Raw genomic sequence first — 144,179 nt, 5'->3', positions numbered from 1 at the left:
TAATTTTCTGAATACCTGAAACCGCCTTTATTCAATTTTGATGTTAATTACTGACTTTTTATTCATAATATGGTGAATATAGTCGAGTAAAACATTTATTGTTGCAAAGTTACCAACCTATTACCATGCTACCATGTTTACTACGTTCTAACTTATTTAATTCTAGAATCGAATCGGGCGAAGGAGATGCATACGTACAAATCACCGATCCAGGAATAGAAAGAAAAGAAAAGTGCATTCACCAGGAAGATAATGACAGGTATGAATTATAAATGCAAATTGCGTTTCTCATCAAGTATTTCTCGTAACAAGATATTGAATATGGTATTTAATAAGCACGTCCACGAGATGAACGCCGTTAACTGATTTATTCTTCTATCTCGTGTGTTTAATTGCACATATAAACTTTGACTGGTCGAGGTCAGAATCGTGAATTAGCTTTAACGACTTGACCTTTGACAACCGGAAGTCGGAAACCATAATTATGAGACAGAAATTGAAACTCATTAGAACATAATGAGATTACCTGAGGTCAAGATACACATATAATGGTTATATATATCGTACCTATGGGCTGAATGGTATACTCTGGTGGGATTTCCATGTTACTCATTCCTTTTACGCTCTACAAACTGTATTTGTACTGGGTATTGCTGTGCAAATGAAAGTTAAACAACGCACTAGGAGGACGCACTATGAACTAACAATTAGACCATTCCCCATACAGACAAGGAAGATAAAAAAAAATTATCGCGCGTGTGTGCGCTTGCTAAATCGGTTTTATCATATTTGTATTTACTACATGACAGAATGAAACATACGAAATCGGATATTTCTCGCCAATAGTTCATGTTTGTATATCAATTTTTATTTTCTATCCGACGTGTCGAAAAACTGTTCGGGTCGCCGAATCCGCACATCAAATCCATGCGTGCAGAGCACTACTCTAAAATCGAATATAGAATTCATGTTATAACCAAATTATAAAATCCTTCGATTTGCCGTCTTGCTCATATACTATTCTTTGTTTACATTCAAAATGGGTTGTCTATGAGCCCGTTTGGAATGATTGGTATGAAACTTTTTTTGTTCTTAACTATAGCTTGACTCATGTGCCGTTTCAGCAGGAAAAGCAGGTTTCGAATTTCCGATAATTACGTCAAATATGAATATATTTTACAAAATACCACTTTGTTATTCATCTAATATCATTTCTTTCCACATTCTATTGATTTCCATGGTGTACTCTGGACTTACAATTAAAGTTGTTTTCTCAAAAAACAATACGTAAGTTACTTGAGTCACATGACGCGTAGAACGTTCCGCGTCTTTGGTACACGCACGTGCGTAAGACATGAAATAATCTTGTTTTGATTTTTTTTTTTTGAAATTCGAACCCATAATGTAGCTCAGAATTTGGTACATAAAGTAGCACAATCTTACTTTTTACTTCATTAGGCATATAAAGTAGATAGGAGATAATGCGTTTTAGAAATAGTGTAGCATAATCCTAGCAGATACAGAATAACGAGGAATTTATCGATTATGTAGCATCAGTGAGACTAGAACTCTATCAGTACTAGCAGATAACCCCAACTTCCTTATAACCCCAAATTTGCTATAACTCTGCTTCACATCTACATCTACGTGACTACGTGACGTGACCACTTTTTTTTTTTTCTTAGTAATAATGCAGTGATCATGACTTGTACAAGCATCGATAGTTGTAGAAGTAAAGAAGAAAGTCTTCCTCCATATAGAAGCAATGAATATACCAATGAAATTATGCGTCATTCTTCGAACCGATTACTACACAGAAAAAAGAAATGCAGGTTTTTATTTTTCTCACTTCAAATATTTAAATATATTTTCGCCTGCCCTTTAAATTTTTAATATCAGTGACGCCACAGTAGAAAATATGACGTCATTAAACTGTGATATTACAATACCGCTTGTAGTCTCCTACCCCACCCAAATGTTCATTTGAGGGATTCATTATAATCAAATCCATGCGCACTGGTTCAAAATTTGAGAAACATAAGTCTCCATTTTACAAGATTATGTTATAACTACCTTATGTGGCATGTTAATTCGTCGCACTATGATATCCTTGTACCGTATTCATCTCTTTATCATATTTCTTGCAATTATGTGGGATGCTAATATTAAAATGAGATTGACCTGATATGCTACAGCAAATATTATAATATATTATTATATTATGTTACATTTGTTTGAATTTTTATTTTATACATATTATATAAAATATCCACAGGTATGTGTTTTCCTATGATAAGCAGGTGTCAGTGATACAATATTCTTTATACAGATTGGTTTATTTAAAATGTACAAGTACATGGGTTTTCGTGAAAATCTGCGGTACGGTTTCTCTGAATCTCATTTTAGCTTTACAGCTTGTTGATTTCTGCGGCTGATCTATTCCGATCATTCTCTTTCTGTGTGCATGCATTGGAAAATTGCGGCTTCATTTTTACACGCCTAGCGCGAATTATTCAACGGCGTTCACCTCGTATATAATTGTAATCAATAAGATACCGTTTGGTCTTCTTCGTCTTCCCCATTTTAACGTTTTATAAACTAAATGCGTATTTTGCAACAAACAGTCAGCCTTCTTTGAATAAAAAGATTGCGGTTGTGGCTTTATCGAAGCTCTAGCAATTACCCCCTTTATTGGGTCATATGTGTAACATACTGTCTTCCGTGGAATATAAATTGTCTCCATATATTGACATATTACAGACAGTAAACCTAAATATATTTTTATTATTGGACACGGATTGTAAACCATTTTGTTATTATGTTGTTCTTGTTGTTTATTGATGGTATTTTCTTCTTGTTGTTATGAAAAAGTCGCTTTTCTCATCAACTATTGGACGAATTGCTTTGAATTTGAATTTTTAGTGGTATTTTTCTATAGAAGGCCATTAACTTTATTCCTATAAAAAATTTCTGTGGGCACTATGCTCATATACTATGGGATTCGTTTTTGTGTGCGATGACGCCATCAAAAGTTGCGCACTTTCTGGCGGTTCCACCTTCGCGCTAGTCATGAAGATGTATCCCTTTTAATCGTCTGTTATATTTTATAAAGTCTCATCAGTTCCTCATTGCTACATAGGCTACAGTGGTAGAGTTCACTAAGTCCGCTGACCTTTCCGAACAAATGCTATAAATACAATATCATTAATTATCATTTATAATTGTGCAGGTCAAAAGGCAAATCAGTAATTAATAAACGATTTAATCACCCGTCAAATTAAAGCATGATTGATTGTGTAACCAGCTGTTCAGTTTATCTACCAAGGCTTGTTTTTAAACTATATGCTGCCTGCCCCAGGTCGTGGAATACTATGCGTTCATTTTGATGACGTCACTAATAGTGACGTGTAAATAAACGTGTGATGTCATTTTAGGTTCATCAAGAAATCAGGGCACTGTAACGTCAGCCATGCACATCTTAGCGACAAACCACAACGTTTTATGGCAGATATTTTTACAACATGTGTGGACCTGAGATGGCGTTGGAATTTACTTCTATTTAGCACTGCATTTATCATAAGGTGAGTTTAATTGGCGGGTACACTTTTAGAATTGGGGGGAAATGGCGGACAAAAAGAGTGCGATGCTATGCGTACTAATAATTATTATTAAAAGTTGACGTACATCGCGCGCAAAATTTACGAATACCCATTTCTTATTTCCCTAAGGCAGTAAGGTAAATTACTTTACGTGCGTTTGACGTAAATCATGCTGAAAAACAACATGTAAACATGAGAAAGTAAGAAATTAGAAATATTTTTGGCGCTTCGGTAAGTTGTCTTACATCTATCCGCTTAAATATTCGGTTCATAATTATCATAATTATGGTGGTAAACCAGCGACAATACGTATTATTGTAATTTTGCCAATATCCATTTAATGATGTTTAGAAACTGTTTAATATTTCATACGAGCATTCGGAAACTTTGACCCGGAAAATTGTGTGGTTTAAGTAAGTGCAGCAATTTCATGGTTAAACTGAAAAACAGTCGAAATCAATGTAATTTCGGTGTTATTGTATTTTAACTGAGAGATAGACCTCTACAGCGCATGAACAAAGTATTTAAAAATCGCAATGATTGCAATGAATAATAAATAGACTTGGCATACTCGTTTTGCATATCTATTCAAAAGTTTCTCAACGGAAAGCCGCGGGGTTTGGAGTGTACCCACTCCGAAACTATGGGACTGATTGCCCGGCCCCATGGCTTTAGACAATTCCATTCATCCTCCTAATTTACATTTAAACGCAAGTATATTTGATCGATTTTTCTGCAGAAAATAATACGCATTCCTCCGCTAACTAAACAAAAATATATCGATATTACATTTTAATGACTGTTAGTTCCGACGCTCGTAATATTTTAAAGTAAGGTAAATTGGTTTTTACAAAATGAACAAAGTTTTATTTGTTTGATTTTTGCTGGAGTATCTTTATGAATTGTTAATCAAGTGGAATGGAAATCTTCCACAATTGAAATGTTAACGAAAAACAGGATCATTATATTTCGCCTAATAACTTCTAAAAAGGAGACATTTTTAAACACTTAGATATTTAAATTTCTGTTTGTATACGATTGTACCAAAAATTTCAATAATCTTCTTTGCACGAAAGTTATGTTCTTGCTAGAATATGTTCTAAATGACATGAGTTCTGTTTTTGTGTCACTCCGTAAATCATCCCCATTGCGGCATACATCATCCCCATAGCGCCGAAATTCTTTGGGATTCAAGTTGTTATTTTCATATACGAAAGAAACTTTACTGTGCTATCTAAAAATAACCTCTAACCCTCACACTATATTTCACACTTTGAACAAATGTAAATAACAAAACGCACTAAAATTATTGTAATTTTATACAGTGTACTATTTTTGAATGTTCATTTTAATTCCAGCTGGCTGTTTTTTGGACTCCTATACTGGTTGATAGCGCACGTACATGGAGATTTTGTAGAAGGCGGAAATGAGACAGCTTGCATTAACAATCTTGAAGCCAGTGCTCCTTTTACATCTGCATTTCTTTTTTCACTGGAAACTCAGACCACTATTGGTAAGCATGTTTTGAATTTTTTGTTGTTTATTGTAATTGCTGAACAACGAAGACCAAGTATTATTCACTGTATGAACTGCAAATATGAATCTTTTCCATTTGATTCGAGAGTCTTGCTGCACACTAACACAACTGTATTTATGTAACCTCTGACCTCAACACATCTGTGTTAGTGGGAATCAAGACCCTTGAATTAAATAGAAAAGTCAGTTTCATTCTTGCTACATCATCCTTGCGTTATAAGTATACGGATCCACCTGCGCGAAGGCATAGAGCAAGGAAAGGTAGTTAGTTTCACGTAACCCCAACTGTTCGAAATGGCAATAATTACTCCGGTTATACATTTTAAAACTCACTCTTGGTGTGGGCCCCTTCCAAAGATTAACCCCTTCCAAAGATTAACCCTTCCAAAGATAAAAAAGCCAACAAACGAAAGCACAGAGAACCGTCATGTGTCTCACCAGAGGGGCAAGGTCCCAGTTTAAAAAAACTGGTCTAAGTTATTTTGATAAGTGCTTAAATACCACATTTTCCACAAATCGATTTTAAGTGCATTGCCTCATAGGCGAAAAAATCTCGGCTTCGAATCTCATAACTAGCAAGGTGTAACAAACGCACCATTTCCCCCCTAAAATGACGGTAAATTTACCAAACCTTTTTTATAGTGTGGGAAACTGGGGAAATTTCATTGCTTGTGCTTCACTCACGTAACAATGGATTACTTATACAGAGAATTGTTCTGAGTGAAGGAGGCGTAAAAATATTTTCTTACATTTCCTTCCTTAAATATAGTTCTGTTCTTTTCCAGGTTACGGACTCAGGGTGGTGACAGAAGAATGTGCGTCAGCTATAATTATTGTTGTTTTACAATCAGTATTCGGATGCGTTATCGATGCTTTTATGATTGGTTTAATAATGGCCAAAATTTCACGGTACTATATTATTTTATAACATTATTATTCTTGTATATGTAAAATTTGAAAGACAGTATGAAAAAAATATGATTGTATTCAAGACCCTATCATTTAATTGTTAGACAATGCCGGTGAAACGCTTTTAACCATTATTCTTTTTATACAATTTTAAAAAAAATTTCTTTGCAGACCGAAAAAGCGAGCCGAAACATTACTTTTTAGTAAGAAAGCGTGCGTTAATGTTCGAGACGGACAAATGTGTCTCATGGTTCGTGTCGGGAACTTGAGGAAAAGTCATTTGGTGGAAGCAACTATAAGGTAAATACATCAATTATCCTCGTCTTAAGTATAATTTCTAATTTTTGCCGTTGACTATGTGAAACAAATAATCAATGGTTTTTAAATCCATGCACACAGAAAGAGCTTCACCCTCGAATAAATGGGGTATACAAGGCTATTCCACGTAGATACCGGTCTTTGCAATATATCATTGTCTTATGTATCAGTGTCTGCTTTATCGGAACGTTAACGTGTCAGAACGCCACTGACTGAGCTCTGTGAAAATACAACGTACGCCATTTTGTTTTACTATTGTGACGTCATGTTTTTTTACAGGATGCAATATATCTACTCTCGAACAACACTCGAAGGTGAATTTATACCATTGGAACAAATAGATCTCCATCTTGATTTGAAAAACGATTCCGACAGACTATTTCTCGTAACTCCTCAAACTATTTGCCACCCTATTGATGCCGATAGCCCACTGTACAATATGAACAAAGAATCGTTAAAAGACGCTGATTTTGAGGTGAGATACGATTGATTTGGTTACTAGTGGACAAGAAGTGAATCTATTCGTCGTTTTTTGCCTTTTTTCTCTGTACCTAATAGACCAATCGATGGATAGAAGGCTATTATTTTATTTTTTAAATTCTCACTTACTCCTATAATAGGACCCGATATTTCACTTGAATCGTTTTGTTTTATTATCGTTTCGTTTTATTTTAAAGGGGAACACTTTTTCAGATAGGCATACATGACCCACTTCGTTATGCTTTCCAACCGATCTTTTAAAGGAACTCGGTGCTCCAAGGCTTTACCGTATCGGTAACAATGAAACATCTTCAAGTCCACATATAGTCCACTGTTTTCTTTAATCATTATGATTTTCAATTTTGCGGTCACAATTTTAGGTTCAAACCTGCCAGGTCAGCAGTATGGTCCCGGAAGCAGGAAGTAATCATGATCTCTCATGACTTACAAACTATCCCTAGTACCACGGAACGTCGCTAAATACCGCTTAAATAAATATCGTTATTTTCCACAGATCATACTTATTTTGGAAGGGATGGTAGAAGCCACCGGAATGACAACACAAGCTCGTGCATCTTACTTACCAGGAGAAATGCTTTGGGGACATCGATTTGAAAATGTTATCACATTTACTCAATCAAACGGTTACAACGTAAATTTCAAGAAGTTTGATAATGTGAGTTTTTTTACTTCTGATTTCTTATGTGAATCTATTATTTCATTCAATTTGTTGAAATGCATTTTACATTTTGACAGACTACAAAATAGAAGTGATAGACGCGCGTTTCAAATTATGGACCTGTAAATCAAAATAGGAAACGTAATTCAATCAGAAATTCCCCAGGGTAAACTTCATTTACCGTCGTAATTGTAGCTTTTGCATTATGCAAGCACCTTTATGAAGTGATGTTTAGAAAGAATTTGTTTTACGCAAGGCACACACCCAAGAGGGGTGTGTATATTTAGCTCGGAGTTGCTTACGCACTTCGAACTTTACAAAATTCCAATGGTTTTATTCTCACTTTCACATTTGCATTGGATTTGCTTTTGTGATAGTCATACATGGTTCCGAATATTAAAGATGTTATATTCAGATCCGATAGCTAACGCTTCATCCAGTTGGTATCTGTCGAATTATTGTCAATTACCACAAATGAGGTATAATAATCATTAATCCCTAATATTAGATACTCTCGCGTGACCCATGCATATCTATACCCGAAAATTAGTTTAAATAGCAGAGGGTGTCAAAATGATTAAATTCCAGTCAAAACAAAAATCGTCAATCGTTGGCATGCGATCACGCCACCATCGGGCAAAGGTCGAACAATGACGCTATAACGTACCAAAGAACTAAAGTAGAATATCGGTCAGAGACCGAGGACTTATCGATCAAAAGTTAGGGGATTCCCCAAAACAGCGCTCTTACTCCATAGTGACACATTGTGTCCCATCACCATAATAAAATAATAACACGCTAATTATACGACATAATTCGCCCAAAATCAATAGGCTTCTGGTCCGATATATGATGAATGCACATGAAAAATCTGGAGCAGATTCAATCTCGTTTTCGTGAGATATCGCGTGTATCTAACAGACAAACAGACATACAGCCAGACAAACAGACAAATACCTATCAACATACTTACCGATTAAAATCGATAAGTAAAAATACTTATCAACATACTTACCGATTAAAATCGATAAGTAATGAGCTTTAAAGACAGAAAACGGCGCAGATATTACATCCATGATGTAGTTTTTGATAATAGGCCCGAGTATAAATATGGTTTGACCATATTGATTCTGATTTGAACGGGTCTTCTCTGTTAGTGTATATATCATCTACCAATTTTGAACTTGCAAATGAACTCTTTGTTCTTATTTTCTGACTTCATATTACAGACGTACGAAACAGTGGGGACACCCACATGCAGCCCAGCAGAATTAATGATCCCCAGACTCATGATACCAAATGGATCAACAGAAGATACAAAAATACGGAGTGCAACGAGTTCTATGTAAGTCAGAGTGTATAACATATGTACATATAAAAATACAGGGCCGACATGAGCCCACTGCAACGAATGCGGCCTCCTTGGCTCCTGCGATAGTTTTAAGTATAAATTATTGGGTTTGCCCATTAATTATCATAAATACAAGAAGTGATGCTCGAATGTATGGTCACCACAGACGGAACGAAGTAGTACGTTGTGTAATCTGTCACAGTAAACTACCGGTACGGCAGTCTTCACGACTAACGCGAAAGCGTAACCGCCAAAAGGTGCGCAATTTTTGACGTCATTAGAACCATTTTCGAATGTTACAAACCGGCCTATTTGCAAGCGTAGGGCTATTTCGCAACTGACCCGCTAATTAAAGGCGTTTTTGAACATATATGTTTTAAATTCAAACCAAACCTTAACTCACACAACAAATTAAAAAAACAGCATTTTCATGCGCAAGATTAATATGTACGTAAAATGATATTTTAGCAAACGCATACGCGAGGACCACAGCATATCAGATGGTAGAGATTCCGGCTATACCCCTGTCGAAGAAGAAGATCGTCCATCAACTGAGAGCACCAAAACACTGAGCAGTATTTCCAGTACTGGAAGCAGATTCTCTATGACCTCTGACCCGAAACATAAGGTGTGGTCAAGAAGGAAAAAGGATGATGCAAGTACAGAGGTAAATTATAAGACATATATATTTAAGTCTTTTTCCGTTCATTTGTATAACAAACAGGAAAACGCTGGGAAATCCGAATTAAAACCTATTATTTGTAAAAAAAAAACGATAACGACTCACGACATTTTGGTTCAGCTCTAAGTAAAGCACAATCTAAGGCAATTGATAGCTTGAGTACCTCGTTTTACGACTTTGAGGTACTTAATAGGAAAAAGTTAGAACATACCGGTAGTCTGAGACGATCAAAGACGTATGAGAAGGCCAGATTTCAACTTTATCCTAAATTGTATTATTCTAAATTTCCACAAATTGTTCTTTTTTATGTTTGGTAACTATGTTGTGTCGTTTTAGAACAAAGTGGAAGATTCTGTGTTTCTACCAACAAGCGATGACGATGTCACTGAAAAGCAGATAAACCAAACACAAAACGAGAAAAATATTACCATGACCAATTCGTCACAGATTTTAACAGAAAAGAACGTAGCAAACGGTGTACTTGCTTCTAACCACATCACCCCAGAAGTAGCTACGGTGAAGGAAAATAGAGTTGATGAACAAAACGTCATAGCACCAAAGACTGTGTTCCAAGTAGTACCGGTAAAAGAGTCCGATGAAACAGCGCTGTTGCTTGATAGCCTACCTGCCTGCAAGGCGACTCCAGTTATTCAAGTTTTGGATGAGCAACCGCGGATTACTGACTCCCCGGTGTAAATTAAGCGAGAAAACTCACCGAGTGCCAAATAGATTGTAAGTATGAGGGCACACCACTAAGTTGAAGACAGAAAAAGCGCGGAAAGCTCTAGTGCGCCGCAAGTGATCTTTGAATACCGAGGTGCTGTCAACACTCGAACGTCGATGCAACATATTTTATTAATCAACTATCAACAGACCTCAAATTTCACTAAATTTGTGATAATTACGTCACTGTGAGATGATATAACAAGAAAACTGTCGAATTAATGATCGAAAACTGTAAAATAGGCTTCCGTGATTTTACAACAAGATAATAACCGAGTTTAGAAGTAGTCACTGTGTGTAAGTCGATCACCAGAAAACGTACACGAAGAAGAAGGAAAAAAGTTTATGGTCTGGAACGTTCTCTATCAAATATGTGCCAAAGTCCTTTTTTCTCGTATATCAACAAATTGGTGCAAATACGTGAACGAATGTCACTGCAGCACACTTCGAAGGAGATGCATGAAGTATAGCACACATTAATTTTACTTTTTATTATTTTGTTATGTCCTTCTGTTAGCGGTGACGAAATATTCCTATATCGCCCAAACGTGAGGGTTATTCAAATTTCGATCAAATTGTTTATTTATCAAGAATATAGGTGCCTTAAATTTTGCGATATTTCATCGATTTTTATTATTCTATCTTTTTTTTCTTAGAATATTTCTGAAAATTATGTTAGTGATTATTTATTATTAATATTTTACTGAAATATGTGTGTTTTATGCCATGAAGTTTCAACACTTATTTTATGATATACAAACTATATCAGACTATATGGATTTCAGTCACAGAATATTTTCTCCGTTATGTTTTCGAAAGCCGAGTTTTTCAGACCAATATACGCTCTGTTGGGGACACGCAACCAGGGATTGGTTAGAATCCCTAACGGCCGAATTGAGTCGAGTCAATCACTGCATGTAGTCTCACTGTTGATTGGTTGATAGACGATTTCGAGTTCGATTCGATTCAGATAACTCAGCCAATGGTTGTTGTCTCCCCAAAACTACATATAAACCTGAAGCAATTCGGGTTCGTCTATGAATCGGTCGTGCTTTATCGTCAGAAAGTCGTGTTAGTGAAAGTCTAGTGAAATGAGTAGAAACTTCATCTTTGCTTTGGGTTAATATATTGTTATGTTCGTTCATTGTCAAGCAAATTTTCGCATTGCAAAAATTACTGTTTGGATTGTAACGAACACGCCTGCGACTGCACTTTAAACTTCCTTATTATATTATTCTTACGTTTGGGTTTAGATCGAATCTTGGAATAAACTATGATCGCTTGTCTTAATTTTCTCTTTTTAAATGATTCATTTGTACCGTGTATCACGTGCTAAATTTCATTGATCGCGTTTTAATTTATTTTTCTTTTATTTAGTTTTATTCTAAAGCAAATAAGAAGCAAATTTTATTTGCCGGTGTTTACAATAAAAATATTATTTTAAGAATATATTTGATTTTGGTTTTTGAATACGATTACGTCATCATGGTTGCTGGAGAAATTCCGAATAGATAATTTTTTTCCGGGAAGTTTAGACTACTTTTTCAAACTTAATTATCTTATTTATTACTGGATAAACAAAGGGTCTACTGCATCACAAAAACTGATTACTAATCAAAATTATCAGAATAATAATCACAATAGTTGAGCAGAAAATAGTTATCAGAGTTCGGATAATTAATGGTATATATATTTAATTAGACCAAATATAATTACTTTTGTATTAATTGGAAAAACTGAAAATTCTCCTCCTTCTGCTATTACTTTATTATAAAAACGAAACTGAAAATATTGTTTTATTATAACACTCAGCACTAGATACAGCACTAAGATCGGACTATAATTGATTGCTAATAAAATCCCAATGGAACTGCTTCAGAGATCAATCAAGCTAGATTGTAAAGCCAAATGTTCGTATATTGCGTAGTTGTACGATCGAATCCAAATAACGGGATACACCTAAAACCTTAACGCGAGTATATGTGACAAAGACAAGCAACGCTTGATCGATGATGGCAAATTCGTCATCAACTTTTTGGAATGGAACCAAATGACAACCAAGGCATGCGTGCAAATGTAGGTTATGTGGGTGCAAATGCCCATGGTTGCAAATGTCCACGGGTGAAAGTATAGACTATAAAATTCTTCTAAAACGTGGTTTAAAATAAAAGCAGTTCACACTAGCACATCCGTTTATTTATTCATGGCAAGAGCTTAGTATAGTGTTTCTCAACTGAGAAGAATTAACATTTGGAACCAATGACTTAGTGAACTTAGCTGATGTTATCTGCCAGATATTGCGTATAAGGGCCTATCTGCGTGTAGCTAAGACTATGCCAATATTTAAAATCCTAAGTTCATCCACAAACAGAATTTAATTACGAAATGCTGATATTCGAAACACATTCGATATATGTATATTTATATATATCTTTTTTTTTAATATTTTCAATATATATATATTTATATATCTTTTGTAGCAAATATGAAGATTACTTTAGCGTTTAGCGTTGTTATTTTCCTACAGTTAGCCAGCTGTCACATGCCAACAGTGTATGAATTCTGCTCGCATGTTGTAGCAAATGGGGACACGAGTCAGCTGACTTGTGATTCCAGCCAATGTCAAGGCAGACCTGGTAAACGCGGATCACAAGGACCAAGAGGATTAACAGGAGCAAAAGGTCAAAAAGGCGAACAAGGAACTGCCGAGAATCTGGAAGACAGAATTAGAGAACTTGAAAGTAAAAAATTATCATGCTCATTTATTAAGCTCCATGGTTTTGTATATCTCTATTGATAACTCCAAAACAAAGATTTAGTAGCAACGCCCAATTTGTATTAAGCGACTACTTTTCAGTATATATATTAGTTGGATGGAAACATGATATATGCATCGCTAGCACTAAGATGCAATCTACGGAAGAGACCGATTCTCAATAGTCCTTGAGTAAACGAAATTGTTTAAGCGAGTTTAAATGAGGGTGCAGAATTCGGTTTCTTTTGAATACTGTAATGGGGCTAAAATTCAATCATGAAAACCAGATGTCTGTGGACACTGACTTGGTATTGAAAAACATGGTATTGACCATCAGTGAAAATTCCCCAACTTTTATTTTAAGTCGCAAATAATGGGACATGTTTAACATCATGTCGCGTGATACTCGTATACTATTATGTACTAATGTTTGACTCCAGTTAACAATTTTAGGTTCGCTTGCAAAGACAAGTCGGATTATTGAGGCTTTACCAAAGAGTAAGTATTAAGAAAATATTTTTTATATTTTTTACTGGATGGAAAAAATAAACTTGACTATGAGCTATACTTTCTTAGTTCATATCTGCTCAAAACTAACTGATATAAATCTCACTACAGGTGCATATTGTTTCATGGGAATGAGAAGCAGAGATATACCAGACTCAGCTATTACAGCTTCATCGGTATACGACGGAAATCATAATGCGTATGATGGAAGGCTTGATAACAGAAAAAAAACAGGAGATGTAGCAGCATGGACGGTCCGGCATAGTTAGTCATAACATATTTTGAAACATTCAATATCAATTAAATAGAATGTGACAATTCAATTATAGGCTACTTCGAATTTTGATAGATTCATAAAAAATTATTGCCAATGATAAATTTAATTTATGTACCGCCAGATCGAAAGGGCGAATGGCTTCAAGTAGACTTCGGAAGACCGAAACTAGTTGGTGGAATAATTACCCAAGGAAGACTGTATGCTAGGGCATGGGTAACGTCTTTCGCGATTTCTTGTGGTCTCAGCACTAGTTCTCTGACTACCATCCAAGAGCATGGAGCACAAAAGGTAGTTGATTAATCATTTTTCACGCTTGAGTTCTGTACATTGTTGTTGGTTTGTGACTGAAAATGCGTCAAAACTGTTTCTGAAAACAATGTGCAAATGGCATTTTAGGAAAAACAAACGCGAGAGTAATTTTTGCGACAGAAAAAATGATGATAATAATTCACAGTTACAAAATGTATTTTAGAATATCTTTTATATTTTTCTGTAAGAACTTAAACATGAAATCACAGTCAACCACTACCGTGATAGGGTGAACAATGTATTAATATACCCCATCGCATGCACAGATTAATGGATTAACTACTTTCAATTCAAAGAGAGAAGAAAGACCTAAAACTTACTTTATGTACCCTATGCCGATATTATAATCTGAACAATATTTTTACTGAACACAATCGTGTTATGCTTTGTGCCAATTGATATATATATATTGTATATTCTTAGCAGTTATCCAACGATATCGACATTAGGTTTTTTTTTTTATTCAGATATTTACAGGTAACTCTGACATGGAAACCAAAAAGATCAACATGTTTCCAAAACCAATCACTTGTCGATATATTCGGGTTCACCCTGAAACTTGGCAGGGTCACATCTGTATGAGGGTCGAATTTATCAAGGGAATGTGCTATGATTTGTACACATAATGTGGAAATAACGATTGAATATGTTATTACTCCATTCGACGTATATTATAACAAACATTTTTCCTATTATCAGCATCTATAAATGAGTGATACTCTGATTTAGGCTGCCTTCTAATGACAATTGTAAATTTACTTCTAATAATTCAATATTTTTTAAAACTCACAAAATTTATTCTCGTCTTATTATTACCAAGAAAAAATTTGATTCGCCAAAACGGCACACTACAATTCACACTGTCTATTGATATATTGTAATTTAGTTTTTGTAAATCTGATTCGGATTTCGAGATATTTGTATGTATTTTTATCAGGTGACAGGACAAAAGTGTACTATATTTATCTATTATTATCAATTATTTTTAATTTATCATTCCCAGAATGCGAAAGATTGCAGTGATTAAAATGATATTCGTTTCAAAATATATGTTTGTTGATTATATATATGTGGTCGAGTAGTAGCAAAGACAAGAGCATGCTTTTGAAGTTCACACATTCGGCTGATTCTTGAGCATTGTAACATATAGGTATTAACTCGGATCAGTAGTTGTGTGTTCTACTTGTAAGTATTAGATGTAAATCGAATAGCACAACTGTCTTCGGAGTTTCATCTTAGATGCAATAGTTAGGATTGGTAACATGTTATACATATATATACAACTACAAATAGACTTATACATCCAACTCATATACAGTTAATCACACACACATATATATATAGCTAATGTCTCATGCATATACAACCAATTTCACAAATCTACCAGGCTTGAAGCCAAAGGCTTGAGAGCAGCTGAGCGGTCGGTGGGGGCCACAATGCCAGACGCACAACTAATTTTATCTTTCTCTTTACAAGAAAACTCCCCGTTCTTCTAATTTCATTGCTTAATAAGGTAATTTCCCAGTTTTCCCAGTTGTGGCTGTACTAAAGAAGAATACCCAATATGACTGGGGATCAACTGAAGAATCTACAGTTGGTCTTAGTTGGGGTGGAGATTCTACAGTTGGGTACTCTGTGGGGGGGGGGGCGGGTCAGTTGATCCGTGATTGGTTCTCAATAATTGTCCAAACAATTAACATTACAACTAATTCTGTTCTTTTTAATTCAGGAACTTGTCTAATCAAGATATATTATTGCGACACTGCAGCGTGAAACTAATTCGAAATTCGCCCATTAGTACACCCAATCATAACTTCACTCTTTCAATTTCATTGTAGCAAGTGAATGAGAATAGTTACTGTGTATTTCAATACTTTTAACCACTTATTATTGATAGTGTATGTTATCCCCTTTTTTTGTGTATGACTATTTTCACGCAACGTTTTATGCGAAAAAGTTGACGTATTTTCCAACCTCGCCCAAGAGTTGCTTGTCTTTGTTTTATCGTTCTTGCTTAGTTAGTAATTTTGGTTTCATGACTATATATTCGTGTCAAGAATTCAAGTGTGTTTTCTCATCTGTCATTTATACATCGATTGTACAACTCTGCAATCTACGAACATTTGACCCTACATTTTAATGTGTGCTTATTGACTTCTGTAGAAGTCAGGGGGGGGGGGGGTGATTTTACTCCGCTAAAGTATGTTAAATAGCACCGGGGAAGAAACTCGCAGAAACTCTACTTTAAGCCATTCACCCTTTCGACCTAGCATTACATAAATTAAATTTATCATTGGCAATAATTGTTTTATTGATCTATAAAAAAAATCAAGTAGCCATTAATCAAATTATCACATTCCATTCAAATGATATTGAATCTTTTAAAATATGTCATGACTAACTGTGCCGGACCGCCCATGCTCCTTCATCTCCTGGTTTATCCCTGCTATCAAGCCTTTCGTCATACGCATTATGATCTACGCCGTATATCGATGAAGCTGTAATATATGAGTCTGATATATCTCTGCTTCTCATTCTCATATAACAATAGGCACCTGTAGTTAGATTTATATCAGAATAAATATTAACATGATATCGAAATAAATGAATAGCATCAATGGGAAACATCTCGGAATACAAATAATATATTGGATCCGCCATACGTTACCGCACATTATACTACAGATATAAAGCCTAACGGAATATTCATGATGCCCATCAAAATTCTACTCCAAAAGTTACTTTTAATGTCAACGGCTTGGTGTATAATCAATGAAATACTGTGCGCCACTCTATGCCACCCGGTAAATTTTAAGCGAATATAAACTAAAGCTTAGAGACCGACAAGGATATATAATTTAGGACTACAAAATCGGTATCTTCCGTAGATTGCAGCTTATGTATATAAGCGCTAACAATAGATTATTTTTCATATGTTTCCACCCATCTAATTATATATACTCGAAAGTAGTCGCGCTCAATACAAGTTGGGCGTTGCTACTGAATCTTCATTGTAGAGTTATCAATAGGGATATACAAAACAATGAAGCTTAATTATTGATGTGATAATTTTTTACTTTCTAGTTCTCTAATTCTTTCTTCTAAATCTCAGCAGTTCCTTGTTCGCCTTTTTGACCCTTTTCTCCTGTTAATTCTCTTGTACCTTCAGGACCGCGTTTACCAGGACTGCCTTGACATTGACTCGAATCACAAGTCAGCTGACCTGCGTCTCCATTTGCCATTGCATGTGAGCAGAATTCATACACTGTTGGCATGTGACAGCTGGCTAATTGTAGTAAAATGGCAACGCAAAACGCTAAAGTAATCTCCACAGTTGCTTCGTAAAAAATAAAATAAGACAAATTGATCGTATTTCAAATATCAGCATTTGATAATAAAATTCTATACCAATAACGGTTCGTAGACGCAATGTAAGTTTTTATCTAAGCTTCTACGGTAATCTCTTGTAGCAAAATGTCCTTTCCACTTTGTTCATTTTAGCTTACTCGCAACCTGTCTAAAAATGTTCATTCGATCATGAGTGTGTTTGCAAATTTCTGGCAATAAAGACACTTTGTTCAAAAGTACATGGTGGCACACAACTAATACTCGTGTCGATTGAGTTTAGTGACAAATCAACAAATGTGAACATATTTAACTGCCGCATGTGTGCACCGAATAGTACAATAGTACATCTACAGTTTAATTGCCCAGTGCATAAATAATTCAGCATAAGAACACATCCTTCTAATATCGTACAATTGAAGCACATCTCCAGCGACAAGTTACATGGCATTGTCAACCAACAAAGAGTTATGTGTATCATTACATTCACGAGAAAGCGTTTCTAATACTGGCTTGAATAAAATAATCTCAAATGTTGCCACAGCTAAAATTTTATTTTAGCACAAATATAAGTAAGGTACTAAATAAATTTTTGTACCAGTCAGGTGATGTCGGACTAATGCACCTACTTTCAATATACATGCTTATTTTTGCACTCCCAGCGAATATAAATATGTGATAAAATGGTTGTGCTATTAACATTTGGTTTCATTACCTTGCATCCGCGTACACATCCTTAACATGGATCCAGGAACACCTGCATACTTTTCACGCAACGAACATTTGTACTTGTAGACATTTGTAGCTATAGGCCAGTTTCCGTAAGGTTTAAGTGTCAGCATGCATTAACCAAACATCATTAAATTCGATGCACATTCATGATCGTAGGCTACTGTCTTTTTGTTATTCAGTTAAAAAGAAATGCGAATGGTCTTTGGTTCAAATTTGCATGGGTGAAACTATCGATGGGTGCAAATGCCCATGGGTGTCAAGTCAAATACTTACGATCACAACAAACTCTACTAACACAACAAGTATATCATGGTTAGCTGTCGCATATGTTACTGAAACCTTCAGCCCAGTTTGCCTATTGCTAAATATGTCCCTGCTCATAAGTCAAATCTTAAGGGATTTGACGCGTAGACGGTTGAAGTTCAAATATTTAATAGTCTTGGTTGAAGTACGAATAAAAGCAGTTCACATTAACCGTTTAGTCGTTCATGTCAACAGCTTAGCAGAGTGTTCCTCAACTGGGAAAAATTAACATTTAGAACCAATGACTTAGTAGCGATGAATTTAGCTGATGTTCTGGGCCAGATATTACGTATAAGACTACCTGTGTAGCTATGACTATGCCATTAACTAGAATCCTAATTACCAAGTGTTGATATTCGACACACATCCAGGGGCGTGCCAAACTCTTCTGCTGCTCGGGGCGAGTTTCTGATAATGCCGCCCCTTAAACCTAACCGTAAAAATAATTCGTGCAATGAACAAATTATAGATGTTGTTATGTACGAGAATAAATAAATTAAAGGTCAATTAAGTAGGATGGAAACGTTTGTTTTATTAAATAAATCATCAACCTAAGCAACAAACTCACATTTACAAGATCGAACTCATTTATTAGCAAATACAAGTCACTTATTTCTATGTCCAATCGCTACTTGCTATCCACAAATGTCTGAACGACCGCCTTTTCCCCCTCGTTCGTCGGGAATATCTTTTGTGTAATAACGCAAACTACAGCTCGGTTCCGCTGCCCCCGATTACGTGCTGCCCGGGGCGGCTGCCCCCTTCCGCCCCATCTAGGCACGCCACTGCACACATCCAATATATATTTGGACACGTAGTGGGCATAACGATCGTTTCAAAATTTTGTTGTTATTGTTATTATTATTTGTCTCCATCATTTTTAAAAAAATCGCTTTTCTCTTCGAATACTGGACCAATTGCTTTGAAATTTTCAGTGGTTGAAGATGAAATTTTTCCCCAGAAGGCTATTACTTTTATTCTTGGTGTGCCTCGCTTGGTGTGAATATATTTGTAGACTGTGATCTGACGGTACGGTAAACCGTACTGTACTGCGAACAGACGTGTCCATATATTTGGGCGTAGCTCTCTTGTTATATATATGAACATCTATTTTTTTCTAGCGAATATGAAGATCACTTTAGCTTTTAGCGTTGCTATTTTGCTACACCTAGCTAGCGGTCACATGCCAACAGTGTATGAATTCTGTTCGCATGTTGTAGCAAATGAAAACACGAGTCAGCTGACTTGTGATTCCAGTCAATGTCAAGGCAGACCTGGTAAACGCGGATCACAAGGACCAATAGGTTTAACAGGAGCAAAAGGCGAACAAGGAACTGCCGAAAATCTGGAAGAAAGAATTAGAGAACTTGAAAGTAATTAATTATCATATTTATTAAATACGTTTCATTGTTTTGTATATCCCTCATTGACTACACAAAAATAGTGATTCAGTAACAACGTTCTAGTTGTATTGAGCTCAACTCTTTTTTTAGTATATATAGTAGCTGTATCAATTAAAACAGCACATAAAAATATCTATCGTTAGCGCTAAGCTGCAATTCACAAAATAGACCGGTTCTTGGTATTATTGGTTCAAACGAAATTGTTCACGTGAGTTCATGTGATGGCGTAGAATTCAGTCGCTTTTGAGCATAGTAATGGGCTAAAATTCAACCATGTAACCTTTAGCTACTGATTTGAATTAAAGAACACGGTATCGACCATCAGGGAAAATACACTAACCATTAATTTAACCTGCAAATAGTGTGACATCATGTTGCGTGGTACTCGTATACTATTATTTACTATTGTCTGACTCCCGTTTACAATTTTAGATTCGCTTGCAAAGACAAGTCGGATTATTGAGGCTTTACCAAAGAGTAAGTATCAAGAAAATCGAATTTAGTTTTGTAGATTAAAGTTGAACGCAATTATCCAACGTCACAAAGACTTCCAAATTATATATATATATTTGTTGGTCAAAATGGTGTGATAAATTTTATTTTTTGTCGATTTTTTATGTTCTTTTTATTGGATGGAAATAATGAACTTGACTATGACTATGGCCTCTACACAATTTTATTTCTTAGCTGCTCAAAACTAACTGATTATATTGTTGTCGAAGTAGTGGTAGAGAGTTGAGCGCAAGATTTCATTGACTAATACACTAGGCCTTTAAACCTGAAAGTAACTTTTGGTGTTAACATTTTATGGGACATCACGATTCATGAATATTCCGTTAGCCTTTATACCTGTAGAATAATGTGCGGTGACGTATGGTAGATCCAAGATATTTCTTTTTTCAGAGTTTCCATTGATGCTATTCATGTATTTTAATATCGTGTTATTATTTATTCTAATATACCCAAATATCACTACAGGTGCATATTGTTTTATGGGAATGAGAAGCAGAGATATACCAGACTCAGCTATTACAGCTTCATCGATATACGACGTAAATCATAATGCGTATGACGGAAGGCTTGATAACAGAAAAAAAACAGGAGATGTAGCAGCATGGGCGTCCAGACACAGTTAGTCAGAACACATTTTGAAACATTCAATATCGACTAAATAGAATGTGACAATTTAATTATGGGCTACTTTAATTTTTGATAGATTCATAAAAAAAAGTTATTGCCAATGATGAATTTAATTTGTGTATTGCCAGGTCGAAAGGGCGAATGGCTTCAAGTAGACTTTGGAAGACCGGAACTAGTTGGTGGAATAATTACACAGGGAAGAGAGAGTGTAGGTCAATGGGTGACGTCTTTCACGATTTCCTGTGGTCTCGGCACTAGTTCTCTGACTACCATCCAAGAGCATGGGGCACAAAAGGTGATTCATTAATCATTTTTCATGCTTGAGTTTTGTACATTGTTGTTGGTTTGTGAGTTAGAATGCGCCAAAACTGTTTCTGAAATCAATATGCAAATGGCATTTTAAGAAAAATAAATGCGAAAGTAATTTTTGTGACGAAAAAAATGATGATAATATTTGACAGTTACAAAATGTATTTCCGAATCCTTCTATATTTTTCTGATTGAAACTATAAGAACTTAAACATGAAATCATAGTCAACCACTATCGTGATAGGGTGAACAATGTATATATAACTCATCTCATGCACATCTTAATGAAAGAACTACTTTCAATTCAAAGAGAGAAGAAAACGTAAAACTTTCTTTATATATATATATACCCCATGCCGATATTATAATCTGAACAACTTCATTATTGAATACAATCGTTCCGTGCTTTGTGCCAATTGATACATATCTTATATATATTCTTAGCAGTTATCAAACCACATCGGCTTTTAAGTCATTTTTTATTCAGGTATTTACAGGTAACTCTGACATGGAAACTAAAAAGATAAACATGTTTCCAAAACCAGTCACTTGTCGATATATTCGGGTTCACCCTGAAACTTGGCATGATCACATCTGTATGAGGGTCGAATTTATCAGGGGAATGTGCTATGATTTGTACACATAATGTGGAAATAACGATTGCAGTTGCTATTACTTCATTCGACGTAATATATTCATGCCTAATATTATTACAAACCATTCTTCTAATTATCAGCCTCTATAAATGAATGATGTTCTGATTAAGGCTGCCTTCTAATGACGATATTCAATATTTTTTTTTATTTTTTAGAACCCATAAAAATATTCTTATTTTATTAATACCAGAAAAAAAAAATTAGTTAGCCCAAACGTAACATTACACTTCACATTGTCTATTTATATGATAAAATTTACTTTTTGTAAATTTTACATTGTTAATTTTAAAGCTCTGTCTTCTTCTATGACAAATGATTATTAACGAATTTCTTGTCCAATAATCATTTATTTTTATTGAGTTCACTCTTGAACTGTAAAATTAAAACAATGTTCTGTGCAATGACGTCCCTTCCCCAGAAAATGCGTTTTCAATTTTGTATTTGAATATCTTATTTTATTCGGATTACGAAATGTCTATATGTATTTTTATCTGTGACAACACAACGGTCTACTATATTCTATATGGCAACTATTTTTAATTTAGCATTTAGATATTTGGTTCAAAATATATGTTGGTTGATTTTGAAGAATATATGTAGTCCAGCCTAGCATAGACAGCTGTTTCCGGGCACGTTTTTGAAGTTGACACATTCGTATGATTCTTGAGAATTGTAACATGTATTGTATCGGATCTGTAGTTTTATGTTCTTCTTTAGAAATGGTTTTGAAATTCAGATGTGAATCAAATAGCAGGGATGTCTTCGGAGTTTCATCTTAGATGCAATAGCAAGAACATATATCACAAATCTCACAGGCTTGATGCCAAAGGCTTTAGAGCCCACTAGGCCTAGGGGGTCACAGAGGGGTTGCTGGGGCGCCACAATGCCAAACGCAGAACTAATTTTACATTTCTTTTCACAAGAAAAATCGCCGTTCTTTTAATTTCATTGCTTGATAAGGTTATTTCACAAGTTGTTTTTATTTTGTTGAGCATGAATTGTTTGAACATGATTAGATTTGAAATCTGCCAATCATAATAACATTATAAATTGCATTGGAATGATAAACGAGGGGCCATGAGTGCTAAAAGTCTCCGGAAGGTAGCCACGAGTCATAAAAGGTTGGGCATCACTGCTTTAGAGGCTTGGACAAACCGCCGATACCTTCTCATATGTAATATTGCTGGCGTATTTAGATTGGTGCTGCTGTGGCTGTACTAAAGAAGAATATCTAATGCGATTGGTTCACAATAACCGTCCGAACAACAAACTTTTCCTTACGAAATGCTGTTGTCGTAGTTGTCCTTATCAGACATTATACCGGATTCTGTTCTTTTTAACACTAGGAACTAGTCCCATCAAGATATATCTTTGCGACACTGCAGCGTGGAACTAATTTAAAATTTGCATTTTGTCAGCAAACTACATTCATCCTATTTTGCTTCCGCTTTTCGTCCTTGTGTGTGCTTTCAAATCAAGGAAGCGTACTGGAGATATGAATAAAAAAACGTCCGTGATTTTTTGGTAACCTAAAATTACTACGAATAGCACAATCTCCTTCCACGAAATAGTATAATTGTAAGCTTTCGGTCAAACAGAGGTCATATAAGTTATTCTCTTGGATCAACGACTTGACATCATATTTTCATCAATTCCCTCTTGTTTATCTTATGCTGAAGTGGCCAGTTCAGCCATGACATTAAATATTACCTTAATTTTATAAAATACCCGTTTTTTTTAAGTTTGTATAATTTATTCATGTCCTTCCTGAATTTTTATTTCCTCATGAAAACTATGACTCCGGCACCGAAGCAATTTAATTCACAATTCAGTACCTTATGGTAACAGGTCCACATATTTATTTAAGATTCACTCACAACGGCGAATCAGATCATAGAAGCTTTGCTACGGAGTAAGTATTTCAAAAATATTTTTATTTTTTATATATTTAAAATTTTTTTTTAGTAAACTTGGTTCCAAATTACAACAATAATAAATTTACTCTTCCAATTTTATTGTAGCGAGTGAATAAAAATAGCTCTTCTGAAGAAGTCAGATGGGGTTTACTCCGCTAAAGTATGTTTTGAATAGTACCGGGAAGGAACACGCAGATTATTCGGCGCGATCTTTCTTATATTTTAATGATATTTCTTTGTTCATATTCGAAGCATATGCTTATACCGTTAAATGGGAATGAGAAGTAGAGATACGAGATTCAGCTAATAAAGCTGTATCGACAAGACGTGAATCATAATGCGTATAACGGGATGCTTGATCTTAGATCTAAAGGGGGAGATTGGGGATGTGAGCTACCAGACTTAGTTAGTAAAAACATATACATTTATATACATAACACATAGCAAAGAAGGTGTAACCGTTCAAACGTACTTGATTTTTGATAAATTGATAAAAGTGTTCACTCTCTAGTTTTTTTTTTATAATATTAAACTTTACTTGCCTGCCGACAGATCAAAAGGCCGAATGGCTTCAACTTGGCTCCGGAAGACCGGAACTAGCTGGTGGAATGATTACACAAAGGAAAGAAAATGTTGATCAATGGGTTACTTCTTTCACAGGATCCTGTGGCCTGACTACTACTATACAATAACACAAGGCAGAAAAGGAAATTACAGATGATTTTTTGTTCTTGTAGATCAGTGGTTTTTAACCTTTGTGAGCCTGCCGAACTCCCACGCAATTTCGCAAACTCCTGTCGAACCCCAAATTTTCTGAAAATAAGAGCGCAAGCTGAATTTATTAAGGGTAAGCCTATTTTGTACACATTTATAGAAAATTTGACCGTCTGCAATTGATAGAATATGAATTCGTTGCCTTACTGTTGAGCATAGGTTGTTTTATCGGGTTAAATTTGAAGGACATGCTTTGTCAGGAGAGTGTCAACCACCGAAAGAACCCCTGGTTGCGCCATTGGTTATAGCAGAATAAATTGCAACAAACTGTAAACTTTATTTATTCATTAGATTTATTAGTGACACTTCTGCTGCTGTTTTTCGGTGACCAGCTGAGAGATACCAAGTTCAAGACCAAGTTCTTTTTTTAGATGACATAATTCACGAAAAAGACTCCTCGGAATTGCAAAGACGTTGTGGTCCAATTTTAGACACCAATACGCCGTGTCGAAATGACCATTGTTATTTCTCAATGGCGTCGCCAGAAAAAGCTGGGTTTGGCATTTTCGATTACCTGATGATTTCAGAATCCAATCGAATAATTGTTTCGAATGGAATCTCGAATACTTGGGAGTCAATGGGAGATATGTAATTGGTTCTGTCAGCAAATGAATTACTGGAAACATAAAATACATCATTAGGACCAATTGCAGAGCGTCCACACACAATACCAAAACGCTCATTTATCAATAACTTTCAACAGAGAATAGTCATATGTCAGAACTGCATTGAAAAAATATGGCTAAAATATTAAAAAAAAAATTGCGTAATTAACCTCGGCCATTGACAAGAAGTAATAATCAAGATGGCGGCAACTCGAAATTTTGCTCTGAACCAATTCGAATAACTCACTATTCGAGTATTCGGTTCGAAGTGCCCAGCCCTACTCGTTGGCATTTTTTTTTTTTGTTATAAAAGTTGTGCCGATGGAAAGCGCAAAACGACGAAAGCAAAATTGCAACATTGGTGGTCTCGAACTTGAGATACCGTATCAAAAACAAAAGTGGCTCAAGTCATACACATCACAGATTTTAACTTGCCGTCGGATGGGTATAAAAGCATTTACCTATTGTTTCACAGAAACAGAGATACGATATGTGAAAGCGGCTAAGCGCTATAAGGTCGTTGACGGGTGATGGTATTTTTACTCAAAGCTCCGCCACGAAACATTCTGTTCCGGAAATTCTATCTTTTAGTGAAATTCAAACTGCCCTTATTTTTTCATCCATTTATGTACACTTATTATAATCAACTTGTTCGTAAAATTGCGTTACGTTTCATTAGTAGGTTATAAATAACATGTCGTTTACGCAAATATTTAGGTTCAAAATCTCGAGGTTTGTAATAACAACCTTAGATACTTGGAAGTCAGAAAGAATATAAAAATGATGTCATACGGAGGTACATCCAATCTCCTCTCATTGACAGGTAATAAATAAGCTATTTTATGAATGGCCTGAATGTTGAAATTTGGATATCTGCCTTAAATTATGATTTTCTTTAACATATTTAATTGGCTCGGAAATAGAAATACTTCATAATACCCAACAAGTTCACAGGACCTTCGCCGAACCCTTAGTACAGCAGCACCAAACCCCAGGGGTTCAATCGAACCCAGGTTAAGAAACACTGTTGTAGATAGTTGATTTACTGTCAATTTTGTGATAATTTCGTTAATATATATATTATGTGGTCGATATTTCTTACAAATTCACGAATAACTGAAAAAATGAACTATTCATACGTCACCTATTTAAGATTCGCACCAATCTAGTTCATATTTAGACATTTACTGGAAACTCTGACAGAGACACCAAGAAAATCGATCCCTCAATCTTGGCAGGGACACATCTATATACACGTGCGCTACAGTCTAAAATCTTACCTCCTCTAGGTGGTGTCTTTGTGTATTGCTATCTTTGTTTAATGATAATAATATCTAAATAATCGTATACTAATCTTGGAATATGATGGAATATTTTTCACATATTTGGGCGTAACACGGTTTGAATCACTTGCTTTGTTTTCAATTTACATTTTTGAGACAGCTTAGTCAAATACTGATCTGTGTATATTTCGTAGGATCGATGTTAAAAAATGGTTCCAATTAAAGTCAAAAGATATTTGATTAGCTCAGCCACATAACCCCATTTTTGTACCTTGATTGTAATCGAATTTGGTTATGAAAAAAAACGAGACCGATGACGATTATTGATAATTCTGTATATCGTCTATTCATGTCCTTCCTGATTTTTTAATTTCCGTATGAATTCCGCAATTGAATTCAGTACCGTATGGTAACACGTCCACGTAATCATATTTATTTAAGAATTACTCACAACGGCAAATCAGATAATGGAAGCTTTGCTAAGAAGTAAGTATTTTAAAAATATGTGATTTTTTATATATTTAAAATAAATGTTACATTAAACTTTGTTTGAAATTACGACAATAATAACTTTACTCCTTTTCAATTTCATTGTAGCGGGTGAATAAAATTAGTTACGTTCTTGGTTAGTTAGAAATTTTGGTTTCATCACTATATATTTGTGTCAAGAAGTGTGTTTTCTCAACTGTTATTTATACATCGATCATACAACTCTGCAATCTACGAACAATTGGCCTTACAACCCATTATGTGCTTATTGACTTCTGAAAAAGTCAGTTGGCGTTTACTCCGCACTTAAATAGTACTGGAAAAGGAACACGCAGAATATTCGGCCCATCCTTTTCCTATATTTGATGAATATTACTTCTTTCATATTCAAAGGCTTATACTGTTTAACTTCAATGGGAATGCGAAGCAGAGATGTACCAGACTCAGCCATAACAGCTTCATTGATATACGACGAAAATCATAATGAGTATGACGGGAGGCTTGATAACATATCTATAAGGGAAGATTGGGGATGTGGCCTGTCAGTCGTAGTTCTTAATAACATATACATACGTAGCAACACGTAGCAATTGGTGTAACAGGAAGGTTAAGTGGTGTAAAAAGGTGTAACAGTTCAAACATACTTGATTTTTGATAAACGTGTTCACTCTCTAATTTTTGTTTTATAATATTAAACTTTACCTGCCTGCCGATGCCGACAGATCGAAATGGCTAATAGCTTGCACAAATAGATTTGCACCAATATAGTCGATATTTAGACATTTACTGGAAACTCTGACAAAGACACCAAAAAAAGCAATTCTTCAATTTTTGCAGGGCCACATCTGTGGGAACCACATCTGTATACATATGCGCTAGAGCAGTGGTTCTCAACCGCCGGTCCGCGCCAACCTTGCTGCTGGCCCGCCAAATATTTTTCCGTCATGTTTTTACGTCCATGTTTATTTAACCCATTTAATACAAAATCAATCGGAACTCCGAAGTATGGGAACCAAAATGACGTAGTATGTGTACCAGGTTGGGGTTAGACCATAATTCCAGGTACAAATACTACGGGAGTCACTAGGCTAGTCGTTGAACAAATCCCTACACACAGTACGATACCTGATTGAGGACTTAGCAGATCGCACGTTCCGTAATTTGACAGTAGTCCTGTAATTTACCAAGATTTGATGGAATGGAGGATAGAATGGAGGAAAACAAACAACATTATTCAAGTATTATCCAGTTTTTTTTATAAGCAACCCAGCGGTGAAAACCAAGTTAGTGTTGACAGGACAGATGAAGAGATTGCTACTTCTACTTTACAACATGCCCCGAAACAACCTTGCAGCAAAGTTGATATGGATCTGGTATGATAAGAAGTATTTGGAGCTAGGTTTCACTACTACCAGCAGCGAAAAAGCACCGCTTCTCCTTAAATTGAATTTATTCTTTTGCACCGCCTACTTTTGTCGTAATTGCATTCTTTTGATTAAGTTTTGTGTTCATGACATTTATGGGTAATTTTGAAGACCCGCCGGTCCGCGAAATTTGTTTTGAAATTTTACTGGTCCGCGAACTGAAATAGATTGAGAACTACTGACATGACAAACTTCTCATGTGATACTCTTGAAATAGAAGAAATATCGACTATTTCCAATCCTAGTAATCTCTCTATTTTCCATATGAATATTCGGTCAATTCAGAGAAATTTCGATTATTTGATAAATCTTCTGTCTGAATTCCAACACCCACCTCATATCATTGGAATCAGTGAGACCAAGTTGAAACACAACCCCTTGGCAAAAATCAACATTCCTGGTTATAACTTCATTCATCAACCCTCTGATACAAATGCTGGAGGGGTAGGATGCTATATCCGAAGCAACTTAAAATTCAAGATTATCCATGATATAAAATTGAATCATCCAGATTGCGAAGACCTCTGGATAGAGTTAAATAACTCGGATAACCATAAAACAGTCAAAACACTCATTATTTGCATTCTATACAAACATCCACGAAATGATATTCCAACCTTCACAAGTGCTCTTTCTGCTGTTCTTGAAAGAATATCGACCAAACAATTCATTTTGCTTGGAGATTTCAACATAAACCTCTTGAAACATTCCTTGAACAAATCCATATCTGAATACATGGATATGATATCTTCATATTGCACGGTGCAGATCATCACAAAACCTACCAGAGTCTCAAGTTCATCTTGCACATTAATTGATCATGTATACACCAACATCATACATAAAAAAATCCATGCTTATGTCATATCCTGCTCGATAACCGACCACTTTCCAGTTTTGTGTTCTATTTCCGACATATCTCTCAACAGTCGTAACGAACCTCGATACAAACGAGACATGAAACAGTTTCGCATCGACAATTTCCGAGAGGATGCTGATTCAATCTTCACCAGCTGGTCTTCTACAATAGTACCCAATAGGGAAAACTTTGATGCATTATGTGATGATTTTATCTTCAAAATCAAAAATCTTATTGACAAACATGCCCCTATGAAAATGCTATCTAGAAAAGACCTGAAAATTAGGAAAAAACCATGGTTAAGCAAGGGTATTCGAGTGTCAATCAAAAATAAAAATAAAATGCGCAATAAGTACTATTTGAAAGGTAACATGTCACAGCAGCATTTGTACAAGAGGTATTGCAACAAACTGAAAGGAATAATAAACAAAGCTAAACAACTTTATTATCATAATACGCTAAAGCAAAACCGAAACAATATAAAGCAAACATGGAGAACAGTCAAAGAAATAGTAAATGTTAAGAATGACAAACAGAATACTATTACAGAAATTATGTTACAAAATAAAATTATTTCTTCTGACAAATTGCTGATAGCAAATGAGTTCAACAGCTATTTCACTAACATCGGTCCAAAATTAGCCAGTGAATTTAATGATGTTTCGGATTACAAAAAATATTTACATCTGAAGATCTCACAAATCATATTTCTTCAGCCTGTTTCACTCTCTGAAATTATATGTGGTATTTTAAGCCTGAAAAGGGGCAAAGCTGTTGGTCCTGATAACATTCCATCATGTTTCCTTCAGCATATTGTAAACATAATATCGCCGGCCCTTTTGATTTTGTTCAATGCGTCAATACAGTTGGGTATGTACCCTTCAGTTTTCAAAATTGCTCGAGTAACACCGATTTTCAAATCTGGTGATAATAAATTAATATCTAACTACAGACCGATTTCTATCCTTTCTTGTTTAAACATGCTTTTTGAAAAACTAATATACGAAAGAATGGTAAAATTTATTACTAAACAGAATATAATTAATAAGTCTCAATTTGGATTTAGGGACAACCACTCAACTAACCATGCTATTTTAGACATGATGTCATACATCTATGACAAATTAGAAAATAATGAGATTGTTTGTTCTGTTTTCATTGATTTAAAGAAAGCGTTTGATACAGTTGACCACAAAATTTTGCTTCATAAACTATTTAATTATGGATTTCGTGGACCCGCCCAATCACTTTTAAAGAGCTACCTAACAAACCGAGTACAATTTGTAAAAATTGGTGAAGTAACATCTGAGACTTTACCAATAGTTTGTGGCGTCCCACAAGGATCATGTTTAGGTCCAATCCTTTTCTTAACATATATCAATGATCTCACCAACTGCTCAAACTTATTAACGAAATTATTCGCCGACGACACCGGCCTTCTCTCCAGTCATAATTCAATTCCAACTTTAGAGAATAATGTGAACTATGAAATGATGAAGGTGCATGATTGGATGGTATCAAACAAACTGACAATTAATATTGAAAAATCGAAATCCATGATAATCACTCCTCAAAAGCATCAGATAAACCATGACTTGTCAATAAAAATTGATGGTACCAAATTAGAAAATGTGTTATCATACAAGTACCTGGGAATTTTTATTGATTCTGGTCTTAAATGGGACAAACATATTGAGCATGTGGTAAAAAAAATAACCAGAGCAGTTGGTATCACCTACAAGCTCAAACAATACATGCCTACATCTACCCTGCGCTCTGTGTATTTTTCACTTTTTCAATCTTATGTCCAGTATGGAATCGCAGCATGGGGAGCTGCTGCACAAAAATATTTAAGACAAATTAATGTTTTACAAAACCGAATTGCTAGATCTCTTTGCAATGCAGCACCTAGAACTAATATTAATCATCTTTATTCGTCACTCAACATTCTAAAATTAACAGACTTATTCAATTTTGAAATTGCAAAACTAATGCATCAACACCAAAATAAATCCCTACCCGAAGCATTCGATAAATATTTCACTAAGCAGTCTAAAACACACACACACTACACCCGATCTTCTGTGCGTGGAAATTATTTTGTGCCCAGATATTCCACTGCAAGAACACAAAACTCAATCAAGTATACGGGCATTAAAATATGGAACAATATTCCACATGAAGTAAAATCACATGGCTACACGACTTTCAAGAATACATATAAAAAATATTTAATCAAAAACTACCGGTACCGTTAGTCTTCATAAACTGTGGTTTTGCTGACAGCTGGACAATGTCATACAGCACCATACCGGTACCGTGGTAACCTACCGGTACTGTCTTCTGTGTCATATAAACGATAGCGGCTCATTAGTTCGCTCCACTGTGTACCGTGATATAGCTTCCGAGTTATCTAATATGGTATTATCTTACTTACTCACATATTTTCAAATTTTCTGTCTCTATAAATCAGACTCTGAAGCGCGTGCGGTCGCTCAGCAACCTGAACAATTTTCCAGTTCGTTGACAAATGATTGCCCTCCGTAGCTAACCAACTGTAACTAAGATGTGGCTGGAGTCGCCTCCGATCTGGATATATGCGCCTAACATCGGCCTGGTGCCAAATTTTATTTTCTACCCTAAAAGTTTTATGTGGATGGTTGTACATTGAGTATGAATTGTGCCTTATAATTCGTACATAGAGGTTGCTTAATTCAATTTTTCTCATCAAATAAAATGATCGCTCAATTTAATGTTGCATATGACAATATATAAAAATTTAATCGCTGCAATTGTACAAAAACACAGCTGAATGATATGGTGATTTATTTTTATAATTACTGTATATCAATTGAATTTTCCCGACTTTTATTTTTACTTTCTCTCCCAAATCATATATAATGATTCATATCAACCTTGTTGATTAATTTATGAATGGATAAGCTTTTCTTTGTGCATATTGCTTTCACTTATTTCAATTTTTTATTATTGACTCGTTTTTAATCTTGGTGTCGCAGACTTGTGATGACCATTCCTGGTCCTTCGCGACTTCCTGTCAATTGCGATGAAATCCGTTACTGTATTTGAAATGTACTGTAATACTGAATTTGTATTGTGATTTCTTGCACGACGAAATAAACTTATTGTCTATTGTCTGCGCCAGTCTAATATTTTATCTCCTCTAGGTGGTGTCAAAGAGTTTACGATCAAATTTATTTCATTTCTATCTTTGTTTAATGATATTATCTAAATACTCGTATACTGATCTCGAAATTATATAACATATCTTCTCATTTATATTATATGAGTATTCACGTAACCATCGGTAGACGATATGACGTAATATATTTCACATATTTGAACGTAACAAGGTTAGAGGCTTACATCACTTGCTTTGTTTTCAATTGGCATTTTTGAGACAGCTTAGTCAAATGCTGATATGCGTATTATTCATAGGATCGATGTCAAAAATGTTTCCAATAAAAAGATATTTGAATAGCTCAGCCGCATAACGCCATTTTTGAACCCTATTTGTATATGAATTTGATCTTTAACAGAAAAAAGATGAGACCGATGACGATTTACTGACAAAAACAAGGTGACAGCGATAAAATAAGTGGGTATGGCGAGATTCGGCTTAAAAAATGTTTAATATGTGAATTTGTAATATTGGTTCAACCATGGCCTCTCCCCAGTAAGTTTAAGTCTAAGCGAGATACAAAATAAGATAATAAATTCAATACAAGTAGACCAGCTTCATCTCCAAAAACAACCTGTGCATGGTACAAGGCAGTGCAAGAGCATGACTATTTCGTGATTGCTTTGTTTACTTCAAGCAGGTAATTATACCTAGTTAAAGATTGATTCTGCTTTATATTGAATATACATTCTGTACCATCCATTGACAGGCGACGCTGAACTTTGAATTCTTGAATACAATTTCAACAATGACTTTTGTAATTTTTCACAGTGCGTACGATTACGAGAACCGTTCAAATGATGAAGTGAGTGGATACGGAAGTCTAACTAATCATTTGGTAAAATACGCCGGCAAGTTAGCATGAAAGTTAGATGGTAGCTGGATATACTTTATTCATTACCCTGCAGCTTTATTAGTATTATAACTTTATTGCAAAGTATCAGAAATTATTTAATTTTAATATATTATTTCATTTGTTTTTAGACCTTAATCGCAAAAATGAAGATTATTTTAGTGTTATATTTTTTCCTTTTTCTACAATTAACTAGCTGTCACATGCCAACAGTGTATGAATTTTGCTCGCATGTTGTAGCAAATGGGGACACGAGTCAGCTGACTTGTGATTCCAGTCAATGTCAAGGCAGACCTGGTAAACGCGGATCACAGGGACCAAGAGGATTAACAGGAGTAAAAGGTCAAAAAGGCGAACAAGGAACTGCTGAAAATCAGGAAGAAAAAATTAGAGAACTTGAAAGTAATTAAATATCATATTCATTAATTACGTTTCATTGTTATGTATATCCTTCATTGACTACACAAAAATAGTGATTCAGTAACAAAGTTCTACTTGTATTGAGCTCAACTCTTTTTTTAATATATATAGTAGCTGTACCAATTGAAACAGCACATAAAAAATATCTATAGTTAGCGCTAAGCTGCAATTCACAAAGTAGACCGTTTCTTAGTATTATTGGGTCAAACGAAATTGTTTACGTGAGTTCATGTGATGGCGTAGAATTCAGTCGCTTTTGAGCATAGTAATGGGGCTAAAATTCAATCATTTAACCAACCGGATGTCTGAAGCTACTGACTTGAATTAAAGAATACGGTATCGACCATCAGTGAAAACACCCAACCACTAATTTAACCTACAAATAGTGTGATATCATGTTGCGTGGTACTCTTGTACTATTATGTACTATTGTCTGACTCCAGTTTATAATTTTAGGTTCGCTTGCAAAGACAAGTCGGATTATTGAGGCTTTACCAAAGAGTAAGTATCAAGAAAATCGAATTTAGTTTTGTAGATTAAAGTTGAACGCAAATATCCAACGTCACAAAGACCATCAAATTATATATATTTGTTGGTCAAAATGGTGTGATAAATTTTAATTTTTGTCGATTTTTTATGTTATTTTTATTGGATGGAAATAATAAACTTGACTATGACTATGGTCTCTATACACTTTTAGTTCTTAGCTGCTCAAAACTAACTGATTATATTGTTGTCGAAGTAGTGGTAGAGAGTTGAGCGCAAGATTTCATTGACTAATACAATAGGCCTTTAAACTTGAAAGTAACTTTTGGTGTTAACATTTTATGGGGACATCACGATTCATGAATATTCCGTTAGGCATTATACCTGTAGTATAATGTGCGGTGACGTATGGTAGATCCAAGATATTTCTTTTTTCAGAGTTTTCCATTGATGCTATTCATGTATTTTAATATCGTGTTATTATTTATTCTAATATACCCAAATATCATTACAGGTGCATATTGTTTTATGGGAATGAGAAGCAGAGATATACCAGACTCAGCTATTACAGCTTCATCGATATACGACGTACATCATAATGCGTATGACGGAAGGCTTGATAACAGAAAAAAAACAGGAGATGTAGCAGCATGGGCGGTCCGGCAGAGTTAGTAATAACATATTTTGTAACATTCAATATCAATTAAATAGAATATGACAATTCAATAATGGGCTACTTGAATTTTTGATAGATTCATAATAAAAATTATTGCCAATGATGAATTTAATTTATGTATTGCCAGATCGAAAGGGCGAATGGCTTCAAGTAGACTTCGGAAGGCCGGAACTAGTTGGTGGAATAATTACACAGGGAAGAGAGAGTATAAGTCAATGGGTGACGTCTTTCACGATTTCCTGTGGTCTTAGCACTAGTACTCTGGCTACCGTCCAAGAGAATGGGGCACAAAAGGTAAGGTGGTTCATCAATCCTCTTTCATGCTTGAGTTTCGTACATTGTAGTTGGTTTTGTGACTGAAAATGCGTCAAAATTGTTTCTGAAAACAATGTGTAAATGGCATTTTAGGAAAAATAAATGCGAAAGTAATTTTCATGACAGAAAAAAATGATGATAATAATTGACAGTTACAAAATGTATTTTTGAATAATTTTCATATTTTTTTGAATAAAACTATAAGAACTTGAACATGGGATAACAGTCAACCACGATCGTGATAGGGCGAACAATGTATATATATATATATATATATATATATATATAACTCATCGCATAAACATCTTGATCGATTAATAATATAATATCAACATATGGTATAAAAAAGTAATTTAACGTTTTTCTTCTCTTCTTGAATTGAAAATAGTTCTGAACAACTTTATTATTGAATACAATCGTTCTAAGCTTTGTGCCATATATCTTTTCTTCGGAGCAGTTATCAAACCACGCAACCTAAAGTTAAATATTTTTCTATTCAGATATTTGCAGGTAACTCTGACAGAGACACCAAAAAGATCAACATGTTTCCAAAACCAATAACTTGTCGATATATTCGGGTTTACCCTCAAACATGGCAGGTTCACATCAATATGAGGGTCGAATTTATCAAGGGAATGTGCTATGATTTGTACATATAAAGTGGAGATAACAATTAGCTATTATTTGTTGAAGTTGTTATTACTTCATTCGACGAAATATATTCATTCCTAATATTATTACAAACCATTCTTCTTATTATCAGAATCTATAAATGATTGATACTCTGATTCAAGCTCCTTTTATTGACGATTATAAATTTACCTCTATTGATTCAATATTTATTTATTATTTAAATCCCTTAAGATTTATTCCCATCTTTGTGATCGAAAAAAACTTTGGTTATCCCGAATGGAACATTACAACCCACATTGTCTATATTAAAAATTTATTTTTGTAAATCCTATATTGTTAATATTAAAGCTCTTATTATATTCGGGTTTGGAGATATTCATATGTATTTTTATCTGTGACAAGACAAAAGTGTACTATATTTTATCTAACAAATATTTTTAATTTAGCCTTCCCAGAATGCAAAAGATTGAAAAGATCAAAATGATATTGATTTCAAAATATATGTTGGTTGATTATAATGATTATATATATGTGGTCTAGCAGTAGCTATGACAACTGTTTCCGGGGAATGTTTTTAAGGTTGACAAATTCGACTGATTCAAGAGCATTGTGACATAGGTATATATAGACTCAAATCTGTAGTTTTGTGTTCCATTGGTAAGTGTTTGATGTAAATCGAAGAGCAAGACTGTCTTCAGAGTTTCATGTTAGATGCAATAGTTAGTATGGTAACGTTGTATACATATATATAACTAAAAATTTGCCTATACATCCAACTCATATACAACCAATCAAATCAAGATATATATATAGCTAATGTCTCATGCATATACAACCAATTTCATTCATAGAAACATCTTATCACAAATCTCACAGTATTGAACATATTTGGATTTGGAGTCTGCCAATCATAATAACATTATAAATTCCATGGGAATGATACATAGGTGGCCATGAGTGCTAAAAACATCCGGAAGGGAGCCACGAGTCATAGAAGGTTGTGAACAACTGCTTTAGATGCTTGGACAAACCCCCGACTCCTTCTCATATGTAACATTGCTGTCCTATTTAGATTGGTGCTGCTGTGGCTGTACTAAAGGAGAATATCTAATGCGATTGGTTCCCAATAACCGTCCAAACAACAAACTTTTCCTCGCGAAATGCTGTTGTCGTTGTGAGAAATTATACCGGATTCTGTTCTTCTTGACTCTAGGAACTCTTCCATCAAGATATATCTTTGCGACATTGCAGCATAAATCTAATTTGAAATTAGCTCTTTGTTCGCAAACTACATCTATCCGATTTTGCTTTCGCTTTTCGTCGTTGTGTATGCTTCCAAATCTAGGAAGCGTAGGCCCACCGGAGATGAACAAAATAATGTCCGTGATTTTTTTGTAACATAAAATTACTACGAATAGCATAATCTCTTTCCCCGGAATAGTATAGCTGTAAGCTTTCGATCAAACAGCGATCATATGTTTTTTTTTTCGAAGGCATTTAATATTACCTTCATTTAGTTGAATGACTGTTTTTAATTCCGTATATCGTTTATTTATGTCCTTCATGATTTTTAAAATTCCGTATGTAAAACTATGACTCCGGCACCGAAGCAATTAAATTCAGTACCGTATGGCAACAGTTTTTTTCACAAATTCTCCTGTGGTCTGAATACTACTATACAAGAACACCGGGCAGAAAAGGTAGTTTTAGATGATTTTATTTTATGCGTGGATAGTGGATTCACTGTTAATTTTGTGATTGTTTTGTTAATATTTATATATATATATATTAAGTAATCGATATTTCATACAAATTGTCAATAATTGTTTCATTCCACGAAGAACTAAAAAAAATTAACTATTCATATCATCTATTCAAGATTTGCACTAATCTAATTGATATTTAGACATTTATTGGAAACTCTGACGGAAACACCAATAAAATCAATCCCTTAATCTTGGCAGGGTCACATCTATATACATGTGCACTACAGTCTAAAATCTTACTTCCTCTAGGTGGTGACAAAGAGTTTACAATCAAATTTATTTCATTGCTATCTTTAGTTAGTGATAATAATATCTAAATAATCGTATACTGATCTTGAAACATATAATATATCATCTCTTTCATATAATATGTGTATTCACTTAAACATCGGTGTCGATATGATGTATTATCCTTCACATATTTGGACGTAACACGGTTTACAGGTTACGTCGCTTGCTTTGTTTCCAATTGGCATTTTTGAGACCGCTCAGTCAAATGCTGATCTGTGTATACTTTGTAGGATCGATGTAGAAATAATGATTCCAATCAAAATCAGAGGATATTTGAATAGCTCAGCCGCATAACGCCATTTTGGATCCTATTTTTATATGAATTTGGTTATTTTAAGAGAAAAACGACACCGGTGACGATTCACTGACAAAACAAGATGACAGCGATAAAATAAATTGGTATGGCGCGACTCGGCTTATAAAATATTTAATATGTGAATTCGTTTAATGTTTTCAACCATTTCCTCTCCCCGGTTATAAATCTAGGGAGGATACGAAAAAAGATAATAAATACAAGTAGACCATATATTTCCAAAAACTTCCTGTACACTCTACAAGGCAGTGCAAGAGCATGACTATTTTGTGATTGCTTTGTTCGCTGCAACCGGGTAATTATATCTAGTTAAAAATTAATTCTGCTTTATATTGAATATACATTCTGTACCATCCATTGTCAGGCGACGCTGAACTTTGAATTCTTGAATACACTTTCAACAATGACTTTTGTAATTTTACACAGTCCTCACGATTACGAGAACCGTTCAACCGCGCGTGGCTACGGAAGTCTAACTAATCATTCGGTAAAATACGACGGCAAGTTAGCAAGAAAGTTAGATGGTACGTGGATATGCTCCATTCATTACCCTGCAGCTTCATTATTATTATAACTTTGTTGCAAGTATCCGAAATTATTTAATTTGAGTATACTATTTCATTTGTTTAGAGTTTAGTAGGCATTAACCGCAAAAATGAAGATTATTTCAGTTTTATACTTGGCCCTTTTTCTACAATTAACTATTGTTTTGCACCAATCTAGTTGATATTTAGACATTGACCGGCAACTCTGACAGGGACACCAAGAAAATCAATTCCTCAATCTTGGCAGGGCCATATCTGTAGGAATCACATTTGTGTACATCTGCGCTAGAGTCTAAAATTGTATCTCCTCTAGGTGGTGTCAAAGAGTTTACGATCAAATTCACTTCATTGCTATCTTTGTTTAATGATAATAATATCCAAATCGTATACTGATCTTGAAACATATAATATATCATCTCATTTATGTAATATGCGCATTCCTCCAACCATCGGTAGACGATGTGATGAAATATCTTTCACATATTTGGACGTAACTCGGGTTTGCAGGTTACGTCACTTGGTTTGTTTTCAATAGACATTTTAAGACAGCATAGACAAATACTGATCTGTGTATATTTCGTAGAATCGATGTAAAAAAATAATTCCAATCAAAGTCAAAAGATATTTGATCAGCTCAGCCACATAACCTATTTTTGTACCTTGGTTGTTAATGAATTTGATCATTAACAGAAAACAAACGATGACGAGACCGATGACGATTTACTGACAAAAACAAGATGCCAGCGATAAAATAAGTGGGTATAGCGCGACTCGGCTTAGAAGATATTTAATTTGTGAATTCGTTTTAATGGCCTGGTCTCAACCATAGCCTATACCCCGACGAGTGTAAGTATAGGGAGGATACGGAATGAAATTATAAATACAAGTAGACCAGATTCATCTCCAAAAACACGGTACAAGAGCATGACTATTTCGTGATTGCTTTGTTTACTTCAATTAGGTAATTCTACTTAGCTAAAGATTAATTCTGCTTCATATTAAATATACATTCCGTACCATCCATTGACAGGCGACGCTGAACTTTGAATTCTTGATATCATTTCAACAGTGACTTTTGTAATTTCCACAGTGCGTACGATTAGTCGATTACGAAAACCGTTCAAACGATAACCGTGAGTGGCTACGGAAGTCTAACTAATCATTCGGTAAAATACGCCGGCAAGTTAGCAAGAAAGTTAGATGGTACGTGGATATCCTTCATTCATTACCCTGCAGCCAGTTTGTTTAATTTCAATATACTATTTCATTTGTTTAGAGTTTGGTAGACATTAACCGCAAAAATGAAGATTATTTCAGTTTTATACTTGGCCCTATTTCTACAATTAACTATCGGTCACATGCCTACAGTATATGAATTTTGCTCGCATGTTGTAGCAAATGGGGACACGAGTCAGCTGACTTGTGATTCCAGCCAATGTCAAGGCAGACCTGGTAAACGCGGATCACAGGGACCAAAAGGATTAATAGGAGCAAAAGGTCAAAAAGGCGAGCAAGGAACTGCTGAGAATCTGGAAGACAGAATTAGAGAACTTGAAAGTAAATATTTATCATAATCATCAATTGCGTTTCATTGTTTTGTATATCTCCTATTAGCTACACAAAAATAATAGTTCAGTAACACCGCTCTACTTGTTTTGAGCGAGACTGCTTTTTTGTATGTATATATGTATATATATATTATATTTATCGTTAGCGCTAACCTGCAATCTACGGCAAAGACCGATTTTTATTAGTCCTTGGGCAAACGAAGTTGTTTACACGAGTTCAAATGAGGGCGTGGAATTTGGTCGCTTTTGAAACGGTAATGGGTCTGAAGTTCAATTATGTTACCAGATGTCTATGGCTACTGATTTATAATTGAACAATATGATATCGACCATCAGTGGAAACACGCTAACCACTATTTCAACTCGCAAATGATGTGACATTTTTAACATCATTTTGCGTGGTACTAATGTCTGACTCCAGTTTACAATTTTAGATTCGCTTGCAAAGACAAGTCGGATTATTGAGGCTTTACCAAAGAGTAAGTATCAAGAAAATCGAAATTCGTTTTGTGAATTAAAGTTGAATGCATATATTCAAAGTCACAAATTATATATCTTTGTTGGTCTCTATGTTTTCTCAGTTCTTATCTGCTCGAAAATTTATTTTGTTGCGAAGTGGTGGCAAAGAGTTGGGTACAAGATTCATTGATTATACACTAAGCTCTTGAAATTAAAATTAACCTGTAGTATAATGTGCGGTTACGTATGGCAGAAACTTTTTGTAGTCTGAGTTTCCAATTGAGGCTATTCATGTATTTTGATATTATGCTATTATTTATTCTGATATACATAAATACTACAGGTGCATATTGTTTTATGGGAATGAGAAGCAGAGATATACCAGACTCGGCTATTACAGCTTCATCGATATGGGACGTAAATCATAATGCATATGACGGAAGGCTTGATAACAGAAATAAACCAGGAGATGTAGCATCGTGGACGGCCCGGCCCAGTTAGTCATAACATATTTTAAAACATTCAGTATCAATGAAATAACATATGACAAGTTAATTATGGGCTACATGATTTTTTGATAGATTCATAAAAAAAATTATTGCCAAAGAAAAATTTAAATTGTGTATTGCCAGGTCGAAAGGGCGAATGGCTTCAAGTAGACTTCGGAAGACCGGAACTAGTTGGTGGAATAATTACACAGGGAAGAGAGAGTGTAGGTCAATGGGTGACGTCTTTCACGATTTCCTGTGGTCTCAGCACTAGTTCTCTGACTACCATCCAAGAGCATGGGGCACAAAAGGTGATTCATTAATCATTTTTCATGCTTGAGTTTTGCACGTTGTTGTTGGTTTGTGAGTTAGAATGCGCCAAAACTGTTTCTGAAATCAATATGCAAATGGCATTTTAAGAAAAATAAATGCGAAAGTAATTTTTGTGACGAAAAAAATGATGATAATATTTGACAGTTACAAAATGTATTTCCGAATACTTTTATATTTTTCTGATTGAAACTATAAGAACTTAAACATGAAATCACAGTCAACCACTATCGCGATAGGGTGAACAATGTATATATAATCTCATCTCATGCACATCTTAATGGATTAACTACTTTTAATTCAAAGAGAGAAGAAAAACGTAAAACTTTCTTTATAAATATATATACAGTAAATGCTCGTTTTAACGCCCGGTCTTGCTTAAGGGCCCGTTTGAATAGCCGCCCGTGTGAACAGGACATGAAAATAAATAAGGGCCGGTGCTTGAATACCCGCCCGGTGTAAAAGTTTTTTATTTTGCGGATTTGTACCTGCGGTGCGAAGAAAAAGTCAAAATTTTCGTTATTCTCGTTTAAATCATACTTGAGAACTGGAAATGACAATATACGGTATTAAATATTGTAACAATCGATATTATCTACCGGTATTTTTGTGTGTAATTTTACTTTAAAAATAACAAGCGCCCCTGCTTGAATAAGGGCCGGTTTGAATGAGGGCCCGGTTAGTGAGTATGTTAATTAAACGAGCAAATACGGTATACCCATGCCGATATTATAATCTGAACAACTTTATTATTGAATACAATCGTTCCGTGGTTTGTGCCAATTGATAAATATCTTATATATATTCTTAGCAGTTATCAAACCACATCGGCTTTTAAGTCATTTTTTATTCAGATATTTACAGGTAACTCTGACATGGAAACCAAAAAGATCAACATGTTTCCAAATCCAGTCACTTGTCGATATATTCGGGTTCACCCTCAAACCTGGAACGCTCACATCTCAATGAGGGTCGAATTTATCAAGGGAATGTGCTTTGATTTGTACACATAATGGGGAGATAACGATCAAATATTCGTTGAAGTTGTTATTATTCCATTCAACGTAATATATTCATGCCTAATATTATTACAAACCATTCTTCTTATTATCAGCATCTTTAAATGAATGATACTCTGATTCAGGCTTCTTTTTAATGACGATTGTAAATTTACTTCTATTAATTCAATACTTATTTATATTTTAAAACCCTTAAGATTTATTCCCATCTCTTTAATCGAAAAAAACTTTGGTTATCCCGAATGGAACATTACAACCCACATTGTCTATTAATATATTGAAAATTTATTTTTGTAAATCTTATATTGTTAATTTTAAAGCTCATTTTATTTGGATTTGGAGATGTTCATATGTATTTTTATCTTTGACAAGACAAAAAAGTGTACTATATTTTATCTAACAAATATTTTTAATTTAGTCTTCCCAGAATGCAAAAGATTGAAAAGATCAAAATGATATTGATTTCAAAATATATGTTGGTTGATTATAATGATTATATATATGTGGTCTAGCAGTAGCTAAGACAACTGTTTCCGGGGTATGTTTTTAAGGTTGACAAATTCGGCTGATTCAAGAGCATTGTAACATAGGTATATATTGACTCAAATCTGTAGTTTTGTGTTCCATTGGTAAGTGTTTGATGTAAATCGAATAGCAAGACTGTCTTCGGAGTTTCATCTTAGATGCAATAGTTAGGATGGTAACGTTGTATACATATATTTACAACAAAAAATTTGCCTATACATCCAACTCATATACAGTTAATCAAATCAACATATATATATAGCTAATGTCTCATGCATATACAACCAATTTCATTCATAGGAACATCTTATCACAAATCTCACAGTATTGAACATATTTGGATTTGGAGTCTTCCAATCATAATAACATTATAAATTCCATGGGAATGATACACAGGTGGCCATGAGTGCTAAAAGCATCCGGAAGGAAGCCACGAGTCATAGAAGGTTGTGAACAACTGCTTTAGATGCTTGGACAAACCTTCGACTCCTTCTCATGTGTAACATTGCTGGCCTATTTAGATTAGTGCTGCTGTGGCTGTACTAAAGGAGAATATCTAATGCGATTGGTTCACAATAACCGTGCGAACAACAAACTTTTCCTCGCGAAATGCTGTTGTCGTTATGAGAAATTATACCGGATACTGTTCTTCTTGACTCTAGGAACTCTCCTATCAAGATATATCTTTGCGACATTGCAGCGTAAAATTAATTTGAAATTAGCCCTTTGTTTGCAAACTACATCTATCCGATTTTGCTTTCGCTTTTCGTCGTTGTGTATGCTTTCAAATCAAGGAAGCGTAGGCCCACTGGAGATGAATAAAATAATGTCCGTGATTTTTTTGTAACATAAAATTACTACGAATAGCATAATCTCTTTCCACGGAATAGTATAGCTGTAAGCTTTCGATCAAACAGCGATCATATGTTTTTTTTTCGATGGCATTTAATATGACCTTCATTTTGTTGAATGACTGTTTTTAATTCCGAATATCGTTTATTCATGTCCTTCCTGATTTTTAAAATTCCGTAAGTAAAACTATGACTCCGGCACCGAAGCAGTAAAATTCAGTACCGTATGGTAACAGGTCCACGAATTCATATTTATTTAAGATTCACTCACAACGGCAAATCAGATCATAGAAGCTTTGCTAAGGATTAAGTATTTTAAATTTTTTTTATTTTATATACATTCAAAAAAAATGTTGTATTAAACTTTGTTTAAAATTACGACAATAATAACTTTACTCTTCTAATTAATTTTTTGTAGCGAAATAATAAGAACTGTGTTTATACATCGATTGTACAACTTTGCAATCTACGAACATTTGGCCTTACAATCTAATGTGTGCTTATTGACCTCTGAAGAAGTCGGTTGGGGTTTACTTCGCTAAAGTATGTTAAATAGTACCGGGGAAGGAACACGCAGATTATTCGGCCCACCCTTTCCTATATTTTACTCATAGAAAAGAGAATGTTGACAATGGGTTACTTTTTTCACAATATCCTGTGCTCTGAATACTACTATACAAGAACACAGGGCAGAAAAGGTAATTTTAGTTGATTTTATGGATAGTGGATTTACTGTTAATTTTGTGATCGTTTGTTAATATTTATATATATATATTAAGTAATCGATATTTCATACAAATTGTCAATATTTCCACAAAACTAAATTGTTTCATTCCACGAACTAAAAAAATTAACTATTCATACATCGAATATCATCTATTCAAGATTTGCACTAATCTAATTTATATTTAGACATATATTGGAAACTCTGACGGAGACACCAATAAAATCAATCCCTTAATCTTGGCAGGGTCACATCTATATACATGTGCGCTACAGTCTAAAATCTTACTTCCTCTGGGTGGTGTCAAAGAGTTTACGATAAAATTTATTTCATTGCTATCTTTAGTTAATGATAATAATATCTGAATAATCGTATACTGATCTTGAAACATATACTATATCATCTTATTTATATAATATGCGTATTCACTTAAACATCGGTAGACGGTATGATGTATTATCCTTCACATATTTGGACGTAACACGGTTTGCAGGTTACGTCGCTTGCTTTGTTTCCAATTGGCATTTTTGAGACCGCTTAGTCAAATGCTGATCTGTGTATACTTTGTAGGATCGATGTAAAAATAATGATTCCAAAAAAAATCAGAGCATATTTGAATAGCTCAGTCGCATAACGCCATTTTGGGACCCTATTTTTATATGAATTTGGTTATTAAGAGAAAAACCACACCAGTGACGATTTACTGACAAAACAAGATGACAGCGATAAAATAAATTGGCATGGCGCGATTCGGCTTATAAAATATTTAGTATGTGAATTCGTTTATTGTTTTCAACTATGTCCTCTCCCCGGTTGTAAGTCTATGGAGGATACGAAATAAGATAATAAAAACAAGTAGACCATATATTTCCAAAAACTTCCTGTGCACTCTACAAGGCAATGCAAGAGCATGACTATTTCGTGATTGCTTTGTTTGCTGCAATCGGCTAATTATACCTAGTTAAAGATTAATTCTGCTTTATATTGAATATACTTTCTGTACCATTCATTGACAGCGACGCTGAACTTTGAATTCTTGAATACACTTTCAACAATGACTTTTGTATTTTTACACAGTGCTCACGACTACGAGAACCGTTCAAACGAAAACCGTGGGTGGCTACGGAAGTCTAACTAATCATTCGGTAAAATACGCCGGCAAGTTAGCAAGAAAGTTAGATGGTACGTGGATATCCTTCATTCATTACCCTGCAGCTTTATTAGTATTATAACTTTATTGTAAAGTATCGGAAATTATTCAATTTCAATATATTATTTCATTTGTTTTTAGACATTAACCGCAAAAATGAAGATTGTTTTAGTTTTATACTTTGTCCTATTTCTACAATTAACGAGCTGTCACATGCCAACAGTGTATGAATTCTGCTCGCATGTTGTAGCAAATGGGGACACGAGTCAGCTGACTTGTGATTCCAGTCAGTGTTAAGGCAGGCCTGGTGAACGCGGATCACAAGGACCAAGAGGATTAACAGGAGAAAGAGGTCAAAAATGAGAACAAGGAACTGCCGAGAATTTGGAAGAAAGAATTAGAGAACTTGAAAGTAAAAACTTCATGCTCAATAATTAAGCTTCATTGTTTTGTATATCTCTATTGACTACACAAAAATAATATTTCAGTAATTCCGCTCTACTTGTATTGAACGAGACTGCTTTTTTGTATGTGTATATATATATTAGCTAGATGGAAACATAACATGGGGAAATATTTATCGTTAGCGCTAAGCTGCAATCCACGGCAAAGACCGATTTTTATTAGTCCTTGGGCAAACGAAATTGTTTACACGAGTTCAAATGAGGGCGTGGAATTTGGTCGCTTTTGAAACGGTAATGGGTCTGAAGTTCAATTATGTTACCAGATGTCTATGGCTACTGATTTATAATTGAACAATATGATATCGACCATCAGTGAAAACACGCTAACCACTATTTCAACTCGCAAATGATGTGACATTTTTAACATCATATTGCGTGGTACTAATGTCTGACTCCAGTTTACAATTTTAGATTCGCTTGCAAAGACAAGTCGGATTGTTGAGGTTTTACCAAAGAGTAAGTATCAAGAAAATCGAAGTTTGTTTTGTGAATTAAAGTTGAATGCATATATTTAAAGTCACAAATTATATATCTTTGTTGGTCTCTATGATTTCTCAGTTCTTATCTGCTCGAAAATTTATTTTGTTTATTTCCCTTTTGTTTATGTTATGCTCCATAAATATGAAATGGCCAGTTCAGCCATGACATTTAATATTACCTTCATTTTGTTGAAGGACTGTTTTCAATTCTGTATATCGTTTATTCATGTCCTTCCTGATTTTTTAATTTATGTATGTAAAACTATGACCCCGGCATCAAAGCAATTGAATTCAGTACGTATGGTAACAGGTCCACGAATTCATATTTATTTAAGATTCACTCACAAGGGCAAATTAGATCTTAGAAGCAGTAAGTATCTCTAAAATATTTAATTTTTTATACATTTGTGAAAAAATGTTATATTAAACTTTGTTCAAAATTACGACAATGATAACTTTACTTTTGCAATCCCATTGTAAAAAATAGTTACTGTGTATTTCAATACTTTTAACCACTTATTATTAATAGTGTATGTTATCCAATTTCTTTTGTATATCATTGTTTTCACGCTAAGTTTTATGCGAAAAAGTTGACGTGTTTTCCAACCTCGCTCAAGAGTTGCTGGTCTTTGTTTTATCGTTCTTGGTTAGTTAGACATTTTGGTTTCATCACTATATATTTGTGTCAAGAATTCAAGTGTGTTTTCTCAACTGTTATTTATACATCGATCGTACAACTCTGCAATCTACGAACAATTGGCCTTACAACCCATTATGTGCTTATTGACTTCTGAAAAAGTCAGTTGGCGTTTACTCCGCACTTAAATAGTACCGGAAAAGGAACACGCAGAATATGCAGAAAAAGCTGGGTTTGGCATTTTTGATTACCTGATGATTTCAGAATGGAATCGAATATTTGTTTCAAATCGAATCTCGAATACTTGGGATTCAATGGGAGATATGTAATTGGTTCTGTCAACAAATGAATTACTGGAAACATAGAATACATTATTAGGACCAAATGCAGAGCGTCCACACACAATACTAAAACGCTCATTTATCAATAACGCTCAACGGAGAATAGTCATACGTCCGAACTGCATTGGAAAAATATTAAGAAAAAATTGCATAATTAACCTCGGCCATTGGCAAGAAGTAATAATCAAGATGGCGGCAACTCGAAATTTTGCTCTGAACCAATGCGAATAATTTACTATTTGAATATTCGGTTCGAAGTGCCCAGCCCTACTCGTTGGCAATTTTTTCTTTGGTATAAAAGTTGTGCCGATGGAAAGCGCAAAACGACGAAAGCAAAAGTTATACACATCACAGATTTCAACCTGCTGTCGGATGGGTATAAAAGCATTTATTTATTGTTTCACAGGAACAGAGATACGATATGTGAAAACGGCTAAGCGCGATAAGGTCGTTGACGGGTGATGGTATTTTTACTCAAAGCTCCGCCATGAAACATTATGTTCTGGAAATTCTATCTTTTAGTGAAATTCAAACTGACCTAATTTGCCATTGATTTATGTACACTTATTATAATTAACTAGTTCGTAAAATTGCGATACGTTTTATTAGTAGGTAATAAATAACATGTCGTTTACGCAAATATTCAGGTTCAAAATCTCGAGGTTTGTAATAACAAACTTTTAAATACTTGGAAGTCAGAAAGCATATAAAAATGACGTCATACGGAGGTACATCCAAGCGCCTCTCATTGACAGGTAATAAATAAGCTATTCTATAAATGGCATAAATGTTGAAATTTGGATATCTGCCTTAAATTATATTTTTTTTTAACATATTTAATTGGCTCGGAAATACTTCATAATACTCAACAAGTTCACAGGACCTTCGTCGAACCCCCTAGAACAGCTCCACCAAACCCTAGGGGTTCAATCAAACCCAGGTTAAGAAACACTGTTGTAGATAGTGGATTTACTGTCAATTTTGTGATAATTCTGTTAATATATATATATTATGTGGTTGATATTTCTTACAAATTCATGAATAACTGAAAAAAAGAACTATTCATACGTCACCTATTTCAGATTCGCACCAATCTAGTTCATGTTTAGATATTTACTGGAAACTCTGACAGAGACAACAAGAAAATCGATCCCTCAATCTTGGCATGGCCACATCTATATACACGTGCGCTACAGTCTAAAATCCTATTTCCTCTATGTGGTGTCAAAGAGTTTAGGAGCAAATTTATTTCATTGCTATCTTTGTTTAATGATAATATTATCTAAATAATCGTATACTAATCTTGGAATATGAAATATGATGGAATATCTTTCAGATATTTGGGCGTAACACGAGACCGATGACGATTAATGATAATTCTGTATATCGTTTATTCATGTCCTTCCTGATTTTTTAATTTCCGTATGTAAAACTATGACTCCGGCATCGAAGCAAATGAATTCAGTACCGTATGGTAACAGGTCCACGTAATCATATTTATTTAAGAATTACTCACAACGGGAAATCAGGTAAAGGAAGCTTTGCTAAGAAGTAAGTATTTCAAAAATATGTGATTTTTTATATATTTTAAAATAATGTTACATTAAACTTTGTTTGAAATTACGACAATAATAACTTTACTCTTTTTCAATTTCATTGTAGCGGGTGAATAAAATTAGTTATGTTCTTGGTTAGTTAGAAATTTTGGTTTCATCACTATATATTTGTGTCAAGAATTCAAGTGTGTTTTCTCAACTGTTATTTATACATCGATCGTACAACTCTGCAATCTACGAACAATTGGCCTTACAACCCATTATGTGCTTATTGACTTCTGAAAAAGTCAGTTGGCGTTTACTCCGCACTTAAATAGTACCGGAAAAGGAACACGCAGAATATTCGGCCCATCCTTTTCCTATATTTGATGAATATTACTTCCTTCATATTCGAAGGCTTATACTGTTTAACTTTAATGGGAATGTGAAGCAGATATGTACCAGACTCAGCCATAACAGCTTCATTGATATACGACGAAAATCATAATGAGTATGACGCGAGGCTTGATAACATATCTATAAGGGAAGATTGGGGATGTGGCCTGTCAGTCGTTGTTCTTAATAACATATACATACGTAGCAACACGTAGCAATTGGTGTAACAGGAAGGTGTAAGTGGTGTAAGAAGGTGTAACAGTTCAAACATACCTGATTTTTGATAAACGTGTTCACTCTGTAGTTTTTGTTTTATAATATTAAACTTTACCTGCGTGCCGGCAGACCGAAAGGGCAAATAGTTTGCACGAATAGATTTGCACCAATCTAGTTGATATTTAGACATTTACTGGAAATTCTGACAGAGACACGAAGAAAATCAATTCTTCAATTTTTGCAGGACCACATCTGTATACATATGCGCTAGAGCAGTGGTTCTCAACCGCCGGTCCGCGCCAACCTTGCTGCCGCGCGCCAAATATTTTCCGTCATGACTCAGGAGTTTGATAGCACACAGTTAGGATTTTGTTTTTTATCAATTCTAAAAAAATCATCCTCTTTTCAAAAACAAGGGCTTGTTTTAAATAATTTTTTTTCTGTATTTTTTTTATTGAAATAACCCTTGCATCGCCGTGAAAATACGCCAGAACGTTGCGTTCTGGCAGTCGCATAGGCTGCCGGAATTATATATTCAAAAATCTAAGTAAAAATCCTTGCTTTGACTTTCACTTCTATTGCGTACATCTATCGCCAAGTTTGTATCTATATACTTACATCAGCGGCAACCTGATTTAAACGATGAGACAGGCTATGCTCATTGTAAGACCCCTCTATTGCAATGATGTCAAAACTAATCTGTTATAATTCAATAATAAGGATATTGAGTTTCTGTATTGACATTTTCATCGTAAAATTAAGGCTTTATTACGTTCAAAACTGTTCGGTTAATTTATGCTTAGCATACTTTTGTTTTTAATGTTAAAATGATAGAGTTTTTCAAAGGTATGCAAACTCATTTCTTTGGTCGTATTTTAAATTTGGCAAGGTGGTTCTCGTCGCAGGGTCGTTCACGTAATGTCTTATCGGTTGCGTCTTCCTGCGCCAACCACGTTTGCGGACGCATTGAGCTACAGCTTGAGAAGGCGTGTATGGGCCTTCATCGTTATTGGTGGCGTTTTAAAGGATTCATTGCGAATAAGAAGCGCTTTTCATGTTTTTACGTCCATTCTTATTTAACCCATTTATTACAAAATCAATCGGAACTCCCGAAGTATGGGAACCAAAATGGCGGACACCAAAAACGTAGTATGTGTACCAGGTGAACAAATCCCTACACACAGTACGATACCTGATTGAGGACTTAGCAGATCGCACGTTTCGTAATTTGACAGTAGTTCTGTAATTCAGCAAGGTTTGATAGTAAAATGGAGGAAAACATACAACATTATCCAAGTATTGTCAAGTTCTTTCATAAGAAACCCAGCGGTGAAAACCAAGTTAGTGTTGACAGTAAAGATGTAGAGACTGCTACTTCAACTTTACAACATGCCCCGAAACAATCTTGCAGAAAAGTTGATATGGATCTGGTAGGATAAGAAGTATTTGGAGCTAGGTTTCACTATTACTACCAGCAGCGAAAAAGTACCGCTTCTCATCAAATTGAATTTATTCTTTTGCACCGCCTACTTTTGTCGTAATTGCATTCTTTTGATTATGTTTTGTGTTCATGACATTTATGGGTAATTTTGAAGGTCCGCCAGTCCGCGAAATTTGTTTTGAAATTTTACCGGTCCGCGAACTGAAAAAGGTTGAGAACTACTGCGCCAGAGTCTAATAATTTATCTCCTCTAGGTGGTGTCAAAGAGTTTACGATCAAATTTATTTCATTTCTATCTTTGTTTAATGATAATATCTAAATACTCGTATACCGATCTCAAAATTATATAACATATCTTCTCATTCATATTATATGCGTACCCACTTAGCCATCGGTAGACGATATGACGTAATATCTTTCACATATTTGAACGTAACAAGGTTAGAGGCTTACATCACTTGCTTTGTTTTCAATTGGCATTTTTGAGACAGCTTAGTCAAATGCTGATATGCGTATTACTCGTAGGATCGATGTCAAAAATGTTTCCAATAAAAAGATATTTAAATAGCTCAGCCGCATAACGCCATTTGGGGATCCTATTTGTATATGATTTTGATCATTAACAGAAAAAAGATGAGACCGATGACGATTTACTGACAAAAACAAGGTGACAGCGATAAAATAAGTGGATATGGCGAGACTCGGCTTAAAAAATGTGTAATATGTGAATTTTCATCATTGGTTCAACCATGGCCTCTCCCCAGTAAGTTTAAGTCTAGGGGAGATACAAAAAGGATAATAAATTCAATGCAAGTAGACCAGCTTCATCTCCAAAAGCAACATGTGTACGGTACAAGGCAGTGCAAGAGCATGGCTACTTTGTGATTTATTTGTTTACTTCAAGCCTAGTTAAAGATTAATTCTGCTTTATATTGAATATACATTCTGTACCATTCATTGACAGGCGACGCTGAACTTTGAATTCTTGAATACAATTTCAACAATGACTTTTGTAATTTTTCGCAGTGCGTACGATTACGAGAACCGTTCAAATGATAAACTTGAGTGGATACGGAAGTCTAACTAATCATTTGGTAAAATACGCCGGCAAGTTAGCATGAAAGTTAGATGGTAGGTGGATATGCTTTATTCATTACCCTGCAGCTTTATTAGTATTATAACTTTATTGCAAAGTATCGGAAATTATTTAATTTTAATATATTATTTCATTTGTTGTTAGACCATAATCACAAAAATGAAGATTATTTTAGTGTTATACTTTGTCCTTTTTCTACAATTAACTAGCTGTCACATGCCAACGGTATATGAATTCTGCTCGCATGTTGTAGCAAATGGGGACACGAGTCAGCTGACTTGTGATTCCAGCCACTGTCAAGGCAGGCCTGGTAAACGCGGATCACAGGGACCAAGAGGATTAACAGGAGGAAAGGGTCAAAAAGGTGAACAAGGGACTGCCGAGAATTTGGAAGAAAGAATTAGAGAACTTGAAAGTGAAAACTTATCATGCTCAATAATTAAGCTTCATTGTTTTGTATATCCCTATTGACTACACAAAAATAATATTTCAGTAACACCGCTCTACTTGTTTTGAGCAAGACTGCTTTTTAGTAGGTATATATATATATATATATATCAGCTAGATGGAAACATAACAAGGGGAAATATTTATCGTTAGCGCTAAGCTGCAATCTACGGCAGGGACCGATTTTTAATATTCCTTGGACAAACGAAATTGTTTCCACGAGTTCAAATGAGGGCGTGTAGTTCGGTCGCTTTTGAAAACGGTAATGGGGCTCAAATTCAATCATGTAACCAAATATATGTGGCTACTAATTTGAATTGAAAAACATGGTATCGACCATCAGTGTAAACACACCCACCATTATTGGGTGACATTTTTAACATCATGTTGCGTGGTACTCGTGTACTATTATGTACTATTGTCTGACTCCAGTTTATAATTTTAGGTTCGCTTGCAAAGACAAGTCGGATTATTGAGGCTTTACCAAAGAGTAAGTATCAAGTAAATGGAAGTTCCCATTGTAGTTTAAAATTGAACGCAAATATCCAACGTCACAAAGGCAATCAAACTATTACTTATCAATCTTGATCGGTAAGTATGTTGATAGGTATTTGTCTGTCTGTTTGTTTGTTAGATGCACGCGATATCTCACGAACGCGAGGTTGGATCTGCTCCAAATTTTTCATGTGCATTCATCATAATTCGGACCAGGAGCCTATTGATTTCAGTTGATTTAGTTTTAGTCGTATTTATGTCGTATAATTAGAGAGTTATTAATTAATTAGTGATAGGACACGTGGTGGCGCTATTGTATCAAAGCCAAGGATACACGCCGCTAGATCGATAAGTCGGCTGTCTCTGATCGCAATCTTGTATAACTTAGTTGGTCAAAATGGTGTGTTTAATTTTGTTTTTCACTGGATGGAAAAAAATCAACTTGAATATGATCTCTATACTTTGTTAGTTTATACATGCTCAAAACTAACTGATTATATTGTTGTGGCATAGAGTTGATTGCAAGATTTCATTGATAATACAACAAACCCTTGAATTTAAAAGTGACTTTAGGAGTAAAAGTTTTGATCATGAATTCTCCGTTGAGCTTTATACTTGTAGTAAAATGTGCGTTTACCTATAGCAGATACTTTTCGTATTCTGAATTTCCCACTGATGCTGTTCATTTATTTCGATATCATGTTATTATTTATTCTAATATACATAAATACTACAGGTGCATATTGTTTTATGGGAATGAGAAGCAGAGATATACCAGACTCAGCTATTACAGCTTCATCGATATATGACGGAAATCATAATGCGTATGACGGAAGGCTTGATAACAGAAATAAACCGGGAGATGAAGGAGCATGGGCGGCCCGGCACAGTAATGACATATTTTGAAACATTCAATACCAATTAAAATAGAATATGACAAGTTAATTATAGGCTACAAGATTTTTTGATAGATTCATAAAAAAATATTGCCAATGATAAATTTAATTTATGTACCGCCAGATCGAAAAGGCGAATGGCTTCAAGTAGACTTGGGAAGACCAAAACTAGTTGGTGGAATAATTACGCAGGGAAGAGAAGGTGTTACTGTATGGGTGATGTCTTTCGCAATTTCTTGTGGTCTCAGCACTAGTTCTCTGGCTACCATCCGAGAGCACGGTGCACAAAAGGTGATTAATTAATCATTATTTTTATGCTTGAGTTTCGTACATTGTAGTTGGTTTTGTGACAGAAAATGCGTCAAAACTTTTTCTATATTATCAACATATGGTATAAAAAAGTAGTTTCACGTTTTTCTTCTCTCTTTGAATTGAAAATAGTTTTGAACAACATTATAATTGAATACAATCGTTCTAAGCTTTGTGCCAATTAATATATATCTTATCTTCGAAGCAGTTATCAAACCACGTCGACCTAAAGTTAAATATTTCTTTATTCAGATATTTGCAGGTAACTCTGACAGAGACACCAAAAAGATCAACATGTTTCCAAAACCAATAACTTGTCGATATATTCGGGTTTACCCTCAAACATGGCAGGGTCACATCAATATGAGGGTCGAATTTATCAAGGGAATGTGCTATGATTTGTACACATAAAATGGAGATAACAATTAGTTATTATTCGTTGAAGTTGTTATTACTTCATTCGACGAAATATATTCATTCTTAATATTATTACAAACCATTCTTCTTATTATCAGAATCTATAAATGAATGATACTCTGATTTAAGCTCCTTTTTATTGACGATTATAAATTTACCTCTATTGATTCAATATTTATTTATTTTTTAAAACCCTTAAGATTTATTCCCATCTTTTTGATCGAAGAAAACTTTGGTTATCCTGAATGGAACATTACAACCCACATTGTCTATTAATATATTAAAAATTTATTTTTGTAAATCTTATATTGTTAATTTTAAAGCTCTTATGTTATTTGGATTTGGAGATGTTCATATGTATTTTTATCTTTGACAAGACAAAAAAGTGTATTATATTTTATCTAACGAATATTTTTAATTTAGCCTTTCCAGAATGCAAAAGATTGAAATGATCGAAATGATATTGGTTTCAAAATATATGTTGGTTGATTATAATGATTATATCTATATAACAGTAGCTAAGACAACTGTTTCCGGAGAATGTTTTTAAGGTTGACAAATTCGACTGATTCAAGAGCATTGTAACATAGGTATATATAGATATGTAGAATATGTAGTTTTGTGTTTCATTGGTGAGTGTTTGATGTAAATCGAATAGCGAGACTGTCTTCGGAGTTTCATCTTAGATGCAATAGTTAGGATTGGTAACGTGTTATACATAGATATACAACAAAAAATTTGCCTATACATCCAACTCATATACAGCCAAACATATACAACGGTTCAAATAAACATATATATATAGCTAATGTCTCATGCATATACAACCAATTTCATTCATAGGAACATATTATCACAAATTTCACAGTATTGAACATATTTGGATTTGGGTTCTTCCAATCATAATAACATTATAAATTTCATGGGAATGATACACAGGTGGCCATGAGTGCTAAACGCATCCGGAAGGTTGCCACGAGTCATAGAAGGTTGTGAACAACTGCTTTAGATGCTTGGACAAACCCCCGACTCCTTCTCATATGTAACATTGCTGGCCTATTTGGATTGGTGCTACTGTGGCTGTACTAAAGAAGAATATCTAATGCGATTGGTTCACAATAACCGTCCGAACTACAAACTTTTCCTCGCGAAATGCTGTTGTCGTTATGAGAAATTATACAGGATTATGTTCTTTTTGACTCTAGGAACTCTTCCATTAAGATATATCTTTGCGACATTGCAGCATAAATCTAATTTGAAATTAGCCCTTTGTTCGCAAACTACATCCATCCGATTTTGCTTTCGCTTTTCGTCGTTGTGTATGCTTTTAAATCAAGGAAGCGTAGGCCCAGTGGAGATGAATGAAATAATGTCCTTGATTTTTTCGTAACATCAAATTACTACGAATAGCATAATCTATTTCCACGGAATAGTATAGCTGTAAGCTTTCGATCAAACAGCGATCATATGTTTATTTTTCGATGGCATTTAGTATTACCTTCATTTTGTTGAATGACTGTCTTTAATTCCGAATATCGTTTATTCATGTCCTTCCTTATTCTTAAAATTCCGTAAAAAAAACTATGACTCCGGCACCGAAACAATTAAATTCAGTACCGTATGGTAACAGGTCCACGAATTCATATTTATTTAAAATTCACTCACAACGGCAAATCAGATCATAGAAGCTTTGCTAAGGAGTAAGTATTTTAAATTTTTTTTATTTTATATACATTTAAAAAAAATGTATTAAACTTTGTTTGAAATTACGACAATAATAACTTTACTCTTCTAATTAATTTTTTTGTAGCGAAATAATGAGAACTGTGTATTTTAACACTTTTAACCACCCATTGTTAATAATGTATGTTATTCAATTTCATTTTCTATATGATCACTTTCACGCAAAGTTTTATGCGAAAAAGTTTTTCAACCTCGCTCAAGAGTTGCTTGTCTTTGTTTTATCTTGCTTAGTTAGAAATTTTGGTTTCATCACTATATATTTGTGCTAAGAATTCGAGTGTATTTCTTCATCTGTTATTGGTCTTACAATTTATTTTGTGCCTATTGACCTCTGAAGAAGTCGGTTGGGGTTTACTTCGCAAAAGTATGTTGAATAGTACCGGGAAAGGAACACGCAGATTATTTGGCCCAACCTTTCCTATAATTTAAGAACATTTCTTTGTTTATGGATGCTTGCTAATAGATCTAAATGGGGAGATTGGGGATGTGACCTGCCAGACATAGTTAGTAATAACATATAAATATATCTAACACGTTGCAAAGAAGGTGTAACAGATCAAACATACTTGATTTTTGATAAATTGATAAAAGTGTTCACTTTCTAGTTTTTGTTTTAATATATTAAACTTTACATGCCTGCCGACAAATCGAAAGGCCGAAAGGCTTCAAGTTGACTCCGGAAGACCGGAACTAGTTGATGGAATGATTACACATAGGAAAGAGAATGTTGACAATGGGTTACTTTTTTCACAATATCCTGTGGTCTGAATACTACTATACAAGCCCACAGAGCAGAAAAGGTAGTTTTAGATGATTTTATGTTTTTTTGTGGATAGTGGATTTACTGTTAATTTTGTGATCGTTTTGTTAATATTTATATATATATATTAAGTAATCGATATTTCATACAAATTGTTAATAATTGTTTCATTCCACGAAGAACTAAAAAAATTAACTGTTCATACGTCGAATATCATCTATTCAAGATTTTCACTAATCTAATTGATATTTAGACATTTATTGAAAACTCTGACGGAGGCACCAATAAAATCAATCCCTTAATCTTGGCAGGGTCACATCTATATACATGTGCGGCTACAGTCTAAAATCTTACTTTCTCTAGGTGGTGTCAAAGAGTTTACGATCAAATTTATTTCATTGCTATCTTTAGTTAATGATAATAATATCTGAATAATCGTATACTGATCTTGAAACATATAATATATCATCTCTTTTATATAATATGTGTATACACTTAAACATCGGTGTCGGTATGATGTATTATCCTTCACATATTTGGACCTAACACGGTTTGCAGGTTACGTCGCTTGCTTTGTTTCCAATTGGCATTTTTGAGACCGCTTAGTCAAATGCTGATCTGTGTATACTTTGTAGGATCAATGTAAAAATAATGATTCCAAAAAAATCAGAGGATATTTGAATAGTTCAGTCGCATAACGCCATTTTTGGACCCTATTTTTATATGATTTTGGTTATTTTAAGAGAAAAACGACTGACAAAAAAATGATGACAGCGATAAAATAAATTGGTATGGCGCGACTCGGTTTATAAAATATTTATTATGTGAATTCGTTTAAAGTTTTCAACCATGTCCTCTCCCCGGTTGTAAGTCTAGGGAGGATACGAAATAAGATAATAAATACAAGTAGACCATATATTTCCAAAAACTTCCTGTGCACTCTACAAGGCAATGCTAGAGCATGACTATTTCGTGATTGCTTTGTTTGCTGCAATCGGCTAATTATACCTAGTTAAAGATTAATTCTGCTTTATATTGAATATACATTCTGTAACATCCATTGACAGGCGACGCTGAACTTTGAATTCTTGAATACAATTTCAACAATGAATTTTGTTATTTTTCACAGTACGTACGATTACGAGAACCGTTCCTATGATAACCGTGAGTTGATACGGAAGTCTTACTAATCATTTGGTAAAATACGCTGGTAAATAAAGCATAAAAGTTAGATAGTAGGTGGATATACTTTATTCCTTACCCTGCAGCTTTATTAGTATTATAACTTTATTGCAAAGTATCGGAAATTATTCAAATTTTAATATGTTATTTCATTTGTTTTTAGACCATAATAGCAAAAATGAAGATTATTTTAGTGTTATACTTCGTCCTTTTTCTACAATTAACTAGCTGTCACATGTCAACGATATATGAATTCTGCTCGCATGTTGTAGCAAATAGGGTCACGAGTCAGCTGACTTGTGATTCCAGTCATTGTCAAGGCAGGCCTGGTAAACGCGGATCACAAGGACCAAGAGGATTAACAGGACAAAAGGGTTAAAAAGGAGAACAAGGAACTGCCGAGAATTTGGAAGAAAGAATTAGAGAACTTGAAAGTGAAAACCTATCATGCTCAATAATTAAACTTCATTGTTTTGTATATCTCTATTGACTACACAAAAATAATATTTCAGTAACACCGCTCTACTTGTTTTGAGCGAGACGGCTTTTTTGTATGTATATATATATATGAGCTAGATGGAAACACAACATGGGGAAATATTTATCGTTAGCGCTAAGCTGCAATCTAAGGCGGAGACCGAGTTTTAATAGTCCCTGGGCAAACGAAATTGTTTAAACGAGTTCAAATGAGGGCGTGGAATTTGGTCGCTTTTGAAATGGTAATGGGTATGAAGTACAATTATGTTACCAGATGTCTGTGGCTACTGGTTTATAATTAAACAATATGATATCGACCATCAGTGAAAACACGCTAACCACTATTTCAACTCGCAAATAATGTGACAATTTTAACATCATATTGCGTGATACTAATGTCTGACTCTAGTTTACAATTTTAGATTTGCTTGCAAAGACAAGTCGGATTATTGCGGCTTTACCAAAGAGTAAGTATGAAGAAAATCAAAGTTCGTTTTGGGGATTAAAGTTGAATGCATATATTCAAAGTCACAAATTATATATCTTCGTTAGTCTTTATGTTTTCTCAGTTCTTATCTGCTCGAAATTTACTGCCATTTATTTTGTTGCGAAGTGTTGGCAGAGAGTTGGGCACAAGATCCATTAATTATACACTAAGTAAGCTCTTGAAATTAAAATTAACCTGTAGTATAATGTGCGGTTACGTATGGCAGAAACTTTTTGTAGTCTAAGTTTCCAATTGATGCTATTCATGTATTTTGATATTATGTTATTATTTATTCTAATATACATAAATACTACAGGTGCATATTGTTTCATGGGAATGAGGAGCAGAGATATACCAGACTCAGCTATTACAGCTTCATCGATATACGACCGAAATTATGGAGCATGGACGGTCCGGCCCAGTTAGTCATAATATATTTTAAAACATTCAATATCAATGAAATAGAATATGACAAGTTAATTATAGGCTACATGATTTTTTGATAGATCCATAAAAACAATTATTGCCAAAGATAAATTTAAATTATGTACCGCCAGGTCGAAAGGGCGAATGGCTTTAAGTAGACTTCGGAAGACCGGAACTAGTTAGTGGAATAATTACACAAGAAAGATGGGCTTCATCTTATTGGTTGACATCTTTCACGATTTCTTGTGGTCTCAGCACTAGTTCTCTGGCGACCGTCCAAGAGCATGGGGAACAGAAGGTGGTTCATCAATCATTTTTCATGCTTGAGTTTCGTACATTGTAGTTGGCTTTGTGACTGAAAATGCGCCAAAACTGTTTCTGAAAACAATATGCGCAATACCATTATAATGATAAACAGCGCATGGTTTCCACTTTAGATGTTTTATAGCTAGATCTAGATCAGGGGTCACCAACCTTTCCGAAGCCGAGGGCTACTTTCTGGGTACTGATTAAGCTGAGGGCTACCAGTTCAATGCACACTTCTAAAAAAGCCACTATGCTCGATTAAGCTTTAATTGTTGATAATTACTGGAAGTTAGTCAAATAGAGACACTGATGAACTTGGATTTTTCAGGAAATCAAACGATTATCACAACATAGCAAATAAATTCATATAAATGACACTTCCATTTTCAAACTGAGTGTTTTTCAAATTGATTTTAAATTAATCACTTCTATAATATCATAGGAAACCACAATGTACCTGCTTTTTTACAAACACCCAGCATAAACCTAGGATGAAATGAACTTAACAGTTGTACTATCAAATATCACACTGGTCATCAAATGTTACACATTAAAAAAATTAGAAATATTTTATTTTCAACTAGGGGCAAACCAAAAGCAAACAAATCTGGTCCAATGCTCTTTACGGATGTGTTGTACTCCGGCGTGTAATTTGAAACTGCAACTTTGAGCGAGTCTTGCAGATTTTCATCAGTGAGGCGTGTTCTGTGTTTGTTCTTGAAGTAAGGTTCATGTCAAAAAATGTTGATTCACAAACATAGGTTGTAGTAGTATATATTTGCGGTTGAACCAACGACTAACATACTAAACACTGGGCTCGTAAAATAGGATTGCTGTTTAATTTGAATCGCGAACTTTTTCTGCTCGTACCGCGCTGACTATTGAATGGTTAGCGTGATAGATTGTTTGACAAGGTGTGAAATGTTTCTCCACATTGTGCCGCTCTGCCATCGCTACAATCGCCCCGCAAATAAAACATAAAAAATGGTAAAAATAACTCCACCTCCCATTCATCGTGAAAATGGTAGGTTTTCTTTTTTTTCAGCCATTTTTCTTTGGAATCAATATTTGTATTATTGCTGCTCCACAAACCAACGAACAAGAAAAAACCCGGGTTTAATAATTGATGTAGTATCATTCCCAGTTCTCATATGAGTAGGATTTATACAATAATAGCAGGACAAAAATTAATTTATGTAGCTTACTAAGCGTCGTTATGAAAGTCTATTTTGGAACAGACCTGCGGGCGACTCATGTGGTCTTCATGGGCGACTAGGTGCCCGCGAGCAACGCGTTGTTGACCCCTGATCTAGATGTTTAGATCAGCATTTCTTAACCTGGGGTAAATTTACCTCTTGGGGAAAATTTCTTTATTCTTAGGGGTAAATTTCGTTATTGTGAAAAAAGATTTAGAACGGTAAACAATAACCACATCTGTTTGCCTGTTTTGTTGCAAAAAACATTGTGTTATTGGTAAGTTGTGAGAAATCAGTATTAGCCGGTTATTATAAGTAGGCCTATATTTCAACCGACATTAAAACCAACACCATTAAATAAGTTATTTTGTTATTGTACTGTATTGAGTGTTGTATTTTCATGTTTGTTTAGTTAATATTTGGAGTGATGATCATATAAATAGATTAAATTGTGCGTGTACAGAACGTCCGCAGCACGAAATATATCAATGGAAGTTGATATTGAATTTCCATATTGAAATGGTGCTGCTGTGGTTGTACTAAACTTGCTAAGCCGATTTCAAAGAAGAATATCGAATGCGCTTGTTTCCCAATTTGCGTTCGAACGACAAATTATTTCTCATCGACGAAATGTATAACGGATTCTATTCTTCTTGACTTTAGCAACTTGTCCCACCAAGAACCAGTTCTGCGATATTGCAACGTGAAATTAATTTGCAATTTGCCTCTTATTCGCACACTATATCTAAAGTAGCCTTCCGGTTTTTGTATGTATGCTTTTGAGCAGAAACTATTTAGTAGCCTATATCGAACGTAAGTTATGATAGTTTGGATCATACTTCTATTTGGTTGGTTTTTCGGTAGTTTACTACCAATAACCAAACGAGAATATCGGTCGGAGTCCGAAGACTTATCGATCGAAAGTTAGGGGTTCCCCTAAAACAGAAACTGCGGTTTTGATTCAACCGCCACTGGCTGGCTATATGCCACTGGCAGTATACGTATATTTGGTTGGCTGTGATTGTATATGAGTTGAATGCACATTTGTAGCACTTTACTAATCTTAAAAACAGCTGTCTATAATATCAAACCACACACATATATATATATATATTCGTTGTGATCATTGTGAACCTATATTTTAACACGAAATATCAGTTTGAGTAATACAATCTTTTGCATTGAAAAATAATTGTCAAATGCAATATCCTAAAGTGCTGTCTTGTGATAGATAAAATTCATATTAGTTTCTCGAAATGCGAACAAAATTACCTAAAAGTTAGCAACATAAGATTTACAAAAAAGTAAATTTTTCCGTATAAATAGAAATGCGAATTGTAATCCGCGTTCGAGCAATATATTAATAAAATGAGAATCACTTTTGTGGGTTCTCAGAAATAATCAATTTACTATCGTCATTAAAAGGACGCCTAAATCAAAACAACATTCATTTATAATTATAGATGATTATAGGAAGGATCATTTGTAGCAATATTGAAAATTGAACAATTTTCCCACTTGACTTTTATGTGTTGACGATATTACGTTGGATGAAGTAATCACAACTTTGGCGGAATTGACAATGAAGTGATCTCCACATTATGTGTACAAATCATGGCATATTCCGTTGATAAATTCGACCCTCATTGAGATGTGACTACGCCAAGATTGAGGGTAAACCCGAATATAGCGACAAGTGATTGGATTTGGAAACATGTTGATCTTTTTAGTATCTCTGTCAGAGTTACCTGTAAATATCTGAATAAAAAAAATATTTTACCCCAAGTCGATGATGGGTCCATAATCGTGATAACTGATTTGAATAAAAAATATGTATCATTTGGCACAAAGCATGGACAATCGTATTCATTTGGCCAATACTTGTTTGGAGTGTAATATCTGATGACAAGCATGTTGGACATTTAAAAATCACATATTTACAACATTGAGCAAGAATGATTTTAGGTTTTCAATAATCACTAGAGCTATTCATAATATGTTCTATCAATCCGGTATTCAATTATGAATGTATTTCTTATGTACCAACACTCTAAGACAGGGGTGTGCAAACTGCGGCCCGCAAAGAATAACTGTGCGGCCCGCGGAGAAGTGCCAATTTTTAGTGATGTGCCCACGAAACGAGCTTTTAGTTTAAATAAACTCGAACGTGCGAGCAATTTCAATCTCATTGCGCCACAAAACCTATACCAGTATCCGAGTGCCACTGCCATAACGGTGAAACTAGCTAGAAAGATCCTGTTGAAAAATACACAATGTTGTAAAAGCTTGTTTACTTCTCACTGAATTCGTTCAAAGTCGGTGTGACAATAAATTGATATAGCTTTCTTTAGAAATTTTTGCTTTTCACCTCAATATTTCTGCCAGGATCCCTAACAATGCCGTAAGATCAATAACAAAATAAAACAACTTTTTGTGCTTGTATCTACAGTAGAAAATCGACCACGAAAGGCTCTACATGCGAAAAATCCAACTTACGAAAATTCTTTTTGTGAAAATATATTGATATTGACTAACGTAAAATTTTCCACGAACGAAAACAAAAAATGAGTGCAGTGATATTTGTTTATTTTAGGTTAATTTAATGCAGTGCTTGAAGCACGGATGCTAAATTCGAATTCTTATTCGAATATCGCGAACTTCGAGTATCGTTTTTCGTGTTTGTAAAAATCCCGAATATGGCGCATATATCATGGCGCCGCCGTCAACGTTTGGATTTGAAAACATTTTACACTTATTTCATTTTTTATTGTAATCGACGGCAGTCGTATGCGGCACAGCAGTAAATTACAGTCGGCATGAAAGTCATTTCTTGCAACTTAGAGGGTATAAAATGGCTCTTAAATATTATGTGGCGCAGTTTGGTTGACAATACTAAGTTATAATCAATAAATCATAACAGCCGACATGAAATATTTAAATCAACGCCGACTCGCAAAAAAAAAAGATTTCTGGTCTTAATTCTCTTTTATTGGCAGATGGTAATTTGGAATCAGGTTCACGCATTTGATAATGACGATGCTACGTAATTACATTTGCGTTTTTCTAAATCAACGAATGATGCCGTGAGCAATATGAAAATTAAAGTCCGTGGTACCTGCCCTGGCACACGCTAATCAACTACCTGCCATACCATTGGCCCGTTCGTTTTCCGTGGATACGTACAATAAGTCTCATTCAGTTTCAGTTGAGAAGACTATGATACGCGTAACAGTTAAAACTAAAGAAAAATAAAATAAATAAAACTGCAAAATAAAAAGAGTAAATTCTAATTTCAATTTTCATGTTCGTGTGCTCATTTTCGTACATTACGTACATTCTCCCACTCTCCACGGTCTTTTCTTAACCCAGTCTAATATTATGTCCGAGGTTTGTAGGGTCTTGGAACGTATTAATGCATGTTCAGGTAAAGAGCGTCTATAATTACGGAATTCTACTTACGAAGGGGCTTGGGACAAATTAATTTCGTTCGAATCACGGAAACCCATTCGCAAGTAGAAAATTTTTCAAGGTACACATGATAAGAAAAAAGAAGAGAAATACCGAATGGATAAAAACTACAAATTTTTTATTCAGAGACTTTCGTAGGTGGAGTATTTAGGTCCGGCCCGCGGCTTCACCCAGTTACCTTTATTTGGCCCGCGTGTAAAAGAGGGTTGCACACCCCTGCTCTAAGACACGGTGGTCCAAGGTGGTATAAGATTTTTGTATTGTTGGCGGGCCACACTAGTGGCAAGAATAGATAAACAGTGCGATACCAAAAAACGCTTTTATTGAACAAACACATTGATCCCTTTTTGTCATTTATCAAGCTAAATCATGCAAAAACCTTAAAAAATCTCACAAAAACGTGCAAAAATTATACTGTATCTACATTTAGTGTTAGATTTCAAACCCATAACTCAAAATGCCTCACAAATTACTGCAGATTGATTAATAACCAAATTTGAGATACAGGAGATTAATCACAAAATTTTCTGATATATATTTATATAGGCAAGATTTTTTGTAATACTGTTTAGTCTTGTTGCAAAAAAAACACCCGACAGGAATTATATTGTTCGGCCTTTTGTCTTCACATTAATAATTAGTTACAATGAATAACCAATCCAGGCTAATAGATCCTTCATTCGCTCTTAGTTTTCTATGAAGCCCATTTTGTTAGCATATATTCCCGACCAAAAAAAAGCCAGTTACCAATTTGGACTAGCCAAGCACATTATTCAACGTCGCTATTTTCTTCAGCTAGCAATACCACTAGTCAATTTAGTGACATTAATGATGTAACATTATGCCCAAGGATGTTTCTGGGTATTTTTATGAAGAAACAACACCAAATGCGTTTTTGTTTACGCTCGCGCAAATGCGACGCTGGCCACAGATGATGAATGTGGCCCGCGGGCCTGGATTTGGACCACCCTGCTTCAAAACATCTAATAAAGTTAAATACTACACTTAAAACGGCTCTTGTCATTAATTTGAGTGTTACAAACAGTTGAATATATGTTTACGTTTTGAATGGCAACGTTTTATTCTGTAAATTATTTCCAGTTACAGTTTGGGGCAATGTAAGTCATGAAACAAACACAAATTAAGAAATACCGATAAACATTTTACCTACCTTACGTATGGTAGCCAAAGAACTAGTAGTTCGACCACAAGAAATCTTGAAAGAGCGAACCCATTGATCGTAACTCTCTCTTCCTTGTGTAATTATTCCACCAACTAGTTTTGGTCTTCCGAAATCTACTTGAAGCCATTCGCCTTTTCGATCTGACGGTAGGTTAATTGAATATTAAAGAATAATTTGAAAAGTTACTTCTTTTGCAATCTATTTGAACATCAAGTATAATTGAATTGCCACGTCCTATTTAATTTGATATTGAATGTTTAAAATTGGTTATGACTAACTGTGCCGGGCCGCCCATGCTCCATAATTTCTTGGTTTTTCTCTGTTATCAAGCCTTCCATCATACGCGTTATGAGTTCCGTCCCATATCGAGGAAGCCCTGATAGCTGAGTCCGGTATATCTCTGTTTCTCATTCCCATAAAACAATACGCACCTATAATTGATAGTAAGGTTAATAGTATGATAATAAACAACAGCACTATGCCCAAATATATGAGTATGAAGAGCGAAACGAAACTTTGTACCCACAATCATCCACCAAACCACATCATCGCACAGCTGGAAGTGTGGAACAGGTACTATAACTTAGCTGTACCACGGTACCGAGAAGCGTCTTGAGGCCAAAGGAGCAGCAGGGTAGCACGTTATAGGGGTGAGTTTATTGCTTAGTTTGATGATTTAGATATGAACATTTCACTCCTATTTTATTTATTTACCGTGTATAACAACATTTAAAATTTGATTTTTCAAACTTATTCTTGAAGTTAGGTATAATGGATTTTTTGAAACTCGCATGTTGTCTCGGAACTGCTACAAGTACACAAAGTGAAAAACGAATCGCATAAAGCCCTAAGAAATTTATAACATAAATAAAAGTAATAGCCTTCAATCGACAACAGCAATAATAAACTTTCAAAACAATCGGTAATTAATGAAAGAAGCGAATTTTCAAAACAACAGCAAGAATGACAGCAACAACATAATAACAAAACGATTCCATAGAACCATTTTGTGTCCAAAAAATGTGATCTTTGATATTATTGAATATATATCATCAGTAAAAGATGCAGTATGCTATGATACTGCATCGGATACAATACACATATTGTACAAGAATAAACCTTAAGGAAATTTTCATGATGCCCAATGCCCAGCCATTTTGTATTATTATACCAACAGTGAGTTTTGTCTTTCAGGGCATAGGGCAAATCGACTGAATATTGAACTTCATTTCTTACTATTACTTTGACGACAGGATGATCAGTTAATTTCGTAATATATGCAAAGATCTGATGTGATGGAACGCTTCTACAGGGCATTCACTTCTAATTTTCTCTTCAACTCAGATCAACAAAACAAACTTCATTTTCTTGATACTTACTCTTTGGTAAAGCCTCAACAATCTGACTTGTCTTTGCAAGCGAACCTAAAATATTTGTAAAATGGAGTTAGTCATTAGTATTCATTAGGATAAAGTACTACTCCGCATATTGTTTTCACGTTTTTCAAATTCAGCAGTCAAGTATGCTCACATGACAAATGAATGACGCAACGCAAATGAACTCATATGTACAATTGCGTTGGGCTCAAAACTATATTGGATCGACCTTTCTTATGGATTGCAGTCACAGTGGCTCCATACAGGCAGAATGTTGTAGGAGGTCGCAGATCCAAGCTGTAGACTTCTCGTTATTACACATGTTTTTCTCAATGTGTTTCTATTGAAGGGAAAGCTGACTTTATGTGCATAGTCTTGTGTGACTGACTGTGGTGATGGTGAGCCAATAACGGCCAACTTCTCTTTATCGCAATGTGTTCTTCTGGACAGTGCGTGATTTAGCGCAATAATGCAATATTACTTCACTCTTACTTGGCCTTCAATTTATTTATTCTCATCTACCACAGCTTTTCTAATCTGTTTATCCCCCGAATTATTTTTGAAGTTAGGTATAAGGGCATCATCATCAGAAACCCTCAGCAGCAGAAAAGTCTGCACGCCTCTAATTGGAGCACATCACCAAAGTCACGTTAGATATTTTTGCATCATGCTATTTTGATCCACGTAGCTATCACATATCAGAAAAGCAGTCACGCTCAATACAAACAGAACGTTGTTACTGAATCACCATTTTAAAATAGTAGGCTAAATAGAGATATACAATAGGGCTGGGAATGGTTAACCGGTTAACCGATTTCAGATGGTTAACGGTTACGATTTATTTTAACCGTTAACTGACATCTCAGGTACAAATCATCTTCATAACGTACGATTTCTTCAAATATGATTACGTCATCGCAAATTTATCTCTTGTGGCATTTAATTCAAAAGAATATTACTAACTGTGTGGGTAAGGACTCAATAAATGTGAAAAATAATGGAAGTACCAAGATTGCTGATTATGGAAATTTGACATTGATGAATTCAGAATCAGTTTTCGGACGATTTCGAAATATATTGTTCACGATTTCATTGCAAAATCGGATATTCAATGCCATACAACAAGTGCGCAGTTGATGCCGTTTTTCTTTATGATATATATCTCGAAGTAAAATTTGCACATCGAGCACTGATAATTTGTCACGTAAATGACATTTAACAACGGAATCAGGTTTTCTAAATTACTTCCACACGCCCGAACCACGCTGCCTATCTCTTGAAGCAGAGCAATCATGAAACTATCTCGATTCGTGAATAATTTTAATAAGCGAAACCGGGATACAAACACGCGCAATTGCTTTATAAGCATTGTGACGCAACAAGCTGAAATTATAAATTATTACGTCAAACGTCATGCGGCGGTTAACCGGTTAATTTTACCCGGTTAACGGTTAAAGTGTTTCCCTGAAATTCCAAGCCCTAATATACAAACAAAATTAGGCCTGATTGATGATCGTGATAAGTTTTTACTTTCCAGTTTTCTAATTCTTTCTTCCAGATTCTCGGCAGTTCCTTGTTCGCCTTTTTGACCTTTTGATCCTGATAATCCTCTTGGTCCTTGTGATCCGCGTTTACCAGGCCTGCCTTGGCATTGACTCGAATCACAAGTCAACTGACTCGTGTTTCCATTTGCCACAACGTGTGAGCAGAATTCAGATACATTTGGCATATGACAGCTTGCAACGTGCATTAAAATTGTAAACCAGAATATCTGGAATGTCTTCATTATTCTTTGTGATTCACGTGCTTACGCCGCTAGGGCTGTATACAATAAATACCGTGTTTCCCCGAAAACAAGACCTACCCTGAAAATAAGACGTAGCCTAAGTTTTAAAAAATGATTTTGATATAAGACCCAGTCAATAACGTGATTTTTTTTAACCTAGTCGATAGAAAGAAATCTCTTCTACACGTTTTCAATGATTGATAATATATGTTTTGCAGTTGTTTTGAATAAAAACGTGTTATTTATAAGTAAAAGGATATCGGTTTTCATATTTTAATAAATGAAAATATAAGACATCCCCCGGAAGAAAACTTCGCGGTTCGTCAAAAGGTCGTGTTGCTCAATGAACTGCTACTGGTTGCTACCACAGAGATATATAAATGAAGTGCGCTTCTCTCTCGTTTCCGCGGTATCATTTGAAAACTGTCTCGTTTTGACTCCATGCTCCCAACTTTTCCTAGTCGCGTAATGCATTTCTTATGGGATTTGACAGAAATCAATTATTTGCGTCAATTTTTCTCATATATTCTCCTGATCACGACTCGTTTCTCATTATCCCAGACCAACATACGGTGCTAATTTTGGCAGTTTTACAAATTTGCTCAAGTTGTGGTTAATAATATAGCCAACGTATCAGTCTAAAGCGAACAAAAAAGACAACAGAACATTAGCCAAGATGGCTTATCGGAATCGCTTCCCCGTTCACCTGTATTTGGCCATGTTTTATCGCCTCAAGTATTTTGCGTGGCGATCTCAATATCATTGCGTGGCCTGGTTCCGTAGTTTCCGAGCTATGAATAAATATAAATAAAACTGAAGGGCGCTCTAGAAGTGTGTGTATCAATATGGAGGTAACTAATATAGTTCGCCTACTTTACATCAAAGTGTGTAAATTAGTGTTCTTCAACCTTTTTTTATCGTGGTATACCTTTAACAATTTTTCAAGAACTTCGTATACGGTATACCTTACATACCAATGTTTATTTAAGGCCTAAATATACATTAAATTTTAAGCACATATTGTACTGCAATATCATCATTCAATCTAATAGGCTAGTGCCCGCAAGTTATAAATTCGACTGACGGCCTCAGCGGCAACACGAATAATGTTCAACGTAAATCAAACAAAGTGCATGGCAGCCGAAATCACCAAACCAGACAGACCTCATTATCTATATATTTTGTGATGTAATAATGTGCTCACGTAGTTTCTTAGCGTTAATGACATTTTATATTTCATGTGCGCCGCGTTTGCATTATTGGCACCGCTTGAATATTTCATAATTTATTATATTAGAGTTTAGAATACCTGACTTAGGATGTACCCTTCGTATACCCTTTATCAGTTGTATACCCAACTTATGGTCTGGTAAAGACTTGGGTATACCGTATACCCGGTTGAAGAGTACTGGTGTAAAGGGACCAAAGGACATATTTACTTGGCTAACACACACAGTACCCGATATCGTAATAGAACTAAAATAAGGAAAATCGGAATAAAGGTATGGCCTAACCCCAACCTGGTACACAGACTACGGGAGCTGCGCTTCGCACTTTACCCAACCTTGGGTGAAAGTTTCCCCGTGGAGATTATTGCATTTTTATGATATCAGGCAAAAATAATTGTTTCCGCCTATATCTATTGTGTAATCGCCTGAACAATCAAATTTCTTCAAGAACGAGATCCACATCGGGCTCTATATTCCCAACTCGAATATAATTGTATTTGAATACCCACACAGTTTCGCATATACATCCATATGCGCGTAATAGACGAAATACTGGCTAAAACCATATGCAACACGAAGAAACATTGGAAGCATAAATGCCAAAATGGCGGCAATCAAATGACAACGCGAAACGAGAGAGAAGATCGTTCCATGTATTTCCAGTTCAATGGTTGCTACGCCTTATCAGTTACCGGTAGCAATGAGCATGTGGCTAGTTATGTCAGTCAATCTCAAAGATTATAATAGTTATGCAGGCCATCGCAATCAAATTTATATTGGCGAACGCGAATATTAACAACAAAAAATAAAGACATTTACACGTGTGTAAAATTTCAGGGGGTCCAAGGTTGCAGGGCCGCAAAAACTTTTGAGGAGGTCTCGTGGGCTGCAATCGGGGAAAACTTGAAAAGGATCAAGATAGCGCGAGTTTACTCACTTCAAATATATTTAAGAATGAGACTTTCTCGTTCTAATCAGTTTTTCGAGGGAACTATAAGGCCATTAAATATTTTAAAATTCCTTCCAGAAAAATATCGTGGTATTTTCGGTATCATTTCTCGTGTTTGGTTTTGTAATGCCGCTTAAAGATATATTCTTTCGTGACAGAGATTACTTTAAAACACACCAGACACTGTGGTTCAACGTTTTTATGGGTAGGAAATACGTTTCCTCCCAGTTTACTTCGGTCATTTTTTTTCTACACTCATTGTATGACGAATTGTTATGTTTGAAAAAAATTTATTACTTGTAGCGTGAGCAGGCCTAGTGCTACCGTCAAAAAAACAATCAAGTCTACGTTGGGACTTCGGCTAGGTCCTGTATGCACAAAACAATTCATTCTCTTTTTACCGATCACAGGACGTCATATAGGCACCGTCTTGACGTTTATAGATACAACAATGAAATCCCGACATAGGGATTAGGAAAAGAACTATACCCAGTTGGAATAGTTCAAAAATAAATCAAAATTGTTCTGCTAATAAATACAAATATCTGCCAATGGTTTAGTAGTGTACGCTTAAATTTGTTCTGCGGACCGCACGGATGACAGCTAATCATAAATAGAAATTTCAAGTCGTTGTTTCTGAACTATAATGCGTCTTTTAGAATACTTTTCATTTTATCGTGCTTGACGCCTCCTTCGTTACCCCCAATCTTATAAGAAAACCAGGTAGGCCTACTTTCGACGCCCCAGGCTTCACCGTGTCGGTACCAAAACGCGACTTTCGTAAATATCTGAGCTTTGCTTTCTTGTTTTATACTAACTTGGTTTCATTGTGTATGCCAAATCGCGAGAAAAAAAAACAAAGCGGCATCATTACAAGTCAAATAATGGGTTTGCACCACATAACCTTCATTACTTCAAATCATTATATATACTTCAAGTTTCCGATTTTGCTCTGAATAATGGCCGTGTACAAGGGCACGACAAGTTAAAGAAAATCACATTCATTCATTTCACATTCTTTGTACGTTAAGCAAAGGTCTAGTCGGGGACATATTGCGATAACTATGAATCGTTCTTTCGATTACAGAGAAGTGTCAAATAGTTTAACCGTTCTTCAAGGGGACAGGCTATGTTAAGCAAAGGTATGTCGGGGACATATTGAAATAACTATAATTCGTTCTTTCAATTACACAGAAGTGTCAAATAGTCGAGCCGTTATACAACAGGACATGCTGTGTCACCCGGAAACATTTGTTTTCCTTTCTTTCATTCTTTTAGTGCAATACCCGGCCGAATTGGGCTTATAGGTAAGATTGTTACAAAAAATAATTTGAGATTGGAAATAACTGAAACTCGTATTTTTTACTCAAATGATAACATACAAGTATCTCAATTCAACAGTAGTCGTTAAATGTCAGACAACAATCAAGTGGGCGGTATTTTTAAACTTGGACATGGGCGCCGTTTTTCGCGTAGATACGCCAATGCATGATGTATAAATTGTAATACCGAACAAACCCGCTCTAATGAATTAATTGGAACTATACGGAATATATATACAAACGTTTGAGTGAAATTGAAATTGGGTTATACTGAAATACCTTTGTATTATGTTTATTGTGAATTTTTGCTCTGGAAACTTGGCGTTCCAGCATTTTTTTAAATGTCAGGATCATTATTGGAGGCCGAAAAACTTATATAATTAGGGTTTAGTATCGTTACAAAATAATAATTTTATATCCCCTCGAAATTAATCCATTTGAACTTGCATCCACGATAAATGCCTAAAACTTTTGACAAAGTAATTTAAACAACCTCTCCCGTTCGACAATTCTTTTATTTAAAGAGATATTTCGTGAAACTCTTATGGTATTTACCGTAGTGACAATCCCCCCCGGGTGTTTTTCTCTGGAACATGGCTCTAATATTCAATACAAGTGTTGACATCAAGTTTATGTGCAAGGCACAAAGACAATATACCCGAATCACGAATACGGCATGTTTTGTAATTACTCTAGATACACAATTAGTAAATTATCGTCAACTACAGAGACTTATTATGAAGTGGTTGACAAATTTCTAATGAAAGCAGTTCATACAATGTAGGCTACAACAGATTAAAAGAAAATTCGTTTCGCCCGACATAACGAATTTTACGTACCATAGGTTAAGAGAAACATGAACGTTCTGTTGGTAGAAATAATAAATTGACTTATTCATAGCTGAATTTTATTTACAGACCAGCATACACATGTTCATTAAATTCATCATATTAAGTATACATATCGTAACAGACTCCTTTGATAAATTCGACCCTTAAACTGACGTGGCCATGCCAAGATTGGGGGTTAACTCTGATATATCGACAAGATATTGGACTCGGAAACATGTTGGTTACTTTCGTATCTCTGTCTCTGTTCGCAGTAAACACCTGGTGAAAGAATGTTTAACTTCAGTATCATATTTATTTACATTAAGTTTCATCTATATGCTGGAAATGCATATCGCGTATGAGTTTTCTCGTACAACCTGGAAGTTATAAATAGGATTTCCATATCATCCTTGTAATAAAATCAACGATATTTCTTAGTTGCATTGATTAAAGTGTTTAAAGCAGGGGGTTCAAAACCGCGGCCCGCGGGCCAATTATGGCTTTTTTGAACATCTGATTTCGAACCAACCCTAAATACACGTAGCTTACATATATTAATACACGACTAAATTATGTTGGGATTTCGTTTTTTTTTATATTTATATATATTGGGATGTTTTTTGTGTAACAAAACAAGCCATAACTAGCCATTTATACGAAGCCGTATGCCAGATGAGCAAGTAACTTCATTAGTCGATATCAGTTGCAAATTCCTTGCTGATAGTTGTGCTTGTTATTCCTCGGGTATTCTATCACTAACTATTATAATTATTCATTTGATTACTTAAACTTCGATGCTAGATGTGTCTAAAATCAAGCTTGCATAGTGCCTATTTTTCAAAAAATTTCAAGGCTCGCACTAACCCAATCCGTACCGTCGCGCCCTTTTTGCCGCTCCCCTTTTCTGGACCGCGAATATCCTTCTGCTTAAAATTTGGCCCGCGGTAAATAAAGTTTGGGAATCCCTGGTTTGAAGTACTTATCAATCGGTATGAATTAATTTTTTCAGTATCTCCTTGTATTTTAGTGTTCCCCCGTAACCTTGTTTTTTTATTTTTGAGTAAGGGCGCATTTTTTGCAAATTTTAATCAAAATATGTTCTATCATTCTTGTACAATACTCAATGCTGGGAAGAATCAGGCCACTGACTGTACTCTAGTCACGGTCACCATTCATTGAAGCGAAATGAATCGGACTCCCCAACGAATCACCATTGAGATTAAACTCAGTGATAACATTACCTTCAGACTTTAATGACTCGAGCCTCGACTAGACCCGAGTTTAACGAACCAGCCTGTAAAAATAAAATTATTTACAAAGTACTTGGCAGGCAAATATCGAGTCAAATAAAACTGACCTTGGTGGATCCGGATTCGTGAATCGACTCCAACGTAGATGAATAATGCCCGCACGATATTGTAAATGTTTTGATCCATTCATCACTATCATGCCTTCCTTGAGATATTACTCCTCCAACCATAGTGGGCTTTCCCAAATCAGTCTGGAGCCATTCACCAACTCTATCTGTAAGAGTGAAGTCAGAAGTTTTATGAAATTTCATTTGGATGATGTATACATTGATAGAACCTCTACATGGAAATATTTGATTAGAGAGGAATCTCACTTCAATGGGGTGACAATTTCACTATAATGGGGTTGTCAGTGGTACGATGCAGCAACACTGTGGCGATGATAAATAATATAGCCTTTTAGATTCTCAATTTAAATTATAAATATCCTTAGTGAAATAATCTTCAAACTATACATCTAAGCTGAAGGTTACCGTAAATATACAAGGGAGAATATAAACCAATGTTTAATATAATGAAAGGTTGAGGTAGTTCGGGCTATAATAAATAAAATTTGTAACGTTTTGGGGAGGAATGGAGTTGAAAATATGTCTACGGTCAATCAAGTTTTGATGAAGTACATCATCGATCAAGATCAAGTGTTTTAAAACATCGCAAGGTACTGTGCCATAGGCTTGAACACTTTTTAGACTCAATGTTAGATAGAGTTCTGAAACCACAAGTCGTCGGTCCTACGAGTTCTAAGTCAAGTCAATTACTGAGTAGTGTTTCAATAGCGGATAGTTGACGACATGTCCGAGACATTTTTTTAGATGACTCGAGAGACTTCGAGTCTTTATTAAATGGTGATTCGAGTCAATGACTCAAGACTTCCAAACACTATTCACACTCTAGCTAAGCCATTAGGATTTCGCTGGTGACCGGCAAAATTGGTTTTAGAACTCTATTTGTAACAAGAAGTTTTTTAATATTTCAGATGATATCAATTTTTTACTTTACTATAATCCAATGTACTCTAATACTAAATCTTACTAAATCTTGCTGACCAAGCACCTCTGTCGTTTGATTTGTATCGGTTGTCAAGCCTTGCATGATACGAATTGTGGTTATTGTTGTACACTGATGAAGCCGTGATTGCAGAATCAGGAATTTCTCGGTTCTTCATTCCCAGATAACAATATGCACCTAAAGCAATACGTTATCATTCTGAGCAAAGTTATGTGTCCTGAATAAAGTGTGTGTAGGGAGTTACTGAATTGGAGTTTTTCGGTCTATATTTACACAATGCACCATGGATTGACTGAGATGGGTAGCAGGCTTGTTCGATCAGTAAATTAAGTGGTGTGATACCAAGTATATATATATATCAGTGCCTAATAGCATAAGATAAACGAGAAAAATTGAAAAACGTAGCCTAAAAAGATACAGTATACCTGGATCGCTCGTTCGACGAATAGCCGACAGCAAGTACAATTGTAATCTGAATGTGGCAAGATCAACGCGTTTATAGCAGGCGTTATGAAAATAAATTAATCAATTCTTACTCTTTGGCAGTGATTCGAGTATCTGATTTGACTTTGCAAGATAAGCTAAAAGAAAGAATAGAACACGGTGACGATTTGAAAATCAAGTAACACGGATTTTTAGCGGTGATGGACACTTCGGAGAATAATGTTAATCTATACAGAGTCATAGATTTATTTTTTACAATATATATCATTTTACAAAAAAGTTTGCAATAAATATCAACAAACTGAAAAACCCAAAAATAAGGCAAAGTGGAAATGCAGTAAACAATAGCATTGAAATATTTTGTATGAGAATGTCACAAATAAATCTGCCTTAACTCAAAACGCCAGTACAGCAAAGTGGGCTAAAGGCGATATAACTATTGGCATAGTTGCCAACAAGTTGATCTAAATAAAACAAGCCAACTATTTTTCAACTGAGTGAATCTTTCTCTAAAAAACAGGCTATACAACTTTTAATATTTCCACAAACCTTCTAGTTCTTGTATTTTCCGCTCTACATGTTCAACTGTTCCTGGATTGCCTTTTGGCCCTTCAGGACCTCGATCTCCCTTTTCTCCAATCGACCCTCTCTTTCCAGGCCTGCCTTGACACTGACTCACGTCACAGGTGGCCTGACTGGGCCCCTCTTCATCGACAACAAGGGAACAGAACTCATATACTGTTGGCATGCGACTCTCAGTGCGGCCCAACAGAATACTAATGAACAATGCGGTGATTACGTTCATCACTAATTGACAAATAAAAAAGACTGGCTACTAAAATATATATTAGTTAAAATAGAAAAGGGAAATAGGTTTTTTCACAAAAACTTCCATAATTTCGAAGATTTTTAGAACAGTTTATAATTTTGGTCGAATCAAAGCCGACGTCTTTGGCAATCCTATGCAATCTTACCAGATGTTTTGTTCCAATATGACAATTACATCAGATATCAAACTACATGTACCTTATTATATTCTATAGCAAGAATTATATCCTCCAAATATTAGATAACAACATAAGAGCTCGAGAATAATTCAGAATCCGTTGTACAATGCTCAATAATATATCACGTCTGACAAATGCGAATTATCGAGTCTCTAATAAATTATCTGACTAACTGTGTCCTAAATACTGTAAATAAAATAACATGATATTCCCCGAAGCCAATACGAATCAATACTGCTAATCCGCCACTAGATGTATATACTGTACTTCCATACATTTACGTCTGGGTAACGGCTTTTTGTAGAGCTTTCTGTTGAAAGAAATCAAAATATCACCGTAAAAAAACCCGCTCTTATAAATTAATTGGAACTTAACTATACGGAATATATATACAAAAGTTTGAGTGAAATTGGGTTATTCTGAAATACCTTTGTATTATTTTTATTGCAAAACTTTGCTCTGGAAACTTGGCATTCCAGCATTTTTTCAAATGTTAGGATCAATATTGGAGGTCGAAAAACTTATATAATTAGTGTTTAGTATTGTTACGAAATAACAATTTTATGTTTCCCCTAAATTAAACCGCTTGAACTTGCATCCACGATAAATGCTTAAAACTGTTGAGAAAGTAATTTAAACAACCTCTCCCGTTCGACAATTCTTTTATTTAAAGAGATATTTCGTGAAACTCTTATGGTATTTACCGTTGTGACAATCCCTCTCTGGTGTTTTTCTCTGGAACATGGCTCTAATATTCAATACAAGTGTTGACATCAAGTTTATGTGCAAGGCACAATGACAATATACCCGAATCGCGAATACGGCATGTTTTGTAATTGCTCTAATCAGTGCTCGTCAACCGTATGTTAGTGTGTACTCTACAACATTCGATACGGTACACCCCTGCTACACCCTATCGATGTGGTACACCCTTCAAACTTTCTAGTAGACCCTGGGGTGTACTATACACCCGGTTGACGAGCACTGCTCTAGATATAGCCTACAATTAGTAAATTATCGTCAACTACAGAGACTTATAATGACGTGGTTGACAATTTTTTAATAAATGCGGTTCATACAATGTAGGCTACTACGGATTAAAAGAAAATTTGTTTCGCCCGACCTAACAAATTTTACGTACCATAGGTTAAGGGAAACATGAACGTTCTGTTGATAGAAATAATAAATTGAATCATTCATAGCTGAATTTTATTTACAGACCAACATACACATGTTCATAAAATTCATCACATTACGTGTACATATCATAACAGACTCCTTTGATAAATTCGACCCTCAAACTGACGTGGCCATGCCAGGATTGGGGGTTAACTCTGATATATCGACAGGATATCGGATTCGGAAACATGTTAATTACTTTCGTATCTCTGTCTCTGTTTGCAGTAAACACCTGGTGAAAAAATGTTTAACTTCAGTATCATGTTTATTTACATCAAGTTTCGACTATATGGGAATCGCGTATGAGTTTTCTCGTACAACCTGGAAGGCTCCATTAGTTATAGATAGGATTTTCTTATCATCTTTGTAATAAAATCAACCATAATTCCCAGTTGCATTGATTGAACTGTTTAAAGTATCTTATCAATCGGTATGACTTAATTTTTGCTTGTACATTACTCAATGATGGGGAGGATCAAGCCACTAGCTGAACTCGAGTCACAATCGCCATGCATCGAAGTGAAATGAATCGAACTCCCCAATTCAATCCCAACGAATCACCATTGAGATTTAACTCAGTGATAAATTTGACCTCAGACTCTGATGACTCATGCCTCGACTAAGTCCGGGATTAAGTTAAGGTATAGCCTGTAAAAATTAAATTATTTACGTAAAAATTAAATTATTTACAAAGTACTTAGCAGGCAGATATCAAGTCGAATAAAACTAACCTTGGTGGATCCGGAGTCTTGAATCAGCTTCAACGTAGATGAAGAATACCCGCACGATATTGTAAATGTTTTGATCCATTGATCATGATCATGCCTTCCTTGAGATATTACTCCTCCAACCATAGTGGGCTTCCCCAAATCAACCAGGAGCCATTCACCAACTCTATCTGTAAGAGTGAAGTCAGTAATGTAATTAAGATGATGTATATATATATTGATAAAAGTACTATATAAAAAGTGTCGATAGAGAGAAATCTCACTATAATGGGGTTGACACTTGACAATGGTACAAAGCAAAAGATTTGTGGCGATGATAAATAATTAAATTTATAAATATGAATATATATGCCTAATACTGATACTATATAATCTCCAAACTATACATCGTAACACAAGGTTGACATATCTATGCATATGGAAATATTAACCAATATTTGATAGGTTGGGGTAGTCCGGACTGTATTAAGAAGGATTCGCAACCCCTCCTAGTTGGAATGGAGTTGAAAATATCACTACAGTAAGTCAAGTTTTGTTGTCATATTTTGATAAAATATCACATCGATAAAACAAGAACAGTTCTGATGTCAAGTGATTTACAAAATTGCATGGTTCTGCCATTTTTGTATGTGTTCTTTTATTTAATTTAGCGTGAACACTTGTTAGGCTTGTATTAGTACTTAGTCTAGTCAATCACTGAGTTATGTTTCAATTTTTTAGTATTCCAAATCGGACGGAATTATTATTTGCCTATTTCATTCTCATTTTAATATACGATATCTTACTGTATTTTGCTGCCCAAACACCTTTGTCGTTTGATTTGTATCGGCTGTCAAGCCTTCCGTGATACGAATTGTGGTTGCCATCATACACTGATGAAGCCGTGATTGCAGAATCAGGAATTTCTCGGTTTTTCATTCCCAGATAACAATATGCACCTGGAGAGTGATAAACAGTTGTACAGATTTCAATTTTTGATCATATTTTTAGCACTCTTATTGTCCGTTCAAAAACCTCCACTTGCGAAATGTAGCGATGAACCGTTTATAACCCCCGGTGGTAATCAGTCAGTAAAGTCTTTTTCATGTTTTTTCCAACGTTCTTTATGGTGTTCTTAAGCGCAAAAATAGTTTCGTTTTCTTTACCAAATCAATTTAATAAATTGCAATTATAGCTCAAAAATAAATCAATTAATTCTTACTTTTTGGCAGTGATTCGAGAATCTGATTTGACTTTGCAAGAGAAGCTAAAAGAAAAAAAAAATACATGGTGACGATTAATAGTAATAATGGAGTCTATTTTTCATATTATTATTACATCATTTCAAAGTTTCTTCAAAAAACATTGCTAAAGTAAAAAATTCAACTAAAAATGTATGACAAAGAAAAAGCATTGAAATATTATTCAATGTCAATAGATTCGGACTTCTAACGTCATTCTAAGATTTGGTTTGCACAGAAAAATCTGACCGAATATCGTCCAGTAAATTCGTAATTTTGTATAAAAATTCCACTAATAAATTTGCCTTGACACAAATCGCCAGTACAGGGTTGGTTGAATATGTCAGCGCAGCGAATAAGTTGTTCTATGTGAAACAATTCAAACATTTTCCAACTAAGTGCATCTTTCCCTTAACTATATATATATATATATAACTTTCCATGTTTCCTCAGACCTTCTAGTTCTTGTATTCTCCGCTCCAAATGTTCAGCTGTTCCTGGATTGCCTTTTGGCCCTTTAGAACCTCGATCGCCCTTTTCTCCGATCGGCCCTCGCTTTCCGGGCCTGCCTTTACACTGACTCAAGTCACATGTGGCTTGACTGGGGCCCTCTTTATCGACAACATGGGAACAGAACTCGTATACTGTTGGCATCCGACTCTCAGTGCGGCCCAACAGCATAGTAATGAACAAAACGGTGATTATGTTCATTGCTAAGGGACAAAATATAAAAGACCTAGCCACTAAAAACAGGTTCGATTATAAAACCTATATAATCTAAAAAGCTTTTTAGAACAGTTCACAACTATGCTCGAGCGAAACGACCTTGGTATACCTGTTCCAATATGACAATTAGATAAAATTTCAAACTACAGTATTTATATATATATATCCCTTATTTAATTCTATCTCAAGAATTGTATCCTCCAGATATTAGATGACAACATAAGAGTTCAAAGACAATTTAGGATTCTTTGCACTAATGCTTAATAATATATCACAGCGAATGATTACATTTTTACTGAATTTACCGACCTACTGTGTTGTTAAAACTGTATAAAAAAAAAACATGATATGCCCCGAAGCCATTACGAATCAATAACGCTATTCCGCTTTTGTTAAAAATAAGTACATATTATATCAAGTTTATATATATATGATTACGGCATGTAGAATCGGCAAAAAAGTCGACAACTGCCATTTTTAATAGCGACATTGACGCCAGCGTTGACGCCACTGAGGGTTAGCGAGCCTGGAGCTTTCTAGATTCGGCGGTGGCCCGCATCGTGGGAATACGCAACTGGCGTGAGTTCGTTGGTGGTGGGTTATTATGGGAGAGGATTGCTGGACTCAGTGGCGGCGCGTGGTCATTTTGACAACCGGGGCAAGCTACAGCGGGACCAAGTCACCCCCATCTACGGGGACAGGTTGAGCGCTGTAAGTTCTCCCATCATTTTATGAGTATGAAAACCCTTCCATCGGTAACAACCAATCGGCAAAAGCGACAATTTTTAACGATAGGAAGGTGTCTTTAAAACCGGTCCAAGTCAAGGGATTAATAAATATAGACATAGTTTATTTTGAAACCTCTTTCAAAAGGAAAGGCAATATTTACCCAGATAAATACAATGACATATTAACAGAAACTTCGGGAAAGCAGACACAACCTAAAATAAGGTTTAAAACGTTACTATGAAGAAAGGAAAGGTAATGCAAAGATAAGGACATGCGTCGCTCACTCATAAATATATATGCTGCTAGACTTCTACTGCTTGAACATATATGCAACACGCCGCGGTTTCTTGGAAGCAAAATGCTCAATAACGCGCTGATTAAAGTCATGCATCCCAGAAATAACGTCTCTGTGAATGGATAAAACAGCCAAGGAATTTAATCTATCTTGCTTCATTGTGTTTCTGAGATACGTTTTAATACGCTTCAGCGTGCTGAATGTTCGCTCTGCGTCGGCGGAAGAAATAGGCGTCGTCAAAATGATGTCCAGAAATTTTGCAGACGCCGCAAAGGTAGTTACTAGAGTGTTATCTATGAGGAACCCATAGAGCGCGCAAGTTGATGTGATGTTCAAAAAAGTTTGATTGGTGTATATACATCGCAATTCATTTTCCAATTTACCCACGTTTATCATGGGGTAAAATTTGGAGACAGTAGCCAACAAATGGATGGGAAATTGACGTGCAAATTTTGAAAAATTTTTGGGGTTCATCAGAGAGAACGCGGCAAGGTGTTCAGTGCGCAGACGATCGCCTATTTGATTCACCAGAATGTCACAGCATTCCATTGCAGACAAAATCAAACGCTGCGTTGTTTGCCCGCGGCGTAAAGAAGCACTCCATGTGTCGTCGTATTTTATTGTTTCCCGGATACGAGATACAGCATCGCAGAAGTCTGAAATACACGACTGCACAGACGCTCCATCCATTAGCCTTGACTGCAATGCGCCGTATAATACATCCACGTGATAGAATATTGTGGAGAAAAAAGCGAGAAAAAATGAAAACTCACCATCTTCTAGCAGACGCTTTAGACCTGCCGCCTCCCTCACAGAGCGTTCGTCCCAAACCAGAGAGCTCTGAATACCATTGAAACACTCAATGAGCTCAGACCTAATTTTGGGCACGCCCTGCACCACGCGTGATTGGAAGTTCCAACGTGTTGGTGCACAAGCTGGGAGACGGCGGCTACATATCTGGCGAAGGAGGTCAGAGCGCTTCGGCGAAACGGAAAAAAATGAAGAAAACCCCGAAACATTTGCAAAAAATATACGGACGAGAGGGGTATCAAGACACATATTTTAAATAACGAGGTTAAATTGGTGTGCATAACAATGTAAAAATTTGACTTCGCGTTGTAAGGCTGTAACACTTCTTTCAGTACAGCCGATATCCCGCAAGCCGTGCGATCAACGATTGGTACAAAGCTGTGAAATCTCTCGGTAGGTTTACCATCTTTCACAAACCGAAAAATCACAGCCAGTTGGGAAACGCACGTGATGTCAGTTGTCTCGTCAGACTGAATCGAAAGGAACTGGCTGTTCTCAATTTCCAGATCCTAATGTTGAAAATAAATTTTATACATTGAATCGAGCAAATCATTTTGGATATCCTTAGATGTCCCTTTCGAAACAGTTGCGGCATCATGATGATCTCTCAATACTGTATCTAGGGATGCGGTGTATTCCACCATATCCAAAAATACCCCTCTATTAGAAGAGTCAGCCCGTTCATCGTGCCCACGGAGGGACAGCTCGTGACAACCAATGAACTTCAAAACATCTATCAATCGACCGAGAACATGGCGGTTTTTCTCGACGTTTTGGTTGTGCCGACGAATAGAAACCGCACGTCCTTCATCCAACTGTGCTGCAATATTAACATTTCCGAATGTTCGGTATTTTAATGCCCCATAGAAGATTGATGATCCCTGGCACGCTCGGAAAGATGTTTAAGATCTCTAAAACCAAAGTTACACCAACGTGAGTCACGGGCGGTAGCAAAAAGTAGGCAATAAAAACAAAAAAGTGCATTTTTGTCCTCGCTGTAACACAACCATTCGTGTTTTTTATACCAAGTTTCTGCGCAGAATGTACGCCGACGCTTTCCTCCGTCATGGGATTGTTCCAGTGAACAATTTTTTGGTTGATAAGGCCCAAGACGTTGTACCTCTAATTTTTGTTCCAGCGGTAGCTGCGAAAACGGAGTGCGAAGTAGTGCATCAACCTTATTCATTATGAGGTCTAAGGCTAAGAAATGCGAAGCCGGAAAGAAGTGAGGAGCTCAAAAGGAATGTGGAAAATCGAAAGCAAATGGACTAAAGGTCTCTAACTGATTCAAATAGCGAAACAAGCGACAAAAACGAACGAGAAGGAATGCGTGAATATGTCAACACGTTGTTGTAAGAAACGTCGGCATTGTGTCGTCATAATTTCGGGGCTAGCCCCGATGATTTAGTAAAAGAAACAGAAAACAAACGAGACAAACGCGGCGAGTGGAAGATAAAAGAGAGAATACGATATACAATGAGCAACCGGGGCAAAATCGGCGTCGCCCCGTCGACGTTCGGCGAAGGCTTTGCGAGCGAAAAATGACCCATGTCGGGAGAATATGGCTAGTGTAGACAGTCTGTGCAACCGATATTGAGGTATTTTTCGAATATTTTTTATTATACCGAAAAAACGGTTGGCCCTATTGACGCGCCGCCACTGGCTGGACTCCTTGCAGCCGCCTTTCTCCAAATGATCAAGTAGTCATATCCCCCGGAATGAATATGTAAATCCTATCATTCTTCAAGGGAAAATGGAACAGCAAGACTCTAAATACCTTGACCAGATTAGGTACATATATCGCTTCTCCATATTATCATTAAGAGATATTAGAGGCTTCCGTTTCAAATGCCCGAATGACGCAAATTAACGGTGCTTTGTAATCTTCAAACTCTCGTAACATAACAAGAAATATTTTCGAAAAAATAAGACCTTTGCCGTCAAACGCACTACTCCTAAATCCTAAGGTCATGTTCGGTCGTTGGAGTCAACTTCTCTAAACGCCATCATACGAAATTTGAGGCCATAACATTCCTAGCTTACACTCCGCTGCTGCTTTTTTCCAAGCGCAGGTCTTTTCGGGAAGATAAAATTGTCATAAAGGCAGCAAAATATATATATTTATGAATTACTTCAAATGCAGCAGTAGATTATCACTCTTGGTGTGAAACGAAACATTATAAGTGCAACTAAATAAAGCAGTTTGTCCACATTAAATACTCCACGATTTTAGACTTGGGCAGTATGAGGCTTTGATATTTTCGATGGTAAGACAAGCTCTTCCTTCCACTTTTCAGGTAAATTTTAATCATGCACAACAAAACTTTTTATTCACTCTACCGCTTTCTCCTTGAAGATGTGTGATATGTGACCACGGGCTTCTGCCTAATATCAAAGTTATAACTACACATTACTGTATGCATCATGCAACTACAACCATTCAAAACCTCAAGCAGAAGTTTAAAATGTTTTTATTGATTTTGGTGTGGAAACTTGGAAGTCAACTGAGAAAATTTCAATGGAATATCAAAAGGAAGTTTGTACACCCCAACTTTTGGTTATCAAAATCGGTTTTCTTGGTGTTTGATTCAGAATAAAATTTTTGATATATATATATATATAGGCATTTTGGATTCTTAGCTTTTTCCATGCTTCTCCGCTCAATTGGTAGATACTTATCACTATGCACGGCCAGAAAAGAAATAAGCTTGTTAGTTATTGGTGATATATATACGCGATTTTTCATCTAGAAAATTATTGTATTGCATATTTCTATTCTGTAACTGGCGACATTCAAACTGTAATAATTGACTTTTCATCACCATTTGTGTGCTAAATATTACAAAAGCAAAAAAAACAAAGAATTAAAAAGCAAAACAATAAAATTCACTTGACTTTGACAATTTTAGTGCCTTCAAAGGAAGTTGAAATATCAAGAAAAAAAGGACTTATTTTATTTTGCATAAAAGTACATGGTATTATGTTATAAATTCCCGGTGGTACATCCAGTTCTAGCATTGAGTATCCAGACCTGTAAAATAAATTATGATTTTGAATGAATGTTTGTCTCAGGTAAAAATGTATTTTAAAATGGCGAACCCATGGTTGAGCGTCTGCCATCCGCAAACCACGACAGTGGAGTCACACTATTCTATTCATTCTATTGATATTGGGATCAAGAATTGCCAATTCAAACTCATTGGGAGTCCAAATTTTGAATTTTCTGCAGTCTGAATTTTAGAGTTTTATCGGTCATAATCGAAGTCAAATTTCTCAGAGAAACTTGAAAGACATTATGACCATGATATGATCAATTAGTTTGTTTGGACCTCAAGTCAGAGTAAAAATTTCACTAATTTTGTAGTTGAGGTGCATATTTCTACCAACTCTTTGCTTGGAATCATTTGAAATGTACTTGAAAGGGACAGATTTCGTAAGTCCTAGTGATCATGTTATTCAGATAATAAATTGTGTTCATATGATTGATAGTTGTAGCAAATCACATGCAGCAGGCTTTGATATCCCAAATGATATTATTTTTTCTGATGTATGAATGTATCAAATATACACACATAAAGGTAGAAAAGAATAAATTTTGTCACATTTCGAAACAAATCCTCAAACATATCCACGTTCAACATTCCAAAAATTATAAAAAAAAACATTATCGCGCAAGATACCTGAAATTTCCACTCATTTCTTGTTTAAACGGTTTGTCTCCGTTTTTTGTGTCAACACAAGAAACATCAAATCCGACACTGAATACCTTGGGGCCTCGAAGCTCGATCAATAATTTAATGTTTCCTTGTTGTTGAGAATTGAGATTAATTTGATAAATGGGATTCCTATTATAAGTATCACGATGATTGGCACATCCACCAGCATTTTCTTTAGTCCAGTTACCAGAGATCTGTTGAGGAGAAAGGGTTCAAAAAATTTTCATGCATCTATACATTTTTTTAACTCCCGTAATAGGTGTACCAGGTTAGGGTTAGACCATAATTTTAATCCGATTTTCTTCATTTTAGTTCTATTACGAGTTCGGGGACTGTCTGTGCTAGCTAAGTGAATATACCCCTTGTCCATAGGCTTCCGTCACTTTACACAACTTGATGTAAAGTAGGCGAACAAAATTAGTTACCTCCACATTGGTACACATACTTTTGGAGCGCCCATTTTTTTATGAAATGCAACAGAGAAGCTAAATAAGTAAATAATATGATTCAAATTGAAAACATTGAATATAAAGACAAACGGCTGAATGATGACAATTTTTTTTTTAAAAAATTCAAGTTGTTATCTAAACACAATTTGAAGTAATGTTCGATAAAGTATTTCAATGAATAGTTACAGGAATTTGAAAGTAAAAAATATACATTTTCTTCATTTTTTCAAAAACAGCTGTCATGGCAGAAGAATTGTTAACTAAGAGTAAGAGTACAACAGCTGCAAATATGCACATTAATAAGGTTTTCATCGGCCTTTGATTATAACACAAAAAGAGTATTAATATGGCAGTCTATGTAGACCACACAAATTTAACGAAGAACTTTGATAAAAGTGTTTTCAATATTTAAGATTTATAGCTATATGATGGTCCACAAACTTCAGTATGAAGACTTAAGCGTCTCCCTTTTTTTCATTTTATTATTTATTCTAAGTTTTTTCAGCTGATATTAGATCATATTTCAATTTTCCGAAAGAAGTCAAAACTACAACTGAAATTACAAAATGCTTTAAAACATTGGGAGTTTTCACAGATAAAATTATTTACCAATCCGAAGTTTGAATCTAAATTTTTAGGTTTTGGGGGTCAAAATCAGTTGATATATCTCACCCTCTTTTTGAACTTGTACGGGTCCAATATTTTTTTCAAAGCAAATTCAGCTGTGGCATAAACTCTTATCGTGTATTGGATATTTTTGTGTTTTTCATATTGGGATACAACCAGAGTAAACCGGTTTGGACTTGTTTTAGCAGCAGGAACTTGAATTCGAGTCAGATAATGTGGACTGTTGATTCGAACACCATCAATGTAAGGCGAAGGCGAATCTGTCAATATAAAATTAAACAGTGGAAGGTTCATATAGCTCATAGGTTCTCTGAGTGCTACATACGGAGCCACAGGGCTCTGTGAGAGAAACTTAGGTGCTCCACGAGCTATTCCTTTACGCTAATTTTGTAACTGTCCGAAGCACCAATAACGGCATTAAGAAAATTTGACAAGCAACAAATACACCCATTAAATAGTAATTCTAAGTTTCTCAGGAGCGTTAATCGGTAAATAGCAATGTGTTTTTGTTTTTATAAATTCATTGTGGAGTTCCGTAAATAGTAGTCAACCTCATCACCGGTTCAATTGTACTAAAAGTTTGAGAACCCCTGACTACTGGTGGTTAAAGCGTTAGACTTGGATTGAATAAATTGGGTAGGCGATGCAAAACCGGAAGAATTCTGGTATTATTCTAAAAATAGGTCTCTTGCATAGTTACTAGTCAGACTCAGTATTGCTATATTCAACCACTTTGCAAACACTCAGTACGTGATGTGCTTCTTGAAGAACTCCACTGGTTTAAACTGGCGACAACTACCAGGGATAATAATTGTAGTGATAGTGTTCCTAAGGCTTGATAGTTCAGTCCAGGGCTGTGAGGTCGTAGAATATTTACAATCCACTCTGGGTTTGAAAAAATTTGGATTCCGACTCTGGGTTGTAATAATTTTCAACAGTAACTCCAACTACAAACTTCGAAAAAATCAATTTTTGATATCAAAATGTTTGGCATATGCAAGCCTTTCTCAATAGATGCATATTAAAAATAATGTTTTTTTGATATTTAGTAGGATGTTTTGACTTATTTTATCACCTTTGAAAGTCTGCAATTCAAATTCTGGGGAATTCATAATTTCAACATCGATTTTGGTAAATTTGGAAATATGACCCTGGCTTTGACTTCAGCGAAAACATGCTAATCTCCAAAGGCCTGGTTCAGTCACCCATTTCATAAATTTTTGGTGGTTCAACTTACGTGGGTAGTAAACCCTTTTCCCTTCATTTTTATAAACAAGCATCGTTATGAACTCTTGGTTTTGTGCAAAATCATCTTTATCAGTGATGTGACGAGTCAGAAGAACCCATACTGCAGATTGTTGAGGATTTCTGTTAAGAATAAAAATAAAGAATGCAACTTAGCGTATTGATGAATGTAACAAAATTTATTCTATATGATTCCATAATTTAATTGCGACAAAGAATCACACATATATGGACACTAGGTACCATTAGCTACGCAGTTGGCGCATGCTGCTAAGCTCTAGAAAGACGCTGGCCATTAGCCTACTAATTACCCTGCGCGGGTTCCCAGATTCAATTCCAGCTGGAATTATTTTATGTTAAAGGATAGCTGGACTACTTGCTGTCGTAGGGGGTTTTCACGTAACAGTCGCTCAGTTGCGGCTTCCTCCACCATCAAGTCCAGACATCTAAAACGGATAAATGTATAGCTATGTCTATACGAGACATGGACTGGTAACCAGACGAGGGGTTGTGGTTGGTTCAATAATTAGGCTGTATTATTGGCTTTCTTTTAGTTAAATTATATTCGATATAGTAATTTAAAAAAGCTGGTAGCCACTAGCAACATTCAAAAATTTTCCATTTTGGGCATTTAATATCTGATACTCAGAATATAGACTTCACTTAATTAACTTCCGATAACAGTGTAAAATCAGAAAAGCAATCAGAAGTAAATCTAACTTATTTGCAATACTAAATTCATTTCCTTCGACCCTAATAAAAATATATATTCTATATTTGTATATTATTTCGGTATAGTAATTTCAGTATAATAAATGATTCGGTTTTGGTGGAGGTACACCGCTCAATGCAGAAGAAATGATCGAAATTTAACAGCAGAAAATTTTGCCACTAGCAAAGTTCAGAGAAACTTTGATTTTAACTGCTGAAAATACTTTGTATTTCAACGGGCTTTTATAAGAGTGATATTTAAAAAGACAGTAATATTTGACAATATCCTTTCATCCGATCATACAAAAAATGTTTTCATTTTTATAAGCAAACATGTATGAAAGGTATACCTGACTTCCAAACTAAATTGTGGATTGTCCCCGAGAGAATAGGAATCTTTTTCTGGGCCATCGTGAGCCATCCATGAATAATGGCAGCATGTAGTTTTTGGAAACAAATCCGGATTCCAACTTACGTAAAATGTGTCGTAAAAATGAAGAGCAGAATCGTAATCAATCCAGAAAACTCCTGAAATAGATTTTCAGACATTTTTTACCATCAACAGGTTTATAATACACTGCAACTGTCGAGGTTTCATTTCATAGAGCAATATTCCAAAAACATGCAGATCAATTTTTAATGCAAAGTATTTTTTCGGCTTTCACTCTGAACATGATCATTGATGGCTCTGTGGCCTAGGTAAAGAGCCACTATAGAAAGATCAATAGTTAGTTAGTTAGTCTAACGCAGGGGTCACCAAACTTTTTTGACAGCGGGCCGGGTATGACTCAAATTGTGTTGAAACGAGCCGGATGAATATTTTTGTCAATGCAATACAATAAATTCACAAATGTTGGGAATATCGCAGAATATAGAACGAGAACATCCTAGGAAAAAAATTAACAAGATTTCTATATCTAGACAATTATCCTGAGTTTAGCTGTTATCAAAACGTTGCTGTCATGAATTAGAAATGTTACAAAATCCTCGGCAAAAAATGTACGCGTCACGTCTGCTCGTAAATATATACTACTACGGTCTGCTAAGTACCGTTACGCCGAGTTGAAATACCTCTCATAAAAACGACTATCTGCTGTAGCTTGGAATTCTATGAAATTTTGACATAATTTAGATAAAATAAACAACTATTATCTGGTATTTGATTTTTTTCATTAGCGCATAAATTTCCCAACATTCGACGCTTTTAAAAATTACGCTCCAGTTATACGTAGTGCAAATTAATGATATTGTCTATGGACACCAATAAAATGTATGTGGACGTGTGTATTTCTTTCCTAACTTGATACAATGTTTATGAAGTTCGTACAATCAGCACATCGTTAATTATTACCCACAATGAACCACTGTCAAACTATCATGCACAACTCCAGCGTTTATTTGCGACGATCTTTCGGCGGTGTCAATAATGACCGTTGCCAGAATAAAAGTCTGAAATAGTCCCAATATACCATAGATGTGACGCACATCGAAAGATTAGTGATTGATATGTGTTATTTTTCCATATTTAGTTCAGTTCTTATCAAAAAAGTAATACAATCATTATGGAAAAAATTGGCCTGTCGGGCGGTACTAAAATTCCGATATCTCCGTTATTTCTTGACCGTTTATTATAAACTTGGTATTGTTTTCTATTTTTACTCAGATCTTTCCACTGGAGCAGTTTTTATTTAAATCGGATGGACTTCAATTTTTTTGTAACATACCTACATGAATATCCGCATTAAAGCAGTACAAAAGTTAGTGTGGCTTTTGAAATTGGAGCAGTACGCGAGGGATTACAGTACTGCACAAAATGCACATTTGACGTTTATTTTAGCACAAAAAAACAAACAGTTTCGTCGAAAGCACGCGCCACGAGTGTACAAGTGTTTCGCAGAAAACGTTACGTACTGGTAGCATTCAAAGTCGCAAAAACGAAGTTTTGTTTACAACCACGACTGAAAATCTGCCAGGGTGACAAAAGTGTCTGAGCGGACGCGGAAAGGCCTATTATTACGTCACTTTTTCGCATCTTGCCGATTGGCCAATGTTACGAAATAAACAAAGACGACGATGCTCGTGAAAATCTCCCTTGGAAAAAAATTTAGCCATTTTTGTGTGTTATTGCGGACCGGATAAAATGACGCCGCGGGCCGGATAAAATGACGGCCGGATCCGGCCCGCGGGCCGTAGTTTGGTGACCCCTGGTCTAACGCAATGTTTCCCAAACGGTGAGGAATTCTATCACAGGAAAGAATTTAGCCTGTTTGAGGAGGATTTTTGCATTGTATTTACTGTAGTATTACTAATATTCTTCAGTCCTTCATTATTACTTATCGATTTTAATCGGTAAGTATGTTGATAGGTATTTGTCTGTATGTCTGTTAGATGCACGCGATATCTCACGAAAGCGAGATTGAATCTGCTCCAGATTTTGCATGTGCATTCATCTTATCTCGGACCAGAAGCCTATTGATTTTAGGCGAATTATGTCGTATAATTAGCGAGTTATCAATCAATTATTGATATAGTGATCTAGATTTTTGTAAAGCGAGAGAATTTTGAGACCCGCCGAGTGTGTGTGTGTGCGATGCGCAGTGCGCAAGTTACAAGAGCAGATGAATCGAAACTGCAGTTCCTGTTTTGGGGGATCCCCTAACTATCGATCGATAAGTCTTCGGTTTCCAAACGATATTCTCGTTAAAATGTTCATTCAAAAACACATAATAAAGTACCTACTTAAAATGTACAAAAAACGACTTGCGCATGAGTCTAGCAGAGGATCCATTAACAATTGAACAAATAAAGTAGTTTTATGCATAGGGAGAGAGAATTAAAGTGTTCCACAAAAAGCAAAAAATGGAATTTAACAGAAAGGATTGGGAATCACTGGTCTAACCTATTAAACACCACGCCTAAGTATTAATCAAAGTCTAATTTGTTGACACTGCAGTGATCATAAGTAACAATTACTAATAGCACTAGAGTATAAACAAATAAAAACAGATAATGATAATTTTTTTGTGAGGCAATTTCACTCTGACCAAGTCTTAGAAATCATTTTCATACTAATTGTTAATTTATTACAATTAAATAATCGATAAATTTGTTCAGTTTATTCAAATAATTCCAAGTCGCTTACAATTTAAAATTTGCTGTCTGCAGTATTAAGGAAATTTCAACAGTGAAATTCATTATAGTCATACAATTTTGCGCTTTGTTACTAATTCACCTTTTTGTTGTAATTTTATTTCTACATGATTAAGATATCCGTACCGTTATCATATTGCTGAGCTAGTTTGTTGTCATAATTCAAAGCTTTTCTAAGCTTAGGAGTCCATCTTTCCTCATCCTGAATAAGAAAACAACATTCATTAATCATAATGAAAACATTAGGAAGCAGTCCATCGTTCGGTTTATTTTAAATATCGCTGACAGCAACAGGATACGACATGATATTTTATATTCATATCAGGGAAAAGGAAAGCCTATAAGGTGGCTCGATCATTGCCTCTTGTGTAGTTACCAATCAATTAAGCAGTCATTTGAGCAAGAACTTAATAATTGAAGAGTGGTAACTGAGCAAAGGTTACCCTATCCATGCCAAAACTGTGAGCTCTCTACAACATTCAAACTCTTAAATTTGAGCAGGGTAATCAGAAGTGCGTTTGCAAGCAGTTCCTAACACTTTCCATCACAACATGCCGATATTTTCAATGAAAGATCAAGACGAAAACCAGAAATTTTTTATTCATTCATATCACAAGTTACAAATATCGGATGCAAATCCCATGCCTACAAGGTAATAGATTGGGTAGGCAATGTCAAACCAAAAAGATTTCAATTCTTCTAAAAACAGTAACTTTTTACCTTGCATTGCATGCTTACACAAGGCCTCATTCAGGGCTAAAGTAACAAATAACCATCCTATGACATTTTTTTTGATGATTGTCAAGTCAAGTCAAGTTACTCACCTCTGCTCCATATCTTCCTTTCCACCTCAGATGGCTCCATGGATTCTTAAGTTGAAGCATTTGAAGACCTTGAACTTTCCTGATATCAAGGACAGCATATGCATGAGTGGGAACCAAACCTGAAATCAACATTTTATTTAATGTCAGTGAACATGAGATAGAATTTTTGATAGAAGAGAAATTCTATGAGACCCAAATTCACTGACCCAAGGATGGCCCTAACAAAAGGATTTTATATCCTAAATACATTCTAGAACGCGGTTTATCAAACTGTGCCATGAGGTTCCCGGAGTGGCTTCAACAATGGCCTCAAGGTCAGAATTTTTCTTCAAAAATGGGAGGTCGCAATTGTTGAGAATTTTTGGAAAGGAGCCACAGTAAATAGCTCCTGAATTTTTATAAGATATCAGTGATTGCTCGCACAAGGCCTTGTTCTGAGAGAAAGGCTTGAACAAGCGCCATATAAAAATTAGATATCTGTTCAAAAGATGATAAAGGAGAAGAAACGTGGCCATTATGAAGTAACATTGAATACTTTCAGACCTGTTCTATCTTCTTCTTCAGGTGTCATAGGTCCAGTGGAGATTGTTGCCAAACAATGTCCTTTATGAAATCTGTCAAATATTTTGTCGAAGAAATGATCTTTATTAAAAGTGTCTTCTCTCAATGATTGTCGTTCTGGAATCCATCCAGTTAATGCATGCAGATCAATGTTCTTGAAAATGAATAAGAGTTAATAAGGATTTGAAATTGTACTCGTGCTAATAGTACATTTGTCCACAATCTATGATGACAATTGGTTCAGATATACCAGTAGCTTCACATATCATTTGATATCACGGACTGACTGTTCATGGCCTTATTAGGGCCAAAAGGCACAAGAAGGTGTCGTAAAAAAATATTTTTATTTATGACAGTTTATTTATTATAACCAAAATTATGGCTTTAAGAAACTAAAAACGCATCTTAACCTAAACACAAGAACATGCAACATAATTACATTGAGTCACTAAGTATAGCCAAACTTAATCGGACTACCGTCTAATACTCGTAACGGCACGTAACTAATGCAGTAAGGCAAATGCAGTCCGTTGTCGCTTGACGATAATCAGTGATCACAACACAAAGAACGATAATGTAATAATGACGAAATATAAACAAAGTGTAGCACACTGCAACAGGAATAACTGAACTTAATTCTCATAACATTCTCCCCGTCTATATTTCAAAACCATAGCGTTCTGGTGGAACACCAATGTTAGTTCGAGTTGAACGACGTGTGGCAATCCTTTCATTATTAGCATTGTCAGAGCTAATTGGAATTTCAATTTTGAACTCTTCATTTCGGTCAACGTTGCATCCATCATTTAGTGGCGACGCATTAGTACTTGTTTCACTATCTTCAGGAGAAAAGTCTTGAGACTCTCTATCGTGACTTGAAGATCGTTGGGAGACTGGACAAGGGGACAAGTCTCTTAACGATACCGTACTCTCCCGCCCATCAGGAAAACGAACTCGAGCATATGCGGGATTCACATTTTTTAGTTCCACTTGTTCAACCAAATCGTCATTTTTGTGCGAACGAACGAATTTCCGCAGAAAAGCATGTTTTGATTCGCACAACCAGGTAGGCAATGAATGACCACTGGGAGAGCGGTGTTGGAAGTTGAAAAATAGTTCATGTGGAGTTGCATTGACTGCTGTGCAAAGCAAAGATCGGAGCGATTGAAGAGCTTTCGGTAACACATATTCCCAATGTGTGATAGGCAGATTATATGTACGCAAGCATAAACGCACGGCTTTCCATGTGATTCCATTGAATCGTTCAACTTGGGAGTTTCCAATTGGGTGATAAGGCGAGGATTGACTGGTGGCTACACCACGTTTCAGCAGAAAATCCCTTAGTTCCGCAGACATAAAAAGATTTTCCTCTATCAGAGTGTATATGACCAGGTAGTCCGCACAGAGCAAATAATTTTTCAAGGCAGCTTATTACTGAAGCGGAAGAAAGATTGGTGCATGGAAATACAAATGGAAATCTAGAATATTCATCGACAATGGTTAGCATGTATACGTTCTTTGTCCGCGATGGCAAAGGTCCCTTGAAGTCCATACTCAGTCTTTCAAATGGCCGTGTGGCCCTGATTAATGTGCCATACGGTGGGGAATAAAATTTCGGTTTAAGTTCCGCACATACGCGGCATAATTTACAAGTTCTTTTAACGTCATCAGTCGAGAAAGGCAAATTTTTCGATTTGACGAAATGTAGAAGTCTTGTGACGCCCGGGTGACATAAGCCTTCGTGTATTTCTTGCAATGACGTGGGAAAAACTGATGCACATGTAGAACGTGTTAAAGCATCAGGTGCGGCATTTTGTTTTCCAGGTCGATATCTAACGTCGTAACTGAAAGAGGCTAGTTCCAGCCTCCAGGACTGAATTTTATTATTCTTTATTTTGGATCGACGACGGTTATCTAGCATGAAAGAAACCGATCGCTGGTCGGTCACGATAGTGAATGGACGTCTTGCCAGAAAATGGGCCCACTTTCGCACAGCTTCAATGATTGCCGTTGCCTCCTTTTCTACAGCGGGATAAAACCTCTCGCTCTTCTGTAGAACACGCGACCAAAATGCCACTGGTCGCCCTCCTTGATTCAGTGTAGCTGAAATTGCAATCTCCGATGCGTCGCATTCTACAACAAATGGAACATGCTCATCAATTGAGCTCAAAGTGGCATTTCCGATTTCTCTTTTTAGTGATTCGAAGTCTTGTACTGTAGCGCAATCTAAAGGAAATGTTTTCGCTTGGCGGAGTCGTCGCATTTTGTCTGAAAAGTTTACAATCCATTTCGAATAATACGCAAAAAGTCCAATTATTCTTTGCAGAGCGCGACTATTTGTTGGAGGTAGGAGTTCTCTTAATGGAGCTAGGCGTTCGGGATCTGGAGCTACTGAATTATTACCCACTGTATATCCCAAAATGTTAATTTTTCGTACACTTGATACTGTTTTTGCATCATTTAATGTTAAATTGTTTTTCTTAACAGTATCGAGAAATTTCTTCACGTTATAGTCATGCTCCTCTTTTGTATGTCCAGCTATAGTTACATTGTCGAGGTATGGAAATGTATCTTTCAGATTGCCTTTTTCCACAATTTCATCCATTAGCCGCTGAAAAGCTGGTACTCCATTGGTCACTCCAAATGGAATACGATTGAACTCCCAGAGTTTACCATTGCCTTCAAACGCAGTGAAAATTTTATCTTGCTGGCATATTGGAATCTGATGATACGCGGATTTCAGATCGTAGGTGGAAAACCAGGAATATCCAGCAAGTTCGTTAACCATATCATCAATTCGCGGCAATGGATAGGCGTCTAGCTCTGTATAAATGTTTATCGTTTGTGAATAGTCTATGCACAATCGTCGTTTTGAGGTCAATGGGTCCTTCACAACTAAAGGCTGTGCTCTCCACGGCGAAGAACTTGGCCTGATAATTCCTTCGTTGTACATTCTCGAAACTTCTTTAGCGATGAATTCTTTGTCTAACGCGCCAAAACGGCGAGATTTGACAGCTATCGGATGACAATTTTTCATGAGATTAGAAAATAACGAAGCCGGGGTGTAGTTTGCAGCAGCTAAACCACATACTTTTGATTCATATTGAACTAGAAGTTCAGGACGAGAGCCGTTAAAAGGGAAAATGACTCTTTCATGTTGTCTTTGAAAGTCCTGACCGAGCAATAAATCACAACAAAGACCTCGAAATACTTTAAGAGGCACTTTGGTATATGAACGAGTACCAATTATCATATCAGTTAAACATGATCCAATAGTCGTTCCTTGCAGATGCTGGACAGCCATCACTACATTTTCCCGTGAAGGCAAAATTTTCAAACGTAGCATTCTCGCAGTCTTTTCGTTTATAAAAGAGAGAGAGCTTCCGGTATCTATCAACGCAGTTGTATTGCGACCAGCTATGACAACTGGAAGTGTTGCCGGCAGTAAACACCGTGGTGCTGGTTGCAAATCGTGGACTGATGGATTTACTGACGCCGTTATAGATGAAGAGTCTTCAGATTTATTCATCTTTGATCGGCAAACTTTGGCAAAGTGGCCTTTTTTATCGCATTTGTAGCAATTGGCATTGCGTGCGGGACAATTTTGACGATTGTGGTAATTATATCCACAGAATATACATTTTCGCCCTGTTATACGGCCAGTTACTATACCTTCATTGTCGAAAGAGGTTTCGGAAGTGGCCAATGCCGAAGGTTGCAATTCGTCGATTCGAGATGCTTCATATGCTGACGAATTACGTTGCGCCAGATCAAGTGATGAAGCTTGTGAAAACGCTAATTCAAGAGTCAAGTCCTTGTTTTCCAAAAGACGTTGTCGGATGTTATTTGACAAAATACCATTGATAAAAGAATCACGTATAAGTTCGTCGCGGTACTGCGCGGCAGAAACATCTTTAAAATTACAATCTTTACTTAGATTACGCAGAGTTTGTAAAAATTCGTCGATGGATTGACCAGTTTGTTGCTTCGCCGTAACTAGCAGATGTCGTGCAAATATTTCATTCGGCGTCTTGACATATAAGTTATGTAGCACTTCCATAGCTTTACTATAGGCGTCCACATCTTCAATATATTCATAAACATTGTGAGATACTGAGTTGATTAGCCTCTTGAGTTTATTCACAGACTGGCCCTCTTGTACACTCATCTCTAATTCTTCAATGTAGTTCTCAAATGTTTTTCGCCAGTGCTTCCATTCCTTTGCCGCGCTTGGAGAATTCAGATTTAGGTCAAGTCTCACTGGTTTCATCGATGCATCCATATTTAAGATTTTAGTTTCTTAAATTGTTATGACAGTTTATTTATTATAACCAAAATTATGGCTTTAAGAAACTAAAAACGCATCTTAACCTAAACACAAGAACATGCAACATAATTACATTGAGTCACTAAGTATAGCCAAACTTAATCGGACTACCGTCTAATACTCGTAACGGCACGTAACTAATGCAGTAAGGCAAATGCAGTCCGTTGTCGCTTGACGATAATCAGTGATCACAACACAAAGAACGATAATGTAATAATGACGAAATATAAACAAAGTGTAGCACACTGCAACAGGAATAACTGAACTTAATTCTCATAACATATATATATAGCAAATAATTGATCACTTATAAAATATGAACAATGCAGAAAGTCGATACAGAACAAAATGTTAAACAGTCTTCTGAAAATAAATTTGCAGTATTTGGTGAACTGTTATTATTTACACATTAACATGTGATAATTGTTTTAAAATCAGTTTGAACGCAAATAGTCAGTTTTGTTAAATATTATTGGAGACAAATTTAAATTTGTCAATATAACTGTGATAAAACAACAAAATTCGAAACGTTTCAAAACCGTTGGATTTTTTCAAATTCTTGATTTCAGACCTGATTCAGAATAGTTTATTCCAAAAATTATCTTTTTGAGCATTTGAATTCTCTCATTATATTCAAAAATGCCTTCAATTTTCAATTTCTCATAACTTTAAAAAAATAGAAAACCAATCAAGTCATTTTTTATCTTAACTTCCCTGCATTTCGAAATTAAAACCCATTGAATATTGTTGAACAAATGAGGAATTTTTTATATATAATATCATTTTTTCTCTCCGAACAAGGATATGTAAAAGAAGACATTGATATCTAATGATATGTAAGAAAATACTATTTGTCGCAGAACCAGAATCTGACCGATTCAGCATTGTCCAACCACTTTATTTCTAATTTATAATAACAGTTTTTTCTAATTTAAAATAATATTTTAGTACATTATTAAGTTTTTGGGCATCCATGGTATAAACTTACAGAATTAGATCCTGGGAAGTCGTATCCACCCATTACTTTCAAGTAGGCTTTCTCGATGAGTGCGACCCAGAGTTCGTTTCGATTTGATGAATACGAACATAATAATTCCCCGCGATTATCACAAGGTAGATAATCATCAATAATAACTTTTCTTGGCACTCCGTTGAGATTCAACTTCACCATGTATTTTCCTGTGAATAAATTGGAGAAATATAGGATAGCAATGCTCAAATATATAGACAAAGAGGTCCAATGCCTACAGGAGTGCAGAAGTAGCCTACGCGAACCAAGGCTGGGGTGCTGGCTTGAAATCACTATACAACCTGTCGCAGTATACTACCGGTATGACAATCTTCACGACAAACACTAGGGGACAAATACGAGGGCAGAACCGCAACAAGGCGCACAATTTTTGATGGCAGGATTACACAGAAAAAAACGAATCCCAAAGAGCCCACAGAAATTTGATTGAACGTACAGTAACTGATACAAAATTATTTATATTTTTATCTTTATTATGTTTAATCTTTATTGTGTAAACATTTAAATAATTATTGTTGTTTATGTACATGTTTTATTGATATTTTGGGTATTTTAGAATGCAAAACAATTACCATTGTTTGTTATGGCAAATAAAGATTCGGTCTTGATGAACACCAATCCTGAACGAACCATGTTAAACTACCGAAGTACACAGGTAAACTTTGTGTCCGATAGTTGTCATTTTGCCGGAATTTTGATAACATCAATTTGTGAAATATATTGTGCCAAATTAATTTACGGTCTCTCTTGAATTTCTCATAAAAAAAATACTACACAATAAAAATGAAACAACTTACCACAAGGATTGTACATTGGTTCTCCTTTCTTATTCTGTGGATAAATAATACTGCAAAAAAAAATATGTATCTTTTGTCTTGTCAGGTAATTTATCGCTGTTATTGTGCTCATCCTTGATTGAAAAGAGTCGGTGTAAATGCGACGTTTTTTGGGACAACAACTAACTACCCATCAAAGAACACAATGTGAAGAGGTTAACTTATTTGTATAACATTGTCAACAAAAAAGATAAAATCCGGTTCAAATATTTCAAACTAAAATAAATTGAAATCAAAACTGTCCTTTTTTTCAATTCTGTGGTCCCTAATTAGTAGTTCATAGAAAGATTTGAGAGAGAGTCCATGACTGTTGTTCTTACACAGTACATGTCGCCCGATAATCAAGTTTAATAGGATGTTCGACATTATTTAATCTTAAGTAAATTATACATACAAGGTAAAATCTTTGACCGCACATCTTTCAAGGCCGGATCCATGGCAGACTGGGAACAACTGATTTGAAAATTATTTCAAACAAACCTTGTGATAAGCTTCTTCCTGAATCTTCGTTCATAAGCAGCACTGATTGCAAGAGAAGCAACGAAAGAACAATCTGATACCACAGTTTGTTTGATACTAAAACTCGATACAGCCATTATCATTTGTGGATCCTCTGCAAACTCATTAGGCCTCATCCAAGATTTTAATCGCTTTTTCTGTTTTGCGGACAATTCAAGAAGCCCAGATTTATCTCTGTATATAAATATAAAAAAAATAAGTTTTAGCAAGTAAATATAATAAATACAGGGTGTCTCAAAAGTAAGTATACACTTTTAATTTTGATTTGCTTTTTAGGTACTCATCATAGAGCGTTCATTTCTTCAGAATACACAGTATGGATAAGTAGTAAAAATAAGGTATTGTCCGCATTGTTCATCAACCCACAGAATGATGAGGAGATTAACCGAAAAAATGAGGTGCAAAATTGCTGTTCGGCAAGAAGCATATAAAACAGTAGACAAACTTAGCGGCTCTTTTCGAAACGAAATCATTCGATTTATTCTTTCTTATATTATAATTTTTGCACATGGAATGCTATTACTAATTCCAGTTGCGTCATGTTAGAAAGACAATATGCATGACCCATTGCTGCAAAAAAAAACAATTCAAGCCGTGAAAATTTGCTATGTATAGAACAGAAAAATGCTTTTTTTTCAAAAGGGGAGGGGATCCAATCCTCAAAACCCCCTTGCTGGTCCCCACTGAATCTAATATACTCACGTAAAAGGCACAGGAAAAGCAAATCTCTCTCTCAAGTCAACACTCATAAATGGAACATACTCTCTCTTATTGATAAATGACGTCGATCGAAGAACCTAAATGAGTGCAAAAACTGACTAATGTGAAATGTGATTCAATAAATAGATCAGAACTCATTTTGAAGAAACACAGATTGCAAATAGAATATTAAAGTTGACCCAAAGCATAAGATTTCGTGGAACAAATGGCAAAATTGATGGAGCAATCAGGTTTGCTGGAATGGTTGAAGGAAGTGAAGTGTTCTGATTCATCATAAAAAGTGTTCCCCATGAATAGAAAAAAAACATTAAAATTTAAGTTACATAGAACTCACGAAAAAATCAAAAAAAAAATTAAATTAATAGCCTAGACTTCCAGCTACTTCTTTCGTCTTTTCAAGTACTACGAACTTGAAATCAAGTCCGTAAGTTGCATAGAAAATAATTTTTACCTCAATAACAACAATCGCTTCACTACATTTGCGCACTTTTCATTCAATAAAATTTTTGTTCAAGCATCTTCAACATTCCTTATAGCTTTATAACATAACTGGAGGTAAAAGCAAACCTACAGCAATTTCTTCTTTTGTGTATCCCCCTCCAGATGATTGTACAGTGGTTGTTGATGGTCTTGATTGACTGACAGTGGGTCGAGATGGGTTGGGTGCACTAGTATTCCTACCATCATTCTTAGTAAAATCTTTAAAAATAAAAAACATGGGTTGTGATTGTGAACTAAATCTAATGTTTGCAAGTTGATTTTTATTGTTGTATTATAGTTAAAATTTAATTAAAGGCATTGGAATTGAAATATAAAATTTCAACTTTGAATCCCATGCTTAAAAATATGAACACGAAACAGCAGAGTGCGACAAAACAGGTATTCCCGTTCAATTGAAAGAAAAAAACAAGCATGAAGGAAAAAAGTTATTACCCTTTGAATTAAACGAAAAAGGCGAAATTTTTATTTAAATATTGGGATTTAGAATTGAAGAAAAAGTCTTCTTCTGATGACTTCCATCTTTATTGATTATTAAAATATTCAAATAGATTGGCCCAAAGAGATTTTTTCCTAATAACAACAATTTAGCACTTCTTGTCCAATAATGTGATGTAATGATGTAAACATTTGGTCATTTACCGGTATATCTTATTTCAAGCAGAGGAATAAAAAAAAAAGATTGTTATGGGCCTTACAGCCCATTATCTTCAGTGAGCATAATTTAAAACTTTTCTCGAAATGTAGCTCACCTGGACCAAGAGGTTTTCGTGGTGGATTAGGAGACTTTGGTTTTGCCTTAGCATTTTTGTTTTCAGTTTTCAATGAATTTATAGGAGGAAAATCATTGTTAACGACATCTGGTAATCCAGCAATTTTTTCATCAAACTCATCTTCCATTTTCTTTATTCCTTTTATATCTTCAGCTCTTGTTAAAGCTTGTTTGGCAAGACCTTCGAGTTGTTTCCTAGATGCTGGTGTTGTACCAGGAACATCTCTCTGTAAGGGACGAAAACACGATTTTTTGGGGGAAATTTGTTTAAAGCAATCACTCAGAAACAGAAAGAACTGATTTCTGAGCGAAGTAACTGACTAACCGGCAACCAATAAGGTTCCAAGAACGACTGAAACTGAAAGAATCCTAGTGTAGAATTTAGTGTTATTAAATATCGATTTATGTCAGACCTAAAGACGGTTCATGTCAGGGATGGCTAAAACCAAATAATTTAGTATTCTGAATACATTCTAAAATATGCTAATATTTTCGAATATGGAATATCGAATATATTTTACAAGAGAAATTATTCAAGACAATTAAATTTGGTTATGTAGAATAATTGAAATAAACCTTGTTCCAATTAATATTTTCAATTTTATTTTGTCAGATGTTATTAACTTAGTTTTTGGCTATTGTGAAATAATAAATGCTTGAAAAGACATTTTCAAATCAAAATTTTGTAAATTATTTTTAAAATCAATAAGTTATTAAATCGAATATAACCAATTTCAAATGTAATCGAATATTTCATTTGTTCTGGACATCCCTGGTTCATGTTATTATTACGATCAGAAGTTACCGGTAAATGTTTTAAAAAACCGAGAAAAACATATATTTTTGATTTTTAAATTCTCTACTGAAATACTTTGGTAAATATTGCTTCAAACAGTTTAAATGGCAGTATGGCACTCATTTTTGGGGGATTATTTGAGAAAAAAAAATTTTTTCAAAATTTCAACCATCTCACCTAAGGCAGAGTGGTGTACTGTGGCATTCCAGTAGGTGGCAGGCGGGATATTGGAATGCCAATTCAGATCAAATATTCATCCCTATTTTTGGCTGTTATGGTAGGATATGCTGAAAAGTAGAGACCGAAGTCTACTCGGGAAACATATTAGCATAATCACATCAAAAAAACTTACAGCTTTGATGCATAGTTCAGCAGCTTGCAAATATAATTCCAATGCTTCATTTTCATTTCCTTTTTCATCTTGTTCAAGAGCTTGTTTTATTAAAAATTTCCCTCTCTGTTCATCTTGAGATGTGTGATGTGATGGTGACCGCTTTATAGATTGTTGTTGCTGAAAAAATATAAAACGAAAATCTCTTCAAAATTATTAATAGGTAATCAAGCATTTTGAAGTTACTTATCTTACTTACATTTTAGATAGGAATTAATATTCACAAATACATAAAAACGAGAATATCGGTCAGAGACCGAAGACTTATCGATCGAAAGTTGGGGGATCCCCCAAAACAGCACTCTTACTCCATAGTGACACCTTGTGTCCCGTCACTAATTAATTAATAACTCGCTAACTATACGACATAATTCATCCAAAATCAATAGGCTTCTGGTCCGAGATATGATGAATGCACATGCGAAATTTGGAGCAGATTCAACCTCGCAGGCAACTAACAGACAGACAGACAAATACCTATCAACATACTTACCGATTAAAATCTATAAGTAACAAGAATGTATAACAGGTTAAATGGCTGGTCCTCCTGGTTAAATATAGTCAATATAGTCATATTATGGGGAGGATTTGGCGTGTGGGTTGAACCTAAGTAACTAATGTAGGAGATGTCTTTTCACATTTATCCAGAAGAGGAGAGATGATAAGCTGACATATAGTCATGCTGCGCCGATAGCCCTTTCTATCATTGTATCTAGTTAGGGTGCGTGAATTTTTGCTTGCTACATTTGTATAACTACCAGATTCGTTAATAGTTTATCAAATATTTGTGTCAGATGCATGGACTTAAAAAATGAAAGAAAGAGAATTAATTGAAGTCAACATGATAAAACCTACAATCTCTCAAAAATGTACCAACTTTTAATAATGACACTTGAAAACAACAAACTTACTGTTTTTTGGGCTAAAAATTTAGCGAGTTCTTCCACTCTTTTCGAATATTCATCTGCTTTAGCAGCACAGTCTATTTTTGATCCGGCAATTGCAGCATTTCTTAGAGCTTCAATGGCCTCCTTAATTAATAAGCAAAATTGTCAGAGTCATCAAATGACGAATAAAAATTGTTGATAATGTTCTATGTTGGATCAACACATTACACATGTATTATGTGACAAGGCACAAGAGATATACTCAACAAACCTTATAATAGAATATGGCTTCAATATAATGTCCTTTTTCATCTAGTTCGACAGCAGACTTTGCAAACTTGAATCCATCTTGTTCCAAACCAGTTGGATCCATGGCTCAACGGCCGAATTGGGTAATAAGATAAAAAAATATATAATAAGTGTAGCCTAATTTCTGTCTGTGATTAAAATTGGCAGCTAAAATGGGTTGGTATGTACAGTTGCAAAGTTGAAATTTCAATTTAAAAATAATGTTGAAAGCACAAAATATTAACCATTACAAAATTCATTTCAAATGATAGTTACTACATCAGAATTACCTGAAGATTTTTCGGTACAAACACAGCACTAACAATGAAAAATAAATCAAAATTCACGAAAGACGAAAACAAGACAAAAACCAGCAATTATCATTAAAAGAAACAACAAAACTACCGGTAATTCTAAAACAAATTCATATATTTTCGATATCACGGAAAAAAGTTGATTGAAATTTATTTCGAAAGGTTATTGCTGATTTTCAAATGAAGATCATAAACAAGGATACACAAATCATTATACAAAAAATCCATTTCAAACCATGTATATTGACAATAATTCATAATAATACATTCCAGCTTTGGGACAGTGAGAATCCTATAGTCGATTTATCACCAAGGTCATGGTTTTATTCCTCAAAAGTTAATAGCATCACAAGTTCAGGTAATTTTTCTTCCAGGTAAATTACTACTTAGCCTTTTTTTACTATTTCACCATAATTGAATGTTATTTTTATGTTATATTTTCGATACTTCATTTTCCTTTTTATATCATAAGACTCAACATCTCAAAAAGTCTGAATAGCACTGAATAGTGTTTATATATCTTACGTAATTAAGAATATAATTACTGATATCATACACTACAGTACCAAATGTATCTAAATAAAAACAAGATGAGATTAAAATAGTATAAAATAGTATGAAAAACTTGATCTTATGATCTTTTTAACATATAAATCATGTTTTATACCAATTGGTAAGTTTAAAAACAAAAATTAAAACAAGGTTTTTAAAAGCTTATGATTTGTCTATGCAATGAATAAACATGCTAGAACATTCTTTAGTTTCTTCAACAACTTTTACATACATATAAGTGAATGTGAATAATTAGTAAGTAGTGAAACTAAAAAAAAACGTATTTTCTCCAAGATTCCCTATTATAAAATTGTATTGTAATTTGAAGTATATTTGATATATGTATAAATATAATGTTTTATGAGCTTCAAATTTGTGTGATAGGCCTTCATTATAACTTTCTGAATCAAAACAAAGATGGGGACACGAGACAGGAAAATATTATTCTGAAAAAATATCAACATTTGAAATCATTTTTTTCAAATTGTCACACTGGCTCACTTATAAATAAAGCACAATTTTTGGATAACAATAAGAGGTAAAACAAGTCAGGGGATGTCATACACGTCAGGCTCTGAAATATTATTCTTTACAAAGCCGTGGACAAGCAGGCAAAAGAAAAAAGAAAATATGCAAGGATGCATAGTTATATATAAATAATACACAATATACTTACCAAGCATTAGGTTGTATTATCACCACTGTCTTCACTTTGAGATGAATAAAATGAGGCGTTTCTACGTTTGAATTTCTTTGTTCCTGAAGGAGTATTTCCAGAACTTGACTCGGACATATCTGAATCTATGTCATCGCTCAGTCTTTTTCCTTTTAATGACATGAGCAAAGCATTTTTTGCAAGTGATGTTTCAGGTTTTAGAGGTTTCGGGAAAGATATTGGGGTTAGCTTTTCGTTTGATAATGAATTACAAGAATCAGAGTCTACAGAGATATTTGCAGGAGATAAATTTCCAATCGGCGTATCACTTAGCTCAGGTTCAATATGATCAATTTTAGATCCATGTGATTGTCTCACAGGAGTCGAAGTTGCGCCAAAAACTGGAGCTGGTAAACTAAGCGATAGACGCATTACTCCTCTGTTTGTTTCAGAGCCAGACGACGTTTTATTTCCACTATCATCATCACTTGAAAGAGAGGATAAAACTAAAGGACTTTCTGGTTCAGTTTCATCCATTTTTATTCCGTTATTCACTTTTTTTTTGTCCGAAACGATTGAAATTGAAAGTTCAGTATTTGTTTTGTTCGTTGTTTCAATTTCATTCTTATTCACATCACCGTCAGCGTCGTCGTCTGAACCCAAGTCAATTTCATCTTCGTTGATTGACGTACTGCTAACAATTGTACTTGGCATTTCTTCATCTTCATCATATAGTACTGAACTGCTGTTAAAACTGAGACTGAGGTCACCACCTTCTGCTGCTATTGCCATCATCAAAGGGTCATTAATCTCAAGCTTAGCACAGAACTCCGTTGTTTGATGACTCGTTTTACATAAAATAGGTTTATGACGGTTATGACGACGAGGGTCATAAAGTGGTGAAATGTCACGCTTGAAATTATTCGGAATGATAAAATCGTTGTTGAATATATTTTTCATTTTATCGACTTTTTCAGATGTGACTACGTGTTTCACAAACATGCTGTCATCACTACTTTGCGGAATATACACATTCCTTCTTGATACAGAAACAAGGTCATTTGTCGACTTTAAAATGGCTAACCATTCAGGATCATAACACAAACCTTGATTTTCACAATTTTCAGGGACTTTCATATCAATAACTTGAAGAAACTGACGTCTTGGTAGACATTTATCGAGAGCTAGAAAGTTTGTAACTTTGTTATTATTTCCAGGGCCATTGTGCGGAATTACAGCTGAAAATTTGACATGCATATGTCCAGAGAACCAGTGGGTCGGTTTCATGTGCCGCAAAAGCTCCATTGCTGGTGAGCTGCCAAGACGATTGCGTCGGATATCTTCTTCAAAGAATGGTTTGTGCCTGAGAAGTTCAGAAACGTTTCCATAGTCGACTACTCCATTTGGCCAGTCATGAGACATCATAATATCTAATGGAGTATTCAAAAGTTTCATACGGAAAATTTCGACACTGCGTATATGGTACACGCTTCTTTTTGTGGTGTTGTCATACGGTGGTTTTTCAAAATGACCTTTGTTGAAATCATGATATTTGAAAATGCCAGATATTCCACCAATGCGTAAACCTTTGTATGTAACAACATTAGAATAACCCATAAAGAATATATTTGGTGCAACCCAACCTCCATAAGGCAATTCTTGTAGATGATTAGATGCCTCATGATTACCACCAATGAAAATAGTTAAATAAGGAGCTTTTTTAATGCCGTTGTAATATTGCCAGAAAGTTTGCATTGATTTGTATTTGTCAGGACAAGCCATGCAGGTCAGATCTGCTTCATCACGAACAGATTGAAAATCTCCACAACATAGCAAAAGTTCGATTTTGATCTTATCTCGTCGTTCCATGTACTGCATTGTTTCATAAATTTTGTCCAATTCTCCATGGCAGCATCCCTCTACTGCAATATGCATTGTCGATGTTATTATCAAATACCAGTTGAAACTGGCCCTAACTGGTTAGAAAACAAAAGCCAGCTGAAATTAAGGAATCTTATTTATAAAACTGTATATTATTTTTATTCTAATCAAAATCATTTCTTTTCAATCAGGTAAAATGAAGTGACAGAGGGGGTGAAACCTGTGGCTGGGGTGTATGTCGTCTGATAATAGGTTTAGGGTGTCTCATTAAATATCTGCTGGAAAATTACGTAAGTGACAATGAAATGTATGAATAAATATTCTATATATTAAACGGCCTAACAGAGTGATGAATAAACTGATATCATAGTATCTTAAAATTCTAAAATATATAATACAGTAATACCGGTACTGTAACCCCCGTTTGAACATACTGGTTCCGACCATCGTCGGGTGCAGGCACTGTGTGTTTCGGTATTTACCGTACTGTTGGATTTGTATCGCGTAATATCAGCATGATCAAAGCCCATCCACCAGAACTAAAGAAGTTTATGGATAAAAGATTGGATTAAAAGTTAAATGGTGGACGATCTGTTAGGGGTGTTTTGCAAGCTTTCGATCCTTTTATGAATCTAGTTGTGGATGATGGAACAGAGCGCTGAAAAGACTGGACCACTGCACCTGTTGGAATGGTGGTCGTTATTCAGTTCGTGGAAATTCGATTTTAATGTTGGAAGCATTGGAACGGATACAATGATTTTAAATTAAACTAATCAAAGACGACAAAATAACTCAATACTGAACTGAAAGTTATGCCTGTCCTCCAATTCCTCTGCATTTTGTTTGTCCGTTTGTTGTTGTTTTGTTTCTATTAGAGTGACCGAAATAAAATTGATTGATTGATAATACTGTATCGGTATCTGATGTATAAGTTACATACAGACAGGTCTCGTGCAGTTTCGCACCTAGCGTACTTCTGGTGGGCTTAGCATAACAATTTTTTGATATGTCAATCCTAACCCTCATCTGACTACGCCATCCAAAAATTAAATCACTACGACATCACAATCACGTCATGAAGCTTGCTAAATATACGCACGATCGACCAAAATGGCATTGGCGCCGACGATAAAGAACTGACTGACGCTATCGATCTCTCTCCCATTGGAATCGTTGCGACGAGAAAACGAGAGAAATAACTGTTCGATTTCGGGTTATTGTTTGCGCGTCTTGGATGGCAGTTTGTATAGTTTAAAGGGCTCTATTACGTCCCTGTGACGTCGTAATGACGTCATTTTTGGATGGTGTAGTCAGGTGGGGGTTAGGATTGATACGTGGAAAAATTGTCATGCTACGCTCACTATGAAGTATGTTAGGTACGAAACTACATGGGACCCCATACAGACACACAGACATAGTAAGTTACATACAGATACCATCTGACCATGTAAAATATAAAAATATACTCAGATACTGAATCGCACAATATATTACGGTACTGTATTACTTCAGTAGATCTAGGCTACTTACCGTACAGACTTACCGTACGTCAATCAAACACTTGCAAACTTGACTACTGATTTCGAGATTATAGTATTAAATTCCTTTCAGTACTGCAGTACCGTAACGTTACTTCAAATACCGGTATTGCTAAGGTCTTGTGGTGCTTTTCTACTGCCAGAGTCTACAAACACACTCAGCCGATACCACCGGTATTGCGTTACCGGTATGATATACAGATATAGGCTATGCCGTACAGTTTTATTGGCATACAAAAAAAATTGCGGAACAAACATAAATCTACAAAACCTGATCCTATCACCTGTTGGCTCGTATGAACGCTGACTGAATATAAATCACGTGACTCCTCTTTTCCCTTTTTATTGGAATTCAAACACAATCATGCAGACTTCCATAAAGCGACCTAATCCCATTGAGGACTATCGATTAGAGATGTACCGATACCACTTTTGTCGCCGATACCGATACCGATCCGATACCAGCTAAAAACGCCGATACCGATGCCGATACTACAAAAAGGCCGATATTACCGATATTCCGATACCGATACTATGTAATTATTACTTAATTAGGTGTGCTGTGTAGGGCAGACGGGTTAAAACAATGGTCTTTGAGCGTTGTTCATGGTACACATTATTTCAGATCGAAAAAAAAGATATATCACATAATATGAAATTGATGTTTGGTGTTTGCTTCAACTGATTAAGATACATTGTACAGTAAGGCTAGTAATCTCGGTGTTCAATTGAAACTCATAAGCCGGGATTTCCAATTTGAACTTGATATGAATATCGCGACCTTCGAATATCGTTATTCGAGTTTAAAAGAATATCGAATATCACCCACACATTCTAGCGCCGCCGTCCTACGTTCAAATTAAAAGCATTTTAATAATATTTTTTTTCGTGGCTAATCGTAATCGTCGACGCAATAAGTCAAAGCCAAATTGGAAGAATATCAAACAGCACCGACAAAAAGAAGGCCTACCTATAACCGTCGAGGATGTTTTTTTACTTCACTATTTTATAATATAAAATATTTTACAATTGCTATCATAAATTTTGAATTTCGAAATTTAGTTTATCGATGTCGACGGACTAAATGACACTCGTACTTGACGACAAACAGTCAGCATTTATAGCCGTGCCAAAAGTCCTTGTGCCGTTAATAAGGACCCCAATCCCACTGTATGATTTAAAACTGGGCGCCTAGTTGCTTTTTGTTATGTGCTGTGTTGATATATTTCTTCATAATTACTATGTAATATTAAAAATGTCAATATAAAAAATTGACAGCAAAAATAGCCAAATTAGTTGAACTAGTTTGGCTGATAAATAGCTAAAAACACGTGAATCCTATTCTTTCGCGGGGGTTGGGACATGTATGTTTCATAGCGCACGATCTCTCCAGACAAAAAATAAATTAAAAAGTAGTATTCCAACTTAGCTTTTAAAACATTCTGGACCATATCAAAAAGATAAATATATCGGAAATATCGGCCTTAATTCAACCGATACCGATACATGGCCGATACCGAAAAAATGGCCGATATTGCCGATACCGATACCCGATACCGATACATCGGTACATCTCTACTATCGATATGTGTCTGATTTGCAAAGTACAGTACTGAAATTGCAATACTGTGAGCTAATTCGTTACAGTGAAATACTGTCCGAAAATGAAAACAGTATCATTCCTCAGTATTATTTTTTCACCATCTACTTTTTGAATTGCCAATCGGGTCCTTCTGAAGTATGCGCACCAAGATGGCGCACAACCTGAACTCAGGTTGTGTTCCAGATTAGGGTTCAGGATATGCGACGTCTTGGTGCGCATACTCCAGGAGTACCGCCAATCGTACCCAAGAATAGGAAGCAAATTGTGTCTTGAATTTTTCGCAAATAAATTAGAATCGTAAAATCGTGACCAACCTGTTGACTGTACAGAATTAAAACGAAAGATCCGCCTTGTTATTTGGCGCGCGCAAGATGATTAGCTAAGGTTGCAAGTTATACGAAAATAAGGTAATATTTTGGGTTACTTACAAGTACTTTCAAATAGTTATGTATTCTAACAATTACAATTTGCCTATGAGGGAGTTTTAATTTGTTCGGCATATGGCGCGACGTACCGCACATCGAGTTAAATTCGGAATCCGATAACAATTATACAAACTCTCGGGTGATCAGGAAAACCTTGCAAAGGAGGGTTGTGTAACAGAGGGGATTGGGACAAGTTGTCTACCTTACATCCACCTCGACTATGCAATATCAATTACGGCTTACAGACATTTCGGCTCACAGAAATTTTAAACCAAACGTTCCGGCCCACGCAAGCTTTAGTGCAGAGATACGTTTATAAACAACGCGGGATGCGACAGAAAACGAGGATCGATCATCATTAAAGTATCTCATTTTATTAATATTCATCATTTCGCCATATAATATATTGTATAATTGCCATATAATTAATAAATAGGGGCAAACTTAGAAGTTCCAACACAAACGAAACCAGATTTCTGACACGTACATCCCATATAAAACCTACATGTAGTTTTGTAGTTCTAGGACCTAGAATGCCTCCTTATACTCAAACACAACTACGAAAAATGTAATATTGATATTTTATCGTTTTATTCAGCACACGAAACAAGAGTGCAAAAATATAATAACTTTAAATCAAAACAAACTGGCTTCAAACATTGCATTTTTAGCCTGCACCAATAAAACAACTATTTTTTCTGGCTATAAAATAAACAAGTTTCCACTGAAGAAAAAAAAGTTTTTTAGGTGCTCAAAACTAGGACTTCTTTAATATTGCATACCAACAAATATCTTAATTTCGTACCAAGACAAAATCTAAAAAAAAAATTGCAAAATTGAATAGGGAGAGCAACATATGAGCACCTTTAGCCAAACTATAAAGGGAGTGGATCTGAAATATGATTTAGATCTAATATATTATGTGATCAGGAACTAATAAAGTAGCTAATTTTTTTTTACAAAATGGATAAATAACATATTATATTAATCCATATCTTTGCTTTTGCGCTGATGGATCGGTTTCCAAATATTGCGAAGAGCAAATATGACTATTCAAGTAATGCAGGAGTCTTGCTGCACAGTGCAAAATCCTTGACTGGACTGAATCAAATATAATATACTCAGTGACAAATGTTGTTGTTCAATATAATCTTATTTCAGAGGACAACATGGAATAAAAAAATAATTACTAAATAAATTATGATTGTGCCAAGAGTGAAAATAATGCGGCAACTTGTTCAGCAGCGAGAAAACAGAATAAATAAAATGAATCTACAAATCTAAGTATCACAGTAATAATCTCTTTTAGCTTAGTGTAATTAAGTAACATTAAATCAGTGAAAATTCCAATAACTCTCAATGCGATGGCCCAATTCATCGGCTCTCGACCAGTAGGTCACGGCCCACACTAGCATTTTCAAGTGGGCCATAAACTTATTAGAAATGGACAGAGTTATTGAGAAAAAGTTAAATTTGATCGTTAGTGTTATAGTAACGAATGATGACGTTTTTTTCAGTGGTAATTCTCATTTAACTTTAAATTTAGTCTCCATTTTTGCTCATAGAATTTTTGTTTTCCTCGTATATTTCCCCTTGCACGATAAAGTTAATGGGTCGGAGAAGTTTTGTGCAACAAAAGTGGGCCACAAGAGAAAAAACGGCTGAGAACCACTGGCCTAATCTTAACGGGCTAAAATGTTCGACTCAAGTATGTCCGCATCGTGCAGGTTATATTCTTCATTCATAGACAAGCTATGCCTATGACAAACCAAACACTGTAGCTTCATATGTGTGAGTGGCAATTTGTATACATCCTTGTTCACATCTCATTAAAATTTAGCCTATGATTTTGTACTGTAAATAAAATAACTGCCTCCACACCGGTAAACAGAACAGTAAAACTATGTGTTTGTGAAAGCACCAGCGAAATGTGAATTGTAAAATATGAAATGAATAACAAATGTGTATATCTAAAGTTTCAAATTGTGTGAACTAGTATGCGAGGCAGAATTGTGATACCACTGTTTAATGAATGAAATACTAAATTACAGAGCTAATAAAATTTATAGAAATATTAATTTTCCTACAGAGGTAGTAGGTGATTTTCCGCGGCATGTAACAGCATTTGTATATTTTTATTTTATGCTTCTTTTTGTATATGAAAGTTCTATGAGCAGTACAGGCTTGACGACAATATATAGAGCACGATGGGACCTAGTATGTGTATGCGCACCAAGATTACGCACAACCTGAACTCAGGTTGTGTACCAGGGGAGGGTTCAGGTTGTGCGACATCTTGGTGCGCATACTTCAGGAGTACCGTACGTATGTTTCACTGAAACGTTTGCCAATGTAAAGGAATGCCTGATTAATTGATCATGTTTATTCCCATTACGAAATTTCCAAATTGTGTCAAGCATTTTATTTCAGTAAACTACTGAACAGCTAAGTACCCAATCGAAAATTTCATGCAGAACTGTTTTTTCAAAACAATTCTGAATTTCATTACAATGAATAATTTTGAAAGTACATCATATTCATTTATAGTCAAATGAAAGCTATTCAGAAATGTAGCCATTCCAAATGATCATTTGGTGAAACGCTTTCCCATTGCACTAAGTTATTTATAAATATTGCTATGCAAAGCCCTTATTGCATTAGCTACCAACTCACTAGACCAAATTTGGCAAATATCGAATAGCGTTTTCCCTCAAAATCTCGCTCTAAAAATTTCTCACTCATTGCCACTCTCTTCAATTCATTTAGAATATATAATATAAAATTCCTGAGACAGATGAAGCGAGCAGCAACATAAGTTGATAAAAAGTGATCCATGTTGTAAAATCATCTTTGTATTGTTGGACGGGATTTCTGAAAAAATAAAATACTGTTGAATTGTCAAATAATGGAACTTAGGTTGCAGTTCGGAATGCTGCATATTAGTGATGCATAAACCACATAAACATATATATCAGATTTCACCCAATATTTCTAAATGAATAAAACGGCAAAAAAGTAATGACTGCAGCCGTGAAAATTAAGCAAATCTGAAAGATTATGATTCTATTTAAAAAAAGTCGTTGAATTTAGCAGATATTGGCGAGCGAATTGAAAAAGGTTACCCACACCTGTACTATAACATTCTCGTTTGAAATATTGATCATTTTCAAGTATGATAATATCTGATTTGATAACATTAAATAAAATACAATTGTATCAAAGTATTTGTTTATTATTATATCAACATACAATACTCCCAGGCCTTCTTCTTGCTTTAACAACAACTGTTGTCGCTTGTCTTGCCAACACATCTTCAGCACTTTGTCGAAATTTTTGTTTTCTGAAAATACATATATTGCATGATAAAAAATTTAGACAATTTTTATTCAATAGGTATACCTTGCCACAGATTTATTGAAATTCCGGTACTCCCGTAGTGTGTGTCCCAGATTAGAGTTAGGCCATAATTTTATTCCGATTTTCCTTTTTTTAGTTCAATTACAAAATCGAGGACTGTCTGTGTTATCCAAGTGAATATACCCCTGCTCATGAACTTCAGTCCCTTTACACAACTTGATGTAAAATAGGCGAACAAAATTAGTTATCTCCATATTTGGTACACACACTTCTGGAGCGCCCACAATAGGACTTCTATCCAACTTTAGTTATCAATAGTGAACGTGAAACTAATAAATAACGAGGACTGTTAGAAAAATTCATTCACTTACTCTTCTTTTAAATATCTATTAATTTCAATTTTCCAAATTCCGTGGAAATCGAGACAAAAACTTTGCCATAGTGAAAAGAAATCTTTAGGTTCAACAGCTTTTGAAGAAGACTTAGATTTGATGCAAAAGAATTCAACAGCATCTCGAAAACTGCAAAATAATTTTTCAAGTTCGATAAAAAATTACAGTTCACTATAAGCAGTAACCAATTGATTGCCAATAACATATAATTAGATTACAAATTATGAAGCGACATAAACATACTTCAAGAAACTGTCTGTGACATGAAGAGAGAGAGTTTATTTTATTTGCCAAACCAAGAAAACACAAAATAAGCAGACAAATATATAAATTATAAATAAAAACGCTTTCAGTATGATATGGTTGGAAGACAACGATATGCCCTTTGGGGTCATCATAGTCAGTTGCCACCCAATACAAGTTGATAGGTATTAGAATCATTCCCTCTAAACAAATGTTGCTGCTTGTCTCATCTGTTCTCAAGAATTTTCATTTTTGAATACTCTTTTTCAAGAGGGGTGGAGTGTCAATGAGTTATAAATGTATTGAGAACAACGCAATAGATTCAAATTTAGTCAATGTAACAGCTGGTACACTAAGCTCTACATGGTCACAAATATGGGGCCATATTCACAACGCGATGTAAGTACTTCTACTTGGCGTGGCACAACCTTTTTTGCATATGTTACACCTAACCCCCACCTAACTACGTCACGACGGCCTCGCAGTAATGTAATAAGGCCCTCCTAACTATACTAACTGTCATCCAAGACACGCAGACGATTACCCAAAATCAAGCAAGCTATTTCTCTGGTTTTCACGTCGTAACAATCCCGATAGTGGAGAGATCGCTGGCGTTAGTGAGTTCATTATTGTTGGCGAAGATGCCATTTCGTCGATCGTAGCTATACTTTGGCAAGCTCTTTGACGTAATTGTGACATGATTTTTGAATGGCATAGCCAAGTGGGGGTTGGGAATAACATATGAAAAAATATTTGTGCCAAGCTAAATAGAAGTACTTACGTTGTTTAATGAACATGCACCCAAATATGGACTATAAAACAGCTTTTATTATTGTATTTGAAATTGTGCTGCTATTGCACACTACCAGAATAATAACAATATATTGACTGCTAGACTGATCAGGACTTGAACCTATGGTTTTTTGCATTTGCATTGAGAATATTTGTAGACAATTATTTATTCCGGATAAAAACTTCCGAATAGCCCAAATTTTTCAGTGATTTACAACGCATTTACAATCTTATTTTATTCTACAAAAGTTGTACTTTACTGGCGTAAAATTTAATTTAAATTATTTTGAATAGTTCATAGATACCTCTTCTGTGCTTTATCATATTCAGCTTCATCTTTCTCAATACTCGTATAAGCTGTTAGAGAAACAAAATAATAACAGTTAGGAAAAAGAATTCATATATGTCCCCGAATCGCTATTTGAATGGCGTCCTAGGTGGAGCGCGTTGCAGAAACATTTTTAAATGATGAAATAACCAAGACATTAATATGATTGTGAATAGTCCAACAAATTTTTCACAATGTTCAAAATAAAAATTTAAAAAATAACGTCAAATCAAAATCTGTACCCAATTACCCATACTATCAAATCCCAAGCCCACCCCCTCACCCAAGGGTTGGACAAGAAATGCCAAATCTTAAAAATTTCTGTCCTCCCAAGACCCAAACTAGAGTAGCCTGTTACCTATCAGCGGGCAAGGTAAATATGAACGAAGTTTGAATTCTACCAATTACTATATTAATCAAGCGGCAAACATTGCATGATGACTCAAATTTTTCAGTGTGTACATAAAGTATTTTTTATGTAAAATTAAAAATACGATATTTTACCATTTTCAAGAAAAGTTTCCATGATAGATTTAAAAGGTTGAGAATGCTTCTTTGATTTTTTGATGACATCAGACACACGCTTCTCACAATCTGTAGAGTGAAAAGAATTATCAATCTAAGGTAAGTTTGTAAGTACATTGATGAAAAAATTCGAACAATCATGAACAACACTGATGTAAAATTTCACTGCATGTAATACAAATTTAAGCTTTAGGTAGAAAGCATATTCTAGCTTTGTCAGGAATTTTACCTAAATTTTTCTCTATTACTGATATGAAGTATTGACGATATCCTGTTAGTCAAGCATACTTGTAAGAATAGACACAAACAACTAAAGTGAAACAAATGATAGACAGTTTGTCAAACGTCCCACAACACAACTCAAAATATACATTCACGAAAATATTCAATTCAATGAAAAAATATATTGTATAAAATGTGATATGAACTATTGTTTGAAGGTAACGGCAGAAAACAAAATATTTACCTTTCAAACCTTTTCTTATTCTTCTCAACTCTTTGGTAATATCACTGAAATTAACTTGCGATGCAAGAACTATACTTTGGAATGTTGGAACAGGACATTCTCTCTGTAGGACCTCAACATCCTATGCAAAAAAATAAGTTCAGTTATTTTCTATACCACAGCATCAAAGCCTTAAATTATCTTGAATAAAGGCAAGAATGGGAGTCCTAGTACGAGTTTTTATTGATATATTTTCAAACTCCCCGGAAGGCGGAGTAAAGTCAAAACTCTACAAAATTTTTAGACAACTGATGAAGATTGATAATCCAAGTCAAAGTTTCCAACAGAAAGTCAAAACTCATAATAAAGCATTGTTCGCAAATAATTAAAAAGGCATACACATAAGTTTTCTCATTGACATATTTGAAACCAAAATTTCTGTCAACCCAAAGAAGGCTTTTTAGACACATTGCCTTCAATTTATCCAAATGATTATTTGTCAATTGAAAGTATTCCCAATTATTTTTCTAGATTCAAACATTTAAAATATCGAATATAATCAATTTTAGAAAAAAAACCTGTCTAGTGACTAAATAAAATCCCAAAATACCTTGTCATATGTCCTTATGTATGCCCATGCAATGTAATTCAATAAACTGAAACTGGTACCATCTTTAACACCTTTCACATCTTTTAATTTTGATAAAATCTCAAGTTGAAATCCATCAGCTTGTCCACGAGTTCGATTGCCTTGAAAACAGAAAAAAAGAAAATCAAATATATCAAGCCAAACATACTGAAACGTAAAATTGAAATAGAAAAGAATTTTTTTTCAAAGAAGTTCTTATTTTTATAAATCATATTTTTAAGGAAATTTGTCATTAAAAAAAATTGATAAATTTCCAAACCTCCATTAAGATAATTTCCGACACTCAAAACAAGACCAAGTATTCGAAGTACAGTGTTTGAATCTTGAAGTTCCTGTGAATAAAACATAAAACAATTTTTGTGTTAAAATCTTTAGTTTTGTATAGCGTATTGCCTTCGCGGGATTGTCAACGCTCCATTTTCCCCATTCAAGCATAAAATCTGAATCCGAAAGTTTTTTTTTTCTCGAAATATATATGAAAAATCCTTTATCATAGTTTATCATTATGCCTAATTAAACAAAGCCACACCAGAAATCAACTGATATTTGAATACGATCAAAATTATTAAAACTGTTATTGCTATTGACTGTTTGTAGTTTTACGATAACAAAAAACAAGCATATTTAACTGCAGTTCAAATTTTAATATTTGTTCAAACTCAATTCTTTACCTAACCATACATGCAAACTTACATTCAATGCAGTTTTTATGTTCGTTAATTCCTTCTGTACGCCTTGTATATCTTCGTTGAAACTTGTTCGAAATGTAATGCAAAACATTCGATCTTCAAAATTATCGATTTCATATAAACTGTATAAAAATCTGAAAATGAAGTCAAAATTAATTGAATCAGTTGTGAGAAGAAGATGACAATTTGAGGAAAATCCTGATCAAGCTCCAAGAAATGTAAATTATAATAACCAAAACTTCACCGAAAAGAAGGTTTATTTTTAAATTGCATGCATATTTTTAATGAGCGTCAGGTTTGTCAGAAATTTAGACTTCAATATCATCACCATAATAAGTCAAAAATTGTGACTCTGGGGAGATCGAAAATGCAATTTTGATGCCAACCGTAATAGAAATAAAAAACATGCCAAATCAGATTTTATACCCTTGGAAGAACATATTGCCATCCTTTGTATAATATTATACTGAGCGAACTTCAGGCGCTTAACTAAGGCCAGAATTTATAACGCAAAAATGATATAATACAAGATAGAAATAGATTACGTATTTTCTATTTTTAAAGAAAACTTACTTTTCTGGTTTATCTAATCCTTGTTTTTCTTCTTCTTTTTTATTTTTCTGACTTTCCAGATGTGATTTAATACTTTTCAATTCATCACTGCTGGCTCTCTTGAATAAGAAAGTAACATAAAAATAGTTGACAAAAAAGAAAATCGACAAGCTCATGAGGTAATCATGAGAATATCATTGAAAATGATTGTTGTTCCAAAATGATCTTCTTTAATAGACTCGGAATTATTTGTAGACTTAGAATTAATTTTTTTCGCCTAAAGTCACCGAAATTATGGAATGGACCAGAATTTACCAAACTGGGCCTTCGCCCTTCTTGTGCCAAAAGTGTCCGGAGTATTTGAATCATAGTAGTTTGAAAAACACTGGCCTATTTCGCATACATAGGAATGCTTTCATCTGAACAAACAGTTTGAAATGAATTCCTTGATAAAAGAAGACACATGAGACAAATCTGGCCCTCTAGTTACCTCACATTGGAACATAAGTTTTGGACAAAGTTTACATTTTAAAAAAAAAAACATTTCATTTTTTGAAACTTACCAAATTATAAATGGATATCATGCTTTCTTCATCTACGGTTGTAATATCGAGATTCAATATGGCTAAAGATAAGGAAACATTATTAATACACCATAAAATTAGTTTAAAAACATCATAGAAATTGATATCACCTGGCTTGTGATCGTGACAATATGGTAGTTTGGTTGGTTCAATGGCTGTCACTCACATTCTATCAGCCATTCATTTTTATTCCTGGGCAATAGTATTCTTTTTACGTGGCAAAAAGCGATGAAAGAAAATGCTCTACTTACCATTTTGTAAGTCTGTCATTTCAACATGTAAACTTGATAAAAATATGCCAACAGCTTGAGAACGTTTACCTTCAAGAATTTTCGCTGGATTAATCTAAAAACATATTTTTAAAAATAATAAATATGAAAAACACTTAAGTTTCCTTTAAAGAAATAAAATGAATAAAACATTTCAAACATATATGTCACACAAAAACTCTCATTCATATTGGATTAGCTAGTGTTCTTCAACTGGGACCATCCAGGAGATGAAATATTACTTTATATTTGATGGGCCCCTGCGCTTACAAATCAATTGTTTGGGATATATAAACAGTCGAAAAAATTTCGCCGTGCCGAGTGGGTCGAGATGAAAAAGTGCGTTATACGAACATACACAGCGTAATCAGTGATACAGTAGCAAGTATATTCCTAATCCTTAGCATATGACTAATAACTGCCGTGTTGAATATTTGACTATCGTAAACATACCTTTTTTTTCTTTTCCGTCATTAAATCACTTAATGCTTTTGATTTTTTCACAGTTGTTGTTTTGCAGAATGTTGATTCCATTTCATCTGTGTTTATTGCAGCGTCTTCAATCTTTGCCCAAACAGATCTTTATAAAAAAAAAGGAGGATGGATTTTAGATGGTAATGGGAGATGAATTTCGAAAAGTATGAAACAATAATCACAGATAGCAGCAATGCAAATATAAATAATATATTTCTCAGTAGTTCAAGCAAGTTCAAAAGTTAACCCGTCCAAGCAATTTTTAGTGCTGAAATTCATACTGTTAGTGCAATTTTTTAAAGCAAAGTCACTCCAATGAAAGTTGAATATTAACGGTAAAACAAAAATGATGAAGGTGATGAACAAAAACAAAGCAAGTGCTAGAGATAGATATAAATCTATTAATGAACATATCAGACGCTATATCACAGTTGACAAATCATGAAAAATGTCAATGCCTTCAGGTCAAAATAATAACTAATAATAATAAATAATAAATTTTACAAAGCAATCTTGAAAAAAAAATATATGACAAGCAATCTCGTTAACAAACAAAATCTTATTCAGTTAGAACTTGCTGGTAATTTAGTAGCTTAATCAACAATATTTTTTACGGGAGAAGTAGAAAGACCTTTGTTGAACGTAGTCTGGTACAACATAATAAAATGAGAAAAACTTCAGATTTTTAAATCAAGAAAATATCAAAACAAATTGATGCTATTCTGAAAATTTTCTGCAATTATATACAAAATAGTTATCCAAAATTATATTTATAGGCCTATTCAATATTTATGATACTGCAAAACAAAATGTTTTTGTGGTGTTCCACCTCTATCTTTAAAGTTCTTTAATAACTTGCCAAGCATTCCCTAAGCAACACACAGTATTTTCATGCAAAATAAGAGGCTTTCACTGATACAATTCAGTATGCACCAAGTACAACAATACAACTTGATCTAACAGAAAAAAACCATACATTAGAACCAACACCGGCCATAACGTCAAGGATCGATAATGTTCCTCTGCTCGTATCCTCGTGCATTTATATCGTGCAGGACTAAATCATTCATGCAATTAATGATCATCAAACTATTAACGCTACAACTCTATTCCTAATTTACCTATTATTTGGCAGTTCCTTTTTAGGAATTTGAATTCTTTTCCAGTACAGTGGTTTCATTGGTTTCTTCGGTTCAACAGGAGCTCGTTTAGGTGCTGAAAATGTTAACAACATATAGTTACAAAATTTTGAATTAGGAAAATTGGGTGATAAAATGAGGATATTAAGATGGGACCTAAAAACAGCGGCGTAGCCAGGGATTTCAAGGGGGGGGGGGTTGAAATTTATACTTGCCAAGTTACATCGTGAAAGAAAGCGGGTCCGGCCGAGTCTGAGTGTCTAAAAAGCGTTTCAAGTTACAACAAATGGCCATGAATAATACAGAAGAATTTTTTTTCTCACGTTTCAAAAGTGGGAGTTACGAGTTATTGAAATGGCAGCTATTATTTTTTATTACTAATAAAAATAGTTTATATCTAAATTTCAAAAAAATTTTCATCTCGCTTGGCTTTCCAGGCCATTCTCTAATCAACAAAACAAAAGTTATTGAGAACTAACTAAGAACTAAGAATTAATTTTAAAAACTAACTTACAATCTTCTTTGATGGTTGTAAGGCCGCATGGAAGAGGGGGCGGTGGTGGTACCCCGCTCAAGGGTGGGGGAGGGGGTGGTGGAATTCCGGGAGGAGGGGGTGGTGGGGGAGGAATTCCTGGAGGCGGGGGAGGGGGTGGTGGTGGTGGCGGCGGCGGGGGTGCACTAATCGGCGGAGGGGGAACATTTTCCTTTGGAAGGCTTATCTGAGAAGGAGGCAGGAGTGACTCTTTTTCAATATCAACTTGAATTCCCTGAAAAAGGTTGAGCATAAAATTCAATTCAAATACAAATTATGTTTTTGCGCCTGTAGATCTGTTACGTAACAACAGAGGTGGATACTACATTCTGCAATTTCGTAATATGCAGTTTATTCATCTGCTTGGCTGAGTTTAGCAAACATGAGTAACTTTTTTAGTATTTCAAAGGAAAGTCAGGCAGATATGAGGAAGACAAGTCAACATTGCCGTTACTCTTTACATGTTTACAAACTTTAAGAAGCATAAAATTCACATTAACGATCACAAAATTGAGTTCTATTTAGAGGAAGCAGCAGCAATTTTTTCAGTGTAACTGCGTTGTGCTCAATAGTTTTTTCCCTGATAATTTGGTGCCGCGCGAACAAAAAGTTTGAAAACCATTGAACTATAATAAGTAAATTTTATATGCTGAATACAAATAATATTGTTCATTTTACTTATCATAAAACAAACCTTCGTCAGCCTCAGTTGAGCTACATGTTGTGTTTGCGTCGATACATCATTTTTATCTGCATTTAATTTTGCTTTCAATTCAGCATTTTCTTGTTTCAAGATGTTTGAATCCTGTTGCATGGACTCGATCTGGTTTAAAAAACAATACTTTCAAAAAATATCACAATGACGAACTATTCCGAGTTTATTTTAATTGAATTACTCGGGGACATGTCAAAGCGGTTATCAACTCCCGTCAAATTACATGTGATGTTAAAGTTTGCAACTCAATATACTCACTTCTTGAGTGTACTCCTCGTTCATTTCATAAATATTTGTCTCATATTCTTTCTAAAGGAAACAAAAAAATATGCATTTCACATATGAAAAGTTACAGCTGTAAATCGACATTATTAAATTAACTACTCACTGTTATTTTATACAACTCATCACTGTGGTTTTTTTTCAAATCCATCAGTATCTGTTGATGTTCTGTTGAAAACAAAATAAAATTTTTAGGATCGTTAACGCAAAATCGTAACCCCACGGATTTGGGTTCTCCCCACACAGATCTGATGCCAACAAACACTTACAAGGAATCTTTATTATCATTGCCTACAACTCTAGTACAGGTTTACATCTGGGCAGGGGAAAAATAGAGGGAATTGGTGAAATAAACTATATTATAATAATATCATATATGAAGATATCTAATCAAGATTTTTAATTGACAATTCGGTTACCCACAATCTCTAGTTCAAATCGCATCAAAAAACTAGCAAAATGACAATGAATTACATTGTAAATGCTTCGTCAAAATCAAATTTATAACATTTTATTTCATTTACAAATTATAAAATAACTGACAAATATGAAAAACACTTCATGCAAAACTATCGATGATGGATAACACGTATCTTGAAGTTTCTTGCATAATATGATTCTATATTATTATATCAATAACAAGAGAGCACTTCTTGAATATATAAACATGAAGGTCACGCATTAGTACTGGTACGGTTCCCCGCAGGTATTGGCGGATAAAAATACAGAGATAGTCGAACAATTTGGAATAAAAAAGAATTCCTCTTAATAAAAATAAAACAGCAAAATAATGCAAAGGTCCACTTCATGTCAAATATCCTTACTAACAAGTTATTTGCTATATAATAAACTAATGCTATGCTACTATAATATAGTAATTCCATACTAAATGAATCAGTCATAACATCAAGAGGCTCATGACCAATATAAATGATGAAAAAACAATTTTGATAAATCAGGGTATTTAACTTAACAACCAATTAGAGAAACTCATAAAACATTAGATTAAAAACAATATTTACATATTACTTTAAAAGCATTATAAAATAACTATTTAATGATTCAGAAATTTGACTTGAAATTTCTGATGACACATTACAAATGGTAAATCATGTTGCCAGATAATATCGGTCAAATTATTTTTGATCATATATGAAGCAAGTATAATACATCTGTAGATAATACTTAGCAAGATATTATTCTGGCAACACTGAAAACAAAATGAGAGATGATGGTATCAGATCTTACCAGTGATATTATCTGGACAAATGAATAATAAAAATAAATTGAAGTATAAAACGGATTTGGAGAAGAATTTGACAAATTTTCATACAAAATATTCCACGGCAGGCGTTTGGCATCTGATGGATGGTGTATTAAATCAGTGTATGTTCAAAAAATTGTCAGAAACAAATTTTTCGAAAAATTGTTAAAATAATAATAATAGATACAAAATGTGTACTCATACTGGTATCGCTTTTCAAATAAAATTTTTATAAGTGCCAAAAATTAAAAGTTATAAACTTATAATGTGTGATGCACAGATTTTACAGTATTTTTGTTAAAGAACTTCGTAACTAATTCAGTTCGATATAACTATGTCTATATAAATCAGGACACAATCACATATATTACCTGCTTCCGTATATTTGAGTCCATGAGCATCATCTTCCTGTGGTTTGGGTGGAGGCCAAACTGATGTGAGCTTCTTATTTGCACTGTTGCCACCTTTTTGAACAATACCATTCATTTTTATTCGAGACAATTTATTTGCTACAGAAGACATGAACATTATATTGTTAATAAGAAAAAATGGAGAGAATAAAACAATTTTCTGACTTTTTTTCATTAGTATTTTCAACTAATATTATAAATTGAATATTAAATCAGCATTTATTTGTAGAAAACCTAGAATCATTTCATCTCAGATTAACAAATGAAAAATCAAATAACTTCTAATCTACACAAACAAAACTAAATTCAGATTGTAAATAGAGTTAGTATTACACAGAATACATGCTCAAATTGATTGAATATTTATTTCTAAGGTATAGCAATTCTTGGATTAAAGAATAATTTAAAATAGCTTCATTGAATATTTTTCATTTCAGAATTTTAACAGTACATCATCTAAACAAGTTTGGTTCAAATTTTGAAAACGACAAAAAACGCAACAAATCATTTTTTATAATTTTGCTGCTGAACCCACAAGAACTTCTAAATTTTATTTGTTTTACACGACCAGATTTAAAACAAAATATATAATCCATAGTTGTAAATATTATATTAGATTGTATTCAACCTTGCTAAGAACCTAAATTTTTATACCCTTATAAAGCTTTTTTATTACATATTAATCTATTTAGATTTTATTCAGACATACAAATCCTTCAACTTTCTCAAATTAAATCTTCTTTGTTTCATGTCAGGTATACAATGCTAAACTGTAAAAAGCCAAATCCTAGATAGAGCAAGTTAATTCAACACGAACAACGAGAGGCGTATAATTTTGTCTCAAAACTCACAATTAGTTCATACAATTATACACAATCTTAAGTAACGAGTTATATACAATCAGGTATGATTTGTACATGAATATTATAATGAAATTGATGTTATCCATGGCCAAACTTGATAAAAGTCACAATATTTACGATGATAGCCTGAAGAAATGGTGTAAATATTTTTTCGGCAAATTTAAAAAACAAACAAATAATTTTTTTATCTAAAATACAGAGGTTACTTCCGTTAATTATCTCAAGAATAAAATTAAGCTGGATTATATTTATTAAATACCAGTGGATAATATATTATTGCGCTTTAAACTGCAAGAAACCTACACAAAAGTTAGAAATGAATCCATACCATTATTGCTACTATTTATTAACATACATGATATATCATTATCCCTGTCATTACCACAATTAAAATTTAAATATTCAGAAAAAATTTGAAAAATTCCATGTCTGCGGCTATTCCCTGGTATTCTGAATAAAACTTTTAATACTCTTATCTGTATGATTTCAGACTCATTTTGATGAAGTTTTTATTACGTCATACATATGATGTTTTAAACTTTCACTCTATTTTATTGTCCTGCTAGCGCTAGGTGAACTGTACCATTTTTTTAATAATGGAAGGACTGAAATCTTTAAGTTTGGCATCGTCTACCAGTTCCACGCTATATCAAGTTTTTTGTGGTTTTTCACAATTTTTGCACATTTTAGAATGGTTTTTAACCTCTTTGGAACGTTTTTGCAGGGTTTATGGTGGTTTTCACAATTTTTGCACGTTTCAGCAAGATTTTTTACTTATTTTGAACGTATTTGCAAGGTTCGTGTTAGTTTTCCACTGTTTTAGTAAGGTTTTGGGACGTTTTTCATGTTTTTGATGGTTTTTCATTTTCTATGCGCGTTTTAGCAAGGTTTCAGCGTTTCAGCAAGTTTTTTCATGGTTTTTGCACGTTCATTAAGTAAGATTTGGTGGTGGGCATGAGTTTTGAACAAGAGATTTTTAACATGAGATGCCAACATATTAATGTTTTACGCTTGAACCGCTATGGCATCGCCATACAATCCATAATGCGTCTACCAAAGTATGTTCTATTTAGGAAGAATCGGTGGAGAGACGTTCATGAGCATTGCGTAAAAAATTGAAATAACAAAGTAGAACAATATAAAAAGACATACTTGCAGGACTACCTGCTGAACTATCAATGTTCACTGATGTATCGATATTCTTGGATTCATCACCATTCTGCGATCTAGTAGACCATAAAGTTGGAGTGAAAAATAGTTTTCTAGGTTTTTGTGTTGGTGATTGGTTTGGATCTTGTGGACTGGTAAAGTCTAGAGCTGCGATCGGATGAAGATATTTTTCTGACGACTCAGTCTTATTCGAAATATCTTCTGATTGGCCAGCATTTTCTGTAGAAAATGACAAAAAATAAGTTATCGAATACTATCTATATATTATCAATGCCTAATAGTGTCAATGTCAAATTTTGAAATGCCATGACTGATGGGTGACAAATAGACCAATACAGATCCAGATTGCAATGTGAGAAGCATTTTAATATGATATTTAGACTGCTTTAATATATTTGTAATATTTTTGCAAGTTGTAATGAATAAACAACCCAATTTCAAATTATATTCATTTTTAGCAACAACTATTAGTTGTATTTAGTTTTGTTATCATCGCATATTTTTCTTATAATCTCATGTTTTCTTGTGGCTACTAGTCAGGTATATCATTCACATCAGCGGTTCCCAAACTTTTTTCTCGCGACCCAAATTTATTATTTCCATTATTGGAATTATATGTGAAAAACATAAGAGCTTTGTTGGAATTTTAGTCAAACAGCAATTACACATTACGCAATAATAGAAATAACAAGTTCTGTTAACATCCATAATGATTTAAATTTTGAAATTTGATGAATCAATAATTGACATATCTCTGGATTGAGTCATAAAAGAATCAATAATGAAATACCGGTAATAAAAATATATCTCAGGTTTTCTTAAAGCAAAATTTCAATCTTTTCAAATTTAGTGTTATTTATATGGCACTTGAAAACATCCTTTATTAATAATGAACATAAAATATAATTACCGGAAGAATTTGCTTCATTTGATTTTCTAAATTGGCTATCAACAGCAGGAGCAGTCGTTGGACTGACTTCCACTTGTCTTACTGCAAAATCTCTGTATGTCTGGGTTTTCTTCGGACCAGCACTGGCGTTGTTGGATGTCAATCGACTCAACGCTCCCCAGGTATAAATTTGAGTGGGCTGATAAAAAGAGAATTTGTTTTATGTGGTTATAACATGCTACCATATAGAATTATGCATCATGTCTTCTCTGAACAAGGCACAATATAAGTAGTGATATAGGTTGAAAGCACTATAATCTCTCAGTTTCAAATTTTTTCTTCCCTTTGCAAATCAATGGGACAGGTAGACTAAGAATCTCTAAATTGATAAGGCAAAGCTGCGGAGCAATATAGATGTGGTAAATGGCCAACCACAAGTCAGGTCACCACACCCAATACATGGAACTAATAAAAATATGTCATCTTGACTGTTAGCCAACAATGATTTGAAAAATCATCAAATAGGTCATAAAATGACTTCGCTCTATGACTTCATACTCTTTCATACACAGCAAGCAATTTATAGTTGAGAGTTGAGACGCAGTTATCAAAGAATCAATGATCATCTAATCAAATGACGGTGTTTAACTAATAAAGTATGTTTTCACATGAGAACAAATATTGCTAATGTCTTTCGATTTCTCAATCATTTTTACAAGTGCCTAAATCAGAGGTTTCAAATTTAATTTACCCAGGGGCCGCTTACGCAGAGTCTGAGTGAGCATTTCTAGTCACAAACATGCAATATAAATAACATAAAAAAACAAGAAATTACAGAAAAATATTAACCCACCATAAATTTTAATCGATTGAACAGAGTATTCCCTTGACTGGACGAATTGTCTTTTTCGTTTGTTGACATCTTATAATAGGAAAGTCTATTTAACACTGGTGATAATATTCCAACCCGCACAAGAGAATCACAAAATTTTTCAACAAATGTGCTCGATTCCTCATCAGTAGAGTTAGCAAGAAGCCATGAGTTTAAAAGAGAACCTTAAGATAAGTCAATAAGATATTATTACGAGTAGGCAGGGGTGGGCAGATCACAGCCCGCGGGTCGGATCTGGCCCACAGAAGTGTTTCATCCGGCCCCTTTGCGTCTGCTAAAATTAAGACTATAGTTTTCACCGATAAAAAATTTTCGTTGAAAATATCAATAAAAATAACTTCATAATGATCCTGACTGTGACATTGTGTTTCTTATAATTGTATAAACGTAGCCTAGCTGATGGAATAGCTTTTGTAAATAAACTGGTATATTCATAGTTTTTCATATTGAGTTTTGAGCCTCCGGCCCAGTGGCAATAACCATGTTTAATGTCTGTAACCGGCCCACTTCAGGCATCTAGCCGGGCCACACAAAAAATTTAGCCTGTAGCATACCCCTGATCTAGGGTCTAGGGACTATGTACTTTTTATATGGTAAATAGGAACATACTATCCTTTATCTTATTCAAGTATCTATGCAAACAATAGCCCAGATGCTTCTAGAGTTAGAGAAAGTTTACACCTGAATCTGATTTCAAACTCCAACAATGGCCCAAGGAGTGAAAGCTGGGAATTTTCAATGGGGAGGGTTCTGAAATTTCAAATTGTCATGTTACCTAGCGGGTCCGTAAAATGTGGGTTTTCATTTTCAAGGATCTTGAAGGTATGAAAAGCATTTCAAGCCACGAAAAATTGCTTACAATACAGAAATATGCTTTTATTTACATTTCAAATGGGAGGGAAAGCGTGTTGTGCTTGTGACCCTCAAAAACCCCCCTGGACCTAATGTATCCAAAAATGTAACAAAAGAAATTTCTCAAAATTGAGTTGAATTGAAATTCAAAAACTACTACTCTTATTCAAAAACGCATTTCAGAAAAGGCATATAATAAAAACTTTTTGACGTTATTAATAAATCAAGATTTGAAATTAAATTTTTTTTTGTTATTTTGCTTCAAGACAGACCAATATATAATTTTAATTTCATACAACAAAAAAAATTAAAAAAATAGACGTTTCAAATTATGAATCCTTCCAGTATAGATATTCCTATTTAGCAGCATAATAATGAAACATGAAACAAAGAATAGAACCTACAGTATTTATAAAAATACAGGTATCGTTCGAGACTAGCAAAGTAAATCATAACATGCGAACTGAATTCAATGAACATCCCAATATCTCCATTATCTTATGTGATTTTCAATCTTCTAAATCTTTGGAAGGATTGGCACATTCTATAGAAATTTTTTTTAAAAAAAGCATTGAAACTATAAGAATACATTCCTCGATCAGCTTCACATCAAATTCTAAACTTCACCGACTAAATGAAATATTCTCCAAATATACCTGTATACCTCAAATAACAATTATTTTGCTTTGTCCAAAAATGCTAAGCAACTTTCTAGACGAGGCTTTCAAATTAACACACTATTCTAACAAAAGATATGATGCCATATTTCTGCTACTACATTACAGTCTATTAATAATATTTGTCTTCAGGCTATGTGTATAAGCTAATCTGTCAGAATGAATATATATATTCATGTCTGTATTTGACTTGTAGTTCGCATAACGACAGCTAATGAGCAAAGGTTATGAATCATCAAGATTATCCGGTCACAAATAAGAGATTGAAATTATTAATTAGACGCAAATAATGACACACAACCTGTCATTTTCAATAATTGAATGGACATGAAAATATGAATAATCAGTAGTGGATTCTAGTATACTTTGGTTGTTAGACTGCCAAGTATAACAATCTTTTTTCCAAGAAATAGAAAGTATATGTGTGAGCTTTTGTTATATAATAGTCTTAACTTCTTCAGACAAAACAAGATATAATCGTACCTTAAGGATGAAGATAGTAAAAACTGAAAAATCAAGCCTCTATGATAAAATTGAGAATAGTAGAAAGTAAACAAAGAAATGATTGCTAGTGGTCTGAACAGGAACTTAGACAAGCTGCAAATTTTGAAATTATGCGAGCTTTAAACTTATACAGTAAAAAGTTGAGGAAATAGAAAAGACCTGCAGTTCAATACTCAACATCCTAGTACCTTGTTGATAAACTAGTTGGACTTAAAGCCAGGTCTGTGGTAAACCTCACTAATATGATCTATCATATTATTGCGTCACAGTGACTTGAAGAAGACAAAACATAACTCAGATTACTTATGCTTCTAGTTTAGAGATCAAAATAAACTAATGTAATAAAAATCCAAAACTGGAATACCTCAAAAATTTTCTGCTTCAACAGTCTGGTAATATTAACAATACTTCTGGTATGTGATTTTATAACTAGCCCACCTGAGATTTTTTGGGTAGGAATTTCAGACTGCTAATCATACTCAATTTATCCCTTGCCAATGATAATCCAACTAAAATCTAACGTAGCGTAATAATTCAACCATAACCCTTTTCTGCTTGACCTATTCTAGGTAAAGATACTTTAAATTCGCGCCACTGCGCATCAATAGATCTAAAGCAACTGACAAAACACTTCAGAAGAGAATCAAAAAGTGAAAGATATAAAGTGGAAATGGGAAAAGATTATTTGACTTTCGGGACAAGGGCGTTAGATGGTAAATCAATGCACAAGTTTGAACGTGATTGGGCCAATGATATTTACATGCGATATCTTTGTACAAGCTTGGTTGGTGGATGTAAATAAATATTGTTAATCAATAACTAACTTGCAAAGAAGAAGGAAATCTTTATTGACAAAAGGGGCTTAGTATATTAAGAGTTTTTAGTATTGAGAGAAGATTTATGAAAGCTTTGTTAGAAAAGCACTATAGTAAGAAGGAATTTGCAGAGTTTATGGGAGTTATAAATTTCCACAAATTCCAGAAAAGCGAAGGAATTGTTGTCCAAGTGAGTATATTCTTAAATATTTATTATATTAGTCATAATTTTACACTTACATTTTACATACATTTTAAATTAAATCTCGCAAAACAGATAACAGCCAATTTCATCTGATCCATGTTAAAATCGTTATGACTAAAATTTCCAGTTTTTTGCAAAAAACGTAAAGAGTTTTCACATCCCTACAACAAGACTGAAAATACTTGGAAATTTCACCTGAAAAACCATCTGGCGAGGAGTTCATCAGTTCGTGTAAAGTTGAATTTAAGTTAGGTTGATTGCACTCGTTAAATAAAAGTTGATCATCACAGTTATCATTCACAGTTGTTTGGTTTGTTAACACTTTGCTAAAGGTTGAGGTTTCTTGCAATAGATTTTCATCTTGTTCAATGTTGATAGGACGAGTATTACTGTTATAGAAACACAATTAGTTTTTGCAAGGTGCTTTCCCATGCCTTAATAACCTTGAAAAAGACTTTGTAAAAACAGCCACTGAGACACAAAGGGAAACTACTCAAAAAAAAAAGAAATTTTCCTGGGTCTGCATTGCCTAATTAATCACACCCTAAGCACCTCACTTAGGCAAAATTAGAATACAAAATGGCGCTCCAGAAGTGTGTGTACCAATATGGAGTTAACTAATTTTGTTCACCTACTTTACATCAAGTTGTGTTAGGGGACGGAAGCCTATGGAAAGGAGATATATATTCACTTGGCTAACACAGACAGTCCCCAATAGAATTAAAATAAGGAAAATTGGAATGAAATTATGGCCCAACCCTAACCTGGTACACATACTACGGGAGTACCTACAAAATGACTAATCTGTGATCGAAACATAGTTAATCCAACATTCTAAACCAGAATTTCCCAAACTTTTTGGACCACGGAGTGCAGACCCCATTCATGAATCTTAGTTTTGACAGACCTCCATCGTTACAAGTTACAACGCAATAACACATGAAATTTGAATTGTATTTTCTGAAAACAATGGATAATCGTTGGCAACGCTCCTAGTTTGGGAATCCCTGCTTCAAACTACTTGGCCATCTGCCAAAATTCAGATCACATAGATGTAGGGTGGGTTCGCTCCTTGATAAACAATCAAGAATCTTAAGATAAATACAAAAAATAATATTCCAAAATACTTACTGAAAAAATTGTTTCGGACTGCTGGGTTCTGCAGGGCTTCTTGTGCCAGGTGAATTAAAAGGCGATTGTGCAGGAGACATTGGAGTTCTTGTTGATAATATAGGATATGATGGACTGACAGATGGATGTCGCTTGCCAGTGTATTTTCTCGTTGTTAGATGATCAGGAGATTTAATTGAATCTGAAAAAATTGTAAATATTAACGACATGAGAGTTTAAGAATGATTTATTAAAAAATGTTACATACGAGTCTGTGACTGACTGAGAATACTGAAAACAGTTTACATTGTTGTACAGTAGCAGTATAGCTCTGTAATAATACTGAGCAGGGCTGGCATTTTGAATCCAATCAAATAAGAAATTATTCAAATCTGCTAAGACGAAATTTTCGAATCAGCGGCGTCCTATTTTTTTGATATCCGCCAAATGTCAAGGTGATTCCCTCAACTTTTCTTCATTAGAGCTATATTTTTTAAATGCAATTCCGAAACAGTAGAGTTATTGATGAAGCATGTTCACTTTTTGTGTGACAACTCAGTGAACTGACTGAGTGATGGATTCCATGCTTTCAGATGTCTATGTGTGCGAAGGACATTCGATTACATATTATCTTTATTATATATTCAAGCCTCGATTCGATTAAAAAATATAATTTGATTGGATACTGTAATCATAAGCTTCAGGTATTCAAAAATGCCCAGTCCTACGGCAGATTGAAGCCATGCCAACTTGGGGAATCTCTTTAATTCAGAGAGATGTCATTTCAAGTAGCAGCTGTGTTATAGAGAGCCTTGACAAGAACGAGATTATGACAAACTTAAAATCCTACATAGCCAAAGTGGTCATCCGTGTACTAAAGACAAGTCAAGTCAGATTACCATTTAAGTTAAAGATGAATACAATTGTTTCATCTGGGATAATGAGTCAAATTTATTAATTAAAATTATTTGCATGCAAGCTCATTAAATATCGTTTCAAATCGCCCATGAGTATTCTAACAGTCTTCAAGTTCAAACATAATTGGCAAATCTGGCTCGGAATCAGTGAAGATTTGAGTTATAGATAGTAGTTACATGTAACATCTAGTCTTACCGTTAGTTCCCGATATCAACTTTTCTTGTAAGCTTGTTATTGCGCAACAAACACCCCGTAATGTTTGAATTGTTGAATCTTCGTTTGTTTTTAAATCTGAGACCATTTCAATGTCTCTTGGCTGCGTCACATCTGATGAAAAAATAAGAACAAATCAAAATTAGAAACTAGAGAATCCTTACCACCTGAATAGTCAAGTTATCAGAAAAAATAAGTGGTAATTAATAAAATTTAACAAGCCTTTCCAGAACTCGAACTAGTATCGCATGATGATATGGTGTGTATTCTCCTTATCCATAGCCTGCGCCTAATTTGTGGACTATTTCTTTTGTAGAAGATGTAGATTTCTCTTGTAAATTATTACTGCTTCTAAACTAACTTATGTTTCAAAAATTTAGAGTTTTCATACTATACAAGAGTTGTTTTGGGCATTTTGAGTACAATATAAAAATAGAGCAGGCTATCTTTCCATTATGATATCAAATATATTGTAAAAATTGTATTTCTTCATATCGACTTATCATATGAGAAATGGAGAAAATTTGATGGTTAATAATGGTAATTACAAGGATACTACAGCGAGAATCAAAACTTCTAAATGTTTCGAATGTTTCAAAGGTCTTGTCATTTTATTCATGCCTGTCTGTAGAGAATAAAAGTGGTGAACTTTGGTGCAAGGCCTGCAATCCAAATATAAATATCTCGCCTTTTAACTTCTTTGGTTCAACATCGAAAGGTTTTCGAAAATCGAACTCTGTTTTTAATGTAGGTTGATAATGAAGTAGATCCTGTATTGATTTACTGGTTGAAGTATCACATGTTTCCTCATTAGATGTTTTTGATTGTTGTGTCGTCATTAATTTGGGTGATTTCATCTTTTCAGGGTGACCTAGTAGTAGAATGTAAGAGAAGTTACAAAAATGGTCAAAATCCAATAATTTACTATTCTAAATACATTTTGAAATATGGTTTACAAATATGGGATATCGAAAGTAATCTGCGTTTTTTTTTTTTAATAAAGGTAAAAGTATGCATGCACAAATCATGGTATGTTTGTAAGAACAAAATATTGCATTACACAGAAAAAATTAAAACATCACATTAGCCCAGTATTGGCTACAGTTTATTTTGTATCAATTCTGACTAAAGGCAATTTCAATAATATAATATAACAATATTGAAATTATATATCTAAAAATTATGCCCTTTTTCTAAATGGAAAAATATAAACAGCGGCAGACCATATTATTTAAATACCGTAATTTCCAAACAGACTCACCTAATTCTTCTTCGTCCTCAGCTTTACTAGAAATACTGAGAATACCTTGTGAGGAAAGAACACTGATATCGTCATATTGTCCAGAAAGTCTATTGAAAAATGAAAAAATTATTTATTTTTATGAAAATAAATATAAAAACATGGATAACATGATTGGTAAAATTTGAAAGCTCCGAAAGTTCAGAAGCTATATTTGACCAATTATAGCAATGCCAAAACACAAGCTTATCAATAAACTTGCCCCTCTTTTCACTACAACATTTGAAGAGTAATTGGTCAGAAGCCTTAATAAAAGCAAATAGTGAATCTAATTTATTCTTATTTCACAATTTATCTATTCTATACACAGGAAAAATGTTTTATAACCTTGAGCCGACACTCCTATTATCATGTTGTCTTTTCCTCTTGTTAACAGATGACAAAATGTCAGACTCATCTTCCTGTGCTGCTTGTTGATGAAGACTAGAAACACTTTTTCTTGATTGATGTCGTGAACCTTTCATTATGAATTAGAAGTTATACCAGGTGACTATTTTTTCTCAGAAGTTTAAAAAAAAGGGGGCAGTGTGAGGCTGTGAGCAGAGATGAGCATAACCGAATAATACACTATTCTGAACACATTCTAAAATAATATTTTTAAATATGTAATATTGAAAATGTTTTAAACTTGGTGAATCTAAATAGAGAAATTTGCACAAACCTTGGCATAAAATCATAAAATCGAATGTAGTAATGCAGAATACTTAAATCAAGTTATTCTTAGGTGAATGAATCTTTAGTTTGACCACCAGAAAATTTAATGATTAGAAAGACAAATTTTAAATGAAAACGTTCTAAATTAATTTTGGACATAACGACTGTTTCAATATTATGTTGTTGTTGTTCCTGTTGTTCTTTTTGTTCTGACATGTTTTTAAAAAGTCGCTTTTTTCTTTGATTACTGGACCGATTGCTTTGAAATTTTCTTTAGTCAAGGATGGAATTTTTTTCTAGAAGGCTATTACTTTTATTAATTTCCAATATTCCTGTGAGCTTTATGGGATTCGTTTTTATTTTGACCTATGACGTCATCAGAATTTGCCACCACGTGGCGATTCCGCAAACACATATTGAACAGGTGATCATCAAACAGCGAACAGGTTCCGTGGTCAAGCCTGCTGGTAAGTTAACGTGCCGTACCACAGTGAATTTCAGCATAACGTGTCCATATATTTGAGCATAGCTCTCTTGTTTAAATTGGATAAGTCTATATTACTGTAATAAATATAAAATTTAACCGAATTCGAACATTGAATTATTCGATTCATTATTGACATCCTCGGAGTAAGCTTATTGAAGTACAAATTCATCATTATAATTGTAGAACAAAACTTTTTTTCTAATGTCACAAATTCAATATTACCTCTCTTAGATGATTTTTTGTGTTGACCATGGCTGTTAGTGTTCCCCATGACTCTGAAAAAGACCAGATATAGCCATGGCATTTCATAATTTTGGAAAATGATGAATTAAAATAAAAATTTTAAAAACTATCGAAGCCAAATAAAAAGTTAATACAGACTTCAAAATAATCAAATGAACAATCCATGAATTCTATTTTTTTTTAAATAAAATATTATTAGACAATTTTTTATAGTAAAATTGTTTAATAATATGTAACATAATAAAGACATAGCAGATACCACTTTTACATAGGTTTTATTCCATTACCATTAGCATGAAACTATAAAAAATTTAATCCAAACATTTTTATAACTCACTGATACACAGTAATCAGTTAATTAAACGATTATAACATTTATTTTTAAAACAAAATGGAATACCATCCAAATATTCTTTCAATCAGACAGATACAAATTACTTTTAGTTTCTCATAATATCAGAGTAAAAATAATCATACCCGAATGGTAGCAATCTTCTCTTCTTTATGACAGCACAATTGAATAAATCAGAATGAGTATAAGTGAAAGCAAACGTCTTCAAACTTCTCGCAGATCCAGGAAAACTTAAGTCATTCTCCAAATCATCAATGCTATCATCAGAAAGAGAATCTGATTTTTTATCCAAAGCTTCAACAATGTTATTATTATTATTATTGTTCGCTGATTTTGATGATAAGTTAATTCCAGTTTCAGAAAATTGATTTTCCTTGTCGTTGAGAGAGTGTTCTTCATCCACTTCTGGCTTTTTCACACTGCTTTCGCTTTCAACAGCACTACAGTCTGTTCGAGAGTTTGTAATATCTTCTACTTTTTTATCGCTCTGGCATTGATTTTTTCTAATGCTGTTCTGTGTGTCAAAATTTTCCAACGTAACCGCCGAGTTCACGTTGTTTTGTTTCTTTTTGTTTGTATGATCTGACTTCTCCTTTTCAGAAACATTTTGATCAAGTGACGTTGAACAAGAATTAAAAATGCAACATTTTTTTGTTCCACTACACTGGCATTTTATATCACCAATGGGATGTTGTAAATTACATTTGTGTTGTCCCGTAGGAGTTAAATTAAGCGTTTTGCATTGAACGCATTTCTTTCCACATACAGATGAAGCCTCAATTTCTCCTTCTCTGCCTTTTGCATTATTAATAATGCATGTATGGGATTCATTTGTCGTCGTGGCGTTGCCTTCAACGCAGGGTAGTGGAGTTCTCCAATATAGAATGTCATTGTAGATAATGGTTTCATCACAGTAATGTTGCTTTATAGACATAGCAGTGGTAAATCAATAATTGGACTTAGTTATCAACATGGTCATAGCTAGTGTAAAAAATGAGGTTTAAAATTTAGTTGAAATGGTGTATCGAGACTATTTGGTATCAGATTGATAGGGTAAAAGATATATCCTAGTTTAAGTTAAAATAAGTTGGAGTTGGAGATAACCTAACCTAACCATCAGAATTATTAAAGACAACGAATCAGAAAATTAATTAATGGTTGACAATAACAGCAGAGTAACAAATAATAAAAGTCTTAATTAATATTAAACTTTACTATAATTCAAAAACTACCCTAAAATTGAAATTATTGAAGCATGTCTGGTCAAAATAATCACCATTAAAACTAAGAGTGAAAATTCTGTAATTTTTAGTGTTTGTGAGTGGTATAATTGAACTAAAGTAGACAATTGTTGAACATTGGAGAGATATTTTATAATGCAGAGGGTCATATTAATATTTTTCGGTATAATAGTTTATTTTAATCATTGCCATGCATGAACCATAGATATTCCATGTTGTAAAGAGAGTCATGGCAATTTTCTTTTGTCTGATACCTTATTTTAATTTCTGTCAGGCATGACCCATTGATAATCCATGTTTTAGTGCCTGGGGGCTGGAACATATTCACAGCACTATTTACAGATGTGATGAAAAAATATTAAAAAAAACGTGAAATTCACTTAAAATTGACCTTTTTTGCAGCATATTAACAAAATAGGAGATCAGTTGCAAAACAACAACTATTGAGTTTTCATATTGTATCTTATCCAAATGATGCGAACCTGATGCAATCAGAAAAGTTAGCATCTAACATGACAAGGTTTACATTTCTCAACAGTGGTGAAAATAGAAGCATTAAAGTAAGCATGTAAATCAGGGGTCGGCAGCCTACGGCCCGCGGGCCGGATCCGGCCCGCGGAGCAATATAATCCGGCCCGGGACGCTTCACTGAATTATGGTAACAAATTATAGCTGTTTTGTCGATTATCTTCTTTACGCAAAAGAATTTACGTGTAGACTAAATTATATTATAACGTAACAAGTATATATTTCACAATAACTTGTTTAATGAGCCTATAATCTAAATATAATTTAGACAAAAGGCAACAAAACGCAGAAAAGTTGATGCTAAGTGCAAAAGGTTTAATGGCGCAAAAATACTCAAATGGTCAGTCTTCGCGCGCTGCTTAAATTTCAACTTCTGATTTGTGTGATAAAATGTGATTCCTCGGTCATCCATTCGATTTTTAACTTTTCAAAAATATGTGCGGCCCGTCAATGACTTGCAACCTTTAATTTTGGCCCGCGAACGACAAAAGGTTGCCGACCCCTGATGTAAATCATATTGTTTATATTATGATAATCGATGCCACTTTGGTATGCGATCTCAGTGTAATAAAACTACTTCGTATGTGACCTCATTTGCTTAAATTGATCTCGATCGTTTAATCTCATAAACCATTCTCGTAGAATTCAGTACCTAACCCTACTATCATTGGGGTAGGATTGGGTTGATGCTAAAATAACTGAGAGCAAGTGAGCAACAACAGCTGAGATCGCATAGCAAAGTGGCACCAGTTAATTTTTAATTCTACATTAGGATTACTTGGTGTCATGAACAATGATAAAAATGGACTTTTATTTGTCAAGAATAAGTATCTCAGGCCTAGCGAGACTGAGATGGCCAGTTAGATATCTCTCGGTTGATATATGCCTCCTGTAAAAAATGAAGTCTGTTTTTTTTCTCAGCTTGGGTGGTTAGAATTTGAGATCAGAGTTAGACTTAGGGCATTTGAGTCACAGGTACATCATCAACTTTTCCATTTATTATTTCGTTTTTCAACCATTCCAATCAATAAAATTAGTCTATATTTTTAGGGCTTGAGAAAAATTAAATCGCAAATCATATTCTCTATAGAAATCGATCATACTATCCAAATGTTTTTATGCAGATCAAACATAAACAACTGACAAAGTAACAATAGCAGCAAAGACTGGAGTTCCATCGACGAAATGACTGTTACAGAAATGATCTTGGTTCAAGTATAAGTACTTGATCATATAGAAAGTTTGGTCGAACATTTTGATACTAATGAACAAGTGAGATGCTGCCACTTTTGATTTCCTCATTTCCAGGTTCAGAGGTTGAATTGAGGTCAAAGTTCATTTTAAGCAATTCATTGGCACATCCAAAACAAGCCAGGAGGAATTACATGGAAGTGAGATAGCTTGATTATAACAAGGGATAAGAATTTTTTAATACTCAATGATTTCAGAATTGATTTATTTATTTTATAAATCACTGAAATCATAAAATCCATTACTCAGACCTGCAAACAGTTCGCTGAGTTGTTACACACAATAAGAACAATGTTTAAGAAGAAAAGACTCAAATGCAGCAAATGTCAAAATTGGATTGTATTCATTCTGCTTTTCATGCTGTATTGCTTGTTTTTATTCTTGTAATTAACAGAAACTGCAAAATTCTATTCAATTTTGTCAAATTGAGCACAGGTTTACAGCACTGGATAGTCTGATGGTTGGTACACAGAATATGATCCACAATTTTCACACAGATCTGGTTTTCGAATTAAACTTACTTCCGTAGCCGTACTTCCTACGTCATTTTGAAAACAGTAGGCTATCTACTAATCTATGTCTGTATGTATGTAGGTACCGGTACTGATGTAATCCACATACGTAAGAATTCATTGTCACATACCGTACACAGTACCGGTACGTAATTGCTGAATTGACTAAAAAACCAGAAACAATCTATTTCTGTATTTCGTTACCGTAGACTATTTCAGTATTTATTCACTGTAATCTACAGCACTAACTGACTAAGGTTTTGTTAGGATAGGATTTACAGATTCATCCCGGGGCAGAGGAAAGCCGATAAGACGGCTTATCCATATGGCGAACCACGGCCTCTCGTCCGGTTATCATTCCATGTCGGGTATGGGATTAGTTCGCTCAGTAATCTGTTTCATTTGTTTTTATCAATTGTCTTTTCAAGATGGAAGAAAGTCAGTACCGGTACCTACGGTTATGGTAGTACTAGTACCGGTACCTTTACACTTCTGCACTTACACACTGTACACAGGTCAGCAGGTACGGTAGCGAAAGTTGCCATACCGGTACCGCACGTACTACAGTACTACCATTTCAAAACAAGGTAAACGCTTCTACATGCCTTTTCAGTTTTTAAGGGTGTTAACTGGAAAAGGGTTTATTCATACAATATAGGTTATTTATCGTTTTGTATCCATGGAATACGGTTCCTTACTGCCTGGAGTGGTCTGGGACTGGGAGAATCAGAAACTTGCAATCTCAGTTCAACCAGCCCGCCGCTTTCATCTTTCATGTTTCTCGTGCACCATCTCGCGGAATGACGACTGCCATTGGGATGCTCTTGAAAATTTGATGACCGTTTTGGTGGTCGTTGTAGAGTGAGAGAGAGAGAGAGAGATTTATTATTTGTCAACCAGAAAAATATAAATACGATGATAATGATAATAAATATAAAGCAGTAGAAATAATAATAATAAATAGGAAAAAGTAGGAATAACGTTTCTTCGGTATGGACTGAAGGGAGCGATACGACCATACGGTCATCAGAGTCAGCTTGCAACCTCTTGATCAATCAATTTTAAATGTACAAGCTTAAAAATAGGATAAATTGCTAGAAATCCATTACTTTTATTTTGTTTTTCTCAGAGTTCTATGCTCTATGCTCGATAGAACTTCACTAGTTTTAGTTTTTTTTTTGAATAGTTTCAGAGACCGGATTTATTTATTTTGTGTTTACGAGATAGGATTTACGAATTTATTCAAGGGGGGAGAAGAGTCGATAAGACGGCATAATCATTACGCAGACCACGGGCTCTCGCCTGGTTACCAGTCAATGTCGAATATGGGATTAGTTAGCCAGTTTCAGATGCATGGACTTGAGGATGAAGAAAGCCGCAACCGATCAGTGGTAACGTGAATCAACCTATGTCATATGACGTCGAGGATTCCAACAATCTTCTCTTACTTACGTACAATACGCGGGATTCGAACCTACGAACCCACGAAAGGTAATCAGAGGTGCAATGCAAGTGTATTCCCAACAATGCGTCGCGTCGTCTCAATATCGACAACAGATTTGAGTTTAAAACTGGTTCACCGATCATAGCCCACTGGACGCCTGATGTCGCTCTCGTACGAAAATAGTTATTTACAAAATCATAAGTGTCAGAAGATGCCATTTCATATTTATATTGGCGCGAAATATGCATACGTAATTAATTACATTAGTGCTGACGTTTTACACGACTCACCGTTTCCACGTACAGTAAGTAATTCTGAGATATAGGCCGATAAGAGTCAGATAATAAAAATCTTTTTCTTCCACACACGATAATATTTTTGTATTTATTTTCGTATAATAATTTCATGAGTTTAGAATATAAATGAATATAATTGAATAGGTTTTTGATGAAAACTTTGAAATCTTTGTTACTGAATCGTCGTTTCCAATTAACAAACGATCACTCAGGGAGATGCTTGGCATTGGACATTGCCAGAAGAATCTGATGTGTAGTTTGTTACAGCATGAAGGTTGTGATGTAAAAATCAAAAATTTGACAACCAACTAGCCTAGACAATACATTCATTCAAATTGCTTTCTAAATGTGATTCTGGACAAACTCAATTTTAATTATCTCCACTTTCAAGTAATATAACAAAGACCTAGCTAGAACAAATCCCTATGGACCTTTCCCCGACCTTTGATCCCTGGAAAATTCTTCCTATACTTTACCATTGCAAAATT

The 144,179-nt window shown here is 34.7% G+C and overlaps 9 protein-coding genes and 1 long non-coding RNA gene across 16 annotated transcripts in view; 5 read left to right on the top strand and 5 right to left on the bottom strand.

Annotated features, from left to right (window-relative positions):
- Positions 1 to 11,726, top strand: part of LOC120337456 (inward rectifier potassium channel 2-like) — a 17,195-nt gene extending 5,469 nt beyond the window's left edge. For all 3 annotated transcript variants that reach the window (XM_039405216.2, XM_039405218.2, XM_039405219.2), the window contains exons 2-12: positions 167 to 259; positions 1,686 to 1,832; positions 3,435 to 3,581; positions 4,958 to 5,112; positions 5,921 to 6,044; positions 6,216 to 6,344; positions 6,642 to 6,837; positions 7,357 to 7,518; positions 8,751 to 8,866; positions 9,341 to 9,539; positions 9,891 to 11,726. In XM_039405216.2, coding sequence (XP_039261150.2) covers positions 167 to 259; positions 1,686 to 1,832; positions 3,435 to 3,581; positions 4,958 to 5,112; positions 5,921 to 6,044; positions 6,216 to 6,344; positions 6,642 to 6,837; positions 7,357 to 7,518; positions 8,751 to 8,866; positions 9,341 to 9,539; positions 9,891 to 10,250 — 1,828 coding nt within the window. In that variant the 3' untranslated portion in view covers positions 10,251 to 11,726. The remainder of the gene's footprint in view (positions 1 to 166; positions 260 to 1,685; positions 1,833 to 3,434; positions 3,582 to 4,957; positions 5,113 to 5,920; positions 6,045 to 6,215; positions 6,345 to 6,641; positions 6,838 to 7,356; positions 7,519 to 8,750; positions 8,867 to 9,340; positions 9,540 to 9,890) is intronic.
- Positions 11,727 to 12,436: 710 nt separating this feature from the next.
- LOC120333559 (lactadherin-like) lies at positions 12,437 to 15,150 on the top strand. The gene is made up of 5 exons (XM_078117470.1): positions 12,437 to 13,018; positions 13,486 to 13,530; positions 13,651 to 13,803; positions 13,938 to 14,104; positions 14,593 to 15,150. The coding sequence occupies exons 1-5, from the start codon at positions 12,763 to 12,765 to the stop codon at positions 14,749 to 14,751; spliced, it is 780 nt and encodes a 259-aa protein (XP_077973596.1). The 5' UTR covers positions 12,437 to 12,762; the 3' UTR covers positions 14,752 to 15,150.
- A 4,481-nt stretch (positions 15,151 to 19,631) lies between these two features.
- LOC120333464 (lactadherin-like) lies at positions 19,632 to 22,125 on the top strand. The gene is made up of 5 exons (XM_039400897.2): positions 19,632 to 19,878; positions 20,341 to 20,385; positions 20,887 to 21,039; positions 21,177 to 21,343; positions 21,845 to 22,125. Exons 1-5 carry the CDS (start codon positions 19,632 to 19,634, stop codon positions 22,001 to 22,003), a joined length of 771 nt encoding a protein of 256 aa, XP_039256831.2. The 3' UTR covers positions 22,004 to 22,125.
- A 10,623-nt stretch (positions 22,126 to 32,748) lies between these two features.
- LOC120333506 (lactadherin-like) lies at positions 32,749 to 36,463 on the top strand. 2 transcript variants are annotated; one of them, XM_078117127.1, is made up of 7 exons: positions 32,749 to 33,202; positions 33,272 to 33,367; positions 33,547 to 33,817; positions 34,292 to 34,336; positions 34,836 to 34,988; positions 35,125 to 35,291; positions 35,813 to 36,463. In XM_078117127.1, exons 2-7 carry the CDS (start codon positions 33,311 to 33,313, stop codon positions 35,969 to 35,971), a joined length of 852 nt encoding a protein of 283 aa, XP_077973253.1. In that variant the 5' UTR covers positions 32,749 to 33,202; positions 33,272 to 33,310; the 3' UTR covers positions 35,972 to 36,463. The 2 variants fall into 2 exon arrangements, with proteins under 2 accessions (XP_077973253.1, XP_077973254.1); XM_078117128.1 differs by having other exon boundaries at positions 32,749 to 33,367.
- A 37,073-nt stretch (positions 36,464 to 73,536) lies between these two features.
- LOC144428338 (lactadherin-like) lies at positions 73,537 to 77,459 on the bottom strand. The gene is made up of 5 exons (XM_078117436.1): positions 77,175 to 77,459; positions 76,718 to 76,762; positions 76,206 to 76,358; positions 75,221 to 75,387; positions 73,537 to 74,142 (listed from the first exon to the last, which is right to left on the bottom strand). Exons 1-5 carry the CDS (start codon positions 77,428 to 77,430, stop codon positions 73,984 to 73,986), a joined length of 780 nt encoding a protein of 259 aa, XP_077973562.1. The 5' UTR covers positions 77,431 to 77,459; the 3' UTR covers positions 73,537 to 73,983.
- A 1,341-nt stretch (positions 77,460 to 78,800) lies between these two features.
- On the bottom strand, positions 78,801 to 81,588 carry LOC120338418 (lactadherin-like). 3 transcript variants are annotated; one of them, XM_078117227.1, is made up of 5 exons: positions 81,215 to 81,578; positions 80,741 to 80,785; positions 80,325 to 80,477; positions 79,543 to 79,709; positions 78,805 to 79,043 (listed from the first exon to the last, which is right to left on the bottom strand). In XM_078117227.1, the coding sequence occupies exons 1-5, from the start codon at positions 81,468 to 81,470 to the stop codon at positions 78,885 to 78,887; spliced, it is 780 nt and encodes a 259-aa protein (XP_077973353.1). In that variant the 5' UTR covers positions 81,471 to 81,578; the 3' UTR covers positions 78,805 to 78,884. The 3 variants fall into 3 exon arrangements, with proteins under 3 accessions (XP_077973354.1, XP_077973353.1, XP_077973355.1); XM_078117229.1 differs by lacking the exon at positions 78,805 to 79,043 and adding an exon at positions 79,053 to 79,459 and having other exon boundaries at positions 81,215 to 81,579; XM_078117228.1 differs by lacking the exon at positions 80,741 to 80,785 and having other exon boundaries at positions 78,801 to 79,043; positions 81,215 to 81,588.
- A 3,859-nt stretch (positions 81,589 to 85,447) lies between these two features.
- LOC120337375 (calpain-7-like) lies at positions 85,448 to 105,789 on the bottom strand. The gene is made up of 17 exons (XM_039405132.2): positions 105,650 to 105,789; positions 105,403 to 105,522; positions 104,453 to 104,611; positions 103,285 to 103,531; positions 102,606 to 102,733; positions 102,017 to 102,111; positions 101,276 to 101,488; positions 100,757 to 100,806; positions 99,918 to 100,108; positions 94,585 to 94,756; positions 94,042 to 94,160; positions 93,344 to 93,419; positions 90,418 to 90,595; positions 89,349 to 89,479; positions 88,157 to 88,371; positions 87,000 to 87,229; positions 85,448 to 86,350 (listed from the first exon to the last, which is right to left on the bottom strand). The coding sequence occupies exons 1-17, from the start codon at positions 105,749 to 105,751 to the stop codon at positions 86,206 to 86,208; spliced, it is 2,571 nt and encodes an 856-aa protein (XP_039261066.2). The 5' UTR covers positions 105,752 to 105,789; the 3' UTR covers positions 85,448 to 86,205.
- A 19-nt stretch (positions 105,790 to 105,808) lies between these two features.
- On the bottom strand, positions 105,809 to 109,200 carry LOC120337376 (uncharacterized). Its single transcript, XM_039405134.2, has 2 exons — positions 107,209 to 109,200; positions 105,809 to 106,555 (listed from the first exon to the last, which is right to left on the bottom strand). Exon 1 carries the CDS (start codon positions 109,120 to 109,122, stop codon positions 107,215 to 107,217), a length of 1,908 nt encoding a protein of 635 aa, XP_039261068.2. The 5' UTR covers positions 109,123 to 109,200; the 3' UTR covers positions 105,809 to 106,555; positions 107,209 to 107,214.
- A 4,003-nt stretch (positions 109,201 to 113,203) lies between these two features.
- On the bottom strand, positions 113,204 to 139,713 carry LOC120333482 (uncharacterized). Of its 2 annotated transcripts, none has more exons than XM_078116802.1 (30): positions 138,545 to 139,713; positions 138,047 to 138,099; positions 137,011 to 137,140; positions 136,645 to 136,733; positions 136,072 to 136,254; positions 135,366 to 135,497; positions 134,274 to 134,454; positions 133,338 to 133,531; positions 130,051 to 130,253; positions 129,219 to 129,396; positions 128,291 to 128,527; positions 126,237 to 126,329; positions 124,708 to 124,769; positions 124,578 to 124,628; positions 124,299 to 124,427; positions 123,587 to 123,839; positions 123,055 to 123,148; positions 121,913 to 122,039; positions 121,442 to 121,535; positions 121,170 to 121,231; positions 120,628 to 120,725; positions 120,059 to 120,188; positions 119,625 to 119,697; positions 119,327 to 119,466; positions 118,738 to 118,858; positions 118,251 to 118,340; positions 117,724 to 117,775; positions 116,363 to 116,512; positions 115,884 to 115,974; positions 113,204 to 115,505 (listed from the first exon to the last, which is right to left on the bottom strand). In XM_078116802.1, exons 1-30 carry the CDS (start codon positions 139,351 to 139,353, stop codon positions 115,479 to 115,481), a joined length of 4,326 nt encoding a protein of 1,441 aa, XP_077972928.1. In that variant the 5' UTR covers positions 139,354 to 139,713; the 3' UTR covers positions 113,204 to 115,478. The 2 variants fall into 2 exon arrangements, with proteins under 2 accessions (XP_077972928.1, XP_077972929.1); XM_078116803.1 differs by having other exon boundaries at positions 128,303 to 128,527.
- Positions 132,130 to 142,422, top strand: LOC144428103 (uncharacterized). The gene is made up of 4 exons (XR_013478091.1): positions 132,130 to 133,127; positions 137,060 to 137,169; positions 140,063 to 140,220; positions 141,313 to 142,422. It is a non-coding gene; the product is annotated as an uncharacterized LOC144428103 (long non-coding RNA).
- The last annotated feature ends 1,757 nt before the right edge of the window (positions 142,423 to 144,179 follow it).

This window comes from Styela clava, chromosome 10, assembly GCF_964204865.1.
Source record: "Styela clava chromosome 10, kaStyClav1.hap1.2, whole genome shotgun sequence".
Taxonomy (NCBI): domain Eukaryota; kingdom Metazoa; phylum Chordata; class Ascidiacea; order Stolidobranchia; family Styelidae; genus Styela; species Styela clava.
Note: the sequence above shows the minus strand (reverse complement) of the source record. Positions and strands in the feature narration are given on the sequence as shown.

Bases quoted from the DNA above. Each gene is read 5' to 3' on its own strand.
- LOC120337375 (XM_039405132.2), bottom strand. From the start codon at position 105,751: ATGGATCCAACTGGTTTGGAACAAGATGGATTCAAGTTTGCAAAGTCT. The intron at 103,532-104,452 runs GTAAGTTTTTTT...CGTCCCTTACAG, and splicing joins CTGAACTATGCATCAAAGCT to AGAGATGTTCCTGGTACAAC. The intron at 102,112-102,605 runs GTAGGTTTGCTT...GCACTCATTTAG, and splicing joins ACACAAAAGAAGAAATTGCT to GTTCTTCGATCGACGTCATT.
- LOC120333464 (XM_039400897.2), top strand. From the start codon at position 19,632: ATGAAGATCACTTTAGCTTTTAGCGTTGCTATTTTGCTACACCTAGCT. The intron at 20,386-20,886 runs GTAAGTATCAAG...ATATCACTACAG, and splicing joins TATTGAGGCTTTACCAAAGA to GTGCATATTGTTTTATGGGA. The intron at 21,040-21,176 runs GTTAGTCAGAAC...GTGTATTGCCAG, and splicing joins AGCATGGGCGTCCAGACACA to GTCGAAAGGGCGAATGGCTT.
- LOC120333482 (XM_078116802.1), bottom strand. From the start codon at position 139,353: ATGTCTATAAAGCAACATTACTGTGATGAAACCATTATCTACAATGAC. The intron at 121,536-121,912 runs GTATGTTTACGA...ATATGTTTTTAG, and splicing joins TGACGGAAAAGAAAAAAAAG to ATTAATCCAGCGAAAATTCT. The intron at 119,467-119,624 runs GTTTGGAAATTT...TCTGTTTTCAAG, and splicing joins CGGAAATTATCTTAATGGAG to GCAATCGAACTCGTGGACAA.
- LOC120333559 (XM_078117470.1), top strand. From the start codon at position 12,763: ATGAAGATTACTTTAGCGTTTAGCGTTGTTATTTTCCTACAGTTAGCC. The intron at 13,019-13,485 runs GTAAAAAATTAT...TAACAATTTTAG, and splicing joins CAGAATTAGAGAACTTGAAA to GTTCGCTTGCAAAGACAAGT. The intron at 13,804-13,937 runs GTTAGTCATAAC...ATGTACCGCCAG, and splicing joins AGCATGGACGGTCCGGCATA to ATCGAAAGGGCGAATGGCTT.
- LOC120333506 (XM_078117127.1), top strand. From the start codon at position 33,311: ATGACTTTTGTAATTTTTCACAGTGCGTACGATTACGAGAACCGTTCA. The intron at 34,337-34,835 runs GTAAGTATCAAG...ATATCATTACAG, and splicing joins TATTGAGGCTTTACCAAAGA to GTGCATATTGTTTTATGGGA. The intron at 34,989-35,124 runs GTTAGTAATAAC...ATGTATTGCCAG, and splicing joins AGCATGGGCGGTCCGGCAGA to ATCGAAAGGGCGAATGGCTT.
- LOC144428338 (XM_078117436.1), bottom strand. From the start codon at position 77,430: ATGAACGTAATCACCGCATTGTTCATTAGTATTCTGTTGGGCCGCACT. The intron at 76,359-76,717 runs GTAAGAATTGAT...GTATTGCTTTAG, and splicing joins ACTCGAATCACTGCCAAAGA to GTGCATATTGTTATCTGGGA. The intron at 75,388-76,205 runs GTAAGATTTAGT...TCACTCTTACAG, and splicing joins TGCTTGGTCAGCAAGATTTA to ATAGAGTTGGTGAATGGCTC.
- LOC120338418 (XM_078117227.1), bottom strand. From the start codon at position 81,470: ATGAACATAATCACCGTTTTGTTCATTACTATGCTGTTGGGCCGCACT. The intron at 80,786-81,214 runs GTCTGAGGAAAC...TTTTTCTTTTAG, and splicing joins GAGAATACAAGAACTAGAAG to CTTCTCTTGCAAAGTCAAAT. The intron at 79,044-79,542 runs GTTAGTTTTATT...TTTTTTCACCAG, and splicing joins AAGACTCCGGATCCACCAAG to GTGTTTACTGCAAACAGAGA.
- LOC120337376 (XM_039405134.2), bottom strand. From the start codon at position 109,122: ATGCATATTGCAGTAGAGGGATGCTGCCATGGAGAATTGGACAAAATT.